At 43.4% G+C, this 144179-nt stretch overlaps 1 long non-coding RNA gene across 1 annotated transcript; it reads left to right on the top strand.

The window, feature by feature from the left end:
• The first annotated feature begins 37321 nt into the window (after positions 1-37321).
• LOC144610438 (uncharacterized) lies at positions 37322-88078 on the top strand. Its single transcript, XR_013549420.1, has 3 exons — positions 37322-37406; positions 49826-49954; positions 87617-88078. It is a non-coding gene; the product is annotated as an uncharacterized LOC144610438 (long non-coding RNA).
• Positions 88079-144179: the final 56101 nt, after the last annotated feature.

Below are 144179 nucleotides of genomic sequence, written 5' to 3' on the forward strand. Positions count from 1 at the left end.
TCGCTTCGTGCAAAATATTCTCTTAATGCTTTTGCAGTAAAGCATTTTTTTTAAGCCTCTAAAACAATTGATTATCAGGAATCTGAGTGTCCTTGTGCTCAGTCAAGCAGGAGGGAAGTGGAAAGTATTTTTGCTGAAGAAGGGTGTCGACCCAAAATGGCACCCATTCCTTCTCCCCAGAGAAGGACGGTCACGGCGGTGTAGCGGTAGAGTTGCTGCCTTACAGCACTTGCAACGCCAGAGACCTGGGTTCGATCCCGACTACGGACCTGCCTGTACGGAGTTTGTACGTTCTCCCCGTGACCACGTGGGTTTTCTCCGAGGTATTCGGTTTCCTCCCACACTCAGGATGTACAGGTATGTAGGTTAATTGACTTGGTGCGGGTGTAAAATTGTCCCTAGTGTGTGCAGGATAGTGTTAATGTGCGGGGATCGCTGGTCTGTGCGGACTCAGTGGGGCCGAAGGGCCTGTTTCCTTGCTGTATCTCTAAACTAAACGAAACTGCTGCCTGTCCCGCTGAGTTCCTCCAACATTTTGTGTCTATCTTCAAAGTATTTTTGCTGTTGGTTGAACTGCAATTCTGAAAACTATATTCTGCATTCTGTATCTTCCCCTTTGCTCTACCTATTGTATCTGAGTTTGACTTGATTGTGTTTATGTGTATTGTTATCTGATCTGTTTGGACAGCATTGGACAATAATAAATCTGAATCTAAAACCAATCAAATCAATTTTCATTGAATAATTTAAAGATTATTTTTATCTGATCATTTAATTTTTAGTGTCAGAAAATAACTGCAGATGCTGGTACAAATCGAAGGTATTTACTCACAAAATGCTGGAGTAACTCAGCAGGTCCGGCAGCATCTCAGGAGAGAAGGAATGGGTGACGTTTCAGTCTGAAGAAGGGTCTTGACCCGAAACGTCACCCATTCCTTCTCTCCTGAGATGCTGCCTGACCTGCTGAGTTACTCCAGCATTTTGCGAATTTAATTTTTAGTCTCAGTTAGAACTCCAGACATCATGTTCAGAATAACAATTGCAGAAACGCCTGAGCTTTTCCAGTGGAAGATGCTGCAAGGATTACAGATAACGGACCTGACCGCACAGCTCCTGGGAAGCTAAAAGGGACACAGGACACAAGGGGTGGCATTGTTTGAGCTTCTGATGTTGTTCTGCAAATAAAGGAGCAATGCAATAATCAGGATTCTGGCCCAGCTCGTGCTCAGAGTGGATTAAAGGGGACTGCTGTAGGAAAGTCTATAGAAAAGGCAGACCTCTCCTATGAAAGGGATATGACTTTGCAGTTAATAACTTTGGGCTCTCGTAATTAGAGTCAATTCTTGTGAGTGGAAATCCCTACCGCTGCTGTTGCACAGTCGTGCACAAGTGGTCTTTGCTGCGATTTGTTGTGCTCTGCCAATTTACAGACAATGCTGCCTAACAGTTGTGTAAGGATCATGTCAAAACTTGTGTCAGTGTCGAAGCCAATTACAAAGCCAAATCGTATGTTTGCCTTCGATGCAAGGATTTGGATTGTAAGGCAAATGAAGTCTTATTGCAATTACATAGAGGCTTAGTAAGATTGGAGCTTGAGCAGAGAGGACATTTTTGATCACCTTACGCAAGGAATGATATTCTTTGCTGGGACTATACTGTAAAGACTCATGAGATTGATGCGTGGAATAAGTGGGAGGGGCGATTAACCAGGTTGTGCCTGTAATCCTTGATGTTTAGAAGAGCACGACCTCCTTAATTCACGGAACACTTTTAGAGTATTTAGACAGGATATATTTCATGAGATTATTTCCTCTAAATCATCATCACAGGTTACATTTTCAGCCATTGAAAACTGAAAGTAATGTCTTCAATCATTTGGGCGGCGCAGTGGCGTAGCGGTAGAGCTGCTGCCTTACAGCGCCAGAGACCTGGGTTTGATTCTGATTGCGGGTGCTGTCTGTACAGAGTTTGTACATTCTCCCTGTGCCGGTTTTCTCCAGCTGCTTTGTTTTCCTTCCACACTCCAAAGATGTACAGGTTTGTAGGTTAATTGGCTTCGGTAAAACTGTAAATTGTTCCTGGTGTGTAGGGCAGTCTTAGCGTGTGGAGTGATCACCGGTCGGCGCGGACTTGATGGGCCGAAGGGCCTGTTTCCGCGCTATATCTCTGAAGTCTAAATAAAGTCAAAATATTTTGAATGTGGTGTTCTCTAATCCAGATGGCTATGGGTGTTCAGTCACTGGATACATACAAGACTGGTGTCAAGGATACGGGAAATGTTTGGAAAGTGGACTTTTGATGTGGATGATCAATCATGATGTTACTGTGCAGCAGGGTTTGGTGTCATTCCATAGTTTCAGCGGCAGCTGGCCACAAAGACCTGTTGTAGCTGCCGCCTTCGTCCGATTGTCCTGTGACCCGTCGTCCCTCTCCTTGCTGGGCCACCATCAACCTTCGTGCCCTGGGGCACCTCCTGCAGCTGGCCTTGAAGGCACTGTGTCTACTTTTTGACCCGACGCGTCACCTATCCATGTTCTCCAGAGATGCTGCCTTAGCCGCTGAGTTACTCCAGCACTTTGCGTCTTTTTTTTGTTGTAAACAGGCGTCTGCAGTTCCTTGGATCTCCATCTCATTTGTGCGTATGTGCTGTGTAAAAGCGTTGGTGCTTACACGAGTGTGGTGGTGCTAATTATCCAGCATTGGATAATTTTACCAAGCATCAATATGTTGGCTGAGTATTGGTATACTTTGCTGAGTCCAGTCCAGTGTATTGTGCTAAATGTTAAAAAGAGATCATTGCATGTTTAGTATTAGCTATGTGTTGCAGATGATGCCACTTATTTCTGAGTGGCAATCCTTTTTTGCTAAGTAGCAATAGAGATTGATCTTTGGCCACCAACACTAAATGGTCAATGGAATCAAGTATTGGGAGGGGGGCCTCAAAGCTTTTGCCGGCTTGTGATCACACCCTTTGATGCATCAGTATTTCTTGTTTGATTTGCTGCCGTGGGAATAAAGGGAGTGGAGAGCAAAGAAGAGTTTACAATGGCACCTTGAAGACATTCCTCGAACAGTTCGATATTCAAGGAGCATTTGCCAGCGTCATTGAAACTGCCGAAATGGTGACAGTGCTTCACTTTCCCTAATCTCCTTTGGCTTTGCTGTCTCAGTCGCAAGCCGCAGTTGAAGGACCAAGGTTGCAAGGTGACCTTCGTCTGATCTGAGATTAACTGGAATGAAAAACTAAAAGCCAAAAAGGCCTTTTTCTCTTCGCCTCCACTGGATGAACATTGATTGCCTGGAATGATGTGGAAGAGGGTTTCGCAGTTTTTCAAAGCAATGAAGCCAACAGAGGTACTTTATATTTCCTGGAATTGACAAGCAGTTTAACCTGGATCTTAAACGGCTGATACTAAGTACAAGGGATTAGTGAAGGCTGGTGAATTTTGCGCTATAATCCACACAGAGAGATCTTTTGAAAGCAAACTTAAAAGCAAAAACTGAAACCAAAAATAAGCAACACAGTGACTTAAATTCATTTTTAATATCTACTCAACTCTGTATCCATGAGGGTAAAATATGCAAGACCTGTACAGTCGCTTCCTAAATAAGCATGCGATTTACTTGCATGCCAAGAGTCAGAAATAACCACAGGCATCCATCTTGTTTTGTAGTGTGGTGTAGGGTGGCAAAGTAATTACATTATTTATAAAATATCTGGTCTGGTAGTTCAGAAACACGAGTTCAATTCCCTTTGTGGTAGCTGTGAAATTTAACTCCGTTAATCTGAAATAAAAACTATTATTAAAGTCCATGCTAGTCGGTCATCAGAAAATTAGCTGAGAATTAAGCATTGCATTTGCCAGAGACACCTATTCACTCAAATCAACATCATGTCTGAGCACGAGCCCTGACCCCAAAACGTCACCTATTTATGTTCTCTAGAGATGCTGCCTGGCCCGCTGAATTATTCCAGCACTTTGTGCCCTTTTGCATAAACCAGCATCTGCAGTTCTTTTTTTTCAACTTTACAAAACCTGCCGCACTAATATCGTGGGACATGATATGGGTGTTTACAGCATACTGTGTTTTGCTGTTGAGCTCCTGCCAGTAAGAATTTCATTGTTCTGTTTCGGGACATATGATAATAAAACACTCTTGACTTGGGAGAGTTACCCTCCAAAGACGTCAGCCTGACACAGTCACAATGACAGAATTAAACACTTCAAACCCTAAGATATGGTGGAACCTGTGTTTACTTTGTATACATCCGTACTGGTATACAATACAATACAATACAATATATCTTTATTGTCATTGTACCCAGGGGTACAACGAGATTGGGAATGCGCCTCCCATACGATGCAATAATTTAAGTAATTAACAGCAACCCAACGAAACAAAACAATTGTAACAGTTTTTAGACAGGGTAAAGTGCAAGTTGATCTATGCGTTGTGGCCATCCGGCTCAGCAGGACCGGTTCATAGCAGCTATGGCCCTGGGGATGAAGCTGTTCCTGAGTCTGGAGGTGCGGGCGTAGAAGGCCTTGTATCGTCTGCCCGATGGAAGGAGTTCGAACAGACTGTTGCAGGGGTGTGAAGAGTCTTTGTGGATGCTGGTGGCTTTTCTGAGGCATCGTGTGTTGTAGATGCCCTCCAAGTCTGGTAGCTGTGTTCCGATGGCCCTCTGAGCTCTATGGACTACCCGCTGTAGAGCTTTCCTTTCTGCCTCCGTGCAGCTGAGGTACCACACAGGGATGCCATGCGTTAGGATGCTCTCTATGGTGCAGCGGTAGAAGGTCGTCAGCAGCTGTTGGGGTAGACCAGACTATACGGTGTACACACATCGGGTTGACGGAGATTTCAAGTGGAAGAAATGATTCAAGCTTGTTCTTAGAACCTCTTTGGAAATGCATCCCATTTACAATGACTCATGACGAATCAGAATAGTCTAGTTTGGTTTAGAGATACAAGGAACAAAGGTACAGTGCAATAAGAGGGGATTGCTCTGAGAACGAGCAGAGACCTGATGGGCCGAATGGCTTCCTTTACGGTCATAGGAAAAATGAGAAACTGAATTGAAGTATTATATTCTCTCTTATAATCAAGAAGTTGTGCAGGCTTTGAAGTGTGTGCAGAGAAGATTTACCGGAATGGTTCGAGAAGAGAGGGATTATGGTTATGTGACCAAGCTTAGAGGTTGGGTAGTTTTGCTTAGAATCGGGAAAACGAATGAGTTGACAATAAATGTCACAGGTTTAAGATCATTGGTAAAATAACCGGAGGCTTTTAAGTGTCCAGGATGGTGAAAGTTAATGTACTGTGTAATGGGATGGTCACTACAGATTCAATCGTTGCCTTCAGAAGGAAATTAAAAAAAAATATTCACAGGAGAAGAAAATCGCAGAGAATAAACAGTGGTGTAACTGGGTTGCTCCAGGAAAGAAACCAATTGACCAAACACTGGTGGTCTCAGGTTTGTCCCAGTGGCTCAGTGTTCCTTGAACGTGCAGCCATGTGTCCACCTCTATCAGCTCAATTGCTAGATCAGTGGTGCAGCATTTAGTGATGCATTGTCAGTGCCCCATAACCTGGGTTCACTTCCAACCAAGGATGCTGCCTGCTCGGAGAAGCATGTTCACTGTGGGACCGCATGATTTTCCCTGGTATGCTCCAGTTTCCTCCCATTCCCAGACACGCACTGGCAGATTAATTGGCCTCTGTAAATTATCCCTTGGGAAAAGGATCAAAGTGGAGATGCGGAGTGCAAGAGTAAGTTGCAGAAGGTGCAAAGGGAATAAGGAGGGGATGTGGAACTGATGGGATTTCTTTACTGAACCTAATAGCCAAATTGACTCCTTCTACCTGACAACAATTTAGGAAATTAGATCATCCTTTAAGTACTTGCACTCAGGGGAATAAAGACTATTTTACAGAAACTTCAAAAGGTGTACAAATCTGGCACATTAAAAATGCACATTTCTCAATTTGATGTTAAATAGACTCAATTGAGCTGACATTTTTAATTATTACACAAAGTGTTGGAGTAACTCAGCTGGTCAGGCAGCATCTCAGGAGAGAAGGAGTGGGTGACGTTTCGGGTCGAGACCCTTCTTCAGACTGATGTCAGGGGGGCGGGACAAAGGAAGGATATAGGTGGAGACAGGAAGATAGAGGGAGATCTGGGAAGGGTGAGGGGAAGAGAGGGACAATTTTAGGCCCACCTTACTCACCGTCGTTCCTTTGGTGCTAATGGAAGAAGTTTCATTGAAATCGATGTTATTATTTTAAAAGTTAAATCTATCTCCCAGGGAGGGAGGTGGTGGAGTGAGGGGAGAGGTGGGAGGATTAGGGGGGTTGAGTGGTATGGAGTGGGGGGAGGGGAAGGGGGTGAGGGGGAGCGGGAGGGGGAGGGGGAGGGAGGGGAGGAAAGGGTGCTGCACCAATGCAGGAGAGGTTTGGGCCCAACGGGTCCTTCTCTCCTGAGATGCTGCCTGGCCTGCTGAGTTTCTCCGGCACTTTGTGAAATAAATACCTTCGATTTGTACCAGCATCTGCAGTTATTTTCTTACACTTTTTAATTATTACCATGCCTATTGAGAAATATTCAAGATGGACATTCTATGGCACACTGGCGTAGCGGTAGAGCTGCAGTCTCACGGTACCAGAGGCCCGGGTTCAACCCTGACTGCGGGTGCTGTCTGTGTGGAGTTTGCACCTACTCCGTGATCGCATGGGTTTTTCTCCGGTTTCCTCCCACTCTCCAAAGACATGCAGGTTTGTAGGCTAATTGACTTATGTAAATGACCCCGAGTGTGTAGGATGCGAAAGTGGGAAAACATCTAACTAGTGTATGGGTGATCGATGGCGGATATGGACTCGGTGGGCTGAAGGGCCTGTTTCCATGCTGTATCTCAAACTAAACTGAAAAATATAGACATTAAAATACTTGTCCAGGAAACATTCACAACGTAAGGTTCCCAGCAATTTAGAAGGTTTAGGAGCAAGTGCTGGCACAATGTTGCCTCATTAATTCTCCTCAATCATCATATTGAGTATCACAATAGGAAAGAAAAAAGAAAAGATGTCCCCCAGCACTTCTCAAACAGCGATGTTCTTTTGAAATATTCATGTACTAAACCAAGTGGACCCGTTGGGCCCAAACCTCTCCCGCATTGGTGCAGCACCCTTTCCTCCCCTCAACCTCCCCTCCCCCTCCTGCTCCCCCTCACCCCCTTCCCCTCCCCCCACTCCATACCACTCAACCCCCATTATCCTCCCACCTCCCCCCTCACTCCACCCCCTCCCTCCCTGGGAGATAGATTTAAACTTTAAAATGTGAACAATTTTAATAATATAACACCGATTTCAATGAAACGTCTTCCATTAGCACCAAAGGGTCGACGGTGAGTAAGGTGGGCCTAAAATTGTCGCGCTATAGTGTACCGTTTTGGCTGTAGTTCAGGAACAAACAAACAAACAAACAAGAGTTTTAGTATATAGATAGATGTGTATAAAATATGAGATGAATAGATCGGGTAGATACACATAATCTCTTGCCCAGAGTAGGTGAATCGAGGACCAGAGGACATAGGTTTAAGGTGAAGGGGAAAAGATTTAATAGGAATTTGAGGGGTAACTTTTCTGCACAAAGGGTGGTGGGTGTATGGAACAAGCTGCCAGAGGACTTCTCCAACTTTAGATAGTTCCTCTGTCTCTCTCTTTTTCCCCCGTCTCTCTCTTTTTCCCCCCTCCCTCCCCCTTCCCAGTTCTCCAATTGTCTTCCTGTGTCCACCTATATCCTTTCTTTGTCCCGCCCCCCTGACATCAGTCTGAAGAAGGGTCTCGACCCGAAACGTCACCCATTCCCTCTCTCCTAGATGCTGCCTGACCTGCTGAGTTACTCCAGCATTTTGTGATACCTTTGATTTGTACCAGCACCTGCAGTTATTTTCCTACACAAGCTGCCAGAGGAGGTGGTTGAGGCAGGGACTATCCCAACATTTAAGAAACAGTTAGACAGGTACATGGGCAGGGCAGGACAGGTTTGGAGGGATATGGACCAAACGCAGGCAGGTGGGACTAGTATAGCTGGGACATGTTGGCCAGTGTGGGCAAATTGGGCAGAAGGGCCTACTTCCACACTGCATCACTCTATGACTCATAATTGGAATGCAAGAAATTCAGCAGCTCTGCACGGACAGCATCCTAGGTAGGAAGTCAACCCAGGTTCTGGAGTTATAATCCCATAAGCAGTAACTGGTAATGACCAGGTGATTTGATTGTTGCATGTTGATTATTAAATGGATATAGGTGTGGAGACCTGCGCTCAGCTCCCATGTTCTTCTGCAAAATAAGGCCATGGTTCTTTTTCATCTAACTGTGAGAGCAGATTGACTGAAAGATACAGCATGGAAAGAGGCTTGTTGGCCCACCAGGTCCGTGCCAGCCAGCGATCAACCCATTCACACGAGTTCGATGTATCTGACTTTTGGATCGATTACCATCACATTAGGGGATTTCCACAGAGCCCAATCAACATAGAAACTCGCATGTCTTTGGGATGTGGAGGCCAATGCACTGGATGTGGAGGCCAATTCACTGGATGCTTTCAAGAGAGAGTTAGATGTAGCTCTTAAGGCTAACGGAATCAAGGGATATGGGGAGAAAACAGGAATGGGATACTGATTTTGGACGATCAGCCATCATCATATTGAATGACGGTGCTGGCTCGAAGGGCCGAATGGCCTACTCCTGCTCCGAATTTTCTATGTTTCTATGAAACCCGCACAGTCACAGGGTGAACGTACAAACTCCGCACTGACAACACCCGATGTCAGGATCGAACCAGGATCTCTGGCGCTGTGTGGCAACAGCTCTACCAGCTGCCCTCCTATCGAGCCTGCCATCCTATCTATGTGAGTAACTACATTCTTCGCTGATTTACTACCCAACCACTGTCAGTCCATTTATCCAAGAAAGGCTTGCCAAGAAATGTTTGTCCTTAGTTGAAACTCTAACTTACAACAGTGTATGTCAGCAAAAAGAAGTAGGAACCTCTTAAGCAAACTCTATTCTTAACAGGGGACATATGGCCGGGCAGGGGTTATCGGCAGTTCAAGTGTAGGAGCTCTTTCATGCAGCATGTAACTTGATTCCATCCTACTGTCCCTGGACCTCAGACTGAACCTTGAACTGGCTTAGTCCAGAAATAATAGGGCTTGTCTTGAAATTAAAGTCCTCCTTTGAAACACAACTCTGAAAGGGTTGGTCTTTCCCTGTCCTTGCTTTGGTCAGACGAAAAGAACATTTGATGTCAGTCAGAAGATAATTCGCAAATAACTAATGAAGGGATACTTATGTGAAACTAAGAACAGAAAATGATGAAAATACGTTTTAGATCAATCAACCCGAAAAATCAACCGTTAACACTTTTGTTGGGATTTAATTAGGAATGGTACAATTAAGATGTGGTGGTCCTTGATGAGGAGATACAATCCAGATGTAAACCTGGTTTTCTTGCTCCGAAGCTGCAGGGGGCTTAACGTGTTTAAATGTGGCTTGGTTCAAAAAGACCTTGTCTATTCATAGTTGCTGAAATCAACAAGAGAACACGCCGCGCTTTCTGGAGAAGAGAGGATGTATCTGACAAGTTTGCAAAAAGAAAAATGTGGAAAAAAAACCATTTTGCTGCCAAGTCGAAAATAATGGGATAGAATAATTAATTGTCACATGCGACAAGGCACGGTGAAATTCTTTGCTTGCATACCCAAATAGTCACCACATACGGCACTGAAAAAGTTACAAACTACCCCTGCCAGCTCCTTGTTTGTTCTCTCCCCTCCCTTCCCGCTCCCTCACGACGGTCCCTCTATGCCCGGTCCTTCATAGAAACTTAGAAACATAGAAAATAGGTGCAGGAGTAGGCCATTCTGCCCTTCGAGCCTGCACCGCCATTCAATATGATCATGGCTGATCATCCAACTCAGTATCCCGTACCTGCCTTCTCTCCATACCCCCTGATCCCTTTAGCCACAAGGGCCACATCTAACTCCCTCTTAAATATAGCCAATGAACTGGCCTCAACTACCTTCTGTGGCAGAGAATTCCACAGATTCACCACTCTCTGTGTGAAAAAAAACGTTCTCATCTCGGTCCTAAAAGACTTCCCCCTTATCCTTAAACTGTGACCCCTTGTTCTGGACTTCCCCAACATCGGGAACAATCTTCCTGCATCTAGCCTGTCCAACCCCTTAAGAATTTTGTAAGTTTCTATAAGATCCCCCCTCAAACTTCTAAATTCCAGCGAGTACAAACCGAGTCTATCCAGTCATTCTTCATATGAAAGTCCCGCCATCCCAGGAATCAATCTGGTGAACCTTCTCCGTACTCCCTCTATGGCAAGAATGTCTTTCCTCAGATTAGGAGACCAAAACTGTACGCAATACTCCAGGTGTGGTCTCACCAATGCCCTGTACAACTTCATTGTTCTTCCCCTTCCCTCACTCACAGCGGTCCCCCCCCCGCACCGGGTCCACCATTGTTCATTGTTCGCCCCTCTCCCCCACTCACGGTGGTCCCCCCCACGCCCTCATCGACCTGCATGGGGATTCTTTTTATTCAGGCAGCAATGGAAATCATGACAGACACAAAATGCTGGAGTAACTGAGTGGTTCAGGCAGCATCTCTGGAGAAATGGATCTCGGCACAAAACGTCACCTATTCCTTTTCTCCAGAGATGCTGCCTGACCCGCTGAGTCACTCCGGCATTTTGTGTCTCTCTTCGGTGTAAACCAGCATCTGCAGTTCCTTCTTACACAACGGAAATCTTGAACTTGCTGTTACACCAACTTACTGAGATTGCATAGATACGTTTGAGATGGAGCAAAATATACACATTGGGGAAAAAGGCATAGAAGGACTTGTTATTAAGGTTGCACGTGGAAAGATGGGAGATGAGATTGGTGGAACATAAATACCAGAAAGAACCTCTTGGGTGAGTGAACTGCTTATGTGCTATATCTACCTTTCTACAGCAAAAAGTGCTGAACACTGCCCAGTCCATCATAGGTACTAACTTCCACATCATCGAAGGGATTTGCAGAAGTCTCTGCCTCAAAAAGGCAGCCAGCATCATCAGAGACCCACACCACCCTAACAGCACATTCATTTCACTTCTGTCTTTGGGAAGAAGATATAGGGGCTTGGAAACGTTAATATCCAGGTTCAGGAATATCCAGCTTGTTCCCAATGGCTATTAGGCTACTAAACGTAATACTCCAAAGACGTACAGGTATGTAGGTTAATTGGCTGGGTAAATGTAATAAATTGTCCCTAATGGGTGTAGGATAGTGTTAATGTACGGGGATCACTGGGCGGCACGGACTTGGAGGGCCGAAAAGGCCTGTTTCCGGCTGTATATATATATGATATGATATGATATGATATGATATATGATAAACACAACAACCTCCAAACTACATGGACTTGGGGACATTGATTTTATCATTTTGAACTATTAATGTTTGTTTGTTTTTATGTGTGTGTGCATATTGTGTGTGTATGTATATATATATATGTAACACTTTTTTTCATTTCTCATAGTGTTTACAGAGTCCTATTTTTACATATTCCGTTGTACCGCTGCAAGTAAGAATTTCACTGTTCTGACTGGGACATATGACAGTAAACACTCTTGACTTAATATCTTGCAGTAGTCTGTGAGGAGGCACAATATACTCATGTATAGTAAACGTTTGAAGCTATCTCAGTGTAGATTCAGATACGGCAACAGTCTTCCGTGAAATATAAATACAAGGATCTGCAGATGCCGGTTTGCAATAAAAGACACAAAGTGTTGGAGTAACTCAGCGAGTCAGGCAGCATCTCTGGAGAACATGGACGGTGTGACATTTTGTAAAGTACGCCCTCTCACAACCTGGACGTGCCCCAGATCTGGCTTTCTGTGATGTGACAATGCATAACAGCTCGTAGAAACAAAGAATTGTGGATGCTATTTTACCAAGAAACTACACAAAGTGCTGGAGTAAGTCGGCAGGTCAGGCAGCATCTCTGGAGAATATGGACAGGTGATGTTTTGGGTTGGGACCCTTCATCAGACTGCTGAGTTCTCCAGAGATGCTGCCTGGCCCGCTGAGTTACTGCAGCAATTTGTGCCTTCCTTGAAATATGTTCTCTTTGTTTACTATATATTTTTTTCATAGTAAATTGACTTTGAAATAATTCTATTATTTTATATGCTATAAATCTATGTTATCACAGCCATTTATCTGATTCCCCTTCATTTTCCGAAATAATCATATTCTTCTCTAGTAGTGTCTGCCATGTTTTGGTCTTTATATTCTGCAAAATGCTTTGGAATGTTTATATCCCATTTAGAATTTAAATTCCGTCTTTCATACAGCACAAACCAGTGCACTTTTTAAAAAGTGATTTCCAAATCCTAAAAGATTCCTAAATAATTTTCTGATAAAGTTGTTCGGGAGATGACAAAGGTAGTCCACGAGCATTGGAGATTGGCATGATACGTTGGCCAAAGTCTGTCGCAACATGAACATCACTGAAGCAAATTATCTGGTTTGTTGTGCAATGACATTGTATGCCAAGTGGCTCCGCACTTGACTGCAATTAAGTATGGCAGATTAGATTTTAGGCACTAATTTCAGTTTTCAATTGGTTTGAATTTTCAGGATTGTACAAAATTAGGGGTACCAAATGGAAATGGGCAGTTTATCAATGACCATAAGCCATTAAAAGCTTTAGACAGTTCAACAATGAACAGAAGATAGGCATAAATCAATAATATAATTCCTATTATTGCATTCGAATAGAAGCTGATGTTAAATTTGCTAGGAACCTGAGAAATATAATAGTTCTTTTCCGGCTATCTGCACCACTCTAAAGTATCACAAAATGCTGGAGTAACTCAGCAGGTCAGGCAGCATCTAGGAGAGAGGGAATGGGTGACGTTTTGGGTCGAGACCCTTCTTCAGACGACTCGACCCGAAACGTCACCCATTCCCTCTCTCCTAGATGCTGCCTGACCTGCTGAGTTACTCCAGCATTTTGTGATACCTTCGATTTGTACCAGCATCTGCAGTTATTTTCCTGCACCACTCTAAAAGTTTATCTCAATTGCCAATTAATTGAAAATGATGAAAAGTTGTTTGTTGATCTGCAATTGTGAAGTGGTGCCAACATTTATAGATGGAAATTTTCTCCTGACAAACCTAACTGTAAAATTTTAATTGCTCGTGATATCCTAAGTGTGTAAATACAGATCCCTTCTTTCTTTCTTTGAAGTGTTTTCCAATTTTTTCAAATAGAATGCCACATGATATTCGCCAAGGAGGCCTTACAAGCCTTAAATCATAACTGCTAATGCATCATTTATGACTCTTGGTGTTCCCCTGCACAGAGCTACCTGAAGCAGGTCTCATGAACACTTATAATTAGTGACACAGTACCCAATGGGGCAGAGTATGCTGAACGTTAATCAAATACCAGCTGTCTCACAACTTCTTTCTCGATTTCTACATTCTCAGATTTTCAAGCCGACCACTCAGTTAAAGAGGCACCTGTTGTTTTGGTAGAATTGAAACTTCTGGCAAGCATTTTATTTTTTGAGGAAGCAGATTATTCTACTCATGCCAATGACACCAGATAAGCATAAAGGAACACAAAGAGCTCATCGTGCTTGGCAACATCCCTGTAGAACATGGATCGGTAACGTTTCAGGTCGGAACCCTTCTTCAGACTGATTGTCGGGTGGTTGGCGAGTGGAGAAAGCTGTAAGAGAGGAAGGGCAGGACAAACCAAGCAGGTAATAGGTTGATGTGTAGGAAGGAACTGCAGATGCTGGTTTACACTGAAGGTAGACAGAAAATGCTGGAGTAACCCAATGGGACAGGCAGCACCTCTGGAGAGAAGGAATGGATGACGTTTCGGGTCCAGACCCTGCTTCTGACCAATACAGGGGGGGGGTTGATAGGCAGATGGTTAGACAAAGGCCAGAGATGAAAAGACAGAAGGTGTGAGACAAAAGGATTGAGGAGTTGCGTATCATGAGGCTAGAGGAAGGAATGTAGGTGGAAGGGGAGGTGGAAAGGGTGTAATAAGTGTGAGTCCAGGAGAGGCATAGGAAAAGAGGGGGAGTGGGGTGCGGGGGGGGGGGGGGGGGTTGAAAGGGACAATGTGCTTTGATGATAGCTGTCGAGAAAACAAATGGCAAAAGTGGTGAAATCAAGCTGTGCGATTTTTATCTTCAGGTCTCAAAATCCCCTTTGTGTATGATGTATCAGAGAGAGGAATGTCGGATGGTGGGTTAATTAGTTTATGAGTAATATTTGAAAAAAAAGTGACGAAAAATTTAAAAATTACAGATGGGGTTTTTTTTCTTCCCCGCTGGTATGTGGTTCCCCTTTAAGTGAAAGTTGAAAAACATTGGGTAATTGCCGCTTGCTCACATATTGCATGCGCTCTGAGGTCACGGAGTAATCTAATTTGGGCTGAATGAAATTCTTACCACATTGCCGCACATGGGAAAAGCCGCTCCACCTATTTGCGTTTCAGGAGCAAATTGTTTTGCTAGCCCAGCCAATTATGGGTCATGGGACTATTTTTCGCGTTCTCATGTCACCTTGGTTTAAGCTAATGTTATGATTGGGCTGGTTCTTCTAGAGTTCAGAGTTCGCTGCTACAAGGACCTGCTTTGTGCAGGGGTTTGAACTGTACTGGCAGTACAATTTTGTTTTCCATTTGTTACACATCACAAGGTATTTTCCAGTTGAGCCCCACGTGGAGGAAACTTTAGATGGAAACAGAAAACAAAATTGGCTGTCTTGAAATACATATCAGATTAGTCTGAAAGAGAAAGAATGATTAATATTTCGGTCACAAACACTTCAATCACACTTTAAGATTACCCTACCATTTCCCCTTGAGATGGAGACCGACCTATGCATTTCTAATATTTCCTGTTTATATATCAGACATTCAGTTATTACAGTTATAAAGCTCAGGGGTGATGAAGGATGTGTTGGAAAGTGAATTCTCTGGTTAGGCATCATAACTGCATTTGTGAAAGATTCCTGGTTAGTATATCCAGTGAGATTGGTAATGTGTTTCTTGTGAACGCATTTGTCATGTTCCTGCTCAGAGTAACCAGGGCAATTTGTCTCCTATTACTGGAAAGAGTTAGGTATCAGCTCTTTCAGTATGAAACATTGGCAGGGATCTGAATGAGCTTGAGAAAATTCAAAGTGCCATGACTATCACTGAGAGATCAACTCTTGAAATCAGTTTTAATTGGCAAAGTAGTTTTGCTGCTTTGGGATACTCAGCATAGGAACAAAATCAAGATGTTATATTGAGACATGAGAGGTTGCAGATGGAAGACCTGGATGGTCGAGTGGTGAAGGTGTTGGACTTAAGATATAATGAATGGACAAACATTCACGTGGGTTCAAACCCCACTTCTGGTAATTCATGAAGATGTTGTGTATTTGTAATTCATATCTGATGATTTTAATCCAGTTAAATGTTCATATATCTCCTAAAATAAATTATTTCTATTACCTTCAAAGTGCATACAATATTCCCATTCATACTGAATTAGAGTCATACGGTATCAAAAACATGTTCTTTGGTCCATTGTGTTTGTGCTACCATTAAACATCTACTTGCACCAAACTTATATTAATCCCATTTTATTCTCCCCACAATCCCATCTACCTGACCCCGATTCTATCACTCAAGATAGACACAAAATGCCGGAGTAACTCAGCAGGTCAGGCAGCATCTCTGGAGAAAAGGAATTAGTGACGTTAAGGACCAAGACCCTTCCTCAGACCGAGAGTGAGGGGAGAGGGAAACTGGAGATATGAAGAGACATCAGGAACAAATGAATGAAAGGTATGCAAAAGGACAAATCAAAGCCAGCAATAATGATCAAGGAAAGGTGGAGTATCATTCGTCTATACACTAGAGGCAATGGACAATAGTCAGTTAACTTACCGACTCAGACATCTTTGGGGGGAAATCATAGCATCTTAAGGAAACCCACACAGACACAGTGAGAATGTGAAAACTCCAAGTAGACAGCACTAAAAATCTAGCTGAAACCCGAGTCACTGGAGCTGTGAGGCAGCAGCTCCTCCAGCTGGACCATGGATAGGACCAGTTTGGAGGGATATGGGCCAGAAGCGGGCAGGTGGGACTAGTATAGCTGGGACATGTTGGCCGGTATGGGCAAGTTGGGCCGAAGGGCCTGTTTCCACACTGTATGATTCTGTGACTCTGCCTCTCCCTCAGAGCCTTATTTTTAACTTTGATGAATTATTTCAAATACGTTCTTACTTCTGTTGAAATAAAGATTTCATACAATAAAAGCAATCATCGTATAATGTAATCCAAAGGTTTGTATCTTTGTTAATTAATCTTTGTTTTAACATGGACAGTTATTCAAATGCTGAATGACAACTTTCCTGAACTTATGTTACATCTGCAAAACAAAGTTTTCTTTCTGTCAGAGATATCATAACATAATTTTGCGCAGTGTCCAAAATAATCAAAGCATGAAAACCTTAATCACAAATGACCTAAAAAGACAATCACCAACCAACAAAATCTGGAAAATATCATAAGCCTCTCTCTGCCCTTTATCTCATGAGTATATTTAAATCCCAAGGATTTGAGAGATAAATCTATATTACATATATATGTCACTGTAATTCTATTGCCCTTATTCTCTGGATATGAGAAATACAGTCAGCATATATTTATTGTCCATTCTCCGTTACCATGACGACAATGAAATTGTTGTCAAGAGTCAAGAGTGTTTTATACTGGGATATGCACTGAAACGAGCAATGAAATTCTTACTTAGTTTAGTTTAGAAATACAGTGTGGAAACAGGCCCTTCGGCCCACCGAGTCCGCACCGACCAGCGATCCCTGTATTTCAACACTATCCTACACACACTAGGAACAATTTACATAGATACAAAGCCAATCAACCTACAAACCTGTGTGTCGTTGGAGTGTGGGAGGAAACGGAAGATCCCGGAGTGAACCCACGTGGTTCACGGGGAGAACGTACAAACTCCATACAGACAGCACCCGTAGTCAGGATTGAACCCGAGTCTCTGGCGCTGAAAGTGTTGTATGGCGGCAACTCTATCGCTGTGCCACCGTGCCGCCCTACGTAGCGCAGCACGATTAGTTTGTAAACACAGTACTCAATAGATAATGTATTAAACATAAAACATTTTAATAAATTAAAAAAACTAATTTAGCGTAAAAACAAAACAAAGTCTGAAATCCTTAGTATAACCCTTGGCAGTTCATAGTTGGGTGGTTGGAGTTTATAGTATTCAATAGCTTGTTGGAAAAAAGATAGTATTCAATAGGTTGTTGGGAAAAAAGCTGTTTCTGAGTCTGGATGTTACAGTTTTCAGACTCCTATAACTTCTTTTAGGACCGTCATGGAAGTCTTTTAGGACCGAGATGAGAAAGTTTTTCTTCACACAGAGAGTGGTGAATCTGTGGAATTCTCTGCCACAGAAGGTAGTTGAGGCCAGTTCATTGGCTATATTTAAGAGGGAGTTCGATGTGGCCCCTGTGGCTAAAGGGATCAGGGGGTATGGAGAGAAGGCAGGTACGGGATACTGAGTTGGATGATCAGCCATGATCATATTGAATGGCGGTGCAGGCTCGAAGGGCCGAATGCCCTACTCCTGCACCTATTGTCTATGTTTCTATGTTTCTATGTTTCTCATGATAGCAGGAGTGATACGAGATCATGGCCTGTGTGGTGTAGGTCCTTGATGAAGCTGGCTGCCTTTTTGAGTCTGTGCTTCCTATAGATCGCTTCAATGGTGGGGAGGTCAGTACGTGTGATGGACCCGGCAGTGTTTACCACTTTTTCTAATCCTCATTCCCGAGTTTTCGAGTTGCCGAACCAGGCCATGATACAATGAATCGATATGGTCTCTACTGTACACCTGTAGAAGGTCAAGAGTCAGCATACATGCACGCCCAGGAACTGCATGTTGTTGACTCTCTCTACCACCGACCCGTTGATCAAGACAGGTTTGTGGATCCTCGGCCTTCCTCTTCTAAAGTCAACAATCAGTTCCTCGAGACCTGAAACGTCACCCATTCCTTCTCTCCAGAGATGCTGCCTGTCCCGCTGAGTTACTCTAGCATTTTGTGTCTACCTTCAAATTAAACCAGCATCTGCAGTTCTTTCCTACACACTTTTAATACTTTTTTCAGGTAGATTTTGAGGACGGTGAAGTTCGCAAGGTGCATCATGTTTTTATTTGCAAAGTCTACACTAATATTATTGCAGTCAGTGTGTTTTGTACTTGAAAATGAGATGGTGAAATAATTTTTAGTGTTTCTTAATCATTCGTGTTTTGGAGAGCATTATGTTGTAACTGAACTGTTCAACAATATCACAACATGGAGATTTAATACTAAACCAAAATGTAATCTTGAATTCCATATTTCTTTCATTAGTTAACTGTCCACTTTTCTATTTTGGCTGGTGATTAGTAAACATTTTGGTATTTTCACTGGATAACTAATAACTGTCTTAAAGGGGTTGGACAGGCTAGATGCAGGAAGATTGTTCCCGATGTTGGGGAAGTCCAGAACAAGGGGTCACAGTTTAAGGATAAGGGGGAAGTCTTTTAGGACCGAGATGAGAACGTTTTTTTTCACACAGAGAGTGGTGAATCTGTGGAATTCTCTGCCACAGAAGGTAGTTGAGGCCAGTTCATTGGCTATATTTAAGGGGGAGTTAGATGTGGCCTTTGTGGCTAAAGGGATCAGGGGGTATGGAGCGAAGGCAGGTATGGGATACTGAGTTGGATGATCAGCCATGATCATATTGAATGGCAGTGCAGGCTCGAAGGGCTGAATGGCCTACTCCTGCACCTATTTTCTATGTTTCTATGATAATTTTTTTTAAAGCTGGAAAATCGGAGATGTTGTCAGGACTTTAGTAGGGGAATGGAGAACCAGAGGACATAGGCTTAATAGAGTTAATTGGAACATGAGGGATAACTTTTTCACACAGAGGGTGGTGGGCGTATGGAACAAGCTGCAGGAAAAGGTAGTTGAGGCAGGGACTATTGCAAGTTTTGAGTAACATTCAAACAGGTACATGGATAGGACAGATTTAGAGGGGTTTAGGCCAAATGCGGGCAAGTGGGACTAGTGTAGATGGGACATGTTGGCCGGTGTGGGAAAGTTGGGTTGAAGGGCCTGTTTCCACGCTGTATGACTCTATGACTCTGTGCGATATTGAAAACAAAATTACTTGATTATGAAACTACAGATGATGTTTTCCTCTGAAAAATATTTTTTTTACTTCTGAGTCAATTCACAACTTGCCTTTTCTGATATCTGGTTTCCCCTGGGAGTTTGATGTTGTTCTAGCCTCTTTGGCAATTTCCTCTCACGAAACACTGCACCACTTTCCTGTTACTTCATCTCAATTTATTTCATACTACTGTAATTGTCAAAAGTTTTCCAAGAAGATCCAAATGACCATTGATATCTATTACCCATCTACAAATGGGATTCTCAAACATATAACTTGCTACATCAGTTTTCACAGAGACAGCGAGAACCCTTCAATGCTCCAGTGCAGCATCGTGCATGTATTGACAAGCCTTGTTTTCCCCTTGAATGCTTCCCAAGAAATCTCAGCCTTCCCAAGAGAGGGCAGTGCGGTGGCGTCGCAGTAGAGTTGCTACCTTACAGCGCCAGGGACACGGGTTTAATCCTGACTACAGGTGCTGTCCTTATGGAGTGTGTGTACGTTCTCTCCGTGACCTGTGTGGGTTTTCTCCGAGATCTCCGGTTTCCTCCCACACTCCAAAGACGTACAGGTTTGAAGGTTAATTTTTATGTTAATGTAAAATTGTCCTTTGAGTGTTAATGTGCGGGGATCACTGGTCGGTACGGACTCGGTGGGTCAAAGGGCCTGTTTCCGCACTGCGTCTCTAAACTAAACTGAAAAATGTTAAAACACTTCCCCTCAGATCTCACTAGAAACAGGAAACAGGGGAAAGTTAAAAAATATTTCCATAACTTTACAGTGGATTTCTTTATCCAAAATAAGATCAGAACATTTTTTTAAACCCGAAGGACCCCAAAATGCTATCTGCCCATTTCCCTTCACAGATGCTGCCTAACCTGCTAGGCAGAATAAGAATAATTTGCATAATTTAGAGATACAGAGTACAAATAAGCCTTTCACCGAGTCTACGCCGCCCAGCAACAAATCTGAGCATTAGTTCTATCCCACACTCGGGGCAATTTACAGAAGGTAATTAAACTTCAAAGCTGCACATCTTTGGAATATGGGAGGAATACTCCAAAGACGTACAGGTTTGTAGGTTAATTGGCTGGGCAAATGTAAAAATTATCCCTAGTGGGTGTAGGATAGTGTTAATGTGTGGGGATCGCTGGGCGGCGCGGCGCGGCCTGAAATAGGCCGTTGACCTTTCACCGCCCAGCGGCGGCTTCAATATCGGGAGCCCCGACCGCCCCGACGTGGCAACTCCAACAGCCTGACCGCGGGACAAGACGGCAGGGAAGAGAAAAAGACATTTTGGCCTTCCATCACAGTGAGGAGGGACTGGAGGAGACTCACTGTGATGGATGTTTCTTTTTGTTTGGTGTTAGTTGTGATTGTATGTGTTATTGCATTTTTATTGATTAATCTTATTGGTCTTATTGTTCAACTGCGGGTAATGTTTCATTTTACTACACATTTATGTGTATGTAACAAATAAACGACTATTGACTATTGACTATTGACTATTGACTATTGAAGGGCCTGTTTCCGGCGCTGTATCTCTAAATCTAAAAAAAATCTAAATCTAAAACCCAAGCAGCCACAGGGAGAAAATACAAACTCCACACAGACAGTACCCGTAGGTCATGGTCGAACCCAGGTCTCTATCCAGTAAGGCAGCAACTCGAAAGCTGCTCCATTGTACTGCCCCAAAGTTCCTCCAGCATTTTGCTTTTTTCGTCATCTGATGCCGGCCCTGATTTGTTCTGGCCTTTTCGCGCCTCCAGTTTATTTCCTGCCACCCTGCCCCACCCCACTCCCACCTCTACATTCAGTCTGAAGAAGGTTTGCAAGCCGAAACGTCACCCATTCCTTTACTCCAGAGATGCCGCCTGACCCACTGAGTTACCCCAGCATTTTGTGTCCAGACACGCTCTGCCAAGTGGCCGTCCACTCTGCGTTTGGCCAGTGTTGGGGTGGCAACGTTGTGAACATCGAAGGTAGTCTACTAAATTGGAAAAAGTGCAAGTGAATCAGTTCCTTATTATTTAGAAGAAGAATTGGGGAGTTCTTGGATGTAAGAAGGATTGGGGGTAGAAGGGCGGAGAAGGTGAAATGGGAAGGCAGTATGACTGAGGGAGTGGAAGCAAAGTATTACCACTGTCCCACTCTAATCTGACTCTCAGTCCTTCACTCTTGATGAAACTCAACGTAAGCTTAGCATACAGCATCTCATCCCCTGCCATCTTTCTACTAAAACGATCATTTGTTTGTTTGTTTGTTCCTGAACTACAGCTAAAACGGTACACGACAACGTGACAATTTTAGGCCCACCTTACTCACCATCATCCCTTTGGTGCTAATGGAAGATGTTTAATTGAAATCGGTGTTATATTTTAAAAGTTATTCACATTTTAAAGTTTAAATCTATCTCCTAGGGAGGGAAGGAGGGATGGGGTAGGAGGGAGGATAAGGGGGTTGAGGGGGGAGGGGGGAGGGGGAATTGGGGGGAGGGGAGGGGAGTGAGGGAGGTAAGGGGGAGGAGAGGGTGCTGCACCAATGCAGGAGAGGTTTGGGCCCAATGGGTCCACCTGGTCTGGTAAATACTAAAGTACTCAACATTGTTTTCAACAATTTTGGGTAATTAGTCAACGCATTTAGAGATCTTAAATTACCAGTATTGCGATTTCTTTCCTCTCTCCTCATCGTGTATCTCAGATTTAATTCATTTTGTCACATTTATAGCTCTTTGAGACACTTCTTTGCTGAACCACCACTGCACGTTCTCAATTAAGTGGAAAACCGAAGATTTGGTTAATTATTTCATGGGCCGACATCATATTCCATCATACTGTGTGCCACATTCCCTGATATGGCAAGGAATTAGTGCCACGGATAGCCTTTCAACCCAAAATAATTGGTAATTTGCCTATTCCAGGAATCTACTTCTTGGGAAATGAAACATCAACTTCATGTTGCAAATATGGCTTCTTTAGGAGCTTTTACGATGCATTTTTGGCATTGTGTGTTTTTTCATTTACATAGTGCCTTTCATAGCTTCAGGCAAATACTCCATAACCAATGAAGAATTTTTACAGCATAGGGGCAGCAAGATGGCGTAGCGATAGAGCTCCTGCCTCCTTACAGCACCAGAAACCCAGGTTCGATCCTGACTACCGGTCTGACTACAGGTGTATGAAATTTGTATGTTCTCCCTGTAACCTGTGTGGGTTTCCTCCGAGATCTTCGGCTTCCTCCCAAGGCGTGCAGGTTTGTAGGTTAATTGCCTTGATATGATTATAAATTGTCCCGAGTGTGTGTAGGATAGTGTGCAGGGATCGCTAGTCGGCGCGGACTTGGTGGGCCAAAGGACCTGTTTCCGCACTGTATCTTTAAAACAAAAATAATTAAGCAGTTCTGTTTTGGGATAAGCGGCTTCAATCTAATCTTCCCGCAACAGTGTTCCCAGTTTGCCTTCTTGGCCGTCTCCGATTCCCAGCCCATCCACTTTCATTCTCCACCATAAATTGTGGAGAAGCAGAACTAATGAATCCAGTAGCAGCCCATAAGACCCATACTAAAGGATTTTAATGTCTACTTTCGGCATTTGCTAAAGTTTTCTTCCAGCATGAAATCACCTTTAAATATCATTCCAGTCTCAATTTTTTCCTTCCTGTCTCTCCCCATCCCCCCTCGCCCCCCCACCGTAGAAATAAAGTGAGCATTTACAAATTTAAATGAATCTGATTTTCCTCATTTGACTTGTCCTTTTTGTAAAGTTTTTTTTCACTCAAAGACGATTTTCCATCCAGTTTCTGTCCATCGCAACTGCAACAACAAGAAAACCCCCATCAGCATCTGTTTCATGTAAGATTCATAAAACCTATTTGTCCAGTCCCATGGACTGACATGTGGAAGGGAAATTAGGCATCTTACACAATGGACAGGCCCTCCCAAAACATTTAATGGCTTTCTGTGCGGAAAACATCAAGAGCCGTTAGTGTTGCAAAGCATCAAAGCCTCCCAAGTCAATTCAATTTTGTCTTTCAAAATTTTTTTTTTTTTAATCAATCGAGGGAAATGATGTTATCAAACCTGAAACTACAAGGCTAATCTTGGAGGAGGAGGGAGGATTTACCAACAAATCTTCTTAAGAGAGTTTTGCTGTGTTCCTGGCCAAAACCAGCTTTAATAAGAATCCTAATTCTCATTCTTGGTAAACAATTTAAACAGTATTTTTTAATGGTCGCTTACAGCCCAGTCTGGAGCTGAAACTTATCATTCTGGAATCAATTACACTCAACAGGGTCAGATGGGTATTGCTCACCCTTAGGCTATGAGTTCAATTCATAATGGATTAATTTTCAATATTAAATTATATGATCAAAAGATAAAAGAGACTTAAATAATGAGTCGGTTTCCATTTTGATATCTTTTTTCGAACAAGGTCAGTTTACTTTGGTTAATAATAATTAAATTGAGCGATTTGGCTGTGCTGACGATTAAAGCCAAATGTAAGACCATATAAGACGAGAGGTGAAATTAAGTGCCACAGTCTGCCACTGAAGCTCTTTCCTTTTCTCTGTTGCTATTGTGATTTATCTCCTGTACAAAAAAAAAAGCAAAATGATAAAGGAAACACCAGTAATCATTTCCATGCAACACTTATTCAGATTTTTCAGTCACATATTATTGGTATTGTTTAATTATTGTCACGTGTGCTGAGAAACAGTGATAACATTTTATTCAGTTTGCTATCCAGGTAAATCATCCATACTTGATTACAATCAAACCTTGCAGAATATAGTGTTACTGCTATGGAGGAAGTGCAGATGAAATTTAAAAAGTGTAATGGGCCACAATGGGGTAGATTGGTGGATTGGGAACCACATCCTCAGCTTAAAGGATTTAGGTTATTCAGGACATCCTGTGCAATTATTGGTGTGAATGTTAAGCAGGCAAATGCAGCAACATCATTCGACAAAGCAAGACCCCACAGGTCTGAAATGAGAATTATACTGTCGTATTATTTTTGGATAATGGGTGCCCAGTTTAATAGGAGACACTGCCTTGCCCTTCTTTGAGACATTTCAAAAGACCTGAGCCAAAGAATTAGCATCTTACTTTCTGACAGCACCTCAATAAGTATGACATGGCCTCAGCAGTGCAAAGCAGCAGTACAATGGAAACAGAAGGAACTACAGATACTGACTTACAAAAATAAACAAATAACGGAGTGACTCAATGAGTGAAGCAGCATCTCTGGAGGATAGGTGACGTTACAGGTCGAGACTCTTTCTCAGACTTTGTAGTAGGGAAGTGTGTGGGGGGAGAGAGCTAAAAAGAGGCATACGGGGGTGGGGGGGGGGGGGGGGAAGGAGGGGAGGAAGAGGGGCAGATGGGTGGACAATGGCTAGAGATGAAAAGGAGACAAGAGGGTGTAAGGTAAGGAGAGAAGAGGAGTGAAATGTGAGGCCAGAGGCAGAGATACAGGTAGAAGAAGATGGAGGAAAGTGGAAGGTGGGTCGGGATAGCACGAGGAATGAATGTGCACCCAGATGGGGCATAACGTATACAAAACGTTACACTTCAGACCTTAAGCTTGGTTTGTTCATATTTATAAATCATAGGAACTGAATTACGCCATTTGGCCCATTGAGTCTACTCGATTTTTCCTTCTCAATCCTATTCTCCTGCCTTCTCCCCGTAACTTTTGACACCCTTACTAATCAAGAACCCTGTCAATCTGCGCTTTGAATATACATAGAAAACATAGAAACATAGAAAATAGGTGCAGGAGTAGGCCATTCGGCCCTTCGAGCCTGCACCGCCATTCAATATGATCATGGCTGATCATCTAGCTCAGTAGCCTGTACCTGCCTTCTCTCCATACCCCCTGATCCCTTTAGCAAAAAGGGCCACATCTAACTCCCTCTTAAATATAGCCAATGAACTGGCCTCAACTACCTTCTGTGGCAGAGAATTCCACAGACTCACCACTCTCTGTGTGAAGAAATGTTTTCTCATCTCAGTCCTAAAAGACTTCCCCCTTATCCTTAAGCTGTGACCCCTGGTTCTAGACTCCCCCAACATCGGGAACAATCTTCCCGCATCTAGCCTCTCCAACCCCTTAAGAATTGTATATGTTTCTATAAGATCCCCCCTCAGTCTTCTAAATTCCAGCGAGTACAAGCCCAGTCTATCCAGTCTTTCCTCATATGAAAGTCCCGCCATCCCAGGGATCAATCTGGTGAACCTTCTCTGTACTCCCTCTAAGGCAAGAACGTCTTTCCTCAGGTTAGGAGACCAAAACTGCACACAATACTCCAGGTGCGGTCTCACCAAGGCCCTGTACAACTTCAGCAGAACCTCCCTGCTCCTAAACTCAAATCCTCTTGCTATGAATGCCAACATACCATTCGCTTTCTTCACTGCCTGCTGCACCTGATGCTACCCAATGACTTGGTCTCCACAGTCGTCTGTGGCAATGAATTTTACAGATTCACCACCCTCCGACGAGAGAAATTCCTTCTCCTCCTTTCTAAAGTTACATCCTTTTTTTCTGAGGCTGTACCCTCCAGTCCCAGATTCTCCCACTAGTGGAAACATCCTCTCTGAATCCACTCTATCCAGCTTTGAACCCACAACCTGTTAATTCTGAGGCAAAATACCCTCCAACTGAGTTACTTGGCCCTAATCTGTGCGAGATATTCACCCTTGAACATGTATGTGAACTGTGCAATATTCTCATAGATACCATTAAATAGAACTGAATTTCCAAAACTGAGTGCAATATTTATTCTGTTGCATATGAAGCAAGTTGACTGAGGGCGAATGAGTTTTAATCCATACCCTGTGAAAAATATGGTCTTCATTCATATTAATCATAAATTAATGATCATACCATAACCAAACATCCAAGCTCACTCCATCATAGTCTTGTCAGAATTTTTGAAATTTTACAAAGTTATGCAAACAAGTTTATAATAGAAGTCCTAAACTAGCATCTGCAGTTCCTTCCTACACATTTTGTCCAGGGGGGGGAGGCAGGAATGAAAAATGGGATTAATTTGAGATCAGTGTAAATGGATGTGTGATGGTTGGCTTTATCTAGATGGGTCCTGTTTCTCTGTTTCTGTGTCATATGATCCTAAATCATCTGTTTGTTAACATATTGCTCTTTGTGATAGTTTTCCGTTAACAAAGTGGTTTTTGTACTTCCCACATTATGTCTGTGATGATATTTCATAAATACTTCATTGGTTGTCAAGCAATTTGGGGTGTTGGGAATGGTGCAACAAAAATGCAAGTCTTTTAACTGTCCTGCTGGAATTTATTCTCCATTTATTCTCCATTTGAGAAACGTCTTCATCTCACCTCCTTTGGTCAACAATTACTTCTGTATCAACCATTTGGTTTTAAAGACACCGATGTCGTTAGGTTTATTGGGTCCTTTATGTTGCAGATTAATGATGAGAACCTTTCAGGTCAATAATATATGAAAGATCTTTCGCCAGTATCACTTGATTACCTCTCGCCCTTCTCTGAATATCATTGATCGGACTTAACTGGTTTTATCTTGCACTAAACATTATTCACATTATTTCCTTTATCGCGCATCTATTCACTGTAAATGGCTCGATTGTAATCATGTATTGTCTTTCCGCTGACTGGTCTGCACGCAGCAAAAACTTTTCGCTGTATGTCGGTAAGCATGACGATGAACTCGACTCAAACTCAAACTTCCCAACAGAGGTGATCCACTCTAGTATTGAAGATTCTGCTGAATCAACTATTAGATTTATCAGTGACCAACTTATATTTATAACTTGCACTTCTGGTTTCCCCAATCGGAAACATTTCCATTTGAAGTAAAACAAATGTGACTGATATGTATCTGGAAAAAACACACAGATTTAGCAGGATCCATGCAAAAAGAAATGTGAAATGGAGGTCATGTTGCAGATTAATGATCAGAACCTTTTAGGCCAATAATATATGAAAGATCTTTAGCCAGTATCACTTGATTATCTCGGACTCCACAGATTCTACTTCACTTCCTGTGCGCTTCCAGTAGTTTATGTTGTCTTTTCGATGTCTGCCTCATCATATCCTATACTATTCCCAAGTATAATCCTTCAGTCTTCTGCAGTCGGGAATGAAGGTCAGGTTGAGTAGCAAGGGAGCCTATTCAACCCTTGCTGACGGTTATAACTTCTTAGTCCTTAGGAATCTTTTGTACATTTTCTCAAATTTCATGCTGATAGTAGCAAGAGGTTGCCAAAGAGTTGAAGAGAATCAATAAAAAGGTAGCTGTTGCCCACGAGGAAGGCAGAAGGTGCAGGTTGTTACCCAGCAGGATCTAAGAGTTCTAGTGCCGTTAGGTTTGTTAGGTCTGTTACTTTCATTGGTAGCACAGCTGCCTCCCAGTGACCTAGGTTGAATCTTGACCTTCGCTGCTATTTGCTTGAAGCTTTTGCTGTGACTTTGTGGGTTTCCACTGTGTGGCAACTCTCGATGGAACTTTATTTATCCCAGGAGGGAAATTGGTCCATCCACGCCCTAATGGGGGTGTTGCATTAATTAGTTACTGTACAGTATCCCTGGTAAAGTTATATTTTACCATGGTGAACTGCTTTCTTGTCCCATTAAGATGCAGTTTCTGTAAAGTATGCATTTTATGTTATAGCAGTTGTATCCCTTTAAGAATGTTAGCATGTGACCAACTACTCTCCATGTTGTTGATTAACTGCCTTAGTGCAGAACAACACAGACCTATTTTGTCTGTAGGGAGTAAATGTGCAGGAGAAATGCTGCTTTGAACAATGTAAGTGCCTTTGTTTGCTATTTTGATTCTTATATATCCCCCAATATCTTAGCGAATAAGATGAAACCACTGTGACTTAGTGGCAGAAGTGTTAGTTAATGAAACTGTGAACTTTAGACTCAGTCACTGTATTGAAATATTCACCACCTGCAGAACCTTTCTCACTTGAGATGTGACTGTACGCCGAGAAAACAATGAACAATGATTCCATTGAGACAGTTTTAATTGGAAATCATGCCTTGGTCTTTGGCACTCTACAGTAACCAATCGATTTCACAATCAGTTTTTACTTCAAATCGATCACTTGCAGTATGATTTGAATTTCCAGGCCAATATGGAACTGCAGATGCTGGTTTACAGAAAACCCCCCATAAAGTGCCGGAGTAACCCAGTGGGTCTGGCAGGTCTGGAGGACATACATAGGTGACATTTTTGGGTTGGGGGACTTCTTTAGACCGATTGAAGACGTTTCTCTAATCTCATGTAACTCCTGCATTGTCTCACCCCCATCCTAGTCGACCGACCAGTTCCTCTGATCGTATATTTGGAGAGGCCAAGATCTACAAGATCGCACTGTTCCCACCCCCTGCCAAACCTCTTTCAGTCTGAAGAAGAGTTCCTACTTGAAATGGCACCGATTCCTTTTCTCCAGAGATGCTGCCTGAACGCTGAGTTACTCCAGCATTTTGTCTATCTTTGGTATAAACCCACATCTGCAGTTCCTTCCTACACATTGATTGTCTTGGTGATCTTCATAACAATTACTATCAACAAATGGACTTTCTTGGAAAGTGATCATTTGGTCTGGGCCTTCCAGCTTATGGAGGTGAACGGGGCTTATTTTCAAGGTCCTGTTTATCCACTGCACGGTCGTTATAGTCGGTGTAAATATCCGGCAAATTTGGGCCCCGTACCTGAGGAAGGATGTGCTGGTTCTGGAGGTGGTCCAGAGGAGGTTTACAAGAATGATTCCGGGAATGAGCGGGTTAGCATACGATGAGCGTTTGACAGCACTGGGCCTGTACTCGCTGGAGTTTAGAAGGTTGAGGGGGGGGGGACCTCATTGAAACTTACAGAATAATGAAAGGCATAGATGGAGTGGATGTGGAAAGGATGTTTCCACTGGTGGGAGAGTCTTGGACTAGAGGTCATAGCTTCAGAATTAAAGGACACTCTTTTAGAAAGGAGGTGAGGAGAAACTTCTTTAGTCAGAGAGTAGTTAATCTGTGGAATTCATTGCCACAGAGGTTTGTGGAGGCCAAGTCAGTGGACATTTTGAAGGCAGAGATAGACAAATTCTTGATTAGAACGGGTGTCAAGGGTTATGGGGAGAAGGCAGGAAAATGGGATTAGGAGGCAGAGATCAGCCATGATTGAATGACAGAGTAGACTCGATGGGCCAAATGGCCTAATTCTACTCCTATAACTTGTGAACGTGAACTTGCAAGAGGTTATATTTTCCTGAGAAAACGCTGACCTTTTCTGGAGCTTGGATTTATCAGTGTTTTGATATAGCAAGAAGCTGAGATATGGTGAAGTGGGAAGTCATTTGAGAAGTGATGTCTTACGGATCCTAAAGCTTTTTAAACAAGTGATAATGATTTAAGTATGGTTGATCTTGACACTGCGTGAGACGAGGGCTAATGGACCAGAAAGTGAGCGATTCTTTTTCTCCACCCATTGCTCTTTCCCCCACCGTCTCAGTTACTGAAGACTGACTTGCTATCTCTCATTCTTGGGTTCTGATGAAGGGTCTTTGACCTGATATGTTTCCCTTTCCACAGATTGCTGTGGAGTTCTTCCCCAGCAATTTCTGTTATTATATGAGAGGAAAGTGTGATATTCCAGGAGACTTTAGGGAATTGTCCGGAAGGGGAGTTTCAGAGCTGCTTGGGTTGCAACGCGGTTGTACGTACAGGAACAAACTGTGGAGCTATTCAATGCTTTCTGAGGAAATAGAGATGAAAGGGTTGCGGGCATTGGAGAGGTGTGAGCGATTGAATTGGAGCAATAGACAATAGACAATAGGTGCAGGAGGAGGCCAATCGACCCTTCAAGCCAGCACCACCATTCAATGTGATCATGGCTGATCATTCTCAATCAGTACCCCGTTCCTGCCTTCTCCCCATACCACCTGACTCTGCTATCCTTAAGAGCTCTATCTAGCTCTCTCTTGAATGCATTCAGAGAATTGGCCTCCACTGCCTTCTGAGGCAGAGAATTCCACAGATTCACAACTCTCTGACTGAAAAAGTTTTTCCTCATCTCAGTTCTAAATGGCCTACCCCTTATTCTTAAACTGTGGCCCCTTGTTCTGGACTCCCCCAACATTGGGAACATGTCTCCTGCCTCTAACGTGTCCAACCCCTTAATAATCTTATACGTTTCGATAAGATCTCCTCTCATCCTTCCAAATTCCAGTGTATACAAGCCTAGTCGCTCCAGTCTTTCAACATATGACAGTCCCGCCATTCCGGGAATTAACCTAGTAAACCTACGCTGCACACCCTCAATAGCAAGAATATCCTTCCTCAAATTTGGAGACCAAAACTGCACACAGTACTCCAGGTGCAGTGTGCTGAAGTTGTATACATTGACATATAGTGAAGGTCTAGAGGTATCTGCTCTCTCCAACGATGCCCATCGCCATCCTCCCCGGCCCCATTCACTACTTTAAGAGAGAAGTGAATTATTTCCATTTGTTTCTTCTCTCCTGTGTTACTAAACATTCTTAGTGGTTCACACATTGACTTGGTTGATGAGATGGGTGATAGGTGATGGCTGGGGAGGGGAATGGGGATGCACTGATGGTTCAATGGTGCTTTTAGGATGATGAACCTAACCCCATTGCACTGAGTGTAGGAAAGAACTGCAGGTGCTGGTTAAAATCGAAGGTAGCGCTATGGAGGCTTGAGTCCAGCGCCAACTAGCTCCGTGCCGAGGGAAAAAAAAACGGGAGAAAATCGGGTTTTACCTGCAGCGATCGCAATCTGAACGGCTGCCTGCGTGAGGTCATCAGGCGCGCGACTTTAAGGTTTGGCGTTACAACGCACCCCCCCCCCCGTGGGACAAAAAAAAAAACCGGTAAAAAACCGCAGATGGAAGAGGAAGGCCCTTCAGAGGCCTCGGCCTCAATTATAACGAGGTCCCAGAAAATGAAACCGAAAAAGTCCGAAATGGAGGAGCTTAAAACTTTTCTTACTGCCGAAATAAAAACCTTGGGTGAGAAATTTAAAGATGAATTTGACTCTTTTAGGTTGGATTTTAAAGCAGAAATGCTTTCTACCGTTCAGCATATGCTGGAAATCTGGAAGAGGACGAGGGAGGAAGAGGTCAATGTTCAAATGGAAGTACTGGAAGCCAGGCTTGTTTCGGTGGAAACGAAGGTTAAAACGGAGGTGGACCCCGTTCATTATAAACTTGATCAACATCAAACAGCGATAACTGAACTGGAGAAATGGGCGACGTCAAGTGAGGAAACTGTAAGTCGGCTCCTTACTGAAAACCAACGCCTCTCAGATATGGTGACTAAAATAAATGATAAATGTGCCGATTTGGAGGGGCGTCAAAGACGTAAGAATCTAAGAATTGTAGGGGTGAAAGAAGGAAGTGAGAAAGAAATGGGTACTCGGGATTTTGCGGCAGACCTTTTACAAAAAGTCTTAAAATTGGATTACAAACCTTCACTCGGTCGAGCTCATAGAGCGCAGCGAAAACGTATAAAGGATGATGCCCATCCAAGACAAATTATCGTAAAGGTGCAACTGGATCATGAATTTGATGATATAATGAAGAAAATGGTTCGAGGCGGACAGCTCCTTTTTGAAGGTGCGAGATTCAGTATTTACCGAGATTATTCGGCAGAAGTCTACAAGAAAAGAGTGCAGTTTATTGAGACAAAGAGAATTCTGAAGAAGGTACCTGATTTGAGATACAGTTTGCTTTATCCCGCAAGACTAAGAGTCTCCTACAAGTCCAAGGAGCATTTTTTTACAGACTACGAAAAAGCACTGGAATATGCTAAAGATGTCGGTAACACGAGCATAGACTGAAGAATTTACACTACTCCTTAGGAGTCCTGCTAGATCTAAAAGGACCTTTAAAGTTCTTTTAAGAGCTTTGAGGATATCCGGAAACCGAAATGGATGGAGGACATTGGATAAAACCGTGATCTTTTTTGCTTTTTCTGTTTACTAATCATGGATTTAGCGGAAAAAATTAATATGATAGGTAGAGAATAAACGTAGTGAATTTTTGCTGTTCATAAGTTTTTCTGCAAGGTTACGTGCTTATGTATGCATACATATGGGGAGGTATATATATATATATGTGTATATCGGGTGTATGTATGTATGGGTAAGTAAATAAGTTTGTTACTCCCAAAGAAGAGATATGAATGTTAGAAATAACCCTTTATTCTCTTTGCGCACGGAGCTGGAATTTTTTTTTTTTACAAAGGCTACGGAAGTCTTTAGAATTCTAGCCACGTTAGTGTGGCTATCACTAACTACACCAATTGTAGAGGTAGTTACTTTTCTTTCACCCTATATTAATCAACTCTATCACTTTTCTCTTTTTAAATATTTTTATAATTTAATGTTTGAATGGAAAAGTAAGACAAATACAAGGAGATGTGCTCGGAAGAGCGATGTATATGATTTTAAATTCATCTATTTGATGTTCGGGAGCAGGGTCAGGTTCTGTGTGTTGTACCTTCTGCTCGGTTATAGACCACCTTAGAAACAATATGCAAGACATTAATATGACAAGAGGGGGTCAGGGAATAACATTTTGTAGTTGGAATGTCAAGGGAATCAATGAACCAATTAAGAGAGGTAAAGTTTTGGCACATCTAAATTTAATTAAAACTGATATAATATTTCTTCAAGAAACACACCTTAAGAAGGAATCTCAATATAGACTTAAAGCTAAGTGGATTGCTGAATCATATCATTCCTCCTTTTCCCACAAGGCCAGAGGAGTTGCAATACTAATTCGTAAAGGAATACCTTTTAAGAACTCCTCAACAATAGTGGATATTGATGGTAGATATATTATAGTAGTTGGAGAGTTAAATGGAGAAAAAGTGATCCTTCTTAATGTTTACGGGCCTAATTTTGATAACCCTATGTTCTTTAATAAAACATTTAATAAAATTCCTGAATTTACACAATATAAATTAATAATTGGAGGAGACTTCAATTGTACATTAGATTCATACTTAGATAGATCATCAATGCAAAAAAAAGTAAAATCTCAATCAAGTGTATTTCTAAATTCATTTATTAATACCACTAATATTAAGGATGTTTGGAGAATAGAAAACCCAACTGGACGGGAATATTCATTTTACTCACCAGTACACAAAACATACTCAAGAATAGATTATTTTTTAGTTGACTCTACGTTTATTCCATTTATTTATAATTCAAAATACCATAACATTATAATTTCAGATCATGCACCGGTAACATTCATGATTAAATTAAATGGAATGTCCGAGAAACAAGCATATTGGAGATTTAACCCACAAATTTTGAACGAAAAGTCATGCCAGGAATATATTATTAAACAGATTCAAATATTTTTTGAGGTAAATGACAACCCCGACACACCTATTTCTCTTATGTGGGAAACGTTTAAAGCGTATGTTCGAGGTACATTAATTTCTGCTCAAGCTTTTTATAATAAAGAGAACAGGATTAAGCAACAAACATTGGAAAGTGAAATTAAACAACTAGATATAGAAAATGCGAGAATGCCATCTACTCTAAAACATAATAAAATTGCTGTATTGAAATATAAACTAAATAAAATGTATTCAGAACAAGTAATAAAACTTTATCAAAAAACAAAACAATTACATTTTGAATTTGGAGACAAACCACAAAAACTATTAGCACGTCAGTTACGAAAAATGGAAGGGGAAAAAATAATTCAGAAAATTAGAACAGAGACAGGAGAATTATTAAAAATGCCCAAGGACATAAATGATAGATTTCTCCAATATTATCAGAACCTTTATTCAACTAAAACCGTAGCACAATCAGAAGGAATAGCAGACTTTTTAAAAAAATGTAATTTACAAGGTTTAGATTCAAAAGATAGAGAAGTACTAGAAAGGGAGATTACGATAAAGGATATTGAGGAGTCTATTGGTTCTTTAAAAAATGGTAAAGCAGTAGGACCAGATGGTTTAGGCTCCGAATTTTATAAAAAATTTTATGATTTGCTTAGCCCACGTTTACATAGACTGTATGAGTATATATATACTCAACAGAAACTTCCAGATACTCTAAATGAATCTATAATAACACTTATTCCTAAAGCTGATAAAGATCCGGAAGACCCGGGATCATACAGAGCAATTGCACTTTTAAATACAGATCAAAAAATTTTAACTAAAATACTAGCGCATAGATTAAGTACAGTGATGAATAAATTAATACACCCTGACCAAACAGGCTTCATTCAGAAACGATATTCATACTATAATCTAAGAAGATTATTTAATATTATATATTCCAAGAGAATTATTAATGAAGATCTAGCAATAATCTCACTTGATGCTGAAAAAGCATTTGATCAGGTTGAATGGTCTTATTTATTTTCGGTGATGGAAAATATGCAGCTAGGGGAGAAATTCTGTACATGGATAAAACTGTTATATACAAATCCCACGGCCAGAATATTTACAAACCAAAGGTTGTCATCGAAATTTAGCCTATCTAGAGGTTGTAGACAAGGATGCCCGTTATCCCCATTATTATTTGCGCTTGCTATTGAGCCACTGGCAGAAAGAGTTAGGGGGCATCCGGAAATACATGGATATAACACAAAGGACACAGTGAATAAAATTTCTCTATACGCAGATGACGTATTAATTTACATTACAAAACCAGAAATTAGTATTCCAAACTTATTAAAGCTAATAACCCAATTTGGTTCACTTTCAGGATACAGAATAAATTGGAATAAAAGCGAAATTATGCCAATAAGGGAACATAATAAACAGATAATACAACAATTTCCATTTAAAATAGTAAATGAAAAATTTAAATATCTAGGTATCTATGTAACTAAGATATATACATCATTATTTAAAGCAAATTTCCCCCCATTACTGAACAAACTACATAAGAATATTCAATATTGGAAAACACTCCCTATCTCAATGGTTGGCAAAATTAATGCCATAAAAATGATTTTTTTACCGCAAATATTATACCTTTTTCAGACAATTCCGATATATCTGACAAAAAACTTTTTTAAAAAATTGGACTCTATTGTTAATGATTTTATCTGGGATTATAAGAATCATAGGATAAACAAAAGACACTTGTGTAAATCAAAAATAAATGGAGGCCTGGCTTTACCCAATTTTTTGTTTTATTTCTGGGCAGTTAATATTAAAAATATGAATTTCTGGTTGGAAGAAATAGATCATCAACCAGACTGGTTAAAAATGGAAAAGGAAGATTGTTTACCTTTTGATATTGGTTCGATATTATTTGCTACGTCTAAATTAAACAAAAAAATTTATAGGGAAAACCCTATAATATTTAGTGCTATACGAATTTGGAAACAATTAAAAAAGACATTAAAATTAGATAATTTATCACTTTTTCTTCCAATTGTGAATAATCCTTTGTTTAAGCCTTCATGGGTAGACGGGGGTTTTACACAATGGAAGGATTATGGAATTAAAAATATGGGACAACTTTATAAGGAAGGCACTTTTCTGACATTTCAGGAGTTGCAACAGACTTATGGTCTTCGTGGAAATGATTATTTCAGATATCTTCAACTTAGAGATTATGTAAAATCGAACTCCCAAAATTTTCGAATTAGAAATTCAGAAATTCTTGATGAATGTTGGAACAAACATCCTAATACAGAAAAATTAATATCTTATATATATAATATCTTATTAGACAGTGACATTCCCTCCACGGACTTATACAGACAAAAATGGGAAAAAGAATTAAACCAAGTAATTACGAAAGATACTTGGGAAGAAAGTTTGCAACATATACATCAGTGTTCACTAAACGCCAGACATTCTCTAATACAATTTAAAGTAATACATAGGTTACACTATTCAAAAACAAAACTACATAAAATTTTCCAACATATCTCACCTAAATGTGATAAATGTCAACATTTAGAAGCTACATTATTTCATATGTTTGCAAACTGTATAAAAATTAAAAAATTCTGGGTAAATATTTTTAGCATAATATCTAAAGTAACCAGCACACAATTGGACCCAGATCCAAAATTAATTATACTCGGAATATTAGAATTAAATCAAACATTTAGAACAACACAAAGAAACTTTATGGATTATAGTTTAATAACAGGAAAAAAATTAATTCTAAAATTTTGGAAAGGCCCTACGGCCCCCACAATCAAAATGTGGATTATAGAAATGACGGAGACCTTAAACGTGGAAAGAATCAGATTTTCCCTGTTGGATAAACAGGAATTATTCATTGGAATATGGTCTCCTTTTATTGATTACTTAAAGGGTCAGAATGGTTCAGCACAGGAACCTGACTAGCACTCGGACTAAAGAATGGAAGAAATGCTATACTTTGAAATGTACGAATATATCTCGAATGAAGTTTTTGTTATTTTAATAAATTTCTCCACTCTTCTTTAACTAACTTTTTCCTTATCTTTATAATCTGTTTTTGTTTTTGTTTTTATTTTCCTTCTCTCTCTTTTCTTTCTTTACTTCATCTATTTCTTTAGTTCTATCTAGTTTAAAAAAAAAAAAGGGGCAAAAGGTATTGGAGACAATATAATAATAATTGACAATATTATCAATTTAAAAATGTATGACTGTAAAGATGTAAACAGGTTATGTACCTATCTCCAATAAAAAATTTAATTAAAAAAAAAAAAAAAAAATCGAAGGTAGACACAAAATGCTGGAGTAACTCAGCGGGACAGGCAGCATCTCTGGAGAGACGGAACAGGTGACGCTTTGGGTCGAGACCGTTTGAAGAAGGGTCTCGACCCGAAATGTCACCCGTTCCTTCTCTCCAGAGATGCTGCCTGTGCCGCTGAGTTACTCCAGCATTTTGTGTCTACTCATTGCACTGATACAGAAAAATTATTGTTATAAATTTATCATACCTGCTCCTCTGAATCATTAGATCATTTCTTCTAATCATATGGTGATGGCTGGAAGGATTCAAGAAAATGTATGACTGAATCAGGAATATGGTCTTTTAGACAGGTCAGTGGAGGCGAATTCTTTGTTCTTGTTTTCAAACTAGTTGGTGATATGACATGTGGTATTCTTTGTGGACTGCGTGTTGTTATATTTTTGAATGCGACGATTAGAAAAATGCCAAATTTAGGATGAATGATATTCATATCACCAGAGTTACCAGATTCATTGTAATCTTGTGTAGGAAAGAACTGCAGATGCAGTTTCTAAATCGAAGATAGACGCAAAATACTGGAGTAACTCAGCGGGACAGGCAGCATCTTTGGAAAGAAGGAATGGGTAACGTTTCAGGTCGAGATGCTTTTTCAGACGGTCGAGACCCAAAACGTCACCCATTCCTTCACTCCAGAGATGCTGCCTGCATGAAGAAGGGTCTCGACCCGAAACGTCACCCATTCTTTCTTTCCAGAGATGCTGCCTGTCCTGCTGAGTTACTCCAGCAAGCTGTGTCTATCTTCATTGTAAGCTTGTTTGCCAGTTATGTGTCAAATGCCTGATGAGAATAAATTAAAAGTCACAAAACTCTGGCTTTGTGGCGAGCTGCAGCGGGGACTGTAAAATGGTGCTAAAATAGCGCCTCTTCAATATGGACTGGGTGGGCTTTTCTGTGAATACTGTGCTGACCGGGGCGATTGTGCTTATGCCTCGCTGGGTTACAGCATATGCAAACAATATATTTCGCTGTACCTGGTACATGTGACAATAAATAAACCATTGAATCACATCTAGAGGTGGCCCAGGCGTAGGGGATGTACGTGTAACTCTCCTGTGAACCAAATGTGAGCACAAACCGCTCTTTCTGTTCATGGGAACATTCTGGGGTACAAGCACATTGTAGGGAGCACTAATCCAATTTTGGTTTTGGGCAACAGTTTGCACAGTTATTTCAAGATCTTGAGCCAGAAATATTTTGGTTGCATACTCAGCTCAGATAATGGTGTTGGGATCGTATGAATACTGTAGACAATAGACAATAGGTGCAGGAGTGGACCATTCGGCCCTTCGAGCCAGCACCACCATTCAATGTGATCATGGCTGATCATTCTCAATCAGTACCACGTTCCTGCCTTCTCCCCATACCCCCTGACTCTGCTACCCTTAAGAGCTCTATCTAGCTCTCTCTTTAATGCATTCAGAGGGCTGGCCTCCACTGCCTTCTGAGGCAGAGAATTCCACAGATTTACAACACTGTGACTGAAAAAGTTTTTCCTCGTACTAACCCTGTTCTGGAAGGCATCAAAGCAAATTGTAGTTTATGGTCACATGTACTGAGGTACAGCAGAAAGCTTTGCTGTGTGCTATTTGGTCAGGGAAAAGACCATACATTATTGCAATCAAGCCGTCCATTGTGTACATAGAAACATAGAAACATAGAAAATAGGTGCAGGAGTAGGCCATTCGGCCCTTCGAGCCTGCACCGCCATTCAATATGATCATGGCTGATCATCCAACTCAGTATCCTGTACCTGCCTTCTCTCCATACCCCCTGAGCCCTTTAGCCACAAGGGCCACATCTAACTCCCTCTTAAATATAGCCAATGAACTGGCCTCAACTACCCTCTGTGGCAGAGAATACAGATACAGGATAAAGGGAACAATGTTAAAAGCTGAGAAATTATGAGTTTGATTAAGATGAGGCTTTGATTACTTTGGTCCTTGAAAGAGAAATTACATCGTTCTTCATTAGATGTGGGCATTGCACTAAAAAGTGCTTTTAAACCAAAATGCAAAGAGCTATTTTTACACGCTTCATAGTATCAAGTTTTCAACTTGCTGGAATCTCATTGTTAAGCTGCATAAACCTTGGAAGTGGAACAGTTAACAGGGTAAAGGAAAATTACATTCTGTTATCTTCCAGGAAGTATTAATCTATTTACTTAAGACTGAATATCACCACTACTGCAGTGGAGGGAAAATATTATTCCTGCAAGAGTGAAGGCAAATATTCTCAATGGTTATTTCGGGGCTCTGTTGATTAATACGAGATATCAGCAACATTAGAGATTTGATTATAATATATCTATAATTTGTGTGCAGCATGGTGGCGCAGCGGTAGAGTTGCTGCCTTACAGCGCCAGAGACCCGGGTTCAATCCTGACTACGGGTGCTGTTTGTACGGAGTTTGCACGATGTCCCCGTGACCGCATGGGTTTTCTCCAGGTGCTCTGGTTTCCTCTCGCACTCCAAAGATGCATAGGTTTATAGATCAATTGACGGTTAAAAATTGTAAATTTTTCCTCGTGTGCTGGCTAGTGTAATGCACCTGGTGATCGCTGGTCGGCATGGATTGGGTGGGCTGAAATCCTGTTTCCTGGCTGCATCTCTAAACTTAGCTAAAACAATGAGGGCGGCACGGTAGCGCAGCGGTAGAGTTGCTGCTTTACAGCGAATGCAGCGCCGGAGACACAGGTTCGATCCTGACTACGGGTGCTGCACTGTAAGGAGTTTGTACGTTCACCCCGTGACCTGCGTGGGTTTTTTTCCGAGATCTTCGGTTTCCTCCCACACTCCAAAGACGTACAGGTATGTAGGTTAATTGGCTGGGTAAATGTAAAAATTGTCCCTAGTGGGTGTAGGATAGTGTTAATGTACGGGGATCACTGGGCGGCACGGACTTGGAGGGCCAAAAAGGCCTGTTTCCGGCTGTAGATATATGATATGATATGATAATGAGAATATAACTCAAATCTGCAATAATTTGATCCAAATCGCATTGTGTCCGACACTAAAACTGGTGAGCACAGAATTATGAAACTATCAAACTCATTCAATTATTGTTCTCTCGTCTGTTATGGCGAGTGGTATTTATGAGTTAATCTGGGACATAGATGTGATGTTTAGTCTCTTCCCTGAAGTGGGATTCTTGTGGCATCTGGGGGGCTCTTTCATCATCTGTGGGAATGAAAAGTAAGTAAAAGTTTCAGGGTCCACTTTGATGAAGCCAGCACAAAACAAAGGCGTTTCCTTTTTTAGTTGAAAAAGGGTTTCATCTATGATATCTGAAGAGTGATGGAATTACAACAGATGCTATGCTTTTCTGTTCGTATAATAGACAGGATTTTGGTCTGTTCTACTCCAGGTAAGTGCAGTAGACCTTTAGAGTGGATCTTGGTATATCCCAATGTGTAGGAAGGAACTGCAGATGCTGGCTTAAACCGAAGATTGACACAAAAAGCTGGAGTAACTCAGCGGGACAGACAGCATCTATGGTGGGAAGGAATGGGTGACGTTTCGGGTCGAGACCCTTCTTCAGACGTCAGACCCATGCCTTCCCTCCAGAGATGCTGCCTGTCCTGCTGAGTTACTCCAGCTTTTTGTGTCTATCTTTGGTCTATCCTAATGCAACGTGTGCCACTTCAGACTTTTTTACCTTGTATATTTATTTAATTTCAATAGCTGATCTGATACAATTGTGCTGAGATACAATAATAATAATAATAATATATAATAATATATCTTTATTGTCATCGTACAAGAACAACGAGATTAAGATTGCAACCTCCGTATCGATACTATAAAAATAAATAAGGTAATAAAAAAGGAAAGAAAAGGTGAAATTACCAATAAGTCCATGTACACTGAGGTTAAAAATTACAGCAGCTGTCACTGTGTTGTGATAAAGTCAGTTCTGCCAGATGATTAAGGAGGCAAAGATAGATTATAGGGGGCGCTTAGCATACTGATTCAGTGCACTGATAGATCGAGGGGACAAAGCAATTTCTCAGTCTGGAGGTGCAGGCGTAGAAGGCCTTATAGTATACACGAACAACTTTGCATTCAAGAATTGTGCAGTGACGTTGCCAGCCCCAGCATTATCTGGCCCACAATCATCACTTCAGATTCCTCTCCCTGAACACTCACAGTATCTGGTCTGGCTAGACCATTGCATAGAGGGAGATTGTGAAACCAGCTGTGCATTGCTGAGGAGGCAATGGTTGGCTATTAACTGTATAAAAGATAGGTGAGTTAAAGTCTGATTGAAAATTTACCAGACGTATTTGAAAGGTTGGGAACGTAATTAGCCAGAATTGTTGTCTCCTTGCCGGAAGATATTTTTATTCTGCATTCTAACTTTGCACTTGGTAGCATGGCTGTTAAATTACTGGATGAGCAGTCTGGAGTCTCAATGAAAGACAGAGCTCAAATCCCCAAAATGGCAATTGTAGAATTCATATATGGGTTTTTAAACTGAGGTGAGAAAAAACTTTTTCACCCAGAGAGTTGTGAATTTGTGGAATCCTCTGCCACAGAGGGCAGTGGAGGCCAATTCACTGGATGGATTTAAGAGAGAGTTAGATAGAGCTCTAGGGGATAGTGGAATCAAGGGATATGGGGAGAAGGCAGGCATGGGGTATTAATTGGGGACGATCAGCCATGATCACAATGAATGGCGGTGCTGATTCGAATGGCCGAATGGCCTCCTCCTGCACCTATTTTCTATGTTTCTATGTTTCTAAATCACTGATTTACTTAATTAAGGTATTTATTCACAAAATGCTGGTGTAACTCAGCAGGTCAGGCAGCATCTCAGGAGAGAAAGAATGGGTGACGTTTCGGGTCGAGACCCTTCTTCAGACTGAAGAACCAGATGCCGCTTGTACCAGCATCTGCAGTTATTTTCTTACACTACCTGCCGCTCCCATTCCTTCTCTCCCGAGATGCTGCCTGATCTGCTGAGTTACTCCAGCATTTTGTGAATAAATACCTTCGATTTGTACCAACATCTGCAGTTATTTTCTTACACTGATTTAGTTAATTAATATCAGTAATAGCGGCTGTGAAACTATTGGATATGGTAAAAATCCATTTGATTTTGCACAAGCCTTTCCAATCTACTGCTTCTAAATTCATAAGTTATTGGAGCAGAATTAGGCCATTCAGCCCATCAAGTCTGCTCTGAGTTTTTTTGTTTTTGCAGAATCACCACAAGGTGGATGGTTGGCAAATGGTGTATTTGAAAATGTTTTGCTTAGATTAGTTTAGAGATACAGTGTTGAAACATCATCTGCGAGATGATTTGTGTTCTTGACTGTTTATTGAATGAATGAATGAATGAGTTTATTGGCCAAGTATGTGCATATACAAGGAATGTGCCTTGGTGCTCTGGTCACAAATGACAACACATACAGTTAACAATTAAGAATAAAGCATAAACACATCAAAACAGTAAGGATATAACATTACGGTCTAAACTTGTGGGTGAAAATAAACCAGAGCAAAAAAGAAACTACAGACTTTGGTTATTGAGGAGAACTACCACTCGTGGAAAAAAAGCTGTTTTTATGTCTGTGTAGTTTGTTGGCTGTTTTTCTAAGCGCGCTGCGCATATTGATCCCCTTATTCGGTTACAGCAGACAATTGGTAATAACGGACACCATCACCCCCTGTGCAGGAAGGAACTGAAGATGCTGGTTTAAATCGAAGATAGACACAAAATGCTGTAGTAACTCAGCGGGACAGGCAACATCTCTGGAGAGAAGGAATGGGTGACGTTTCGGGTCGAGTCCCTTCTTCAGACCCTGTGTATTTCACCCCCTGTGTGGTCTGTTACAGTGAGGATTTACTGTACTCAGAAGTGCTTACTTGCATTTCATTTCTATGAAGGTGGCAGAATCATTTATTCCTTTCTCTGCAATGTTGTCTCTGTAAGCTAAGCAGGGTGACTCTGTGGATCGCTCTGTCCTTGGCAACATCGTATTTGACTGCACTTCTCTACTTCATGAATGGGTTGGGGATTCTTGCTGGTGTTGAACCAGCTAGCCTGGAGTGCTGAAAACCTGTTTTTTCTTGTTTAGCTCTTCCTTCAAAATAAAGAGAATAAATAAAGAAAATGTTTCCACTGGCAGAAGATAATTAAAATTAATTAGCAGATGAACATAATTTGTATAGCAATTTGCTCGGTTGAATGCATTAATTGTGAATGGTTTGATAAGTTTTAAATGGGAATTGAATAAATAATTGAAGTGGAAAACTTGACAAAAACTATGGAAAAAGACGAGCAGCAGAACTAATGAGATAACTCTATAGAGCTAACAGCAGTATGATGGACTGAATGGCCTCATTCTGTGCTATAATTTTAAAATAGTAACCTATTTACTGTGTCAGATGCTGTCGAGAACTGTGCTGAACTATCTCCATTGCTAAACTCTGTGTTTTTGTGTATTCTGGACTCCAGCATCAATGAAGGATATTGAGGAAGGATATTCTTGCTAGTGGAAGGATATTCTTGCTAGAGGAAGGATATTCTTGCTATTGAGGGCGTGCAACGTAGGTTTACTAGGTTAATTCCCGGAATGGCGGGACTGTCATATGTTGAAAGACTGGAGCGACTAGGTTTGTATACACTGGAATTTAGAAGGATGAGAGGGGATCTTATCGAAACGTATAAAATTATTAAGGGGTTGGACACGTTAGAGGCAGGAAACATGTTCCCAATGTTGGGGGAGTCCAGAACCAGGGGCCACAGTTTAAGAATAAGGGGTAGGCAATTTAGAACAGAGATGAGGAAAAACTTTTTTAGTCAGAGAGTTGTGAATCTGTGGAATTCTCTGCCTCAGAGGGCAGTGGAGGCCAATTCTCTGAATACATTCAAGAGAGAGCTAGATAAGCTCTTACGGATAGCGGAGTCAGGGGGTATGGGGAGAAGGCAGGAATGGGATACTGATTGAGAATGATCAGCCATGATCACATTGAATGGCGGTGCTGGCTCGAAGGGCCGAATGGCCTTCTCCTGCACCTATTTTCTATTGTCTATTCTATTGAAAAGATCCCAATCTTGTTGGCTGCCCTGTGTTGGGGTTTGAGTTTAATTTGGTTTTAGGGATACAGTGTGGAAACAAGCCCTTCGGCCCACTGAGACTGCACCGACTCATGGTCACCCGAAAGCAAGTTCTATCCTACAAATTAGGGATAATTTATAGAAGGCAAATACAAGATGCTGGAGTAATTCAGTGGGTCAGGCAGCATCTCAGGAGAGAAGGAGTGGGTGACGTTTCGGGTCGAGACCCTTCTTCAGACTGTTGTCAGGGGAGGGGGTGGGACAAAGGTAGGATGTAGTAGGAGACAGGAAGACAGTGGGAGAGCTGGGAAGGGGGAGGGGAAAGAGACAATTTATGGAAGTCAATTAACCTACAAACCTGCACGTCTTTGGAGTGTGGGAGGAAACCGGAGCACCCGGTGAAAACCCACGAGGTCACAGGGAGAACATACAAACTCTGTACAGACAGCACCCATAGCCAGAATCAAACCTGGGTCTCTGGTGCTGTGAGGCAACAACTCTACCGCTGTGCCACTGCGCCTGCCCTGTTTTGTGCACTGTACTCTGGTTCTGCATTCGAATTCCAGTTGCTTAGATCCTGCATTTCTCTCCGCCAGTCAATATTTTACCTTTTGAACCTGCTACTAGTTAGACCCTGGTGCAGGAACAGCAAATCGTTTCTATTTGGTTGAAAAGAATAGTTGCGAAACATTTGGGTTGATATTAGGGCACAAAGTGCTAGAGTAACCCAGCAGGTCAAGCATCATGTTTGGAGAACATGGATAGGTGACATTTCGGGTCATAGAAACATAGAAACATAGAAAATAGGTGCAGGAGTAGGCCATTCGGCCCTTCGAGCCTGCACCACCATTCAATATGATCATGGCTGATCATCCAGCTCAGTAACCTGTATCTGCCTTCTCTCCATACCCCCTGATCCCTTTAGCCACAAGGGCCACATCTAACTCAAGGGTCGGGACCCTTCGTCAGGCAACTCACAGTCAGTGTACCCTATCTCATAATTTTATATACAAAGTGATACTTCATTAGTGGAAGTGGGTGTCTCCCCAATGACATTAAGTTATGCCTCTTAGGGTAATTTACAATTTAACAGAATAAACTCTGGTGGATTTGCTATCATTTAACAATGCCTGCTGATGAGCTTGAAATCCACTCATGAGTTACAACAACAGTGTTTGTTTTTGCAGTGCCTCCTATCACTGGGAATATACCAGCACAACTTTCCAATAGAGTGATAGAGTCATCGAGTGATACAGTGTGGGGACAGGCCCTATGGCCCAACTTGCCCACACCGCCCAACATGCCCCAGCCAAACTGGTCCCACCTGCCCGAAATATACGACATCTTAATGAATTACCAGGAGTGGGATTTGAACTCACCTGAATGTTGGTCTGTTCATTGCACCTTAAGTCCGATACTTTCACCACTCGGCTATCTAGATCGTGATAGCACTGTGTACAATTTGGATATTCTGAATGTGAATAAACAGATGAAAGTTTTAAAAAAAATTGGAAATCTGAAATACAAATGAAGTGTTTGAAATACTCTTTGGGTCAGGCAGTGTCTGTGGAAAAATTGAAAGATTAACTATTTTTCTTTCCACAGATGCTGTCTGATGTGCTATTTACAATACCTTTTATTAAAAAGTAATGAATTAGGCAGAGTAACTTTTTCAATCATTGGAAGTTGGGCTGTTTTTGAATGAATTCTGGGACATTTGTTGCTTGCGATATTATACTTGGATCATATTAATCTTGGATCTTCAGTTTAAGAAAATAACTGCAGATGCTGGTACAAATCGAAGGTATTTATTCACAAGATGCTGGAGTAACTCAGCAGGTCAGGCAGCATCTCGGCACCCCATTCCTTCTCTCCCGAGATGCTGCCTGACCTGCTGAGTTACTCCAGCATTTTGTGAATAAATACCTTGGATCTTCAGTTGGTACAAGTATGATTGTATCAATGTACAGTAAGATTTTTATTGAATTGGATGCAGAAAAGGGACTGTACCTAGGTACATGTGGCAATAAAGTACCATTGAACCATCAATGACACACGTTTCAGATATAATCTTTAGACTTTAGAGATGCAGTGCAGAAACAGGCCCTTCAGACCACCGAGTCTGTGCCGACCAGTGATCATACTGTATACCAGCACTATTCTACGCACTAGAGACAATTTACAATTTTTACCAAATCCAATTAACCTACAAACCTGCACGTCTTTGCAGTGTGGGAAGAAACCGGAGCACCCGGAGAAAACCCACATGGTCACAGCAAAAACACACAATCTCTGTTCAGACAGCACTCGTTGTCAGCGTCAAATCCGGGTCTCTGGCGCTCTGAGGCAGCAACTCTACCGATGCGCCACCGTGCCACCCCTCTGCCACTGTTCTTCCGGATTCCTCATCCGTTAAAAAACTGCTGACCCTTACACCCCACTCGTGTTATCTTCAATGCCTGCAGATTGGTTACACACTTTTCTCTGGTTACCCAAAATCTTCCCTTGCGTTACACCCAGTCAGTGTTTATTCCTCTTTCAAATCTTCTGTCTTATTCAATGCCCTGTTTCACTTTGCCTCTTTGTGGCACTCGATAGAGGGGAGAGAGAGCTGTGCGATAGATATTGCCACCTTTTGGCCATGCAGACATATTGCAGCTGAAGGGGGAAAAAAATCAATGGTTAGCACTGATCTAAATACAACAAATTGAAGTCATTGTCAGAACATTTTAGCTTTCACATGATTGCATTCAAGTAACTTTAGTCAGCATGCAAACTGCTGTCATGCAAAATGCAGCCACTCTGATAGTGCACTCATGTAGCCCTTATAAACAGAATCGGAGGATTTTATATCGCAGATAAAGAAATGGCAGAAATTAAGAAATTAAACCAGTGCATTCCGTTTGCCTTCATGGAAGAGACAAATCTTTCCTGAAAATACTGGAAAACAAGGATCTAGTGCAACGAAGGAAGTGAAAGAAATTAGTAGAAATAGATACCTGCAGATGCTGTTTTTTTTACCAAAGATAGACACAAAGTGCTGGAGCAACTTAGCGGGTCAGGCAGCATCTGGAGAAAAATGATAGGTGACGTTTCGGGTTGAGCCTCCAGGTCTTTACCCTCCCCCCCTCCCCCTCCCACCCCTTACTGTCTGTCTGAAGAAGGGTCCCCATCTGAAACGTCACCCATCCATTTTCTCCAGACCCGCTGAGTTACTCCAGCACTTTGTGGCTATAAAATAAATTAATATTTGTTTAAAAAAAAATAATGCTGGTGAAGTTAAGGAGCCTCAAAGCACGTAAAACTAAAGGCCCAGAAGATAAACAGCCATAAGTCCTGAAAAATATTTGTTAATGTCAAACATAAATTTTATTCAGAATAAAAAAACATATACAAAACAAATCTGTGCAAATTCTCTTCATATATTCTCATATATACATTCAATAGTGTTATACTCTGTAGTATCGACACCTATCTTTAAACAAAACACCTTTGCCACCAAAGATACTAGAGGAGAAAGATAGACCACTCGACCCTAAAAACCGTAGTACGTCACGGCGCCATTCTAGTCAGCAGAAACTTGCAGAAACATTTTAAAAGAAAAATTTAAAAAATCTGTGAATTGATAGATGAGATATATTCTGCATTTTAATGATTTCATCACACGTACTGTTCCCCCAAAATACTGCGCGCGAGAGGCATAGCGAACGGCGGGTTTTGCTTACTATAATGGCGGATGTTACGCTCCTTTGCGTACTACACTTCAGTACAGGCGACTTCAATGGAGTGGTTCATCTTTGTTTGCCACTCCTGGGGTGATATCCATTTCCTTGTTTGAGGGGTGTCCTCTCGGGACTCTGCCCCTTAATGTACAGTAGTAGAGGGATCCCAAACTGTGGTCCTCCCCCACAGAGCCTTGGCGTTGGCTGCACCGAGCTTCAGTCTGTCTCTCAGTACATACCCCTGCAGTCCGGAAGGTTCTGAAAGAGATAGATGTTTTTATTGTCATCTTCCAAACAATGGATTCTGAAATGGCAAAATGTGACCTTTGAAGCGGGACACGAGTGTCAAGCAAAGCCAATGAAGCGGGACACGTGTGAAGCAAAGTTTTTCTTTATTCCTCAAGCTCCCCAAACCCCCAACCTGTTCAAATCCTCTTGGAACTCCACTGCCAACTCCTCCCCATTCTGAAGAAGGGCCTTGACCCGAAACGTCACCCATTCCTTCTCTCCCTGAGATGCTGCCTGACCTGCTGAGTTACTCCAGCATTTTGTGAATAAATACCTCCCCATTCCAAGTTCTGTGACCCCACCGCCCCCCCCGAGCCGAGGGTTCGCACCACGTGTGTCTCACCAACAGGGACCGCCACACCTTCACTATTTAAAAAAAAGACTATGCTAAAATGGGCAATCTATCATCTTAACATTGGTAGCTCGAAAAATGACAGAATCTATAATTGTGCTGGCAAAACACTTAGAAAGTAAAAATGTCGCCTCCAGTTTATTTCTCCCCCCTGCCCCCCTCCACCTCCACGTCTACTTTCAGTCTGAAGGGTTCCGACCTGAAACGTCACCTATTATTTTTCTCCATAGATGCTGCCTGACCCGCTGAGTTACTCTAGCATTTTGTGTCTGCCTTGAGTTCTGTCATCCGTTGCTTTTGTTCCAGATTCCAGCATCTGCACTCTCTTGTGTCTCCATCCTTTATACCACGTTTGTTATGTCGAGGGCTGTGAATTTATAACCATCCCTCCACATTTCTCAAAATGTTTTTCTCCATCTATGACATTACGCACCTGGCATGCCTTAGCCCATATCCAGTGAACTGATTGCTTGAATTCTATTTTTAATTTGTATCAAGTATAATTGTGTCACAGCTCACTGAAAGACATTGGTCCACCATTGAGGGTTTGATGGCAAATTGGCAATATTCGTGGCCACTTTCATACGTGTTTATGTCGGTGAAAATTGTGCGCTTACTCCCCAGGACGGGGCAATATTCATCCTTTGGGAATATTTTGCTGCTGGCTTCACTTACTGTGTGAAGCAAGCAATGAGCAGGCGAGTAATCCTGAACATCTGTTCATGTGTGCCAGCGGTATTTCCCTTAAACACGGATAATGCACATATTAATTATAATTCTCCCACATCAGGTTTAAAGTTAAATTAACAGCTTTGAGAAGCCGCGCTGAAATATTACACATTGACAGATTCACTGGAGAACAGGTTCAGTCCTTGCACAATGCTGTTTTCTAATTAATTTTTACAGCATGAATTCATGTTGGAAGTGAGCTGCTTCGTTTGTCATTCTGCAAATGAGGTGCAATCTCGTATTTCAAGGTGACTGTACATCCTTTATCATTTAGTCCATCTCAGTAATAACCTCTCAAGTGCAATAATGGGGATCTCGGAACAGCTCGCGCACAATTAAAGCTGGATTGGGATTTTAATTTATCTCTTCACATTGTTTTAAATCTTTAGTCTTGCAAATGAGGTGTGCAATTGTCAGCTCGTTCGTTTATTTTTATTTTGTTCCTGGGGTCTGGTCAAGGGCAACATTTTTTAGCTGACGTTCAGCGAAGGGAATTTTGAGAGTTAGCCAGATGAGATTTTAAACTAAAATTGAATGTTCATATCTTTTTTTGTAGGTGCTGGTTACATATACTGACAATACCAGAGTGAGCCAGAGTGAAATGAATGGACATCCCAATTGTCAAACTCATTTGGTGACTTTACTGCTGTTTGTGATTCGGATGGACTCTGCACATCATTTTGAGGTAACTAACCATCACTTACTGCAATTTTCTGGAGATATTGTCAATAGACAATAGACAATAGGTGCAGGAGTAGGCCATTCAGCCCTTCGAGCCAGCACCGCCATTCAATGCGATCATGGCTGATCACTCTCAATCAGTACCCCGTTCCTGCCTTCACCCCATACCCCCTCACTCCGCTATCCTTAAGAGCTCTATCCAGCTCTCTCTTGAAAGCATCCAACGAACTGGCCTCCACTGCCTTCTGAGGCAGAGAATTCCACACCTTCACCACTCTCTGACTGAAAAAGTTCCTCCTCATCTCCGTTCTAAATGGCCTACCCCTTATTCTTAAACTGTGGCCCCTTGTTCTGGATTCCCCCAACATTGGGAACATGTTTCCTGCCTCTAATGTGTCCAATCCCCTAATTATCTTATATGTTTCAATAAGATCCCCCCTCATCCTTCTAAATTCCAATGTATACAAGCCCAATCGCTCCAGCCTTTGACAGAGGTTGCCGAGGTTTTTCGCTTCCAGTCTTTGGACAGTTTGGGAATAAATTGTCTTGGTCATAGAGTCAAACAGCGTGGAAACGGGCCCTTCAGCACAACTCGTTCATACTCACCAAGATGCATGCCCCTTTTAAGCTCGTCCTATTTCCCACATTTGGCCCATATCCCTCTAAACCTTTCCGATCTGTGGACCTGTCCAAGTGTCTTTTAAATGAAGATGGACGCAAAATGCTGGAGAAAAGGAATAAGTGATGTTTTGGGTCGGAACCCTTCTTGTATGATATTATTGGTAGCTCGTTCCATATACCTACAATTCTCTGAGTGATCTTGTTGTGCAAGGCCCCTTGGGCAACAGTGACCATAAATTTGGTGGAATTCTGCATTGGGATGGAGAGTGACACAGTTAATTCAGAGACAAGGGTCCTGCACTTGAATAAAGGTGACTTTGAAGGTATGAGATGGGAATTGTCTAGGATAGACTGGCAAATTATACTTAAAGGGTTGACAGTGGAGATGCAATGGCGAAGATTTAAAGACCACATGGATGAACTCCAGAAATTGTTCATCCCTGTCTGGTGAAATAATAAAACTGGGAAGGCAGCTCAACCGTGGCTGACGAGGGAAGTCAAAGATAGTGTTAAAGCCGAGGAAGAGGCATATAAATTACCCAGAAGAAGCGGCAAACCAGAGGACTGGGAGAAATGTAGAACTCAACAGAGGAGGACAAAAGGGTTCATTAAGAGGGGGAAAAAACCATGAAAGAAAGATTGCGGGAAATATAAAAACTGACTGTAAAAGTTTCTATCGGTATGTAACAAGGAAAAGATTAGTGAAGATGAATGCAGATCCTTGTGTCTTCATGAAGGAAGACACAAACAATCTCCCGGAAATACCAGGGGACTGAGGATCTGGTGGGAGGGAGGAACTGAAGGCAATTCACATTAGTCAGAAAATGGTGTTAGGTAAACTATTGGGACTGAAGGCGGATAAATCTCCAGGGCCAGATGGTCTGCATCCCAGAGTACTCAAGGAGGTGGCCTTAGAAATCGTGGATGCATTGGTGATCATTTTCCAATGTTCTCTCGACTGGATCAGTTCCTGTGGACTGGAGGGTAGCCAACTCCACTTTTTAAGAAAGGAGGGAGAGAGAAATCGGGGGATTCTAGACCAGTTTGACTTACATCAGTAGTGGGGAAGATGCTGGAGTCGATTATTAAAGATGTTATAGCAGCGCATTTGGAAAGCAGTGACGGGATTGGTCAAAGTCAGCATGGATTCATGAGGGGGGAAATCATGCTTGACTAATGTTTTGGAATTTTTTGAGGATGTAACAAGCAGAATGGATAACGGAGAGCCGGTGGATGTGGTGTATCTGGACTTTCAAAAAGCCTTTGACAAGGTCCCACACAAGAGATTAGTGTGCAAAATTAGAGTTCATGGTATTGGGAGTAGGGTATTGACATGGATAGAGAACTGGTTGGCAGACAGGAAGCAAAGAGAAGGTTTGAGGAGATATAAACCCTGAGAGATAATTTTACTTTCTTTGGCAGTGCAGCAGTTGAATTAGTGCACTTTATGACATTTCCCACTGAGCTTGGACCCTAATTAATTTTTTTAAAAATTCACTGCAAAGTTTTATTGCAAACTACTTGGTATTTACTACAAGGAAATACATTTTTAATTATCTTTCAAAATTACATTCCTCTAGGAGATGTTCACAATTTATTGCTGTGCTAGAAAAAGAAGTTTAATTCATTTTGTTTTTCATTTTAAAAGTTCCTTATGGTAAATAAATAATCTTATTCTTATTGATTCAATACGGGTTTGTTAGCCAAGCCTGGAAGTAACACTTTCCAAATATTGCCTCTAAATGTATCATTCAGCGTTATTTTGAAGGGGTTGACTTCACAACTAATAGGCTTTCAGCGTCAAAAGAACTTGGAGCTTTTAGGTTTTAACGGAAGCTGCAAGAATTATTCAAGAGGGCATCAAACTCCACTGTCGAATACACTTTAGTTTTAATAAAAAGTAAAGAAATTGAAAACAAAAATCAATAAACCTAATTCAACTCGTCTCATAAAAACCATTAATATGAACTAAAGTAAGTGAAGAGCGCATACGGCAGTGTTACCTTTGCTGTTAAAAGGTAGTGATCCCATTCAAAACGAGCACTAGATGTGGGAGCTATGAAGTATATGTGTCTTTGTAGTTTCCTGTGCGTCCACTGTGTACTGTTAATGAGTCCAGCAACACAATGGAAATCGTGACATGCACCATCTTGCTTCCACCATCCATTAAGATCGTGGCTCATTATTCATCCCAGCACTGTTTTCATCCATTTTCCACTTTTTTCATTCCAAAATATGCCGACTGTGCAGTTGTGGTTGTGCAAAAGAATTTCACAGTGCTGTTCGTACATGACAATTAAGTTCATCGGTTTTGGGAGCAGAATGAGGCCATTTGGCCCATCAAGTCCTCTCCGCCATTCAATCACGGCTGATCTATCTTTCCCTCTCAACCCCATTCTCCTGCCTCCTCTCCATAACCCCTGACACCCTTACTAATCAAGAATCTGTCAATCTCCACCATATAAAATATCCATTGACACAAAATGCTGGAGTAACTCAGCGGGACAGGCAGTACCTCTGGAGAGAAGGAATGCTTGACGTTTCGGGCCGAGACCCTTCTTCAGACTTGGCTTGGCAACTCCATTGACTTGGCCTCCACAGCAATGAATTCCACAGATTCACCACCCTCTGACTAAAGAAATTCCTTCTCCTCTCATCTCAATAAAGAACCATTGAGCCCTTGGTTTCCTGCTGACGCTTGGGAGCAGGAGAAAGGAATTTGAAGATGGGTGGTCTGAGTATGGGTCTGTGAGTCTGGTTCAGTGAAGGGAATCCATACTCGGAGCAGTGGAAAGCAGTCAAAGAGATGAACAAGACCCCGTGCTCAAGAAAGAGAAGCAACAAATCCAGATTGTATATTAAAAGGAAAGGCATAAGGGTGAGCTCTAAAATTGCCCACCAAATGACTCTTGTACAAGGACAATCTCAAATTGCGATTTTAATTGCCTTGTTTCTGAACTGTCAGTTCTAATTGTGGACTTCTGATTTGACCTCCTTTTTGCATATTGCATGCGCGCACACACACTCGGAAATGAAAACAAAAAAAACATGCAAGCTCAGACATGCACATATATACACATGGAGTATAAGAAAATAACTGCAGATGCTGGTACAAATCGAAGGTATTTATTCACAAAATGCCGGAGTAACTCAGCAGGTCAGGCAGCATCTCAGGAGAGAAGGAATGGGTGATGTTTCAGGTCGAGACCCTTATTCAGACTGGAGTACACATGGAGTATAATCACAAGCGTGTTGTACTTCAAATGGAAAAGGTGCCTTTACCTCAGATGAATATTTAGCCGCTGGTTTGAGCAGCAGTTTCTAAAGTGCATGTTTTAAGACTCGGGTTGGATTATATCATAGCTGGCAGATTCTCTTCTGGAAATGTAGGAAGCATAGAGCTGTACTGCATGGAAACAGGCCCTTCAGCCCATTTTATCCATTGGGCCTCATCCACGCTGGGCTAGTTCGATTTACCTGCATTTGGCCAATAGCCTTCTAAATTCCGATCAATCAGACTCCGTCTGAAAACTTGAACTGATAAAATGGAAGTACTTTCATACTAAGTGATGATTTTGATTAAAGCCCATATCACATTCAGTTAACGCAATACCACAAAGACTGTGGAAGGATTCCAACCCGAAACGTTGCCTACCCATGTTCTCCAGAGATGCTGCCTGACCCACTGAGTTACTCTAGTACTTTGTGGCCTACAAGATGACAGATGGTACACTGAGCCTTGAGTTTCTGAAATAGCATGCTTTAGTTTTTAATGTTTTATAAAACATATCATGGGCTTATAAAAAGATTTCCTCTCTCGTTAAACTTGCTCATTCCTCATGCTGTCCTTCAGTTGGGAGTCTCGGGTAAAGCCTTGTTAGGGGACTTCAAGCTGTGAACATGTTGTGGTTTGACTTCATCTTCATCTTATGGAAAACAAAATGTGCTTGATTTATTAAGAAAAGACTTAAATAAGCTAGATATTTGGTTGCCAATGTCACTGAATGAAAAAAAAAGTAGCTTTTTCAACTTCCTCTTTTAAGCAGCACTTTTCTCAGTTTTGTGTGGAAAATAAGATCATGAAGTGTGAGTATGTGAACAGGCTCACTCCCAGTTTTAGTGCATTCCTGATCTCAGCTGGTAGGTAGACACAAAAAGCTGGATTTTTAAAAGATTTTTTTTTAGATTTTAGAGATACAGCACAGAAACAGGCCCTTCGGCCCATCGGGTCCGCGCAGCCCAGCGATCCCCGCACACTAACGCTATCCTACATACACTAGGGACAATTTTTACATTTGCCCAGCCAATTAATCTACATACCTGCACGTCTTTGGAATGTGGGAGGAAACCGAAGATCTCGGAGAAAACCCATGTCAGGTCAAGGGGAGAACGTACAAACTCCGTACAGACGGCGCCCGTAGTCAGGATCGAACCTGAGTCTCCGGTGAGGCATTCGCTGTAAGGCAGCAACTCTACTGCTGCGCCACCGTGCCGCCCACAGAGTAACTCAGTGGGGCAGGCAGCATCTCGGGAGAGAAGCAATGGGTGACGTTTCTTCAGAAGGGTATCAACCCGAAACGGTCTCGGGCAATCTGTCACCATCGTGTCCCAGGCAAATAACAATTGGCATTAAACATCTAAATGAATAGGAAGGAGCTGCAGATGCTGGTTTACACTGAAGATAGACACAAAATGCTGGAGTAACAGCGGGACAGGCAGCATCTCTGAAGAGAAGGAAAGGGTGATGTTTTAGGTCAAGACCCTTCTTTAGACTGTCTGAAGAAGAGTTTCGGCCTGAAATGTCACCCATTAAACATCTACATACCTGGATGTAGATTGTTTTTTTGGTCAATATTTGGAAATAATTGACATACAGCAAGCACCATTCTTCCCAAGATGTGAAATGAGAGCAAGACTAAGTGGTGCGGCTCTAAGAGTCTGCTCCAGCACAGTAAGATAATGGCTGATCTGATGACTGATCCACCTTGTTTACCTTCCTGATCCCTGCAAACCTCTGAATAAAGTTAGTACTTTACAAAAAACTTTGTGCAGTCACTATTGTAATATGGGAAACACAGCAGCCAGCTTGCAGTCAAACCAGCAACATCTGAAAGATGTTTCTTAAAATTATAAGTCACAACATGGTGGCACAGTAGCTTAGCATTCGTGTTGCTGCCTTACAGCGCCAGAGACCCTGGTTCGATCCTGACTACTGGTGCTGCCTGTATGGAGTTTGTACGTTCTCCCGATGACCGTGTGGATTTTCTCCGGGTGCTCCGGTTTCCTCCCACATTCCAAAGACGGTTTGTAGGTTAAGTGGCTTCTGTAAGTTGCCCCTAGTGTGTAGGACAAAGAACGAGTGTACTATGGTCGATGGTCAGCATGGACTTGGAGTGCCGAAGAGCCTATTTCCAAGCTGCAGCTCTAAATTAAACTAAGTTTGTTGCTGTGATTGTGGATTTTTGCCAGTGTAAAGTAAACCTTCGAATTTGTGGAGACATGTGTTATTCTGCTTAAAATTACTTGCCAGTTTATCTATGTAGGGTACTCTCTTCATGTACTGATTCTTAAACCTGTCCGAAAAGCCCAATGAATACACTTGCCCTACATAAAAACTACCTGAAAATCAAATGGCATGTTCTAACTAATTTTTGGGTATCTATTTCTGGGTATTTTGGCTTGCTGCGATACTGATATTCAGTAAGATACTGAAATATGCATAGGAATTGTAACGTTGCCGCCTGAGCTATGTTTATTGCAGATATCCTACCTCTAATTCTTCATGTTTGCTCCAGCTCCCAGAATCAATGTGTTTAAAGGACAGATGATTTAGTTGACTCACTAGTAAAATTTTGAACACTTGTGTTAAGGATTTCTGCAGTCTGAGCTGAGCTTATGCGTTTTACTTATTTATGTTACTTCATTAAATCTGCAGGAAAGAATTTGCTATTTGGAATGAAGCACTTGAGTGTGGCATATTCCAAGATGATTTGAAAATGAGCTTTTTGTAATTAGCTAACAATAAGCAGTTTGTTTTTTTGAGCCTCAATGAAGGTGATGAAGAACAAAGATTTGTCAATTAAAAAATGTTCCCAAAGGCAAGTTACACCTAATTAATATGGAAACATCGAGGTGTTTTTGTATTTCAGATGAATTAAAGGCTTCAAGCCTCCATAACCTTCTTAGCTTTGTTTCCATTCTTTTTCATTTTGTTTAGTTTCGAGACACAGTGCAGAAACAGGCACACCGTTCCCATGCCGACCAGCGATCCCTGCACACTTACACCATCCTACACACACCAGGGACAATTTAAAATTTTAACCCAAACCAATTAGCCTATGTCTTTGGTGTGTGGGAGAAAACCGGAGATCTCGGAGAAAACCCACGCAGGTCACGAGGAGAACGTACAAACTCCTTACAGACATCACCCACAGTCAGGATCAAACCCGGGTCTATGGCAACTCTACCGCTGCGCCACCGTGCCGCAATTGATATGGGATCCATAACTTTTGTCTTGCATGATCCATAAATTTTAATCCAGAGGATACTTTAGACTACCGCATTAATTTGCAAACTCTGATTGCGACCACAATATTTCTTAATTGCTGCCTGAGCTGTTCCCAGAATCCAAGACTGAGTCTCAAACTGGAATAGACAATAGACAATAGGTGCAGGAGTAGGCCATTTGGCCCTTCGAGCCAGCACCACCATTCAATGTGGTCATGGCTGATCATTCTCAATCAGTACCCCGTTCCTACCTTCTCCCCATACCCCCTGACTCCGCTATCCTTAAGAGCTCTATCTAGCTCTCTCTTGAATGCATTCAGAGAATTGGCCTCCACTGCCTTCTGAGGCGGAGAATTCCACAGATTTACAACTCTCTGACTGAAAAAGTTTTTCCTCATCTCCGTTCTAAATGGCCTACCCCTTATTCTTAAACTGTGGCCCCTGGTTCTGTAATCAAGAGGATTAGATGATTTATATGTAAAAATAATGGATACCTAAGAGTGAGTTAAAGACTGAAAGCTAATTAAATCAGGTCTTTTTAATATAAAATAACAGATAGCCAGGAGTGATTCATTATGTATTCAGGTGGTTTATTTGCAGAATAAAGGATATCTGGGCGCAATTAGAGGGTGCTATCGAATCAGGAGGTTCAGATGCTTTAAATCAAGGGGAGAAGCAGGAACATCGTGCAGGCGTTGAGATAGCTCTAAAGCAGAGTTGGCGATATCTGGGAGTGAGCCACCGGCTTGAATGGAATCTGAGCAGTGGGATGGTATGTTTAAATATATATTAAGGGATACCTGGGAATAGGTTGCAGCTGTGAATACAATTAATTAGTTCTGTTTGTCTAGGTAATGAGGCCTTTTAAATATGGTGTCCTTTTAGCCAATTTGTCTTTGGCTTCCGTATCTGAACTATTTTAACTAACAGTTAGTGAAACGTGGAGAAAATGTATGAATAGTTTTATGGTGGAGGGATGTGAAAAGACCTCAGATCAAATGATAGGCACTGAACTGTCAGAAGATATTTGTGAATGACAATGTTTAAGAAAGACTCGTCCAATTGCTATATCAATTTTGTAACAGATTTAAGGTAAGACAATAGACAATAGGTGCAGGAGTAGGCCATTCGGCCCTTTGAGCCAGCACCACCATTCAATGTGATCATGGCTGATCATTCTCAATCAGTACCCCGTTCCTTCCTTCTCCCCATACCCCATTATCCTTAAGAGCTATATCTAGCTCTTTCTTGAATACATTCAGAGAATTGGCCTCCACTGCCTTCTGAGGCAGAGAATTCCACAGATTCACAACTCTCTGACTGAAAAGGTTTTTCCTCATCTCCGTTCTAAATGGCCTACCCCTTATTCTTAAACTGTGTAAGAGGAGAAAACGATTTAATAGGAATCTGAGGGGTTCTTTTTCACACAGAGGGTGGTGGGTATATGGATTAAGCAGCCAGAGATGGTTAAGGTTTCAAGACATTTAAAAGATGTTTGGTAAGGTAGGTGGATAGGAAAGATTCAGAGGGATATGGGCCAAACACAGGCAGGTGGGACTCGTATAGATGGGGTCTCTTGGTCAACATTGGGCAAGTTGGGTTGAAGAGCCTGTTTCCATGCTGTATGACTCAATGAATGTGACCTTGTATGAATTTATTCCAAATTATGTGTGATATAGAAAGATTAATTTGAAAGACACGAGAGGCTGCCTGAAACTGTCATTGTCATTCCTTTCATAACACCTTAGTAGTTTTAGTTGATCAGCAATCGGTGAGCATTTGAAGGCATCGCCAGAAGCTGAGGGGCTTATGTGAGTGCATTTTAATATTGATAGAATAATTAGAAAACATTAAACTGAAGAAACTCAACAGGAAAAACAAAGGTATTTATACAGTGATTATTATGAATGTGTTAAGCTGAGCCCTTTAATGCTTTCAGTTATCCGGTGATTATTATCACGTTGGAAATTTTCACTAAAATCTAATGTGCATCACGATCCCTTGAGCTGTGACGCTCCATTGAACCGTTTCTTACACAGAAGCCCTCCATAAAGGACAGAAATGAATGCTCCTCCAGAGGATATTAAAATCGAACCGTGGTTTTGCTTTCGGGTGGAGCATTTCCTATACTGGCGGGACGCCCTATTTTTGTTTAATGGTACATTGGCTCTTCATTCAACCGAATCTGAAATCAGCATCTCACTTTCCCCCAAATAGTTCACATTTAAGAAGTAATGTTTAAGAATGACTCCTGCAATTTCCAGTTCTAGGAAATATGCAAATTGTAAAATGGGATTAGTGCAAATGGGTACTTGATAATTGGTACGGGGCGGCACATTGGCCCCTGTAGAGTTGTTGCCTTACAGCACCAGAGACCCGGCTTTGATCCTGACTACGGGTATTGTCTGTACGGAGTTTGCATATTCTCCCTGTGACCACTTGGGTTTCCCCCTGGTGCTCCAGTTTCCTGTGTTTTGGGGGTTTTTTGGGGTTGTGTAATTTTAATGCTTATTTAATGCTTTTATTGTTGGACTGTGGGTGACTGAATTTCGTCCAATATTGGATGACAAATAAAGCTATCTTGAATCTTGAATCTTGAAAGACATGCAGTTTTGTTGGTTAATTGGTTTCTATAAATTGTTCCTCGTGTGTAGGATAGATGCCCCTCGTGTGTAGGATGTGTTGATATAATGCTGTTATGTTTAATCATATGGAGATAGTGTTGTGGGTATTTTTCCAGTGCCTTCAGGTATCTTGTCGGGGTAGTTTAGGTCTCAGAAGTGCATTGGACTCTGGGATCACTGCTGCCCAATAATGTTACAGAGTCATGGAGTCACACAGCACAGAGACAGGCCCTTTGGCCCAACTTGCCCGTGCTGACCAAGATGCCCCTTCTACACTAGTCCCACCTGCCCACGTTTGACCCATATCCTTCAAAACTTTCCTATCTATGGACCTGTCCAAATGTATTTTAAAAGTTGTTATAGTACATGCCTTAACTACCTCCTCTGCCAGTTCGTTTCATTTACCCACCTCCCTCTGTGTGAAAAAGTTGGCCTCAGGTTCCAATTAAATGTTTCCTCTCACCTTCAACTTGTGTCCTCTGGTTCTTGATTCCTGTACTCTGGGTAAAAGACTCTGTGCAAGCACCCTATCTAATCCCCTACTTATTTTATACGCAGACCAAGTTGTGGTTTCATGTTGCTACCAGATTTTTCCATGTATCCTTTCCCTTAATTCAGCAAAGGTGAATTTCATGGCTGCTGTTTGTTATTGTTGACAAGCAGCTCCTGAGGTTTCGCAAATAGTCCACTTTCCGCATAGACCTCTATTGTTGGAGGGCAGTGGAGTACAGTCGGGGCAGGTTGAGGGAGGTGCCCTGGAATAATATCCTCTTCCATACGCGTGCTGCTTCACAAGTCATTGATGATCAACATGCAACATCCTCGTAAATCTTCTCTGCACCCTTTCTGGCTTGACACCATCTTTTCCATGACATAATGCCCGGAACTGAACGGTCTGAAGAAGTGTCTCGACCTGAAACGTCACCCATTCCTTCTCTCCAGAGATGCTGCCTGTCCCGCTGAGTTACTCCAGCTTTTTGTGTCTATCTTTGGTTTAAACCAGCATCTGCAGTTCCTTCCTATGCAATACTCTAAATGTGGTCTCACCAACGTCTTGTAAGACTGCACCATGACCTCCTAACTTCTATACTCGGGTGCCTGACTGATGAAAGCCCATGTGCCAAAAGCCATTTTGACCACTCTATCTACCTGTGACGCCACTTTCAAGGAAAGATAACATGAGTGTTAAAGCCAAGCCTGAACCTTTTCCTCAATCAATGCTCATTCTTCCCAGCTTGAGTCATCGAAGAGCAATAGGCAGCAGGTAACCTGACTGCTTGCAGTCTGGTAAAACTACTGGATTCCTGTGATTTACGATACGATACGATAGAACTTTATTTATCCCAGGAGGGCAATCGATCTGCCAACAGTCATAAAACACAAGACACAAGAAAAACACGAGATACAAGACACATGAAACAAGTCATAAAACACAAGATACATGAAACAACAAGACAGATGAATACATTTAATGGCAGAAAAGACAAAAGGGGGAAGAAAGAGTGAATTGTGTTTCTGTTAGCACCTTCCAATGCTACAAGAAGGCCCAAAGTGTCTCCTAGATGAGGAAAGACATTCTTAATCTGAGGAAAGAAATTCCTGCCATAGAGGGAGTACAGAGAAGGTTCACCAGATTGATTCCTGGGATGGCAGGACTTTCATATGAAGAAAGACTGGATAGACTCGGCTTGTACTCGCTGGAATTTAGAAGATTGAGGGGGGATCTTATAAAAACTTACAAAATTCTTAAGGGGTTGGACAGGCTAGATGCAGGAAGATTGTTCCCGATGTTGGGGAAGTCCAGAACAAGGGGTCACAGTTTAAGGATAAGGGGGAAGTCTTTTAGGACCGAGATGAGAACGTTTTTTTTCACACAGAGAGTGGTGAATCTGTGGAATTCTCTGCCGCAGAAGGTAGTTGAGGCCAGTTTATTGGCTATATTTAAGAGGGAGTTAGATGTGGCCCTTGTGGCTAAAGGGATCAGGGGGTATGGAGAGAAGGCAGGTACGGGATACTGAGTTGGATGATCAGTCATGATCATATTGAATGACGGTGCAGGCTCGAAGGGCCGAATGGTCTACTCCTGCACCTATTTTCTATGTTTCTATGTTTCTAGCCAGTGGAATGCTTCTAAAGTTTAGTCACTGAAATAATAGCCTTTTTGTGCACAAACGGGGTGGCACTCACAGCACTGTGACAATAGTGGGTTAACACACGTTGCATGATTGTGACTGTGAGAGAAATACTGGCCAGGACGCTGGTGGGAACTCCTATCCTCTCACCAAATGATTCTTGATGCCAGCCTGAGAGAAGAAATGGAGACTTGATTCAATGGTCTTATCCATAAGGGAGTATGCAGAGTGATTCTATAAGGATGAAAAAAAAATGCAGAGTGCTGATCAAATAGAATAATTGAAACTGACTGTCCCAGCTAATGAAGTGGCAAACTTGTAGCTTTCTCCATCTGAAGCTTAGCACTGCAGGGAATACTGCAATCATTCACTTAAATATCACTTGATCTGATTTTCGGGATGTGCATCCATTGCCAATCACTTGCAGCCCTTAAGAATATGATGGTTAATGGTGTTATTGACTTGATGGCATAAGACAGCGCAGGAACATGACCCTTGGCCCCCAATATCCGTGCCAAACATGATGCCGGATAAACTGATCTCTGACTGCACGTGATCTGCTGGGCGGCACGGTGGCTCAGCGGGAGAGTTGCTGCCTTACTGTGCTTGCAGCATCAGAGACCCAGGTTCGATCCCGACTACGGGTGCTGTCTGTAGGGAGTTTGTAAGTTCTCCCCGTGACCGCATGGGTTTTCTCCGAGATCTTTAGTTTTCCCCCACGTTCCAAAGACGTACAGGTTTTCAGGTTAATTGGCTTGGTATAAGTGTAAATTGTCCCCAGTGTGTGGAGGATAGTGTTAATGCACTGGGATCGCTGGTTGGTGTGGACTCGGTGGGCCGAAGGGACTGTTTCCGTGCTGTATCTCTAAACTAAACTAAACTCCTCCATTCCCTGCATATCCATATGCCTATCCAAATGCCCCTATCGTATCTGCCATCACCACTTCCTCTGGCAGTGGCTTCCAGGCATCCACCAGCCCCCAACATCTTGTTTGATCTTTGCCCCTCTCACATCAGTCTGAAGAAGGGTCTCGACCCGAAACGTCACCCATTCCTTCTCTCCCGAGATGCTGCCTGATCTGCTGAGTTACTCCAGCATTTTGTGAATGAATCACCTTAAAGCTCTGTCCTCTAATCTTTGACATTTCAGCCTTGGGAAAAATATTCTGACTGTCTACCCAATCTATGCCTCTTTTAGTTTTATATTCATCTATCAGGTCTCCTCTGTCTCGAACGCTCCAGAGAAAACAACCTCTCCTCTGATCTGGGCAACATTCTGGTGAAGTTCTTCTGCATCTTCTACAAAGCCTTCCTGTTAAGGGGTGACCAGAAAGGGGGGGGGGGGGTACAGTGGCACAGCAGTAGAGTTGCTGCCTTACAGCGCCAGAGGCTCGGGTTCGATCCTGACTACGGTTGCTTGCCTGTCCGGAGTTCATACGCTTTCCCCATGACCTGCGTGGGTTTTTTTTCCAGGATCTCCGGTTTTCTCCCACACTCCAAAGACGTATAGGTTTGTAGGTTAATTGGCTTTGGTAACAATTGTAAATTGTCCCTTGTGTGTGTAGGATAGTGTTAATGTGTGGGGATCGCTGGTCGGCGCAGAGTCGGTTGGCCGATGGGCCTGTTTCCACACTGTATCTCTAAAATTAAACTAATCTGCACACAATACTCCAAATGCAGCCTGATCTAAAGTCCTATAAAACTGCAACATGACTTGCCAACTCTTATACCCATTGCCCAAGCTGATGAAGGCAACCATACTGTATACAGGTATTTATTCACAAAATGCTGGAGTAACTTAGCAGGCAGCATCTCAGGCAAGAAGGAATGGGTGACATTTCGGGGCGAGACCCTTCTTCAGACCCCATACGCAGTATATGTGGTAAAGTATGCCCACCCTGCTGAGGGAAAGGGTTCCAAGGTTTTCACTCAACTTCAATGGAGAAAGGGTACAGCTCATTCAGGATGGGGAACTTGTAGCTGATGTTGCAGCGTGCCGTCTTTTCTTGTCTGTCTTAAGTGGTGAAAACAGTAGGTTGAAAAGCATTGTCAGAAATGTTCTGGCAGATGACTCCAGCTTCGATGGAAGACAGAGGAAGAAGTGGAAAGTGCTGATTAAACCGAATAATTGAAGTTGACTGTCCCATCAAATGAATTTCATTCATGATAGATTTTGATTGTCTCAAATAGAAATTGAAAAAGTTAATTGTCCTGTTGAATTGGGATGCTCATTAATATTCTCCATCTGACCCTCTTGTCAGTTGTAATACCAAGTTGTATTCTCCTCAAAAATTTCTGCAAATAAATCTTGCAGTTCTATTAACGAGTATTAATGTTCTCGTAACGAGAGTTATGCCCTGCATTAAGTTCCTAACACGGTCTGGTGGCACAGCAGACAGTAGAGCTACTGTCTTCTAGTGCCAGAGACCCTGGTTTGATCTTGACTACGGGTGCTGTCTGTACGGAGTTTGTATGTTCTCCTCGTGACCTGCGTGGGTTTTCTCTGAGATTTTCGGTTTCCTTCCACACTCCAAAGACATATAGGTTTGTAGGTTGATTGGCTTGGTATGAATGTACAAAATTATCTCTGGTGTGTATAGGATAGTGCTAATGTGCGGGGATTGCTGTTCGGTGCAGACTCGGTGGGCCGAAAGGCCTATTTCCACGCTGTATCTTTAAACTAAACTAATCTTTTAAATCCTCTTGTGAGATCGGTTCATGTTTTGACTTAAGGTCTCTCTCAATGTTGCACGAAGTATCCAAATGGATTATGAAGTGGTCCCTGGAGCTGAGATTCAATTCATAGAATTCTCAATCGGAAGCATGAGAGTTAACATTGGACTGTAAAAAGCTCCCGTGACACCATTCAAATGTTGTTCTGCTTAACCTGAACTGCAATAACTCACTCTGCGGCCAAAGGAGCTGCAGCATTTTCCCATAGCACATAAAGGTAATTAATAATGAATTAGTTATTAGGGTGGCACGGTGGTGCAGCGGTAGAGTTGCTGCCTTACAGCGCCAGAGACCCGAGTTCGATCCTGATTACGGGTGCTTGCCTGTACTGAATTTGTATGTTCTCCCCATGACCTGCATGGGTTTTCTCTGGGTGCTCAGGTTTCCTCCCACACTGCAAAGACGTACAGGTTTGTAGGCGAATTGGCTTGATAAAATTGTAAATTGTCCCTGTGTGTGTAGGATGGTGTTTGTGTGCGGGGATCGCTGGTTGATACGGACTTGCTGGGCTGAAAGGCCTGTTTCCATGCTGTATCTCTAAACTAAACTAAACTAAAGTAGATTGAGAACTAATTCTCTGGTTCCTTTTTTTGCTTGCAGCCCAATGGTTTCTTTTTACCTATCTGATCTTCCCCTCTCTTCTTTGTTTTTCGTCTGTGGGGGTCAGACTGCACAATTTTGATCTATAAACTGAATAGAAAGTGCGGCAATCTGTGCATAGAAATTCAGGTATATTCCTGTATATACAGTGCAGCTGGTAGAGCTGCTGCCTCACAGCGCCAGAGATCTGGCTTCGATCCTGACCCCGGGTGCTGTCTGTGTGGAGTTTGCACGTTCTTCCTCTGACCGTGTGGGTTTCCACCGGGTGCTCCGGTTTCCACCCACATCACAAAGACGTGCAGGTTTGTAGCTTTATTGGCTGCTGTAAATTTCCCCCTAGGGAAGTGGATGAGAACGTGGGATAACATGGCACTAGTACGAATGGGTGATTGTGATCAGTGTGGGCTGAAGGGCCTCTTTCCCTGCTCTATCTGTAAACTACAGTAAATATCTGCACCGAAATGCCTATGGCTAGTTACATGCACTGCCAATATAATTTGAAGGCTGGTTTAAGCAGTACTCCGTTGCTTTGGCAGCGAAGGAGTTAATTACCAGCAACTCAAGGCATGGAGAGGTGATTCAGAGACACGAGTTCAAACGCTATCATGTCACCTGGGGAATTTAAATTCAGGCAATTAAAAACGGGAATGTAAATGCAGAATCAGAAATAGTAACCTTGAATCTATGAACTGTTGGTGAAATCCATCTGCTTCTCTCATGTCCTTTAGGGAAGAAAATATCACATCCTTAACAGGTCTGTCGTTTACATCATTCCACACTCCAAACGATATTGGCTAATGGCTCAGTGGAATGGCTTGGCAAGAGTGATTGAGGATGGACATGGATGTCCATCGCTTGATTAGTGAAAATGATATTGCCATATACAGATACAATCGGTAAGATCCAGAATCCTACCAATTATAAAATATTAAGCTTCCCTTTCTCAAAAAAACTCACTGTTAACGTACACATGTTCCAGGAGTTTTTGCTCTTGTGGCCCAAAACCGAGTGATTTCATAGCACGTTTATAGAGTCATACGACGTGGAAATGGGCCCTTCGGCCCAACATGCCCACACCGACCAATATGACCCACCTGCCTGCTTTATGCCCATATCCCTCCAAATCTGTCCTATCCATGTACCTGTCTAAATGTTTCATAAACGTTGCGATAGTGTCTGCCTCAAATACCTCCTCCAGCAGCCTGTTCCATACACCCACCCCTCTTTATGTAAAAACAAAGCTACTCCACAGGTTCCCATTAAATCTTTTCTCCCTTACCTTAAACCTCTATCCTCTGGTTCACCATTCCCCTACTCTCGGCAAAAGACTGCATTTACCTGATCTATTCCTCATGATTTTGTGCACCGCTCTCAGATGACCCCTCAGCCTCCTGTGCTCTAACGAATAAATCCCTAAAAGTTTATGTTTATTTAGTTTATGCTGCCCTTATACGTAACCTTATTTCTATAGCTTTTGGTATCTTGGCTGCACTAGGATACAAAATGAAAACCTGACCTGATCCCAATGGACCTGAGGCTATTTGAAGCCAATCCAAGGTTCAGCACTCAAAATTTGTCCTGTACCTGACCTGACCAATGTTTTAGTGCGTAAGAAGGAACTGCAGATGCTGGTTTAAATCGAAAGGCCTTGACCCGATACATCACACATTCCTTCTCTCCAGAGATGCTGAGTTACTCCGGCTTTTTGTGTCGATCTTCTGACCAATGTTGTGTGTATTAAACATGTTATTGACACATTTAAGGGGGGGGGAGGTCAAATATTGTTTAAGAACAGAATAAAAAGACGTACATTAAAAAATGACATACCTTTAGAAGGGAGTTGGGGAAGAATTCCTTTCGCCAGAGGGTGATGAATCTGTGGAATTCATTGCCACAGCTAGCTGCTGAGGCCAAGTGTTTGGGTATTTTTGAAATGGAGGCAGGAACTGCAGATGCTGGTTCACACCGAAGGGGGACTCAAAAAAACTGAGTAACTCAGCAGGTCAGCCAGCATTTTTGGAGAAAAGGAATAGGTGACTTTTTGGTTCAAAACCCTTCTTCAGACTTCAGACTTTGTTTCCATTGTTAAAGCGAAAATTGACAGGTTCTTGATTAGTAAGGGTGTCAAAGGTTACGGGGAGAAGGCAGGAGAATGGGGTTGAGAGGGAAAGATTGATTAACCGTGGTTGAATGGCAGAGTGGACTCGATGGGCCGAATGGTCTAATTCTGTCATATGATTTATGAACATGACATATGCAGCTGTAACATGTGAATCATCATGGCTGGAACATGTATCTGATTTATTCTGGTCTTTATTATATTCAGTACAGATAGTCAGGTTGTTCTACTCTTCCTTCCATAAAGCTTGCCATGAAATCAAGTGGGATTTCCACATGGTTCTTCAGTATGCATTCAGCATCAAGTTCAGCTCTTGTTTTTAATTACAACTAGCCAGGCGTGGACCCGTTGGGCCCAAACCTCTCCTGTGGGCCTGACAACCCCTGTTGTGTCCAAACCTCTCCTGCGGGCCCGGCAGCCCTCCCCCAACTGATGACCCGTGGACCCGTTGCCGGCGCTGGAAGGCAACAACTCTACCGCTGTGCCTCCATGCCAGATCAATTTTTTACCATCAACGTAAAAAGGGGCATCAGTTTAATAACTTCTTCAAAATGGTCCCTCTCTGCCAACGTGGTATTGGTTTATGATTGACAAGTGTACTGAAATACAGTGATTTTGTGTGCAAATCATAAGGTACATGAGTACATTAGCTCGGCAAAAGAGAGAATAAGAAGAGAGCAGAATATAGTGTCACATCTACAGAGAATGTGCAGGTGATTTTTTTTTAAAAAGTGCAAGGGCTGCAACAAGGTTGACTGGAAGATCCGGAATTCATCCTTGGACTATGAGAGATCCATTGAAGGAGTCTAATTACAGCGTGGAAGAAGCTGTTCTTGAACGTGGTGGTGCTTGCTTTCAAGCCTTTACACCTTCAATGAGGAATGTGAGTCATCTTTGATAATGTTGGCTGCTTTTCCAAGGCAGCATGAAGTCAATGGAGTCAATGAGGGGGAAGGCTGTGTGATGAGCTGGAATTCACTACAATTACTTTGCCGTCTTGGGAAGAGCAGTTGCCACACCAAGGTGTGATTCATCCGGATAGGATGCTTTCCATGGTGCATCCAGAGAGGTTGGCAAGAGTCGTTGGAAACTTGCCGAATTTCCTTAGCTTTCTGAAAAAGTAGAGGCATTGGCATGCTTTCTTGGCCATCATGTCAATGTGGGATGACTTTTACTTACACACACACACACACGCACGCGCACGCACACACGCACGCGCACACGCACACACACACGCACAAAATTTGCATTTATACCAAGCCAATCACCTTCAAACCTGTACGTCTTTGGAGTGTGGGAGAAAATTGAGGATCTTGGAGAAAACCCACGTGGTCACGGGGAGAACGTACAAACTCCATACAGACAACAGCCGTAGTCAGGATTGAACCTGGGTCTCCGGCGCTGGAAGGGAGCAACTCTACTGCTACAGCGAAACCTCACCAATCCTCGTTCTCCAGGGATGCTGCCTGACCTGCTGAGTTATTCCAAATCCTTGTGTCCTTTTTTTGGGGTTCCAGGGTTTATGAAGGCAGGAGAATGGGGTTGAGTGGGAAGGATAGATCTGCCACGATTGAATTGCGGAGTAGACCTGATGGGCCGAATGGCCTAATTCTGCCCCAACAAACTTATGAACTTTTGCGCATTAACCAGCATCTGCCGTTCTTTGTTTCTACATTCGTACAAGGACAATTATTTGTCATTCAACTGACGCTTTGAAAGCAAATTTACGAGTGAGAGTTTGCTGTGGATCAAACTTTACAAAATGGACCTCTTTATTTTCATAATTGTGCAACTCTGAAACCGAAAGGCGTGTTTCTTGTAGTGAATGTATGTGCTGAATAGGGCGGATATTTTGTGTACATTAGTGGCTTCATTCTGAAGTTGCTTAATACTGCTCGCATGGTTAATGTAAGATTGCCTGATTTTGACTGACACTGCCTCAAGGGTTAAGTCCAGCGGTGGTGATTTTTTCTTATATTGATCATTGAAATCGACTGCGAAAATGTGACTGAGCGTGGATTGAAGTGCATAATCAAAGACACACTTTTGAATGCAAATCGCTACTTGTAGTAGAAAATTTATCTTCAGTATGTGATTGTGACAGCCAAGCATTGTAATTTTGAAAATGCCACATTTGTCACCTGCCTGCTGAATCGTTTCCATGTGGTTCAGATGAAGGAATCTGAACGTCTTGTTTTCAAATCACCAAGAAGAAAATTCCAATTCTTCCTTTAATTGCTGCCTTTGTGAGTCAACAAAACGTGCTCTGATTTCAGAATATTTCGGTTGAATGTTTGATCTGTTGACTCGTGGTCCAACGCATAGTTCTGGTTCTGCATCAACTGCTGTAGACGGTCAGCTTAAAGAGAGACCGCAGACAAACTTCATCCATCAAAGTTGGAATATATTGAACATTTTCGACTGAGGATCAAGTACAAGGGTGAGGCTAAACCTTAAAATGGATTGCAAGCAAGACGATGGAACTGAATGGGTCACTACATCACAGCGAAAGGCTATCAAAAACAAGATTAGCTGGCAAGGGAGTCATCGCTTGTTCTTCCTAATCACCTGACATTTTGAGCAATGGCACAATTGAGGTAAATCTTGGACACCAGTCTTCCAAAGCAATTGTTTGGATTTTTTTGGCTTCAGATGAAAAGGCAGGTGTCACCGGCTGGGATTCTCGCAATTTGGTGCCAGGGAAAGAAGAGGATGATTTCTTCATTATTTTGATTCCTGCAATCTTTCTTGTCTTACTGGAGTTGTCTTAACCTTTGCTGCAGGTTGCATTGCAGTCACCCCTTGTTTTTACGGGCTTCTTTATAATGGATTTTGGTTCTAGTGCATGGACCTATCCACCTTCGTCACCAAGCCGGCTGTCGAGGCCACCCCTGGCCCGCATCGCCCCCCCGTTCCCCAGCCGCTTCCAGGCCGGGCCCACCCCACATCCACACCGGGCTGCCGACACTGCCCTCCATGGCCGCTTCGAGACCGGGCCCTCTGGTGTCACCGCTGGCCCACGCAGCTTCCTCGTCCACTTCCAGGCCGTGCCTGCCACCGCCACTGCCGATCCCTTATCTGCACTCCGACAACACACGGGCCGCGACCAATGACACAGCCGATCCTCGCCTCTCCCCCCGGCCGCCAGCAGGCCGGGGCCGTCAACTCACCTGGATTCCAGACCGAGAGTCTGAAGAAGGCTCTCGGCATGGAACGTCACCTATCCATGTTCACCAGACCTGCCTGACTTGTTTACTCCAACCTCTTTGTGTCCTTTTGTGTATTAACCAGCATCTGCAGTTGTCTGTTTCTTCCACTTATACAAAGATAATCCCTTGCTCAATTATAGTGGACAATCGGCAATAATGGCCACCAGTCCCGTCCCCCCCATGTGTCCGTTATAACGAGGGTTTACTGTATTGTTTGGTATCAGGAAAGGCTACAGGCTGAGTTAAAAAATAATAATAAGCCATGAATGGATCTGTAAAATTATATTAGCACTCGAACAGGCCCTTTGGCTCACAATATGTGTGCCATGACCATCTAACTACCGACTCATAACCCATATCCCTCCATTACCCGCATGTCCATGTGCCCATCCAAAAGTCTTTTAAATGCCACTAACAATATCAGCTTCAATCAGCATCTTTGGCAGCATGTTCCAGGCACTCACCACCCTCTGTATTTTAAAAAAAAACTTGCCCTAAACATCCCAATAGACAATAGACGTAGGAGGAGGCCATTCGGCCCTTCAGGCCAGCACCGCCATTCAATGTGATCATGGCTGATCATTCTCAATCAGTACCTCGTTCCTGCCTTCTACCCATACCCCCTGACTCCGCTATCCTTAAGAGCTCTATCTAGCTCTCTCTTGAATGCATTCAGAGAATTGGCCCCCACTGCCTTCTGAGGCAGACAATTCCACAGATTCACAACTCTCTGACTGAAAAAGTTTTTCCTCATCTCAGTTCTAAATGGCCTACCCCTTATTCTTAAACCGTGGCCCCTGGTTCTGGACTCCCCCAACATTGGGAACATGTTTCCTGCCTCTAACGTGCAGGAAACCCCTTAATAATCTTAATAATCTCCTTTAAACTTTGCCCCTCTCATCTTCATGCTAGGCACTCTCACTTTGCCCCTCTCTGTCCTCTAGTGTTTGATTTTCCTATTGAACTTTGGTTCTTGGCTTCTTTGTAAATCGTATTTTGTTGTTGAACTTCTTCTTGTGTGAATTGGATGAGAACATTGATGATTCAGTCACACCCAAAGAACAGATAGGCTTTTGAATATTTGGACAGTTTGTCATGAGGAGTGCTATTGCTGATGGAACAAAAAAAAAAAATCTCTCGCAAGGTGGATTCCATCCAAATCGGAGATTAGTCAGAATGAAAGATCTGCTGCCTCAGGAAATGGTTGACGCAAGATGCCTTGCAAGCTTCAACAAGGAAACATTGTGTACTTAGAGGGAAGGGTTGCAAGAGATTGACTGAAAGATGGTAGAGAAGGAAAAGAGGAGAATAAACATCAGTTTAGTTTAGTTTAGAGATACAGCGCGGAAACAGGACCTTCGGCCCACCGGGTCCACGCCGACCAGCAATCCTGCATATTAACACTATCCCACACACACTAGGAACAATATTTACATTTACCAAGCCAATTAATCTACATACCTGTACGTCTTTGGAGTGTGGAAGGAAACCAAAGATCTCGGAGAAAACCCACGCAGGTCACGGGGGGAACGTACAAACTCCGTACAGACAGCCCCCTTAGTCGGGATTGAACCCGGGTCTCTGGCGCTGCATTCGCTGTAAGGCAGCGACTCTACCACTGCGCCACCGTGCCACCCTTAGGATCAGGATGCATGATGTGTAGGATGGAACTGCAGCTAGACACAAAATGCTGGAGTAACTCAGCGGGTCAGGCAGAGTTACTCCAGCAGAGTACTCCAGCAATTTATGTCTATCATCAGTACGCATGAGTTATAGGATGGAACTTATGCTGGTTTACACCGAAGATAGACACAAAATGCTGGAGTAACTCAGCGGGTCAGGAAGAGTTACTCCAGCATGTTGGGTCTATCTTCGGTGTAAACCAGCATCTGCAGCTCCATCCGACAACTCAAGCATACTGATGATAGACAGAAAATGCTGCACTTACGTGTCGATCAGCATTTTGTGTCTATCATCAGTATGGATCAGTTGGCCCAAATAAGCTTTTTCCATGTTTTATATTTTATCCAATTCGATGCAAAAAAATGTCCTGACTTTCCCCATGTGGGATGGTTTTTCATGGACTGGCAAAATAATCTCCATCTCTCGTTTTCGACTAACGTCTATTTCCCTGGTCAGTTCATTATGTTTTTCTTCTGGATGTTTGGCCTGCTGGATTATTCACAGCTTTACATTTTTTCACCAGAGATCAAAGTCCACTTTTGTCGAGCATGATTTCCAGGAAAATAATGATTGCAACCAAAGAGGTCACGAGTTTGTTGTATTTGTTCCAAACATAAGATTCCTATTTAAAAATTTAAATTGTATGGTTATTTTGGCAAGGTGGCATTTTGCACTTTGTTTGCTTTGATAATTGCGAAATGTTACTCTCTGGAAGTTTACATAGAATTACACAGAATCTTTGTCACATGCAATTTAACCACTTCATCCTTGTAACATATATACCTCACATGAGCTCCTCTCATTTCATGTAGTTTAGTTTAGTTTTAGTTGCGAGATACAGCGAGGAAACAGGCCTTTCGGCCCACCGAGTCTGCATAGACCAACGTTCCCCACACACTAACCGAAGATCTTGGCGAAAACCCACGTGGTCTAAGGTAGAACGCACAAACTCCGTACAGACGGCACCCGTAGTCCGGATGGAACCCGGGTCTCTGGCATTGTAAGCGCTATAAGGCAGCAACTCTACCGCTGCGCCACCATGCTGGCCTTTCGACCTTTACTCAACCTTTCAGCATATCTTTCTATTCCCTTTCCACTCATACTCCCGTTGAGTTTTCTTTAAAAGTATTTAAAGTACCTCAATCAGTCCCAATGCTTGAGAGCTGAAATTTCAAATCTCTGAGTAAAGAAATTTCCCTTGAGTATATTCATGACCTCTGGTTATGCAAGCTTCAATGGTAATATTGTTCAGCTACCCACGTGGAACCTGAGGTGCTATTCCTCCACTTTGCCTGTGGCTTCACTTAGACTTGGCCATTCCAAGTTATGTTTTATTCTACCCTATTATAATTATCAGGTAAATAATGAAGGTAATTGATAGTTGAGCCAAACTACAGACGCACTCCGACTTGCGCAATAGGTGACTTAATAAACTCACACTACTGTACTCGGCCTCCAGTGCAATCAAGGCGGTTTATAATTTCCACCATACTGTACGATCACTCAGGTTTACATGGGAAACAAGCTGGCAATGGTGGCCGTGCTTACCCAGAAGGCCACACGCTGCAGAAAGTGCCCCAGCGGCGAGAAGGAACTCAAGCCGGCAATGGCAGCAGTGCCATGGGCAGCAGAAAGTGCCCTGGGTGCAGCCGGAGCCGCTGAGACAGTTAACACTCTCAGTGGGTCATTTCGGGCAGGGGATGGGGATGATGATTTTGACTGGCGTAAAATTTGACTTATGTAAGGGTTCGCAGAACGTAACCCTTGCGTAAGTAGAGGAGTGCTTGTTCATAGCCTGTAAGGAATGGGAGTGCAGCACAGGCATGGTGGCACAGCAGTAGAGTTACTGCCTTACAGCGCCAGAGACCCGTGTTCAATCCTGACTATGGATGCTGGGTGTACAGAGTTTGTACGTTCTCCCCGTGACCCGCGTGGGTTTTCTCCGGGTGCTCCGGTTTCCTCCCACACGCCAACGGCGTACAGGTTTGTAGGTTAATTGTCTTGGGTAAAATTGTAAATTGTCCTTAGTGTGTGTAGGATAGTGTTAGTGTGCGGGGATCGCTGGCCAGTGTGGACTTGGTGGGCAGAAGGGCCTGTTTCCATGACGTGTCTCTAAACTAAAACAATATGGTTGAGACTAAATTCTTGTGGAGTCCTCTCGACTTTTAAAAAATCCATTTACATCAGCTTCATTATTAATTTCCTGTTTAGATAATCCATTTCTGCTTCAATTCAACTTGTTAATTTATTTTATTTTGTACATTCAACTTGAATTAACCTTAATTTTCTTGCTCAGACTCTGTTTGCTCAGTCAGGAAATTTCAGGGTGAAATGAATATGTCATGTTTAATATGTGAAAAGAAAACACATAAAACACAAAGAGGAAAAAACGGTCGGACGTCACTGGCGACTAGATCCAACAGGAACACTTGTTATATGTTTATGGCAATCGTTGCGATTCTGAAAGGTGTGTCTTTGCTTTAGACTTTAGAGATACTGCATGGAAACAGGTCCTTCGGCCCACCGAGTCCGTGCCGACTAGCGATCACCCCGTACACTAACACTATCCTACACACTAGGGACAATTTACAATTTACAGAAGCCAATTAACCTACAAACCCGTATGTCTTTCGAGTGTGGGAGAAAACCGGAGCTTCTGGAGAAAACCCACATGGTCACAGGGAGAACATACAAAACTCCGTAGACAGCACCTGTAGTCAGGGTCGAACCCAGGTCTCTGGTGCTGTGAGGCAGCTGATTTGCCGCTGCGCCACTGTGCCATCCTGTGAGTGCCGCCACAAGTCGTGAATAAGAGTTTTGCTCCTCATCTCCCAGCACTAATGTCCAAGAATATCTGCTGCTACTTCTCATCTCTGCACAAATTTAGTGAACTAACATCTAGAGAGTTTGACTATTGAACTGGATACTTAAGTTCAGATTTTGTCAAGAAGGTTGTGAAGAATACGTAATCTGGAATAAAAAGCTTATGTTGATGACTGTATACAATCCCGTCAATGAACTTCAGGGAAGAAAATTACCCACCCCATACTTCATACATACCCTCTGTGGAAAAGCCCTGGCAACCCTTTAGTTGGAAAGCTATTTAGGATATGCAATAGATTGATCTCAGTAAATGTTAACTCAGTCTTGAATGGTGGAGGAGGTGCAAGGAACTGAATGTACCACTTCCGGTTTTGTTTTTCCTTTTAAATCCCCCAAATCATGGGTCACAATGCTGAAACTCCCTCCCGAACAGCATGGAGAAACAAAGAACCACAGACGCTGGTTACTACACAAAAGGACACAAAGCGCTGGAATAACTCAGCAAATCAGGCAGCATCACTTATCCATGTTCTCCACAGATGCACCTGACCTGCTGAGTTAATCCAACAACTTGGCGTCCTTTATTCACAAAATGCTGGAGTAACTCAGCAGGTCAGGCAGCATCTCGGGAGAGAAGGAATGGGTGACGTTTCGGGTCGAGACCCTTCTTCAGACTCGACCCGAAACGTCACCCATTCCTTCTCTCCCGAGATGCTGCCTGACCTGCTGAGTTACTCCAGCATTTTGTGAATAAATACCTTCAATTTGTACCAGCATCTGCAGTTATCTTCTTATACTTGGCGTCCTTTTGTGCATTTATCAGCATCTGCAGTTCTTTGTTTCTACATTTTGACTGCTCCACTGCAAAATCTCCTCAAGATATGCCTATGTTGAAGAGGTTCTCCTTTCTCTGGGAGTTTTGTGAGGCCCTCTCTCACTGCAACCCCCTCTGTGATTCCTACTGCTCTCCAGATCTACGACCATGTTTTAACCCGGACTTGTGCCTCTAAAAATAAACCTTTGCCCGTGTCGCCCTGTTACCTGCCACTGCCACACATTGCCCAGCCTCTTCAGCTTTCCATCTTTCTTCTTTCTCTTCCATCCCCCCCCCCCCCATTCCCCACTCCCCACAATCTGCCTGAAGAAGGGTCTTGAACCGAAATATCACTTATCCATCTTCTATAGAGATGCCGCCTGACCTGCTGTTGCTCCAGCACTTTGTGTCCCAAACATTTGTGTGTATCCCCACACCACAAGCACCTCACCTTCTCGAGGACAATTAGGAATGGATGATTAAATCGTGGCCTAGTCTGTGAACCCCACATTCTTGAGTGAACAAAAAATGCTGCCGTTGCCAGCGACACCAACATCTTGTGTATGAACAAATGTTTTGCGCTGCTGAATGAAGGTAATTACCACCCCTCCTGTCCCCGCCGCCTTACTCTGTATTCCCTTTAGTTTAGTTTGGAGATACAGCACGGAAACAGGCCCTTCAGCCCACCGAGTCCGCACTGACCAGCGATCCCTGCACATTAACACTATCCTATACACACCTATCCAGGGACAATTTACATTTATACCAAGCCAATTAACCGCCAAACCTGTACGTCTTTGGAGTGTAGGAGGAAACCGAAGAACTTCGGAATAAACTCATGCAGGTCATGGAGAGAATGTACAAACTCTGTACGGACAGCGCCCGGAGTCGGGATCGAACCCGGGACACCAGTGCAGTAAGTGCTGTAAGGCAGCAACACTACCGCTGCGCCACCTTGCTGCCCTTCTCCTGTAGACTTTGCCAACCCATATCTTTTCATGATCTGTTTTGGGAAATGAATGCTGCTCAAAATGTGAGGACATGAGCAGGCTGAATTCAGAATGCATCGTATTGCCATTTCAATCCCTTAACTTTGTGATCAGTCAACTGTTTATCTCGGCACTGTATTCATCGACTGCCAGTATGAAAATAAATCACCGTTTTGTGATTCTATCATACTTATTGATATTGCTACCACCAACACAAATTTTATGGGACTTGAAATTACACTTGTGTGTCTATTAATAATCGAATGTTTCATACATTTGGCTGAAATTCCTGACTCTGCCAGTAAATGGAGGTATTAGCCTGTTCACATTCATTTGAAGGTCATTGTTATTCATGCAATTTTTGCAAGAGTCAGAAATAACCTCAATGTAAGACTGAGGGGATTGACCTGATGTGGTTTAAACACAAACAGGAGCTTGTCACTTTGCTCATAAGCAAAGGGCAAAAGTCTCAGTCGTCCAGTTAGTTACTGATCTAAGATAGACACAAAAAGCTGGGGTAACTCAGCGGGACAGGCAGCATCTCTGGAGAGAAGGAATGGGTGACGTTTCGGGTCGAGACCCTGCTTCAGACTAGTTAGGAATAAGGGAAACGAGAGAAATTGACGATAATGTCGAGAGATAAAGAACAATGATTGAAAAATATGCAAAAAAGTAACGATGATAAAGGAGAAAGGCCATTGTTAGCTGTTTGTTGGGTGAAAACGAGAAGCTGGTGCGACTTGGGTGGGGGAGGGATCAAGAGAGAGGGAATGCTGGGGTTACTTGAAGTTAGAGAAATCTATATTCATACCACTGGGCTGTAAGTTGCCCAAGTGAAAGATGAGATGCTGTTCCCCCAAAGGTACTGATCTACCAGTGCAAGTTCACAGCCCTTTCATCTAAACGTACTACCCCAGTTCTGAAGTCGCAACTGAAGCTTTGCAGATTGTCCGCAAACCAACGAAATCAGTGAAGAACACATTCATCTCAATTACCGTTATGCACAGTTAATGCAATTAGGATAAATGCAAGGATAAATGGTGATGCTCACTAAAGCTTAGAAGGGGGCCTGAATTTCTACTGTACCTTTTTCAACAGGTCATCACAAAGCGTTTTCCAAAACAATGAAACCCATTTGATTTGGAGTTGCAATTCAAATGTGAGGAATATTGTGTTGTCTATTTTTATGCATTTCATGTGGAGCTCATTGCCGCAGAAGGCTGTGGAGGCCAAGTCAATGGCTATTTTTAAGGTGGAGATCGAGAGAGTCTTGATTAGTAATGGTGTCAGGGGTTATGGGAAGGCAGGCAAATGGGTTTGAGAGGAGAAGGCAGATCAGCCATGATTGAATGGTGGCATTGACATGATGGACTGAATGGCCTTATTCTGCTCTAATAACATGAACATAACAAGCACCCACAAACAGCGATGTGACAATGTTTAGATAATTGTGTAGGGAAATAGTCTACGACCACTCTGTACTCTACGACTATTTTCTTACACAACTTGCCGCTCCACTGCGATTTCTCCTCAAGGTATGTCTACTTTGAAGAAGTTCTCCTCTCTTCGACGAGAGTTTAGCAACACGCTCTCTCGCTGCTCCCCCTCTGTGATCCCTCCTGCCCTCCTACTCTACGACCCATTCCTTCTCTCCAGAGATGCTGCCTGGCCCGCTGAGTTACTCCAGCATTTTGTGATACCATGATTAGAAAATTTGTTTTCGTGGCATTAGTTCAGAGATAAATCTGTCTTCAAAATAGCATTTGTCCTTACCATGCACTTATACAGGCAGATGGTATGATCTATCTTGGTATTTATATCTCATCTAAAATAAGGTGCTTCAGAGAGTGCAGCACTTGCTTTGTTCTTCAGTAAAATGTCCGACTATATTAATGCTGAAATCACTGGCAATCTCCAGCACAGGGTGACAGAATGGCACAGTGGTAGAGTTGCTGCCTCACAGCGCCAGTGACTCAGGTTTGATCCTGACTATGGATGCTGTCTGCACGGAGTTTGTACATTCTCCCTGTGATCTCAGGGGTTTTCTCCGGGTCCTCTGGTTTCCTCCCACACTGCGAAAATCTACAGGGTTTCAAGTCATATCAAGTTTATTTGTGACATACAAGATGTGCAGTGAAATGAAAGTGGCAACGCCTGCGGATTGTGCTAAAACTATAAAACAGAATAGAAACATTTTTTTAACACAAAAAATAAATTAATACAGTAAATTAAATTAGTCCCTGGTGATATTAGGGCGGCACGGTAGCGCAGCGGTAGAGTTGCTGCTTTACAGCGAATGCAGCGCCGGAGACTCAGGTTCGATCCTGACTACGGATGCTGCACTGTAAGGAGTTTGTACGTTCTCCCCGTGACCTGCGTGGGTTTTCTCCGAGATCTTCGGTTTCCTCCCACACTCCAAAGACGTACAGGTATGTAGGTTAATTGGCTGGGTAAATGTAAAAATTGTCCCTAGTGGGTGTAGGATAGTGTTAATGTACGGGGATCACTGGGCGGCACGGACTTGGAGGGCCGAAAAGGCCTGTTTCCGGCTGTATATATATGATATGATATGATATGATATGTGAGTTAACAGTCCTGATGGCCTGTGGGAAGAAACTCCTTCTCATCCTCTCTGTTTTCACAGCGTGACAGCGGAGGCATTTGCCTGACCCTAGCAGCTGGAACAGTCCGTTGCTGGGGTGGTAGGGGTCCCCCATAATGTTGCTGGCTCTGGATCTGCACCTCCTGATGTATAGGTCCTGCAGGGGGGCGAGTGTAGTTCCCATAGTGCGTTCAGCCGAACGCACTACTCTCCGCAGAGCCTTCCTGACCTGGGCAGAGCTGTTCCCAAACCAGATTGTGATGTTCCCAGACAAAATGCTTTCTACAGCCCCAGAGTAGAAGCACTGAAGGATACTCAGAGAGACTCTGAATTTCCTCAACTGTCTGAGGTGGTAAAGGCGCTGCCTTGCCTTACTCACCAGTGCGGCAATGTGTGTTGTCCATGTCAGATCCTCTGTGATGTGGACTCCCAGGTATTTAAAGTTGCTCACCCTATCCACAGTAATCCCATTTATCTCCAGTGGCGTGTACGTCCTCGGATGTTGAGCCCTTCTAAAGTCCACAATCAGCTCCTTAATTTTTGAAGGTCAATTGGCTTTGGTTATCTGTAAAATTGGCCCAGGGGTGTAGAATAGTGTTGGTGTGTGGGGTGATCGCTGGTTGGCGTTGACTTGGTGGGCCAAAGGCCCTGTTTTTGTGCTGTATCTCTAAAGCCTAAAGTAAAGTCACAGGGGTGATATTTCCTCACTGAAGTAATGCAATGCGCTGGGAGGTAATATGTACAACAGAATTCCACAAATAGCTAATAGACAACAGCCCTTTATGGCCAAGCCTTGCTCTAACATTTTTGTTTTTAAATTCAGACTTGAAAGGCACAAGATGTTGCCTAAAACGTGGCGATTCTGGTGTACCGTTTCAATGTAGTCCACTGTCTTACCCTCTACTATCTTACACTCTTATACTTAACATGATCGTGCCTAATGTATAGCAGGATAAAGGTTAAGGGCCTGTCCCACTTAGGCGAGTTTAAGGCGACTGCCGGCGACTAGGCTGTTGCCGACAGTTCACCGGGGTGTCGCGGGCATGATCGTGAGGAGTCTTCAAAGAATCATAGTGGAACGCGGCGCGTCGCTGAGAAATCTTCCGGAAGAAATTTCTAGGTGACAGCTGGCTTGTCGCCAGGTATCGTTGCTTATTGCGGGCGCTGTCGCATGCTGTCCCCAGGTTTGCTAGGTTGTCGCAGATGCATTTAGAAGCACGTAATATTAAAGTAAGTAAAGTCATTTGAAGATACCATAAAATACTTGTGTTTAACCAATTTATTTACCGTCAGGACATTTGACAGGTAGATTGGAGGCGACAGTTTGACGGTCAGGTAAGCGTGGGAATTTTGCGATGTTTATGGCCATCATCGATTACTTTTAAAGTAGGCCCCCAACCCAGATATGCAACCCAGAAACCAGATATGCATCTCCCGTACATTTTCAAAGAATGCCCACACTCTGCACAAAAATCCATTTAACCACGTTTAAAATTAAATTTCTTAATACTGCTATTAGTAAACTGGAAGTCAATCCAGTTTATGCCTTGTTACCGTGAAGCTTGGTTTTCAAGTAACCCGGGCAAGATGTTATATTTCAGAACTCTCAAGTAATTACAGACTTGTCAGTGATTTCAGCGAAAGTTAGGACGCCGGAGAAGCATTGATAAGCGTGGGAATTTTGCGATGTTTCCGAAGATGGTGTAATCTCTCAGCCAGGTGTTAGTTTCACAAAAAAAGTTACTTGTATCGACCTGACTCGGCATTGTCGTGATCATTGTCGTTGGGTAAAAGAAAATTTTGGCGATCTGCTACGACTTTGACAGTCGCCGGCAGTCGCCTAGAAAATCGCCTAAGTGGGACAGGCCCTTTATTTCCTTTATCATTTGTCCATAGGCCGTGGATGGCTCATGTATAGTCTTTCCGCTGACTGGATAGCATGCAACGAAAGCTTTTCACTGTACCTCGGTATACATGACATTGAACTAAACTAAAGATTAGTAAAAATTCCCTATACTTGGGTATATGCGACCATAAAGTACCATTCTAAAGAAAGAATCATCATGTTTCTGATATGAATAGTTGGTTCCAGGAATTTATAAACTGTTGAAAAAGGAAAAAAATTAAGAGGTGTTGGTGTGGCAGAATTATCACGAAAGAGAAGATTAGTTGCAGTGTGGGAACATGGCCCACTCTTTTCTATCCGCTAATCTTTAAGTGTGTACAAATGGATTTGCAGGCTGGGCAGGTGAATTTTCAGGTGATCAGAGTGTAGCAATAAAACGTTGATGAATGAAAGAATTTGTATTCATGTCATCCGTCATTCTTGGCTTATTCCAAAACATTTATCGTCATGGAATTATGTTTAAGTGCTCAGTTTATCGTTGTGTTTTCAAATGCAAGTAGACAGCAACAAAATGATCAAATTTAAAGTCCTGAAAACAAAGTGATGCAATGCGCTGGGAGGTAATATGTACAACAGAATTCCACAAATAGCTAATAGACAACAGCCCTTTATGGCCAAGCCTTGCTCTAACATTTTTGTTTTTAAATTCAGACTTGAAAGGCACAAGATGTTGCCTAAAACGTGGCGATTCTGGTGTACCGTTTCAATGTAGTCCACTGTCTTACCCTCTACTATCTTACACTCTTATAACATGATTGTGCCTAATGTATAGCAGGATAAAGGTTAAGGGCCTGTCGCACTTAGGCTATTTTAAGGCGACTGCCGGCGACTAGGCTGTCGCCGACAGTTCGCCGGGGTGTCGCGGGCATGATCGTGAGGAGTCTTCAAAGAATCATAGTGGATCTCGGCGCGTCGCTGAGAAATTTTCCGGAAGAAATTTCTCGGCGGCAGCTGGCTTGTCGCCAGGTATCGTTGTTTATTGCGGGCGCTGTCGTATGCTGTCCCCAGGTTTGCTAGGTTGTCGCAGATGCGTTTAGAAGCATGTAATATTAAAGTAAGTAAAGTCATTTGAAGATACCATAAAATACTTGTGTTTAACCAATTTATTTACTGTCAGGACATTTGACAGGTAGATTGGAGGCGACAGGTTGACAGTCAGGTAAGCGTGGCAATTTTGCGATGTTTATGGCCATCAGCGATTACTTTTAAAGTAGGCTCCCAACCCAGATATGCAACCCAGAAACCAGATATGCATCTCCCGTACATTTTCAAAGAATGCCCACACTCTGCACAAAAATCCATTTAACCACGTTTAAAATTACATTTCTTAATACTGCTATTAGTAAACTGGAAGTCAATCCAGTTTATGCCTTGTTACCGTGAAGCTTGGTTTTCAAGTAACCCGGGCAAGATGTTATATTTCAGAACTCTCAAGTAATTACAGACTTGTCAGTGATTTCAGCGAAAATCAGGATGCCGGAGAAGCATTGATAAGCGTGGGAATTTTGCGATGTTTCCGAAGACGGTGTAATCTCTTAGCCAGGTGCTAGTTTCACAAAAAAAGTAACTTGTATCGACCTGACTCGGCATTGTCGTGGTCATTGTCGTAGGGTAAAAGAAAATTTTGGCGATCTGCTACGACTTTGACAGTCACCGGCAGTCGCCTAAAAAATCGCCTTAGTGGGACAGGCCCTTTATTTCCTTTATCATGTGTCTGTACGCTGAGGATGGCTCATGTATAGTCTTTCTGCTGACTGGATAGCATGCAACGAAAGCTTTTCACTGTACCTCGGTATACATGACATTGAACTAAACTAAAGATTAGCACAATATACAAAAAAAAATCCCTGTACTTGGGTATATGCGACCCTAAAGTACCATTCTAAAGAAAGAATCATTGTGTTTCTGATATGAATAGTTGGTTCCATGAATTTATAAACTGTTGAAAAAGGAAAAAAATGAAGAGGTGTTGGTGTGGCAGAATTATCATGAAAGAGAAGATTAGTTGCAGTGTGGGAACATGGCCCACTCTTTTCTATCCGCTAATCTTTAAGTGTGTACAAATGGATTTGCAGGCTGGGCAGGTGAATTTTCAGGTGATCAGAGTGTAGCAATAAAACGTTGATGAATGAAAGAATTTGTATTCATGTCATCCGTCGTTCTTGGCTTATTCCAAAACATTTATCGTCATGGAATTATGTTTAAGTGCTCAGTTTATCGTTGTGTTTTCAAATGCAAGTAGACAGCAACAAAATGATCAAATTTAAAGTCCTGAAAACAAAACCCATTTGAGTTGGCGCAGGTTCAGATAGGAATGTTAGATGTGACAATAGGAACTTTTTTTGTCTTTGACCTCGACTTCACCATCTGAGTTTTTACATCATTTGGAAAGACGCACTTGGTTTCATTTCTTGTCTGAAAAATGTTCTCTAAATTACAGTACTTCAGTGCAGAGTACTGTGCTGAAATATTAAAGTGCGTGCATGAACTGCCAAGAATCTGCTGGGTATATCTGCTGGGAATCTGCTGGACATATCAAGCCTGCATTACATGATCCCACAGAAGACTTTACAGACCTTATTTTGAAACATAGAATAGTACAGCACCGAAATAGGCCCTTCAGCCCACATCGTCTGTACCGATCATGATACCAGGTTAAAGTAATCTCCTCTGCCTGCATCTGATCCATCTATATACTAAAACTCTTGTTTGTTTGTTTGTTCCTGAACTACAGCCAAAACGGTACACGATAGCGTGCCAATTTTAGGCCCACCTTACTCACCGTCGTCCCTTTGGTGCTAATGGAAGAAGTCTCATTGAAATCGGTGTTATATTTTTAAAGTTATTCACATTTTAAAGTTTAAATCTCTCCTAGGGAGGGAAGGGGAGGGAGGGAGGGGGGGGGGAGGAGGGAGGATAAAGGGGGTTGAGGGGGATGGAGTGAGGGAAAAGGGGGGGTGGGGGAAGGGGGGGGGGGGTGGAGGAGGGAGGGGGAGGGGGAGGAGGAGAAGAGAGGGTCCTGCACCAATGCAGGAGAGGTTTGGGCCCAACGGGTCCACTTGGTCCAGCATCCATTAATTCACTACAATGGCAATGTGCTTATCTAAAAGCCTCTAAAACGCCACTGTTGTATCAGCTTCCCTTACCACCCCTGGTAGAAATCAATCACCCTCTGTGTGTGAAAACAAAAATTGCTCTACACATCTCCTTTCAACATTTTCCCTCTGATCTTAAACCTATGCTATCTAGTCTTTGACTTTTCCACCACAACAGTTTACAGTTTACTTCATTGTCACGTGCACTGAGGTACAGTGAAAAGCTTCCAACTGTATGCCCTATCTGTACCTCTCATAATTTAATGTGCTTCCATCAGGTCTCCTCACAGTCTCACACTCCAGAGAAAACAACCGGACTTTGTTCAACCACTCCTGAACTAGCTAAGCATTTCTATTTTATAAGCACAACGATACACATATATAAATCGAATTCAGCTCTCTCCCTTGAGTGGCAAGCTATTGAATGAAGTGCTTTATCTAAGGTCTAAACCCATTTTGTGTTGATGTGAGAATGCACTGGAAGGTATGGCTTTGAAATCAACAGCCAACTCTCCAGAGAGGGTTTGAACCAGCTTATCATTAAAGAGGTGCAGAGTTATGATTTCCCTGTCAACCATGAGACGGGGTTCTGATGCACAGATTGAACTGGAGAAAGGAGAAGCTAATGCATAGTCATCTACTAACATGTAATATTACAGAATCAGAATTGCTGTCGGTGTTTAACATGAAAGGGCACACTCTCGTTCCATTATTATTGGAAATAGTCGTAGAGTCTTGCAGCATGGAAATAGGCTCTTCTGCCCAGCTTGCCCATGCCGACCGAGTTGCTCCATCTACACTAGTCCCACTTGCCAGTGTTTTGCCCATATCACTCTAAACATTTCCTATTCATGTGCCTGTCCAAATGTCTTTTAAATATTGTTATTGTATTTACCTCAACTATCTCCTCTGGCAGCTCATTCCATATAGCCACCACCCTCTGTGCAAAAGATCGCCCCCTCAGGTTCCTATTAAATCATTTTTCTCTCATCTTAAACCCAGGTCCTCTGGTTCTTGATCCCCCTACTCTGGATAAAAGACTCTGTGCATCTACTCTATCTATTCCCCTCACAATCTGATACATCTCTATAAGCACCTCCCATCCTTTTGCTCTCCAAGGAATAAAGTACTAGCCTACCCAACCTCTCCCTCGAACTCAGTCCCTCCAGGTTTGTAGGTTAATTGGCTTGGAATAATCGTAAGATTGTCCCCAGTGCGTGTGGGGTACACCTCAAGTCCTGGCAAGATCCTCGTACACCTTCTCTACACTCTTTTCAGCTTAACAGCATATATCATATCATCATATCATATATATACAGCCGGAAACAGGCCTTTTCGGCCCTCCAAGTCCGTGCCACCCAGCGATCCCCGTACATTAACACTATCCTACACCCACTAGGGACAATTTTTTAATTTATTTTTTAACATTTACCAAGCCAATTAACCTACATACCTGTACGTCTTTGGAGTGTGGGAGGAAACCGAAGATCTCGGAGAAAACCCACGCAGGTCACGGGGAGAACGTACAAACTCCTTACAGTGCAGCACCCGTAGTCAGGATCGAACCTGAGTCTCCGGCGCTGCATTCGCTGTAAAGCAGCAACTCTACTGCTGCGCTACCGTGCATAGAAATCCTTTTAGATGTCAACATTTCAGGTCAATTTCTGCATATTTGCAAGTTTCTCTGTCAGTAAAGGTTGATTGATATGAACTGTCTCTTTCCATTCACCACCCTAAACCTCTCCTGATTTGGCCCTTGCTCTGCATTAATATGTGTGCATCTCTCCATAAAATCCTTTGCACTCATCGTAATATGGTCTGTGGAGCCTTCCTTTCCTCCCCCACATGGAAGGTTTCTTACAGCAAAAGTAACAACCATTTGCACAAATAAAGCTTCAATGGCAAAATGATACAAGGAGGTTTACAACAGTATCATCATTTACAATTGCAATCTAATCGAATAAGGAAATATTAACTAATGATGCAATTTTTAAAATCAATCATTCATACCTCATTTAAAAATCATTTTCTATCAATGTATCAACATTTGAGCAATGTATTATCTTCACTGATTTCTACCTGTTCATGTTTTTCTTTAACGCTCTCTCACCCCTTCTCTTCCTCTCCCAAATATGTTCCTCCCTCTAACCCCCCCCCACACCCGGCATTGGACTTTGAACTATTTGCTTTGATTTGCTTGTTACCTCTTCTGAACCTCATTTCTTTCAGTTTTTGCCCCAGGAAAAACAAATCTCTCGACTCTTTTATCATTGCAATTACTGATTCCAAACTATCTGCTTCCTGGCTCAATATTCAGTGCATTTTGGCAGCTACAACTATGCTAAATCACACCTTCTCAAATCTCATTCTGATAGCCTTGTTCCTTTAAAACTATTGCTCTCTCCTACGTAATTCCTCAAACTACAAATCTGACCTCTGATTTTATTTATGTTGTGGTTAAAACATCTTTGGAAGAATGATCAAGCTATTTTCTACCAAACTTACCTGGACGACTACTTGTGATAACAAGTAGACCTCCATTACTAAAATTCTTCATTGCTCAAAGACTGTATAGGATTGAAATAAAGATGATACCAGGTTCTCCTCTTCACCATGGCCTGTCCTACCTCTTTCCCCTATATAAATAAGCACAAGGAGCTAGGATATGTTTTCATACAAGGATCAGAGCCATCCGTTCAGCACACTCCATTACATCTCTCAATGTTATCCCACTTTCTCATCCACTCCCTACAAACTATGGGCAATTTACAGAGGCCGACTAACAGACAAACCCGCATATATTTGGAATATGATAAAAAACTGGAGCACCCGGAGAAAACCCACGTGTTGACAGGGTGAACATGCAAACTGCACACAGATCAGGATCCGACTCCAGGATCGAACGTCACACCATCCGACATCAGGATTGAACCCAGGTCTCTGATGCTATGAAGCAGCAACTGTACAAGTTGCTCCACTGTTCCATCCTCTCTTCCCACAATGCTTAGATCAAACTGCACAAGAGATTTCCTCCTGCCCACGCCTGAAATTGTACACATACATCTATTCCTTAATTACACTGAGCACACAAGACCTGCTTTCTGTTCATGTAATCGCATGTATTGATTAATTTTCTCCTCTTGAATCCATTGTTGGGTGGTATTGATAATGTTTAATTTTCCATTGTCACTGTTGTCCTTGCTTTCCAGCCTGCTGTTACCAGTCCTTCTTCAAACAGGCCACCACCAACTTGCAAGGCATGACTGAAGTGAAGCTCAATTGGACCAGTCATATAAATACCATGGCTAGATGCAGGTCAAAGGCTGGGTGTCCCTTGGTGGACTTGCCCCCAACGTGCTGGAAGGCATTCGAGTCAGGAACCAGCCTGTGTCTCCACTTGCATAGGAAGGAAATGCAGATACTGGTTAACACCGAAGATAGATGCAAAATGCTGGACTAACTCCGCGGGTCAGGCTACATTTCTGGAAAAAAGGAATAAGTGACGATTAGGCTCGAGACCCTTCTTCGGACTGGAGAAGTATCTCGACCTGAAAGATCACCTACTCCTTTTCTCCAGAGATGCTGCCTGACCTGCTGTTACTCTAGCATTCTGGGCCTCCACTTCCCTGGATGACAGTAGCCTCAACAATTCTCAACTTGCTCAATTTCATCCCGGACAAAGCAACTGCTTGACTGGTACTAATCCAACATCAGTGCATGATGCTTGTGGTGTGTACCAACTATGTGTGTACAAAGCGAATGTACAGAAAACTCTGCTTTAAGTGTCGTATAGGTCAGGAGGTCACATTATTGGCAGCAATGCTGAATACAAGATTCAACTGTTCAGACTATTCCAATAGCATCAATGAACCTGTGGCCTCTTCCACCAAGTAGGAAGGACAGCAAGTGCATGGTCACTGGTCACTGGTTCTTTATTATCACATGTGTAGACATACAGTGACATTTCTTTTGCATACAGATCAGTAAAGTATTATCCCTGATTGGACAATCCCTGATTAGTACAAAGCTAATAGAAATGGTCCACTAAGACCACGTGTAAGAGTTGGCAGGTTTTGGCACCGTTCTCAAAGTCCAGTCCGGTCTGTGCGCTCGGTCTGTGGAGCGGCACTCGATCCAGGCGAGCCCCAGGCTGCTGCAGGGCCTCCAGCCATCACCTCCGGCTGGATCATCCAGCGAACCGTCGTCCCTCACCTTGCCCGGCCACCAACCTTTGTGGCCCAGTGGTCCATCCCACAGTCGATCCGCCAGGGTGTGGAGGTTAGACCATGGTTCCCACTCTTACCGGCCCTTGCTCTCATGACCGCCATTGCTGACTCCCTCCATCATTCTCTCCAGCCTTCGGGGGATGAGCAGAGGCTGGCTCGGCTGGCTCCCTCTACAGGCCCCGGCCTTTCACACCCTCTGTCCAGTCGTGCGGCCTTCCGAACAACATCTGAAAGTTGATTTAGTTTAGTTTAGCTTAGAGATACAACGCGGAAACAGGCCCTTTGACCCACCGAGTCCGTGCCGATCAGCAATCCCTGCACACTAACACAATCCTACACACACTAGGGACAATTTACATTTATACCAAGCCAATTAACCTACAAACCTGTACGTCTTTGGAGTGTGGAAGGAAACGGAAGATCTCGGAGAAAACCCACGCAGATCATTGGGAGAATGTACAAACTCCATACAAACAGCATCCTTAGTCAGGATCGAACCCGGTTCTCTGGCGCTGTAAGGCCGCAACTCTACCGCTGTGCTACCATCCCGACCTTTGTACATGATATTATGAGTCTCTAAAATTTGTGACTTTGAGACAATATAATAGCCTTGGAAGCAATGCTTCATGATCATACAATGCAAAGACCTTTATTGACTCGGGTAAAATAATAGATAAGAATATTTGAAAGAGAGATGATGAAATATTGAACATTCTTCCATTGTTCTCCTTGGAGCAGAAAAGGCATAACAGAAATTTAAAAGATTTGTTCAATATTCCAGAAAATGCATTGATAAAGTAAGTGAGCAGAAAATATTTTTGTTTGTGAGTCCATGAATAACCAAAGAATACAAATGTGTGGTAATTGGCAAAAGAAGCTACGGGGAGAGGAGGAGAATCTTTCTTGTTATGATCTGAGGCGCATTGCTTGAAAGGGAAGCAGAATCTGTGGTTGTTTTCAAAGGAACGTTGGATATAGACATGAAAAGAGCAAATTGCAAAATCTTGGGAAAATAGTGGAGGTAGACTAATTGGAATTAGGAATGGTGACCTACATAATTTCGTTCTGTGACTCTCCAGAAAATCAGCACTGAGTTCAGGTGTACTGATAATAGCGAGGCTAGGATTACACCAGCCACACAGTGTATTTATCATCCATCCGACGTCTGGTCATACGTGTGGTAAAATTGCAAAAGTAGGGTTTGAAATTCTGCAGGAAGTTAACAAAAGTTGCAGCCCAATAATCAAGTCTTGGAAATGGGATACATTATAGTAGCATGACATCTGAAAATAAATGTACAATTTCTGTAAAGCGTCTTTGAGTATATGAAAAGCGCTATATAAATAAAATGCATTATTATTATTATTATTAATTTCAAATGAGATAATGTTTTGCAAAGTGATGGACCTCCTCTCCTACTCTGCAAGGATTTGGTGAGTGTTTTTGGCAGGTTATGTGTCAAATCATAAATCACTGGGTCGCAGGTTTTGTGTTGAACAAGCAGATCCTTGAAAGTGGCGTCACTGGTAGATAGGGTGGTCAAAAAGGCTTTTGGCACATTGGCCTTCAGCAGTCAGAGTACTGAGTATAGACATTGGGTGCATAGGGACAGGTTGAGTTGGCTACGACTTTATTTCTTGGAGTGCAGGAGGATGAGGGATGATCTTATAGAGGTGTACAAAATCAAGAGGGGACTAGATCGGGTAAATCCACAATCTTTTTCCCAGAGCAGGGGAATCGAGAACCAGAGACCATAGGTTTATGGTGGGAGGGGCAAGATTTAATAGGAACCTGCGGGGTAACTTTTTCACACAAGGGAACGAGCTGCGGAGGAGGTAGTTGAAGCAAATACTATCATAACATTTAAGAGACATTTTGACAGGTACATGGATAGGGTAGGTTTAGAGGGGTCTGGGCCAAAAGCAGGAAGGTGGGACTCATGCAGATGGGGCATGTTGGGTCGGCATGAGAAAGTTGGACCGAAGGGCCTGTTTCCATGCTGTAAGACTCGATAACTCGCTATCACAGCTCGAGCCGATCGATGGTATCATCTATAGGATGCTATAGGAGCAAGGAAACATCAAAAGAAAATATAGGACAGAAGAACTCAGCAGGTCAAACAAAGGCTGTCAACCGACATTTTGGATCGAGAGTAGACATACATTGCTGGAGTAATTCAGCGGGTCATGCAGCATCTCGGGAGAGAAGGAATGGTTGACGTTTTGGGTCAAGACCCTGCATCATCTAAACAACATCAACCACCATAATTGTAATTTGGCAACCTTTCTTGTTGATGTTGGAGAAGAATAAGGAGTGTCTGAAGAAGGGTCTCGAACCGAAACGTCACCCATTCCTTCTCTCCAGGGATGCTGCCTGTCCCACTGAGTTACTTCAGCATTCTGTGTCTATCTTCGGAGAAGGATAAGGTCATTGAGAATACCCTCTACCTTCAGGTAGGCTGCTGGCACTCAGTGTGCGAGATGAGTGGACCTGCAAAGTATTGGATCCCATGCAAAAGTAATCTGGCAAGAGGTGACAGCTTGAGGAGATGATTAACATGGACCCGAGAGATAAACAGTAGTTTGTATTCTGTGGTTAGATAATCAAATACTGTTTGCCAATCATATCATAGAAAGGATAAAGCAATGATGAATCTCTATGATTCACAAGCCTAAAACTATAAATTATTGCCGTCTCTTAAAATTGTTGCACCAACAGTCTTTCTTCCATTTGTTGCATGTTTGTGGAGCAAAATGGGTAGAGGGGGGGTTGAATGGGGTGTAATTTACAGCTGCTGAGGAGTGGAGTGATGTGACGGTCAGGAAATCATAAGTTCACGAGTTGTAGGAGCAGAATTAGGCCATTTGGCCCATCAAGTCTACTCTGCCATTCAATCATGGCTGATCTATCGTTCCCTCTCAACCCCATCCTCCTGCCTTCTCCCCATTACCCCTGGCACCCTTTAATTTTAGTTTATCTCTATACAGCGCGGAAACAGTCATCAGGCCCACCGAGTTCGCCCTGACCAATGATCACCGCACACTAACGTTATCCTACACACACTCGGGACAATTTCTTACATTCATACCAAGCCAATTAACCTACTAACCTGTACGTCTTTGGAGTGTTGGAGGAAACCGAGGATCTTTGAGAAAACCCACGTAGTCACGGCGAGAAAGTACAAACTCAGTAGAGACAGTGCCCATCGTCAGGATGGAACCCGGGTCTCTGGCGCTGTAAGTGCTGCAAGGCAGCAACTCCACCACTGCGCCACCGTGCTGCCCTTACTAATCAAGAATCTATCAACCTTCACCTTACAAGTATCCATTGACATGGCCTCCACAGTCTTCTGCGGCGATGAATTCCACAGATTCACCACCCTCTGACTAAAGAAATTCCTCCTCATCTCCTCTCAGGGTCGGAGGTGTTAAGTTGCGATGTGGGGATGGAAGGTTGTGGGCATTTTGTCCAAACCCGGGCACATATAAACAACAGCACTGTAGCTTCTCCTAGCAAACAGAACTTTGGCCCCACTTGGAAATGCCAAGTGACCATTCCTTAATCTTTACCTGATCTAAATCGTGGGAAACCTATCCGACAAGACGATGTCGTAGCGGTAAAGCTACTGCCTTATCGCACCAGAGACCCGGATTCAATCCTGACTAGGGGTGCTTGTCTGTACGGAGTTTGTACATTCTCCCCATGACCTCCGTGGGATTTCTCCAAGATCGTTGGTTTCCTCCCACACTCCAAACACGTACAGGTTTGCAGGTTAATTGGCTTGGTATACATGTAAATTGTCCCTCGTGTGTGAAGAATTGTCTTAGTGTGCGGGGATCATTAGTCGGTGCAGACTCAGTGGGCCGAAGGACCTGTTTTTGCGCGGTATCTCTAAACTTAGCTAAACTAAACTAAACTAAACACTGGGAGAGCACCATCTCCAGAAGCAATGATTCAGGAAGGCAACTCTCTGGCAACACAGATGGGCAACAGATGCAGGTCTAGGGGAGATCCCTATGCAATCAATTTATAATTTAAAATAAAGCAAGCTAAATATTATTATTTGTTTAATTTCCATTCAGTTTTCCCTCCCCTTACCTCTTTTTTTGCCGGCATTAATGTTCTGAGATTTCCACACTTCCTATCAGTCCTTCTTTCAGATGTTGATAGGTCTTTTCTGGAAATATATCATGACTTAATTATTTTATTCCTCCAAATTGACTTTTTTCTTTATTAAACCTACAAATTACCATTGCTATTCCTCACATAATGAGGCAATAAACAGTTTTATAATGTCAGGAATATAGAGAAAGTAAGAATCAATTAAAAATGGATCCTCACAGTGTTATATATTTGGATTTTCTAATGGGCAATGTGCAGTCGCTGTTGAAATGTGGCATAAGAAAATAACTGCAGATGCTGGTACAAATCGAAGGTATTTATTCACAAAATGCTGGAGTAACTCAGCAGGTCAGGCAGCATCTCAGGAGAGAAGGAATGGGCGACGTTTCGGGTCGAGATCCTTCTTCAGACTGAAGGGTCTCGACCTGAAACGACCCGAAACGTCGCCTATTCCTTCTCTCCTGAGATGCTGCCTGACCTGCTGAGTTACTCCAGCATTTTGTGATTGAAATGTGGTAATCATTTGGTGCACAGCAAGCTTAAAACTACTGTATGCTCTTAAAGATAGACACAGCAGGTCAGGCAGCATCTCTGGACAAACAGGATGGGTGACGTTTCAGGTCGGGACCCTTCTTCAGACTGAAAATAGGGGGTGGGGGAGGTGAAGAACTGTAGGTGAGAAAAGATCAGGACTGATCAGGGCCAGTCACAAATGACCTCTGGCAGGTTTGAAAACCAAGGATGAGTCCCAAGGTAGCCTGGCTTTAAAGCTAGAGTCAAGACAGGTTTGATTATAAATCAGGTTGATAATAAAACTTGCACAGTAGTGGTCTAAAAAGAATTAAAATTCTACGTCTTGAGCACAGACACGAAGCAATTAGACAAAAGCGAATTAAAAAAAATCAAAAGCATTGCCAGCTTTTGGCCCTCGAGCATTTCTCATCATTCAGAGAGGTTGTAGGGTGATCTGTGGCTGAACTGCACTTATCTGCTCATCTTCCCATCCATTAGCAGCTTTAGTTGACAAAGATCTATTGTTCAAATGTAAACTGAATAATGAACCGACCTGCAACTCATGTTTGCACAAGAGAGTTCCACACAGCTACGCCCTTCAGCATGTGGGTTTCCTGACTTCACTCCTCAAAAGTCCTGCTTTTCCTTCCGGCTCCGATTCCTGGACCTAAATATCTCAGCCAGAAGAGCTAATTTGTATCTTTCAGATGCCCTTAATATCTTGAAAACTTTGATCAAATCATCCCCCTTAAAATTGCAATGCGAAGTGAGTGCATGGTAAATTAACCCTGGACTCCAAGACTGATACGGGTAAATCTACATTGCACTCATGAGATCAGCTAATTATCCATCGCCCTTTCTCCCGTAAAAATTCAAAGGCAGAATGCTTGGAGTTTTGATCTCCTGGGATGAATCTCATCGCCAATGGCGTACGAGTTAGTGGAGCCAAACAAAAATGTCTCTGTGCGCTGTTTTTGAATGCACTTGGTAACTTGTAGGAATTGTATGCAAGTGGATTAACCCAGCACACAACCAAAGGAAATTAAACTGCTCACTCATTTCCCCTGTATTCCCTTCCCCTTGGGGAGTTCTTTTTGAAGTTGAATGCTTTACAGTGCAATGATTAATTAAACTTTCTTGGTGAAATTGTAATGAGATTTTGCCTGCAAACTTGTCACAAATCATAACCTTTAAGGAACTGGAAGTTCACAAGAACTTCCCCTGCTTGACTGATTCAAAAGTATTTAAATGTGAGAGGATGAGTACAAAGGATCTCTCTTCTGGAAACAAATGCAAATGACTTTATTGTTGACAGTTATTAAATCAAATAAATCCCTTCTTAAAAACTTGTGATGTATATCTTTACGGAGGTGACTTTCGATTAAAACGGCTCTAATCTCTAAGTGAGTTGCCTACCTCGTTGCACAGAGCCACATCGAGGATGATGTGGCCTCCTTTGTGTAATTTCAATACGACCTCTCTCATCTTATTTTTCTTTAGTTTCTCTCCATTTCTTTGCATCCCTTCTCCTTATCGCTCTGTCTCTCCCCCTCAACCCCCTTCACTTCCCATCTCTTTCCATAACCACCTAATTTTTCTGAAGAAGAGTCTAATCCCGAAACAATAGACAATAGACAATAGGTGCAGGAGGAGGCCATTCGGCCCTTCGAGCCAGCACCGCCATTCAATGTGATCATGGCTGATCATTCTCAATCAGTACCCCATTCCTGCCTTCTCCCCATACCCCCTGACTCTGCTATCCTTAAGAGCTCTATCCAGCTCTCTCTTGAATGCATTCAGAGAATTGGCCTCCACTGCCTTCTGAGGCAGAGAATTCCACAGATTCACAACTCTCTGACTGAAAAAGTATTTCCTCATCTCAGTTCTCAGAAACATCACCTATCCATGTTCAGTGGGGATAGTTTGGAAGTTCATAAGCTATAGGAGCAGAATTAGGCCTTTCGACCTTTCGTCTACTCCGCCATTCAATCTTTTCACTGTACCTCGGTGAAAAAGCTCTTCACTGTACCTCCGTACACACTAAACTAAACTGAAACTCAAACATGGTCCATCTATCTTTCCTTCTCAACCCCATTCTCCTGTCTTCTCCCCATAACCCCTGGAACCTGTAGAAATCCAGAATCTGTCAATCTCTGCCTTAAAAATATCATTGACCTGGCCTCCACAGCCTGCTGCGGCAATGAATTCTACAGATTCACCACCCTCTGACTAAAGATGCTGCCTGATCTGCTGAGTTACTCCAGCACTTTGTGTTCTTTCGTTTGATAACCAGCATTTGCAGTTCTTTGCTTCTACAGTTCTCAATTTTCTTTTCTGTTTTCCAACAGCAGCAGGGCTGTGGAGAAAAGTGGGTGAAAATCTTACTGCCATCTCATACCTTTGTAATCCTCGGTAGACACAAAATGCTGGAGTAACTCAGCGGGTCAGGCAGCATCTCTGGAGAGAAGGAATGGGTGACGTTTCGGGTCTCGACCCGAAACTTTAACTTCGATTTAAACCATCATCTGCAGTTTTCTTTCCTGCACCTTTCTAATCCATTACTGGCCTGGGTTTTCCCTTGTCCCTTTCAAAAACAAGAATTGGATTCTTTCTGAAGAATGTTTGCACTTGTTGAAGGAAGAAGATTTTAAATAAGTAGTTGTTAGAAATCCTCTAAAAAAACTCAAAAGAAAATATGTGGGTAGGTAATCTAATGTTTGAGTTGTGCAGAAATTCATCATAGCGCCGGAGACTCAGGTTCGATCCTGACTACGGGTGCTGTACTGTAAGGAGTTTGTACGTTCTCCCCGTGACCTGCGTGGGTTTTCTCCGAGATCTTCGGTTTCCTCCCACATTCCAAAGACGTACAGGTATATAGGTTAATTGACTGGGTAAATGTAAAAAATTGTCCCTAGTGTGTGTAGGATAGTGTTAATGTGCGGGGATCGCTGGGCGGTGCGGACTTGGTGGGCCGAAAAGGCCTGTTTCCACGCTGTATCTGAAATATGAAATATGAAAAAAAATATACAAGCATAGTGAAAGGATAGTTGTTGACTACAAAACACCCTAATGTGACATTGAAAGTTTTCACTGCATCAACAAAAGCTGTAAGCAATAGCATTGAATTCCCATTTCATGCCATTATGCTATGCCATTATTTTAATTTCAGCCGGCATGTACCGTATTTTCAAAGCAGTGTAAGAAAATAACTGCAGATGCTGGTACAAATCGAAGGTATTTATTTCACAAAATGCTGGAGTAACTCAGCAGGTCAGGCAGCATCTCAGGAGAAGGAATGGGTGACGTTTCGGGTCGAGACCCTTCTTCAGACTGATGTCAGGGGGGCGGGACAAAGGAAGGATATAGGTGGAGACAGGAAGATAGAGGGAGAACTGAGAAGCGGGAGGGGAAGAGAGGGACAGAGGAACTATCTAAAGTTGGAGGTCAATGTTCATACCGCTGGGCTGGGCTGCAAGCTGTCCAAGCGAAATATGAGGTGCTGTTCCTCCAATTTCCGGTGGGCCTCACTATGGCACTGGAGGAGGCCCATGACAGAAAGGTCAGACTGGGAGTGGGAGGGGGAATTGAAGTGCTCATCCACCGGGAGATCAGGTTGGTTAAGGCGGACTGAGCGAAGGTGTTGAGCGAAACGATCGCCGAGCCTGCGTTTGGTTTCGCCGATGTAAAGAAGTTGAAATCTTCAAAGCAGTTGCTTGTAATGACCCTGTGTTGCCAGATAGGGGCAGTGCAAACCAAGGATGGTCCACAGAACATGCAGATTCATCCCAGATACAGGATTAAGGCTAGTTTCCAATTTTAGTGCACGATCGATGCGAGTAAAAATATGAGGTAGTAATGCAAACCGACCGACATGATACCTGAAGGAGAATAGGGAGAAATCATTTGACATTATGGGAATAATTTTTATTTAAATTGCCTTGCGACAACTGACATGAAGAAATCGGATGCTTTTTTTTTAAACAACTACTCTGGCTTAATTTTCATTATAGTAAAGATCAGTCAACTTCATCGATTGCGTCTTTTTCTTGCGAATGGACAAGGTTAAAATTGCCCTCAACAGTGAATCTAGTCTCAGCAGACTCCAATTTATTTTTGAAATTAGTAGCCTAAATTAAATATGTATGAAAGAGGAATAAATGCAACTTAATATAACTTCCACGTCTCTTGTACGACACAAGGCACTTCAATTAATTAAAACAAAACATCGCTGGAGTAACTCAGCGGGTCAGGCAGCATCTTTGGAGGACATGAACAGGTGACGTTTCAGGTCAGGACCATTCTTCAGACTCGAATTAATTAGTTGTGATGTGTAGTTAACCTTCTATTTAGGCAAACACAGCATTCATTGGCACACAGTGAGATCTTATAAAGATCAGTGCAGCAAAAGATCAGATGTAGAAACAGAAAACTCCAGATGCTGGTTTATACCAAAGAAAGACACAAAGCACTGGAGTACTTCAGCAGGTCAGGCAGCATCTCTGGAGGAAAAGAATAGGTGACGTTTCGGGTCGGGACCCTTCTGCAGTCTGAAGAAGGGCCCTGACCCCAAACGTAACCCATCCTTTTTCTCCAGAGATACAGTGTGACCCGTTGAGTTACTCCAGCACTTTGTGTCTATCTGAGGCAAAATATCACTTCTGCTGTGATTGGATTGTGTTCGGGATGAATCTCAGGTATCTTTTATAGTCTTTTTAAGAGTGTGTCAGGATTTAACACCCCATTTGCGAATACTGTACTCCCTCATCTTTATCAATGAATGTATGCATAAATGACCTATACATTTCAGTATTCGATCCCTTTGCTTAATAATAGAGACAGAAAGTTATAGAGCTCTACAGAATGGAAATAGTACCTTCAGCCCAGCTTGTCCATTCTGACCATCTTGGCATTCTGGCCTAATCGCATTTGCCTGAATTTGCCCCATATTCCTTTAAAATTTAAAATTTAAGTCCTTCCGATCTGTACCCTACCGAGCTGGACAGATTCTTGATTAGTACGGGTGTCAGGGGTTACGGGGACAAGGCTGGAGAATGGAGTTAAGAGGGAGAGATAGATCAGCTATGATTGGCGCAGTAGACTTGATGGGCCGAATGGCCTAATTCTGCACCTTTCACTTATGACCTTATGATCCATAGACCTGTTCAAATGTCTTTTGAAAGTAGTGATTATATCTTCTGGTTCCTCTGGGAGCTTGTTCTAGTTATGGACTACCCTCTGAGAGAAACATTTGCCCCTGGGGTACCTCTTAAGTTTTGTATTTTGTATTTAGCATTCTGTAGCAAAGGCAACAATAGCACAAAATAACTCTTTGGTAATGGCTGAAGGCCTACAGCTTGCCTGGAACGGGCACCATTGACAATACCTAGAGCATGGACTGGACTTTGAAAATGGCACCAAAACATGGTCTTGCCTCTTGCATGCGGGATCAATAGACTACTCTGTACAATTTGCGAGTCGGGGATGTGCTTGGGTGTGGCAATGGCCTACTGGATGGTTTGTAAGAAAATAGTTTCTCTGTGCGTTTACACTTGTGACAATAAAATCACCATTGGACCAAAAGGGAGAGACCTCTCCAGGGCATTGATCTGCAAATGGACTAATTTTGCCAGCTGCAGATACTAAACAGCTTGACAATAAATTATTTCAGCTGCAAGTTACTGTGTGGTGGAGGCACATTGCTGCCCAATCCATCTTCATAGTGCTGTGCATCAGGAAGGCTGGATGTCTTATCAAAGATGCCCGTCACACCGGCCATTTGTCTTTTCTCTCTTCTGCCTTCCAGGAGAATATACAGGAGCTTGAAAGACTTGAGAACAGCTTCTTATCTTTGGCTATCAAACGTTTCATCGAAGGTCCCGACCTGGAATGTCACCTACCCATTTTCTCCAGAGATGCTGTCTGTCCCGCTGAGTTACTCCAGCACTTTGTGCCCATCCTGAACCAAATCACCTCTTTCACACCCCTTCACAGAGTTATGCCATATACTCTTATCCTTAACTCTAGCTCATTGAGTCATTCCATCAATGCACTTTAGTATTATTTTTACATTGCTTCAGACTGCAGTACAGTCTTTGCCCCACTCTGCTCTATGCCATTTGTCATTGTCTTCGTTACTATATCGTGCGGCACGGTGGCGCAGCGGTAGAGTTGCTGCCTTACAGCGAATGCAGCGCCGGAGACTCAGGTTCGATCCTGACTACGGGTGCCGTCTGTACGGAGTTTGTACGTTCTCCCCGTGACCTGCGTGGGTTTTCTCCGAGTTCTTCGGTTTCCTCCCACACTCCAAAGACGTACAGGTATGTAGGTTAATTGGCTGGGCAAATGTAAAAATTGTCCCTAGTGGGTGTAGGATAGTGTTAGTGTGCGGGGATCGCTGGGCGGTGCGGACCCGGTGGGCTGAAGGGCCTGTTTCTGCGCTGTATCTCTAAATCTAAAAAAATCTAAAAAATCTAAAATCTATCATTACCATGTGTGCTGTTTGCTCTGTGAGCTTCAAGAGTCAAAGGGTGTTTCATTGTAATTTGCCCCACGAAGGTCTAATCAAAGTCTTTCTTGCAGCAGAAGCACAACAGGTATGTAAAACACAGTACTCAATAGAAAACACAACAAGCAAACAAAAAGAAGTTCAATAAATAAATAACCCACTATAGTGCAAAAACAAAACAAAGCCCAAAGTCCCTAGTCTGGTGCAAGCTCGGTGGTTCAGAGTTTAGTTGGAGTTTGTAGTGTTCAATAGCCTTATCGTTGTTGGAAACAAACTGTTCTTGAACCTGTAGGCCACAGTTTTCAGACTCCTACATCTTCTCCCTGAGGGTGAGAGTGCAATGAGAGCCTGGCCAAGGCTCTTGATGGTGTGGGTCCTTGATGATGCTCGCTGCCTTTTTCAAAACAGTGCCTCTTGTAGAGATCACTTCGATGGTCGGGAGGTCGGTACCCATGATCGTTCTTGGGCATTCAAGTTGCCGAACCAGGCCGCGATGCAACCAGTCAACAATGTTCTATCCTGCACACCTGTAGAAGCTCAAGAGAGTATTCATCAAAATAGTAAATCTCCTCAATCTAAGGAAGTAGAGGTTTCAATGTACTTTCTTTATGTTTGTTTGGTCCAGGACAGATCTTAAACATAGTTAGAAACATAGCAAATAGGTGCAGGAGGAGGCCATTTGGCCCTTCGAGCCAGCACCGCCATTGATAGTGATCGTGGCTGATCATCCACAATCAGTAACCTGTTCCTGCCTTCTCCCCATATCCCTTGATTCCACTAGCCCCTAGAGCTCTATCTAACTCTCTTTTAAATTCATCTATTCAGAGATATCATGCCCAGGAACTTGAATTTGTTGACTCTCTCCACAAATGTTAATGAAGACAGGTTTGTAAATCCTCGGCCTCCCTCTTCAACTCTTCCAAGTCAACAATCATTTCCTTGGTTTTATTGACTTCACGCAGACAATGAATTTCATTGCAGCTGGGTGTGTATGTCAATGAAATGATCTGATATGATCTGATCCTTGGGAAAGTGATAGTGGATAAATGAAAGAATTTGCATTTATACAGCACTTTTTTGCAGTCTCAGTATGTCCTCAAGTTCTTCGTAATCAATATTTCTTGTTCGTATCAATAAGGGTGATCATGAAAATGTTGTAAAAATTGATCTGGTTCACTGTTGCCTTTCATTGAAGAAGCTCGGTCATCCTTGCTTGCATGTACAGTAACACAGGTCGTTGACTCTTAACTACCTCCTGGGCAATCCTAATAAGGCGCAACTTGGCGAGACAATAGGGATGGGCAATAACTGATGGCCTTGTCAGACAAAGCCGCATTCCACTATTACTTCTCTAAGCGCCCAACAGAGGATGTACTTCCTGCGGTAGCTGAGAAAACACAATCTGCCACAGGCAATGATGCTCCAGTTTTATACTGCCATCATAGAGGCTCTCCTCACCTTCTCCATCATGGCCTGGTTTGGCTCAGCCACCAAGCATGACATCCGGAGGCTGCAGCGCATCATTCGATCAGCCGAGAAGGTTATTGGCTGAAACCTTCCTCCCTTCGATGAACTGTACACTGCAAGGGCCAGGATGTGAGTGGGTAAGATTATCTCTGACCCCTCTCACCCTGCCCACAAACTCTTTGAAGCACTTCTCTCTGGAAGGCAACTCCAGACTGTCAAAGCCGCCACAGACAGACATAGAAACAGCTTCCTTCAACGTGCAGTAGCTCTACTCAACAGCCAAAAGTCTGTAGCCTCCTTGTGCTCTGGTATTTTATTTCATCCTTCACATGTTTAAATGATAATGTTTTATTTTTAATTGTCTACTGTATATCGTGTTGCTACTTGCGAGCAAAGCACCAAGGCAAATTCCTTGTATGTATACATACTTGGTTAATAACATTTATTCAATTCAAATTTATTCAAGTCTCATGGTGGAGTCGAGGTTCATAAGTTCTAGGAGCAGAATTAGGCCATTCGGCCCATTGAATCTACTCCGCCATTCAATCGTGGCTGATCTATCTTTCCCTCTCAACCATTTCCTGCCTTTGCTCCATAACCCCTGACACCCTGACTAATCGAGGTCATGGTCTTGAGTTAGCCTTCTAGCCTCTTGAATGCCGAGTGAATAAACCACAATGTCATCATACCAATGTAAACGATTATAATGTTCCTAAATTTGGAAAATTGATTACAATGTGCATGTGATTCCAGATCACATTTATCTACTGCAGAGATGGATGAACTTTTTCCTTTATGCTCCCTTTGCCTGGACCAAATCAAGTCAAGTCAAGTCTTTGCCATCTGTACAACTACAGGTACAATGAAAATCTTGCATGAAACAGCATCACAGGCTCATAGCTCAGACAACACGCAAAGGCATAAATTATACGTAAATTCCACACAGATTCTACAAGATAATGAAAAGAAAAAGACAAGGCAAAATATTAGTGCAAAGCACAATTAGAGAACACAATTAGAGGTCAGTCTGATGAAGTGTCTCGACACGAAACGTCACCCATTCCTTCTCTCCAGAGATGTTGCCTGCCTGCTGAGTTACTCCAGAATTTTGTGTCTATCTTTGGTTTAAACCAGCATCTGCAGTTCCTTCATACACAATTAGAGAACAAGTTCGTAGTAGTGCTTTGTAGTGCCCTGTTGTTGTGGTAAGATTAAGGCTGTGCAGGTCATGAACCTGAATATTGTAGGAAAGTAATTGTTTCTGAACCTGGTGGTGTGGGTCTTCTGGGTCCTATACCTCCTGCCCAATAAAATAATTATGTTTACAAATATATTTTATCCTTGAATATTTACTGACATCAATTTACTCAAGGTAGATCTATTTTTGTTTTGGAATCCAGTGTGTACCATCAACTACTGTGCAAAAATGCAGGAATTTGTGAATGGAGGTAAGCATTTTCTCAACTGAAGCCACTGTAAGAATGTTAAATGCCTTCCCACGGAGCTGATTTTGATTTTAAATATATTATTGGAAAGGGAAGTATGTTATAAATTTTCTTCGGCATGCAAGGACAATAATACTGAGTTGTTATTGGGGAAATTGAATAAGTTGTGGAGTGTTGTACTAGAATTTGTTGTTGGACTGAGACCTTGTTCACTCCCAGAGATGAATGTCAAAGAACCTGCCATGGATCTTAAAGCAGAGCGAGAGTTTTTACAGTTGCAGTGTTGTCAGAAAAAAAAGCTTATCATTTTTTTTTTCTTCTTGGCAAAGCAGCCAAGGCAACCATTTCCTTCCAATGTATTAATCTTCAGTCTGGGTAGCTATCAGTTACTGGAGCGAACACAATTTGTGAAATTGAAAAGTTTTCCAATTTCAAATAATTGCAAAGTGTGTCGAACATATGCCACTTACAGCTGGATCTGTTCGAGCACATCAATCCTATTCAGCCATGTATTTACTTTTTCTTAATCTTACGTCAGGCTTCTTGTCTATTGCAATCCCCTCATTTGTATTCAATAAAGTACAAATTTCAAGGAATCGTCTACGTTCCAATTTTATCAGTAATCAATCAAAGCCTGAGTTTCGGATCTTTGAAATCTTCATCAAAGAATAATTTAAACATGCCCACAATCATTCCGTTTTTTTTATTACTATTGAACGAAATTGGATACCTGCATTAATAACTAAACCTTGGAAAGGTGGGTGGGGCTGATGAGGCGGTAAGCCATGGTATTAAATTAAGGAGAACAATAACATGAACAACCGTGGTGCTGTTACATTTGGAGAATTAAGTGGTAGCCTAGATATATTTATTCTGATTTCATGAAGTTCATTGCGGGACTGAATCTATTAATTCCTGCACTCTCTACATTGGATCTGATCTCCCTTGTGGTCTGTTCTTCATTGCTTGAGGCATAGTTGTACACTAATGCTTAATTAGAAAATCACAACATATCACCATTTGTGAATTGCTGGCCAAGCCTCTGTTAATCCTTTTCAAGATTACCAGGAATTACTCCCGATCAAAGTAACTTGGAAGAAATTCCCCAGCCACGCGCTATTGATTGTCCAGTGGAATATATATTTCCTCTCAATCGTATTTCCATCTTGCGCCTTGTTCTGGGGCCAAATGTCAACCATAATCAACACAAATTGATTTCATACAATAAAGATGCATTCTTCCTTTTTTGTCTGTATCCACTTTTTGTAGCGCTCGTGATCTCAATTGTTGGGTGTTCTTGGGTAACGAGTGTAAGCAAGGAACCTTCTCCTTGGTAGTGTTGCTCCCTTAAGCACATGTCTTCCTTCTTGACATGCAGCATAGAAGATGTCAATGCAGAAATGCCATCAATCGTTGCTAAGTTCCAAAGCCAAACTGATGATTGTTCTGTACCTCCCTTACTTCCCATCTGGTACATTTCTCTCTTTTATTCATTACAGTAGCATTGCATCCATTTTATTATTTTGGAGGTTATTCCTTGCAGAATTATCATCTAAACACTGTGGCAACAGATTTCTCATCTCACTCTTGTTATATATAAACGAAACATATCCCAATAAAGCAGCAGATATAAGAGTTTTACACCAGTTGTTAAGTTATTTGCATATAACTATTGCACAGCATGAAATCTGAAGACTTTTTTTAACAGCTTCGTGAATGTTATATTTTTCGAGCAGTGGTGACTCAGTCTATACGGTGCATTTCTTGTGACGAGCAAACAAGGAAAGGTAAAAATGAAAACTGTGTGTAAAAGTAGAAAGCCAATCTTATATAAGAACCTTGCCAAAATTGGGAGTTGGCTGTTTCCTATGTGATTCTCAGAATCAAGACCCATGCAAGTTTTCAAATGAATAGCTGGATGTAAATTGATTCTCTATTCCCTGCACTTCCATGTGCCTTCCTAAAAGCTTCCTAAATGTCACTATCATATATGCTTCCATCACCACCTCTGGAAATGCATTCCAGGCCCCTTCGACTCTCTGTGTAAAACAAAAACTTGCCCGCACATTTCCATTAAACACTCCCTCTCTCACCTTAAAGCTCTGCCCATATGCATATGATTATACCTTTTTGGTGCTCTTTTTGAAAGTTTCTTTACTAAATGGTCGGAAGGGACCCAGATGTTGGTTCACACCGAAGATGGACACAAAATGCTGGAGTAACTCAGCAGGACAGGCAGCATCTCTGGAGAGAAGGAATGGGTGACGTTTCGGGTTGAGACCCTTCTTCAGACTGGAGAAGGGTCTCAACCCAAAACGTCACCCATTCCTTCTCTCCAGAGATGCTGCCTGTCCTGCTGAGTTACTCCAGCTTTTTGTGTCTATACTAAATGGTAAGTTGTTTCAAAACCGTTCAATGTCCCTGCTACGTGCAGTATGCATTTCTGATCCTTCACTAAGTGATATGTAGATTGATGAAGAATTTATGCCTATCAATAGACAATAGACAATAGGTGCAGGAATAGGCCATTCTGCCCTTCGAGCCAGCACCGCCATTCAATGTGATCATGGCTGATCATTCTCAATCAGTACCCCAGTTCCTGCCTTCTCCCCATACCCCCCTGACTCCACTATCCTTAAGAGCTCTATCTAGCTCTCTCTTGAATGCATTGCCTTCTGAGGCAGAGAATTCCACAGATTCACAACTCTCTGACTGAAAAAGGTTTTCCTCATCTCCATTCTAAATGGCCTACCCCTTATTCTTAAACTGTGGCCCCTGGTTCTGGACTCCCCCAACATTGGGAACATGTTTCCTGCCTCAAACGTGTCCAACCCCTTAATAATCATATATGTTTCGATAAGATCCCCTTTCATCCTTCTAAATTCCAGTGTGTACAAGCCTAGTCGCTCTGAAGGTATTTAATTCACAAAATGCTGGAGCAACTCAGCAGGTCAGGCAGCATCTCAGGAGAGAAGGAATGGGTGACGTTTCGGGTCGAGACCCTTCTTCAGACTGAGACACAGCCTAGTCGCTCCAGTCTTTCAACATACAACAGTCCCGCCATTCCGGGAATTAACCTAGTAAACCTACGCTGCACGCCCTCAATAGCAAGAATATCCTTCCTCAAATTTGGAGACCAAAACTGCACACAGTACTCCAGGTGCGGGAGGTATGAGGTATGGGATTAAATTGCCTATGTGTTTTCTTTTGCTGATCTGGAATTGTTCTTATTGGAAATGAAGCACTTTGATTAGCTATATGACAGGTGGAGACGATGCAACAATCTCAAAAATCCATTAACTCAGTAATCAGAAACTCTGTTTATCCCTCCACCAATATTGTTTGAGCTACTGATAATATCCAGCATTTCTGGTTATATTAACATTATGATAATAGATGATGCTCTTAAATAACGCTATGCTGGGCTTCGTTGGTTGGGGCATTAAGTATAAGAGTCAGGAAGACCTGATGAAGCTTCTAGGACTTTGGTTTGGCTGCATTTGAAGTATTGCATGCAGTTCAGGTTGCTCCATTACAGTAGATATGTGCAGGCTTTGGAGAGGTGCAGAACAGGTCTACCAAAGTAATGCCTTCGATAGGAGGGTATTGGCTATCAGGAAAGATTGAACAGGCTTGAATTGTTTTCTCTGGAACCCCAGAGGGTGACAGAAATATCTGGTAAAAAATATAATATTACGAGGCATAGATGGGGTACGCAGTCAGAGCCTTCTACCCCCGCGTGAAAACATCAAAGACTGGAAATCATGGCTTTAATGTGTGAGGGGAAAAGTTTAAAGGAGAGGTGCAGGGCAAGTTTTTATACAGGGGGTGGTTGGAGCCTTGAACGCACTGCTAGAGGTGGTGGTGGAGGTAGATAGCTTAGTGGTATTGATGAGGCTTTTAGATGGGAACCTAGGCAGATGAGATTAGTTTATCTTGGCATCTTGTTCAGGTTCGGCATTTGGGCTAAAGTGCCTGTCCCTAATCCATACTGTTCTATGTTCTAATATTAATTGTAGATGTCATTGATAAGGCCAGCTTTTATTGATCTTCCTAATTGCAAGACCTGAGTGGATTGCTAGCCCATTTGAGGATACAGTTATTAGTTGGCCACACTGGAGCTGGAGTCACCTCCAGTAAACCAGCTGAGAATGGCAGAAATCACTCTCTAAAGCTCAGTGGTGAATCAAATGTGGAGGAAGGAACTGCAGGTGCTGGTTCAATGGACAATAGGTGCAGGAGTAGGCCATTCAGCCCTTCAAGCCAGCACCACCATTCAATGTGATCATGGCTGATCATTCTCAATCAGTACCCCATTCCTGTCTTCTCCCCATCTCCGCTATCCTTAAGAGCTCTATCTAGCTCTCTCTTGAATGCATTCAGAGAATTGGCCTCCACTGCCTTCTGAGGCAGTGAATTCCACAGATTTACAACTCTCTGACTGAAAAAGTTTTTCCTCATCTCCGTTCTAAATGGCCTCCCCTTATTCTTAAACTGGTTCTGGACTCCCCCAACATTGGGAACATGTTTCCTGCCTCTAACGTGTCCAACCCCTTAATAATCTTATATGTTTCGATAAGATCCCCTCTCATCCTTCTAAATTCAAGTGTATATTCGTTCAAGTACGCACCGAAGATAGACACAAAATGCTGGAGTAACTCAGCGGGACAGGCTCCATCTCTGAATAGAAGGAATGGGTGACGTTTGGTGTCGAGACCCTTCTCCAGAGTGAAGCTTTGAAGATTCACCGAAACGTCACCCATTCCTTCTATCCAGAGATACTTCCTGTCCCGCTGAGTAACTCCAGCATTTTGGGTCTATCTTTAGAGACGCTTTTTTTTTAGAGACGCTGTGTGTGTGTTTTTGCAAACTCCAGTCGCATAACAACTGGAGAGTGGACTGGACTTGGATATTGGCGCCAAAACATGGTGCCTCTTGCATGCAGACTCGGTACACTATTTCTGTACACTTGCTAATTGTGGGGGTGGTTTGGTCATGCTCTACTAGACTGTTTGTGACAAAGGAATTTCGCTGTGCGTTTGCATTTCGCACATGTGACAATAAAGCACGAAGATAGGCACAAAACGCTGGAGTAACTCAGCGGGACAGGCAGCACCCTTCTCTCCAGAGATGCTGCCTATCCCGCTGATTCACTCCAGCATTTTGTGTCTATCTTCGATTTAAACCAGCATCTGCAGTTCTTCCCTGACAATAAAGCACCATTGAAATACCAATAAAAAGAGCTTTTAAATTCCAGATTTATTTAATTAATTGGATTTAAATTTTGATAGCCGGTAAATTGGATTTAAATAAACCTTCAACAAACCTAACAATTCAAACACATGGAATCCTTTCTTAATTTATTTAGTAATGCACCAAATGGATGTCATAATGCGGCTTTATTTGGTTTTGGTAGTGTTGGAGCAATTCATCCAGGTGTACTCACCTACTGTTTGATCACCGTTGTGCACACACACTTATTTGTACACTACTGATTCTTTACAAAAGTTGTCAAAGAAACTCGAAGTCTTAACACCTGCCTCCGCACATAGAGAAACATCTGTTCAGATCACCATGTGTGCTCCGCTTGTAGATACATTGTGAAGACGCGAACTGATCATTGAAGAACACAAAGTTTGGAAAAAGAGTTATCTATGAATTGGTTTCAATTAAGATGCAAACATTAACATAAACATCATGAGGGCAAGTTTAATAATAATAATAATGCATTACATTTATATAGCGCTTTTCAAACACTCAAAGACGCTTTACAGGGATTACTAGAACATAGAGAAGAAAATAAATAGATAAATAAGTAAACGAACAGAAAAAGGAGACAGAAGGTGAGGTGACGGTCAGTGGTTGAAGGCAGTGCTGAACAGGTGAGACTTCAGTGATGTTTTGAATGTGGTGAGTGAGGAGGAGTCTCTGACGGTTTGGGGTAGTGAGTTTACATCATGGAATGTCCCTTCAACAAGTTTAACATACAGTGATTACAAAAAGTGCTGGATGTCCAGTCACTCTACACTTCCATCCCCCACAATGATGGTCTCGAAGCCCTCCATTTCTTTCTCGACCGTAGAACCAGCCAATCCCCTCCCCAAAATCGACTCCATCCTATCCCCCCTGATTAAATCCCTCCCCACCTACGTCCAAGACACCTCACACGCTCTCCATCTCCTCGATAACTACCGGTTCCCAGGCCCCCACTCCCTCATCTTTACCATGGATGTCCAGTCACTCTACACTTTCATCCCCCACAAGGATGGTCTCGAAGCTCTCCGTTTCCTCCTCGACCGTAGAACCAGCCAATCCCCCCCAAAAAGCATCAGAGATGTCCTCATTCTTCAGGAAACGGGGCATCCCATCTTCCATTATAGATGAGGCTCTCACTAGAATCTCCTCTATGTCCCGCAGCTCCACTCTTGCTCCCCCTCCCCCCACTCGTAACAAGGACAGAATCCCCCTCGTTCTCACCTTCCACCCCACCAGCCAGCGTATCCAACAAATCATCCGCCAACATTTCCGTCAACTACAACGGGACCCCACCATATCTTCCCATCCCCTCCCCTTTCTGCATTCCGCATAGACTGTTCCCTCCGTAACTCCCTGGTCCACTCGTCCCTTCCTACCCAAACCACCCCATCCCCGGGCACTTTCCCCTGCAACCGCACAAGATGCACACCTGTTCCTTTACCTCCCCCCTCAACTCCATCCAAGGACCCAAACAGTCTTTCCAGGTGAGACAGAGGTTCACCTGCACCTCCTCCAACCTCATCTATTGCATCCGCTGCTCCAGATGTCAACTTATTTACATCGGAGAAACCAAACGCAGGCTCGGCGATCGCTTCGCTGAACACCTGCGCTCAGTCCGCGTTAACCAATCTGATCTCCCGGTGGCTGAGCACTTCAACTCCCCCTCCCATTGACAATCTGACCTTTCTGTCATGGACCTCCTCCAGTGCCATAGTGAGTCCCACCGGAAATTGAAGGAACAGCACCTCATATTTCGCCTGGGCAGCTTGCAGCCCAGTGGTATGAACATTGACTTCTCCAACTTTAGATAGTTCCTCTGTCCCTCTCTTCCCCTCCCCCTTCCCAGATCTCCCACTGTCTTCCTGTCTCCACCTATATCCTTCCTTTGTCCAGCCCCTCTGACATCAGTCTGAAGAAGGGTCTCGACCCGAAACGTCGCCCATTCCTTCTCTCCTGAGATGCTGCCTGTCCTGCTGAGTTACTCCAGCATTTTGTGAATAAATACCTTTGATTTGTACCAGCATCTGCAGTTATTTTCTTATAGAAAAAGTGCTGGGGTAACTCAGTGAGTCAAGCAGCATCACCGAAGAATGTGGTTAATGCTTCGGGTCGGGAACCTTCTTCAGATTTAACATTCAGTGAATTATTTTTGAAATGCACTAACTATTCATACATGTGCAAACATGGCTATTGTTTTTCACAGAGCAAGGTTACAGTGTCGCTCCTAAACATCTTATCTGAAGGAAAGCATTTCAAACATTGCAGCACCTCTTCGATGCTGTGCTAAAATATGTACCTCGATTTTGATTGTAGTCACCAAAAGGGATTCAACTGAGGAAAAGGGAGGGTATACCAACTGAACCAAGCTGTTCAAGATCTCCCAAACAAGCATTTCTTCTCAGTGATAAGCACAGCTCCATGCTTGCACATTAGCCCTGTGTAAGTGTTACCTTGAGTAATGGGGAGACCAGAAGTGATCTGCTTTTGCAGCAGTTTAGCCTTTACTTTAGATTTTAGAGATACAGCGTGGAACCAGGCTCTTTGGCCCGCCGAGTCCGCGCCGGCCAGCGATCCCCGCAGACTAACACTACCGCACACGCTTGGGACAATTTACTATTTTACCAAGCCAATTAACCTACAAGCCTTTGGAGTGCGGGAGGAAACCAGAGAACCCGGAGAAAACCCACCCAGTCACCGGGAAAACGCACAAACTCCATACAGACAACACCCGTAGTCAGGGTCAAAACTGAGTCTCTGGCGCCGTAAGGCAACAACTCTACTGCTGCGCCATCGGGTCGCCCAGTTGGAGGCCAAAAATCTGATCACAGTCCTAATTTCTCCGTGTCATCTGTTGACCACACAGAGCCTTCCAAGTAATCGGTTACATGACTGTAGAATGACAAAAGATTTCCCAGACAAACATGATTAATTCGCAACTCTTCAATCCTTTTGTCTCACACCTTCTGTTGTGATCTCTGGCCTTTGTCGAACCATCTTCACATCAAAATCCCCCCTCGCTTGTGTTCACCTATGACCTGCCATGTTTTGTCCTGCCGCTCCTGTCCTTCAACTTTCTTTCTCTACGCCCTCCCACTACAATCAGTCTGAAGAAGAGTCCCGACCTGAAATGTCACCTATCCATGTTCTCCAGGGATGCTGCCTGACCCGCTGAGTTACTCCAGCACTCTATGTCCTTTTATAGTTAATCTATATTTGTTTCCTGACTCATTAGGCAAGCAAACAAGTAGACGGTACATTACCCGGGTGCAATTTCTCACAAGGATGTGTGTTGAAGGCCAAACATGCAATTCCAGTCTTGGTGCCTCATTAGTAAAAAAAAAAAAAGCTTTCTGTCAAGCAAGCTGAAAGCTTCGTCTTAAGCATTCCATCCGAACAAATTAATTTGCAGGCACAAGGGAAAGGCAAAGTGCATCAGTAAGCATCAAAATTAAAATCAAATTACATTTTCTGTTGCAAATTGTCCTGCCACGATCCCTTAAACTCACAGTCTGAAATCTCAACCTGATATTCAGCAACAGAAAAAAATATATGATTTGCATTATTTCAGTCATGATACATGAAGGGTTTCAAAAGTTACAGGGAGAAGATAGGAGAAGATAAAAGGTTGAGAGGGAATGATCGACCAGCCATGATTGAATGGCGGAGTGGACTCGATGGACCGAATGGCCTTCTTCAGCTTCTCTGACATGATACCTTGGACACACGATCAATATTTTAGGTCCATTTCAAATGCATTTCCATACCACCTTCGACAACCAAATGTCTTGTTAAAGGCAAGGAAATACTTTCTTATCTGCAAACAGTTGCAGTTGAGCAAGAGAAATCACCTTTGTGTGCTGGAGTCTACAAGGTGAATGTCGTTTGACCTTGCATAATAGTCTTCTCATGACCAATTACTTGCTCAGGCATTTCAGAAAATAGTTCCAAGCCAATCATTTTGCAATGGTTCTAGGGCCATGTTGCTGCTTTACAACGGATCGTGATATTTTATTGTTTAATGGCCACCATTCATGTCACATTTATTTAATTAAGCAAATGTAAAATTTCCGTATGCCGCACAGTGAGATTTGAACTTCTGTTCCATAACTAATTAGTCCATCATATTGATAAGTCCTGCCTACCAACTACTGAGTACCATGAAGTACTCACTCAATGACAGACACAAAGTGCTGGAGTAACTCAGTGCGTCAGGCAGCATCCCAGGCGAACGTGGATAGGTGACGTTTTGGGTTGGGACCCTTCTTCTGTCGGATTGCAGGGGTGGGGGAGGGAAAGAAAGCTAGAAGATTGGAGGGCAGGACAAACATGGCATTTTTTTTTGTTGAAAAGCCGACGTTTGGACAAAGACCAGAGATGAACTTATGCATGGTTGAGACAAAAGGATTGACTTACTCAATCCATGGCTGTTGCCAGCTGACACCACACCTTGGTCCATATCTCCAGGCAAAGGACTGTTTTTATTCCGGGTTATTTTATTTCCCCTTAAGTTGTCAAATGAATCTGTAGGTTTCTGAAAGTCAATAGACCTCGGTGGATTCCGGCTCAATTTGAATATAAACGCTATAACAAAAAAGTAATTTCACTTTATTTCATTTTATGGGATTGCCGGCAGAGAGGTTTTAAGCTATTTCATTCTGATGCTCGTTGAGTGCTAAGTGTGCTTATGCAAGCATAGTCTGTTTATTTCCATCTCTGGGATGTTGAACAAGGCGAGAGCATTTGCACTCAGGATATCCAAGTTCCATTGGCCTTGTGAACGGTCCCAGGAAATTGCCCAAGAATGGTCCCAAGAAATATTTAATTTAATTTAGTTTGATTTAATTTAGTAATAGTTTAGTTTATTATTGCCCCAATTATTATTGTCACATGTACTGAGTGTATGGTGAAAGAGCTGTTTTGGTGCATGCTATCCATACAGTGAAAAGACTACACACGATTGCAGTCAAACCATCCACCGTGTACGGATACAGGATGATGTTTAGTGGAAGATAAAGACCAGTAAAGTCCGACAAGATAGTCTGAAGGTTTTCAATTATGTAGACAATAGGTCAGTATGTGGACAACCGCTCTCTAGTTGGTGATGGGATGGTTCAGTTGCCTGATAACATCTGGGAAGAAACTGTCTGTGATTCTGGAGGTGCGCGTTTACACAGTTCTGTACTTCTTGCCTGATGAGATAGGGAATAAAAGTGTGTGACAAGGGTGAGACTCGTCCTTGATTATGCTGGCGGCCTTGCTGAGGAAGCATGAAGTGTACTTGGAGTGACTGGAAGGAAGGAAGGTTGGTTTGCGTGATGGTCTGGGCTAAGTCCACAACTCTCTGCAATTTCTCGCGGTCTTGGAAGGAGCTGTTCCCAAACCATGTTGTGATGCATCGCGATAAAATGCTTTCTACGATGCATCTATAGATGTTGGTGAGAGTAGTTGAGGACATGCTGAACTTCCTCAACCTTCTAAAGAGGTAGTCCTAGTTGGAACTGGAAATGGTCCCAGTTCAATGGTCACGGGTTTAGGTAATGGATGAATATCCATTGTTTAGTGCAGTGAATATCTTAAAGAGGAGCTGAAATATCTCCACCGCTTTGCTCTTCAACCAAAATTTAAATATATTGCTTATACTAAGATAAAATAATGACTTGCACAGCACAGTAATCGCAGTCCAAGGATGTCGTTAGACATTCCACCAGATTCCAGTTCTCTGCTGCATACTCTGATTTATTTTTCAGAATCTCTCCAGTGTGATTAATCTCTCTCACTCATGTTGTGTTGACAGAATACCAATCGTCATGACAGAATTTGGATAGTCTTAGGTTAGTTTATGATGAATTAAATGGCAGGTTTCCAGTGCAGGCTATTATTAAAATTCCAGTCATGCGTCCTACAGACATCTGTGTACTTGATGTACCAGGGACTAGTCTTATCCATGGAGAAACCTGCTACCTTTGTTGCTGTTTCTTCTCTGCAAGGTAGCAGCAGAGTACAAGGACATAAGCTGGTGCAGAACTATGTCACTATGTATCATGCCTGCTGTGTCATTCAACTAGAATGGTAGCAGATCTAAACTCCACCAGTTGCATAGATTCCAAACATCCAGCAACCTCGGCCTTAACCACAGTGAATGACTCAGCATGAGCCAACTTCTGCGTTGAGAATTGTGAAGATTGACAATCCTCTAAAGAAATTTGATGGCGCAAGGGTAGAATTGCTGCCTTATAGCGGCATAGACCCGGGTTCGATCCTGACCACGGGTGCCGTCTGTATGGAGTTTGCACGTTCTCCCCCGTGAACCTCGTGGGTTTTCTCCGGGTGCTCCGGTTTCCTCCCACACTCCAAAGACGTACAGGTTTGTAGGTTAATTGGCTTGGGTAAAATTGTCAAGTGTCCCCAGTGTGTGTGGGATAGTGTTAGTGTGCGGGGATCACTGGTTGGCGCGGACTCGGTGGGCTGAAGGGCCTGTTTCCACGCAGTATCTCTCAACTAGACGAAACTAAATTGCTGCTGACTTGTCAGAAATGTCTGAGCCCTTGTCATGGTTTATGCCTCCTTGGTTCGTAATGAACATGCAATGGAAACAACTATTCTCCATTCTGAAGATAGACACAAAAAGCTGGAATAAGCTCAGACAGCATCTCTGGAAAAAAGGAATCGGTGATGTTTTGGGTCGAGACCCTTCTTCAGACTGAGAGTCAGGGGAGAGGGAAACGAGTGAAAAGAAAATGTACATAGCACAAATGAATGAAAGGTATGCAAAAGGACAAATCAAAGCCAGTAAAGTTGATCATGAAAGGATGGAGCCCACAATGGTCCATTGTTGGCTGTGGGGAACGTGATAACAAATGATAGAAGCAGTGAGTCTCAGCAGGACAACAGTGAAACTAGTACGACAACTAGGGTGGGGGATCATCGCTGCTGGCTTTGTCCTTTTGCACACCTTTCATTCATGTACCTTTTCATATCTCTCATTCCCCTCTTCCCTGACTCTCAGTCTGAAGAAGGGTCTCAACCCGAAATGTCAACTATTCCTTTTCTCCGGAGATGCTGCCTGACCCGCTGAGTTACTCCAGCCTTTTGTGTCTATCTTCAGTGTAAACCAGCATCTGCAGTTCTTTCCTACATATTCTTCATTCTACTTGATATTTGAGATGAAGAGGCATTTTTTTACCCAGAGGATGGTGAATCTGTGGAATTCACTGCCACAGATGGCTGTGGATGCCAAATCAGTGGGTATTTTTAAAGCAGAGATTGATAGATTTGTGATTTGTAAAAGTGTCAAAGGTTGTGGGGAGAAAGCAGGAGATAGGGGTTTAGAAGGAAAAATAGATCAGACATGATTGAATGGTGGAGTAAAATCGATGGGCTGAATGGCCTAATCCTTCTCCTAATGGTCTTATGGTAGTGTTATTGGTTTATTATTGTGTCACATATACTGAGATCATTATAAAACGTTGTTTTGTGTACTATCTTGGCAAAGCATACTCTACATGAGTACACTGGTAGGACCTTGTTACAGTGAAGCTTGGTTTTTAAGTAACCCTTACAAGGTGTTATAGTTCAAAACTCTCAAGGACTTACCGACTTGTCAGTGATTTCAGCGAAAACCAGGACACCGGAGAAGCATTGACAGCGTGGGAATTTTCCGCGATGTTTCAGAAGACGCTGTAATCTTGACCTGACTCGGCATTGTCGTGGTCATTGTCGTCGGGTAAAAGAAAAGTTTGGCGATCTGCTACGACTTTGACAGTCGCCAAAAAGATTGCCTAAGTAGGACTGGCCCTTAACAGTTGGAAAGAAGCCTTTTCTGAATCTGGTGCAGTGGGCTTTCAACCTTTTGTATCATCTGCCTGACGAGAGAGGGAAGATGACTGTGATCTTAACGGTCCTTGATTATGTTGGCTGGTTTTCCGAGGCATTGAGTCGATGGTGAGGGAGGCTGGTTTTCATGATGGACTGGGCTGCACCCATAACTCCCCCCTGAAGTGTCTTACGGTCTTGGACAGAGCAGTTGCCAAGCCAAGCTGTGATGCATTTGGATCGGAGCTTTTGATGGTGCATCTGTAGAAACTGGAGACAAGATGAATTTCCCAAGTTGCTCTCCCTGATACACTCCCTCCGAGTCTTCCTGGCTACATTAAGCATACGCTCCTGCGATTCAGAGACTGGAACTGGTACACAGTGGTCCAGATGCAATATAGTGAAAACCTGCTCAATTGCAGTGTAGGAAAATAACTGCTGATGCTGGTTCAAATCGAAGGTAGACACAAAATGCTGGAGTAACTCAGCGGGTCAGGCAGCATCTCAGGAGAGAAGGAATGGTTGACGTTTCGGGTCGAGACCCATTCCTTCACTCCTGAGATGCTGCCTGACCCGCTGAGTTACTCCAGCATTTTGTGTTTGCAGTGATATTTTCTCCATCTAGTAGCCATACTCCATTGACTGTAAAGCACTTTGTTATGCCTCTCTGTCACTCTCTCTCTCATCCCATGTGCCCTAACCTTTTGGATCAGTCTATTACGAGAGACTTTGTCAAATGCCTCACAAAGGGCCATGCATACAACATCCTCGGCACTGCCCTAATCAATCATCTTTATTGCCTTCTTAAAAAAGTTTGTATGACATAACCTGCCCCCGCAAAGCCATGCGAACCATGCCTACTAACTCCATGCTTTTTTAAGCAAGGGAAGTGTTATCCCAGCCAAGGATGAACGAATAAAGGGATTGCTGTGATGAGTTTTGACTAGACCCCAGGAAGAAATACAATGAAAAATCTTGTAGATTCTCAATTACATCATCTTGATTCTGAAGATCCATTCTTCAGAGCCGAAACGTCACCTGTCCATGTTCTCCAGGGATGCTGCCTGACCCGCTGAGCTAATCCAGCATTTTGTCTCCTCATGATTTGCAGAATATCCCTGAGGTTCTCTGTGTTAAAGCAAAATTCTTTGTTGGCCTCACACCTGAATGCCAAAAAAACGGTAGTGCCATTGTGGAACTTCAGCATCGATGCTGCTGAACTTTTGCTAACACTGACACTAATGGGATAATCGCACTCAATATAACAGCATGAATAACTGGTTACTTTGAATGCAGCTGAATGCAAAACCCAATTGGATGTGAAATTCAAACTGATGTCAATGCATGTTAACTTGATCTCCAGCTACTTTGAATGTGGGTTGAGGAAATCATTGTGAACGAGACTGTATCTGACGGGCAGAACTATAGATGACATATTGGCCCAAAACTTAAAGGAAATGCAGCCAGCATTACTACAAATTCCAATTACTGGGTCAAATTGATTTTCTTTAAACCACAGCAATGCAAAATTATTCCGTCTGGAAGTGCATAGAGCTTTAGAAATATAGAAACATATATTAAAAAACCCATAGAAAATAGGTGCAGGATAGGCCACTCTGCCCGTCGAGCCAGCACCACCATTCAATATGATCATGGCTGATCATCCTAAACCCCGTTCCTGCTTTCCACCCAAATCCTTTGATTCCGTTAGCTCAAAGAACTATATCTAACTCACTCTTGAAACCATCCAGTGAATTGGCCTCCACTGCCTTCTGTGGCAGAGAATTCCACAGATTCCCAACTCTCTGGGTAAAAAAGTTTTTTCCTCATCTCAGTCCTAGATGGCCTATCACTCATTCTTAAACAGTGACCCCTGGTTCTGGACTCCTCCAACATTGGGACCATTTTTCCTGCATCTGACCTGTCCAGTATCTTAAGAATATTATATGTTTCTATTAGATCCCCTCGCATCCTTGTAAATTCCAGTGAATATAAGCCCAGTCGATCCATTCTTTCATCATATGTCAGTCCCGCCATCCCGGGAATTAACCTGGTGAACCTACGCTGCACTCCCTCAATAGCAAGAATGTCCTTTATAGCATAGTAACGGGCCATTTGCCCGAAATACTTCCTGCCTGTGCTAATGCTGCATATACCACCCCACCTCACCAAACCTTCCTTCATCTGATAAATCAGAATACCATCATTCACAGCACTGGAAGAACTTGGTGGGTCGAGCAGCATTTGTGGAGGGGATAGGTGTGAGTCGACATTTTGGGCGGAGATCCTGCATCAGGACTGAGAGGGAAGTGGAAAGATTGCCAGTATACGGAATTAAATATGAAGAGAATATTTGGGGTGGCACAGTGGCACAATGGTAGAGTTGCCACCTTACAGCTCCAGGGACCTGGGTTTGTTCCTGACCACGGGTGCTGTCTATACGTAGTTTGTACGCTCTCCCTGTGACCTCATGGGTTTTCTCTGGGTGCTGTGGTTTCCTCCCAAAGATGTACAGGTTTGTAGGTTAACAGGCTTCGGTAGCATTTTAAATGATCCCTAGTGTGTTGGATGGTTTCGGGTCGAGTCAGTCTGAAGAAAGGTCTCGACCCGAAACGTCACCCATTCCTTCTCTCCAGAGATGCTGCCTGTCCCGCTGGGTTACTCCAGCTTTTTGTGCCTATCTGAGGTTGACCTACATGTTTTGCCTCCACAGATGCTGCTTGATCCACTGAGTTCTTCCAACATACTGTCCTTTGATTCAGATTCCGGCATCTGCAGTTACTTCTACTTCAGAATGTCTTTATTCCTTTCCACAGGGAATCACCAAAATGTAACCGTTCCCATGTATGTAGGTGCCACCTTTATGTGGCTTGCATCATTTGTGAGTTCCTTCTGTCAGTAGATAGCGCATCGAGTCCAGTGGCAATGTTCAGTCACTCTAGCATTACACTTGGAAATTACTTTTTTGATTCTGTGCCAATTTGATCTCTGATACCATTCATTTCAAAGAGCATTCTTGACTTGGACTTGAAGGGAGGGTGTTTTTGATTGATTGAAAGATACAATGCAGAAACAGGCCCTTCGGCCCATTGAGTCCATGTCGACAATCCATCACCCGTTCACACTAGCTCTGCATTATATCCTTTTTGCACACACTCTGTACATTTACACTGTAAATTGACCGATTGTAATCATGCATTGTCTTTCTGCTGACTGGCAGAAAGACCGCAACAAAAGCTTTTCACTGCAGCGGTACACAGGTGATAATAAACTGAAACTGAAACTGAAACTGAACCGAAACTGAAACCGAAACTCCCTGCACACGTGGGGGTTATTTACAGAGGGCAATTAACCTACAAACCTGCACATCTTTGGGGTGTGGGAGGAAACCAGAGGAAATGCATACAGTCACAGGTAGAACGTTCAGACTCCACACACACATCACCCAGAGGTCGGGATTAAACTGGGTCTTCGGTGCTGGTAGTGGCTTCACCAACTGTGTTACTGTGACAGACAATATTGCAATATGATTTCGATAACTTTTAAAAAGAATTTAAACTTTTAAAGTGCTTTTATGCTTTTAAATTATTTACAGCATGTCTCATGGTGTAATAAATTGCTCTGGATGTCACAGATGTTTAAAAAACTGTTTTTAAAAGAAAATTGCCTCTGGCTCCTTTGATGGGAATAGAAAGCTTTTGAGAAGAGAGGCGAGACCAAGTGTGGACTTGGCAACCGTTTCGCCAAACACGTGCCCCAAACACCGGATCTCCTGGTTGCTAACTCATTTTAACTCCCCCCCCCTCCCGTTTCCACACTGACCATACTATCCTGGGCCTCCTCCGTTGCCAGGCACAAACTGGAGGAACAGCATCTCATATTCTGCTTGGGTAGCTTACAACGCTTTGGTACGAACATTGAATTCACCAATTTTAGGTAAACTCGAACACCCCCCTCCCCTTTCTCCCCCACTCCCCCCTTTTTCCCCGCCCTCCTTCCCTGTTCCCCACCTAAACATGCATCGATTTCTCCCCTCCACCTACATTCCTACACATTTCACAACTCTTCAATCCTTTTGTGTCATACCTTTTCTCTTCTCTGGGTGGCAGAGTGCCGCACACCGGTAGAGTTGCCAGGGACACGGGTTCGATTCTGACCGCGGGTGCTGTCTGTGCGGAGCTTGCACGTTCTCCCTGTGACTGCGTGGGATTTCCCCAGGTGCTCCGGGTTCCTCCCACATTCCAAAGACGTGCGGGTTTGTACGTTAATCGGCCTTGGTAAACTGTCCTAGTGTTAGTGTACAGGGATCACTGGTTGTCGCAGACTTGCTGGTGGCGGCCTGTCTCCACGCTGTGTTTCTAAACTAAACTCTGGCCTTTGTCCAACCAATTGCCTATCCAAAGCCCCTCCTCACTGTGTTCACTTATTCCATGCTATATCCTGGTCCTCCCCTCTTCTAGCTTTCTTCCCCACACCCCCACCACATCCTCTGGACACCTGTTGCATTAAGGGATCTCTCCCACCCTGATATCCCTCCTGAGATTCCTACATTTTTTCCCGTTAAGCCCAACAGGACCTCATGGAACACCTTGGCTTTCTTCCGCCCCACCCCGACCCTCCCCCTGCAGTCAATCTGAAGAAGGGTCCCGACTTGAAACATCACCTATCCATGTTCTCCAGGGATGCTGCCTCACCCACTGAGTTACTCCAGCGCTTTGAATCTTTTCATTTTTTTTAGAATAGAGTCCCTTCGTTCCCTGGAAGGTGGGAATGTGTGCTTGGGCAGTGTGCACATCTAAGAAAGACACAAAATGCTGGAGTAACTCAGTGGTCCTGGTCTGAAGAAGGATCTCTGCCCGAAACGTCATCCATTCCTTCTCACCCGAGATGCTGCCAATCTATCAGCATCTGCAGTTCTTCCTTGCACATGTTGCCTATCCCGCTGAGTTACTACAGCAGCTTGTGCCTAATTGCATCTGCAGTTCCTTCCTACACAGTATGTACATCGGACAGGTTGGGTTCTGCAATGCACGTCTGAATATTTCAGATCATCAACCTGAAGCATACATTCCTCCTCTACAGATGCCGTCCGATTTGCTGGGTGTCCACACCATGTTGTGTTTCTATTTTCTGTTTTCAAAACCTGTCGTGTTTTTGAACAGCACGTTTTGTGCGAGATTAAGGATGACACACAGGAAAGCTGAGTGATTTCCTTTTCATGTGAATGAACCTTTCACACATCAACTGCAACCACAGCCACTTCCACTTATACAGGAAAAGCACTTGCCAATCACTTCACCGAGATGTAAGAACAAGATTAAGATTGTGATTAAATTGAGGATACAGTTGTGTAGTAACTGGATCTGCTACCCTGACATTTAGATTGATGATTTCGAGACGGGTTCAAATCACACCATGGGAGTCGGTGAATTTAAATTCCGCTAATTTAATAAGGCTCTCAAATGAATAAGCCAGTATTTGTCACAGAATCATTCGGCCTAACGTGCCCGCGCTGACCAACATGCCCCATCGACACTAGACTCGCCTGCCTGCGTTTGGCCCATATCTCTCTAAACCAATCCAATCTCTGTACTTGTCCAAATGTTTTTTAAATGTTGTGATAGTCCCTGCCTCCTGCTTCCTCCGGCAGCTCGTTCCATACACCTATCACCTGTTGTGTAAAAAAAAAAGCCCCTCAAGTTCCGATTAAATCTTCTCTCCCTCACCTTAAACCAGACATGTCCAAAGTCCGGCCCGGGGGCCAATCGCGTCCCGAGGTCAGATTTTATACGGCCCGCAGCTTCCGTCTTAAAATGTATTATTTATGGCCCGCCAGCACTGTCTAACAGAATGAAGGTAGGGGGAGGGGGAGAGGGGAGAGGGGAGGGGAGAGGGCGACTACACCTCCCGGCGGTCAGCACTGCCCGACCCCCCCCCCGAGTGGGAGAGGCACGGCAACTACACTTCCCGGCGGCGGGGTTGAGGGCGTGTGGGGGGGGGGGGGGGGGAGCGCATTAGTTAAAGGACCGGGGGGGGGGGGGGAGCGCATTAGTTAAAGGACCGGGGGGGGGGGGGGGGGGGTGGAGCGTATTAGTTAAAGGACCGGGGGGGGGGGGGAGCGCATTAGTTAAAGGTCCGGGGGGGGAGCGCATTAGTTAAAGGTCCCGGGGGGGGGAGCGCATTAGTTAAAGGTCCCGGGGGGGGGGGGGGGGGGAGCGCATTAGTTAAAGGTCCGGGGGGGGGGGAGCGCATTAGTTAAAGGTCCGGGGGGGGGGAGCGCATTAGTTAAAGGTCCGGGGGGGGGGGGGGGGAGCGCATTAGTTAAAGGTCCGGGCGGGGTGGGGGGGGGGGGGGGGGGGGTGAGCGCATTAGTTAAAGGTTCGGGGGGGGGGGGGGAGCCATTGGCCCTTAGGTATTTTCACATTATCAAATCTGGCCCTCTTTGAAAAAAGTTTGGACACCACTGCCTTAAACCTATGGATTTTGATTTCCCTACTCTGGGTTAAGGACTCTGCAGATTTACCCTGTCTATTCCTCTTATGGTCTTGTATATGGTGGTCATGAAACTAGCACAATCATACCTGAGTAGAATGTACAAGGTTTTACTGAATTGTATCCAAACATAGAATACCACTGTATCTTGATACTTTAGACTTTACTTTAGACTTTAGAGATACAGTGCGGAAACAGGCCCTTCGGCCCACTTAGTCCACGCTGACCAGCGATCACCTTGTACACCAACTAATTTTACAACTTATCGAAGCCAATTAACCTACAAACCTGTACATCTTTGGAGTGTGGGCAGAAACCGGAGCACCTGGAGAAAACCCACGCCGTCACAGGGAGAACGTTCAACCTCCATACAGACAGCACCCGTAGTCAGGATCGAGCTCGGGTCTCTGACGGTGTGAGGCAGCAACTCTACCGTTGTGCCACTGTTGCCCAGTGCATAGTGCTGTCCCGTATCTGTGACAATAGAGTACCACTGAATTGAACCATTGGTTCTATGCTGTACGTTTCTTTGTAAAACACTGGCCATTTTCTTTCTAATTGTCAGGGCTAGTGAGAGAAAGTCCAGCATTACCTTGAGCAACATGGCTGATATCAATGACAGAATCTGAACCCTGCCCTGTTTTCAAGCTACACTGAAGTTGGAAAGAAGCAAAACAGAAATACAAGAAGGTACAATTAAATTTTCACTGCATTATTATTCCTCTGAATGATACAAAGTATTTATTTCTCAACAATAAAAATGAAATTGTTATCCGAGTTAAAACAAGTGGCACGGTGGCTCAGCGGTAGAGTTTCTGCTTTACAGCGAATGCAGCGCCGGAGACTCAGGTTCGATCCTGACTACGGGCGCCGTCTGTACGGAGTTTGTACGTTCTCCCCGTGACCTGCATGGGTTTTCTCTGAGATCTTCGGTTTCCTCCCACACTCCAAAGACGTACAGGTATGTAGGTTAATTGGCTGGGCAAATGTAAAAATTATCCCTAGTGGGTGTAGGATAGTGTTAATGTGCGGGGATCGCTGGGCGGCGCAGACCCGGTGGGCCGAAGGGCCTGTTTCTGCGCTGTATCTCTAAATCTAAATCTAAAAGTAAAAATAAATCAGTCCTTAATATAATTTCACTATCATGTTGTGCATCAGTTTTATTATTAGGACTAGCAAAGCGGGCCCGTTGGGCCCGTCCCCACACCCCCCATTCTCTCCTCCCCCAGCCCCACTCTTACTCTCCAAGTGTGCCCGTTGGGCCCGTCCTCCTGATCTGTGTATGTCAAGTGACCACTATAACCTTCTTTTTTTTTTTTTTCCTAATCAGATGTGCAGCACTTTGGTCAACATGGGTTGTTTTTAAATGTGCTATACAAAAATAATTGACTTGACTTGACTTGCAATAACAAAACAATCAGTGCTTTTCTGGAAACTTTTCGAAACAATGTAGCCGTCACAAGCTGAAAACTAAATCTGCACCGCAGCGCCCTCCTGAAAAAGGGGGGGGGCAGCGCTTTAAAACCTCTGTAACTTAAAAAACACGCGACCAAATTAAATGAAAATATCACGGCCGAGCGAGCGCGAGATTGGCGATTGAGGCGGTGCGAAAACCGTCGCACTACGGTTCGCCGTTTTGCTGCAATCGCTGTTACGAATATATCAGGCCAAACCACAAAAAAATATATATACAAGATCTGAGTTTTAGTAGTATATATATAGATATTTCTGTGATTGCTTGGGGGAAGAAAACATTCTTACTTATCCTTTCAAAAGGAGATACAAAGTGCTGGAGTAACTTAGCAGGTCAGGCAGCATCCCCGGAAAACATGGATAGGTGACGTTTTGGGTTAGGACCCTTCTTCAGACTTGATTTTCCTTTGCAACAGAAGAAGTTCAACATCATTATGCCAGCTGTAATTTAGGTGCTCAAACAACCTAAAAGTTTGAAGAAGGGCCTAAAGAAGGGTCTCGACCCAAAACGCCACCTATTCATTTTCTCCAGATATTCTGTCTGACCCATTGAGTAATGCCAGCTTTTTGTGTCTATCTTTGGTTTAAACCAGCATCTGCAGTTCCTTCTTACACTAAGAGCTATTAATTTTGGAACAAAATAAATTTCAGTTTTCTGCAATAGATTAATATCAATAGTGCATTCAAGTAATGCTGCTGGCAAAATCATACGAGGAAAACACTCTTTCAAACATTTTACAGTGGCCATATACAATAAAAGATAGCCATTTCTTTGAGGCTGTTGAAGTCTCTCCAGAGGTGCTGCCTGACCTGCTGAGTTATTCCAGCATTTTGTGTCTATCTTCAATTTAAATCGGCATCTGCAGTTCCTGCAGTTTAGTTTAAAAATACAGAGTGGAAACCTCAGCGGGACAGGCAGCATCTCTGGAGATTGGCTGAAGAAGGGTCTTGACCCGAAGCATCACCCATTCCTTCTCTCCAGAGGTTCTGTCTGTCCTGCTGAGTTACTCCAGCATTTTGCGTCTATGCCTGGAGATTGGTCTGGAAATTATATGTGCCCCTAAGTAGAGGGGAAGAAGCAGTTTTATTGTGAGTCTCTGGGTGGAGATATTCTATTGAATACTAAGGCCAAGACAGTGTACAGAATGGAGCACATCATGGAAACTTTACATGCTGCTCCCAATGCAGTAATTAGGCAATGATGTGTAACTGAGATCTTGTGTCCGTTACCATGCCCAATATCCAAGAGTCTTGCTGTTGGCCTTTTCATCCGTGCATTCACTGTAACTGGCAGCAACATTCTTTCAATTGCCTGAGCGAGCATTTTAAAAATGTGTGCTACTTTGCGCTGAGATAGTAAAACAATTTAGGATCCTACTTTCCCTTCATTTGATTGAGATGCTCATCTCAATTTGGGGCAATTTGCAGACACGGATTAAGAATTAAATGTCTCCAATGCTTGCAGAGAGAAAACCGTCAGGCAATGATCTGTGTGACTTTTAATATCACTGCATTTACTTTAAGGAGTTCAAATCTCATTACATTTTGCTTCGTGAACTGAAGCAACCAGAGGGTACATTCTAAAAGGATACAAGAATGGAGAGGGCTGGAATATACTTAGGACATATCTATTGTACCGAGTACATGGTACTGAGTTGTGTAGGAAAGAACTGCAGATGCTGGTTTATAGTGAAGATAGTTTATACCGAAGATAAACATAACATGCTGGAGTACCTTAGCGAGTCAGGCAGCATCTCTGGAGAAAAGGGATGGGTGATGTTTCGGGTCAGAACCCTTCTTCAGACTCAAATTTCAGACAAATGGGAACACCACACCTGTAAATTTATTTGCATTTGAACACTATTGCGACTTGGAGAAATGAAGAACTGCGGAGTGGAAGAAAGATCTCAACCTGAAACGTCACCCATTTCTCCATCTCCAGAGATGCTGTCTGTCCTGCTGAGTTCCTCCAGCATTTTGTGTCGATCTAAAGAACTGCAGATGCTGGTTAATACATAAAAGGACACAAAGTGCTGAAGTTACTCAGGAGGTCAGGTGACTTCTCTGGAAAACATGGAAAGGTGATGTTTCGAGCCGAGACCGTTCTTGCCGAATGTCTCCTCTTCATGTTCTTGCTGCCTGACCTGCTGAGATACTCCAGCACCTTGTGACTCGTAACAGTTGTCATCAGCCAGGACTCCCTATCTCTCTGCAGCATGGGAACACTAATCAGTGGAATGATCCGAGCCCACATTGTTTGCACAGTTGTCTTATTGACTCACGAGGAAGAACAATTATTGAACTTGAATTTATATATTGTCCGCTCTCTACAAAGTTGCTTGATTTAGAATATTGGATAAGACATGTGTTTTAGCACTGAATTCCTAATGTGATGTATTATTAATAGTCAATAGTCAATAGTCAATAGTCGTTTATTTGTCACATACACATAAATGTGTAGTGAAATGAAACATTACCCGCAGTTGAACAATAAGACCAATAAGATTAATCAATAAAAATGCAATAACACATACAATCATAAACTAACACCAAACAAAAAGAAACATCCATCACAGTGAGTCTCCTCCAGTCCCTTCTCACTGTGATGGAAGGCCAGAATGTCTTTTTCTCTTCCCTGCCGTCTTATCCCGCGGTCAGGCTGTTGGAGTTGCCACGTCGGGGCGGTCGGGGCTCCCGATATTGAAGCCCCCGCTGGGCGGTGAAAAATCCCGCGGCCTATTTCAGGCCGCGCCGGATGGTGAATGTTACTTAACTCAAATTATTGGGATAAATTCAATTTTCAAGTGTGTGAAAAAACCCTCCTTTGATGTGAGGCGTAGACGTTAGCACCACAGGGTGCCTCAAGGTGCTTTGCAGTCAACAAATTGCTTTTTAAGTACAACCATTGATGCTTTTCTGGCAAAACCAGCAGTCAATATTTTTGCATATTGCAGTCATTACTGTCTTATATTGAGCAATCCCATAATTTTGTGAGCATACAGCATAAGAAGTGTCCACTTGCATATCAAGTTCAAAGGAAATTAGGTAGGTGTTGCAGTACATGAAAAACGTCCTCCTCAGGGCCCTTGTACAGTGACACAGTTTGCTTGAGTGCATCTCACAGCAAGCGTTCCTTGATCTCAGAGAGTATCACATCAGCTTTTATGTGGTAGGCTTGAATTTTCTATCCTCCTGATTCATAGACTCATGCAGCGCGGAAACAGGACCTTTGGCACAACTTGCTCATGCCGACCAAGATCATCTACGCCTGTCCCATCTGCCTGCGTTTTCCCATATCCCTCAAAACCTTGGATAGACCCAAAATGCTGGAGTACCTCAACGGGACAGGCAGCATCTCTGGAGAGAAGGAATGGCGATGTTTCGGGTGGAGATCCTTCTTCAGACTATGGGTTTATATCCTTCTCCTTCCACTTGCAGAGGTTTTTAGATGAGGGGAGGGAAGCTGAATACAGAGGTGAAGTGAACGACTTTGTTGAGTGGTGTGGGCCGAATCACCTGCAGCTCAACACCGACAAGACTAAGGAGTTGGTGGTGGATCTTAGTAGGAGAGGAACACCCCTCTCCCATGTCTCCATCAATGGTGTGGATGTGCAGTTAACCAGAGAGCACAGATACCCGGGAGTGTACCTGGATAGTCAACTGGACTGGTCCAGGAACGCTGAGGCCCTGTACAAGAAGGGACAGAGCCGTCTGTACTGTCTGAGGAGGCTCCGCTCCTTCAACGTAAGATGCTGCAGATGTTCTACCGATCAGTGGTGGCCTGTGTCATCTTCTTCGTTGCCATGTGCTGGAGCAGCATTGCGAAGGCCGCGGACGCCAATAGGATCAACAAACTCATCAGGAAGGCTGGCTCCGTCCTGGGGGCAGAGTTGGATTCATGGGAGGTGGTCTTGGAAGGGAGGATGCTCCTCAAACTGTGGAGCATCCTGGACAACACAGCTCACCCCCTCCACGACACACTGGTCAACCTGAGGAGCACCTTCAGAAACAGACTGGTTCCACCAAGATGCTTGACAGAACGCCACAGGAGATCCTTCGTCCGAGTGGCTATCGAACTTTACAACTCCACCCCCTTCTGTCATGGGGTAGACTGAGACTGACCCCCCCCCCCCCCACAACCTTTGCAAACCCCACAAGCCTTTCCACTCATCACTTTAATTTCATGTTTCATGTATTTTGTGTTTTTATGACTGTTTGGCAAATCAATTTCCCTCCTGGGATAAATAAAGTTTTCTATCGCATCGTATCATATTGTTTCTTTTCAGATTCTGATATTAACTTTCTGTATATTGCTAACTTTTTTACCTCGTTTTAATTTTCTATTGCACCATTTCATGTTGAGGGGTTTGTTTGTTTTTATTCATGGTGGATATTTTGTGCGGCCTACTGTGGGAATTCTCGGCTTTTCTTTCAATAGTCTCGCAGGATCATTTTCTAGTTCTGATGCAGTCCCTGAGGATCTAGGTTAGCTTACTTCCACTGTGGTTTTTGTGGTTTCTAAGATGGTTAACAAAGCCCTCGAGGAAACCGCATATCTTCCACAGATCGGGCATGTGGGTAGAGTCTGTGCATGGCCTTGTGGTTCTTTATATAATTTCCAATTGCTTCATCTGAGCAGTCAAAAGCTGCGGATTGCCAGGAATCAGTGGGAATATTGCATTTCTTCAAAGAGTATCCTTTAATCTTTTCTTCAGTCTACCGGGTAGTCTCTTCCCATGACAGAAACATAGAAACTAGGTGCAGGAGTAGGCCATTCGGCCCCTTGAGCCAGCACCGCCATTCAATGTGATCATGGCTGATCATCCAAAATCAGTACCCCGTTTCTGCTTTCTCCCCTTTATCCTTTGATTCCGTTAGCCCTAAGAGCAAAAACTCTCTCTTGAAAACATCCAGCGAATTGGCCTCCACTCCCTTCTGTGGCAGAGAATTCCACAGATTCATAACTCTCTGGGTGAGAAGGTTTTTCTTCATCTCAGTCCGAAATGGCCTGACAGAACCTGGAATAGATTGGCTGCTTTACAGTGTGATGTCAAGCTGACTGGGTCATGGTTTAATTGTGGTGCAGCTGGTAGAGCTGCTGCCTCACAGCGCCAGAAACTCAGATTAGATCCTGACCTTAGGTGTCTTTTGTGTGTTCACACGTTCTCTCTGTGAGCACGAGGCTTTCCTTCCGCAGGGCAGACCAATTTCCTTCTGGGGATGAACATGCAGCCCTGTAATTGGTTAATTGGCCTCTGTAAATAGTCCCTGGTATGTTGGGAGTGGATGAGTAAACGGGATAACCTATAACCTGTGTGACAATGGTCAGTGTGAACTTGGTGGGCCGAAGGGCCTGTTTTCATGCTGTATCTCTCAACTAAAACCAAATTAAATAACTGGAATGTTCCAGAAATGGAGATGCCTGGAGATAGTGTAGAAAAGAACTGCAAATGCTGGTTTACACCAAAGATAGGCACAAAATGCTAGAGTAACTCAGCAGGACATGTCTGGAGATAAGGAATGGATGACGTTTCGGGTCGAGAGCCTTATTCAGTCGGTCTGCCTGTCCCGCTGAGTTACTTCAGCATTTTGCGTCTATGCCTGGAGATACAGCAGGTCTGGAAATTATATGTGCCCCTAAGTGTTATGCGAATAGCGCACCCGGTGGTGCAGTACCGGGGATATATGACCCATGAGGCTGTAGCCAGAGTGATCCTGAACCCAAGACTCGAGTGTAAAGCCTCTGTTAATTAGTTGTGTAGCTGTAATGTAGCAGGTTACAGAAAGGAAACACACTAACAAAACATGGTGTCAGATCGGGGCCTGCTTCAGGATCAATCGAAAGGACGACAGCAGACGACATTTGTGTGTAATTACTGCTGAGAGACGACTGTGGGGCATACATTGTTTCCCTTGATAGAGGGGCGGATTTATCAGGAAAATGGAGCAGCTGAAGCCCCCTAGGCAAATGAATTTTGAGGCAAGGGACCTGCCAATGGAGTGGAGACAATGGAGGGAAGAGTTTGAGCTCTATGTTGATTTGAGCATGGAAGGGAAGGAGGACAAGACAATGAGGAAACTGCTAATGTACCTTGTTGGACCGCAAGGGAGAGAGCTCTACCAGACGTTCGAGACACGGACGCCGGAGGGCAACGTACAAGAGGTTACGCTAGCGCAGGCACTCGATGCTTTCGAAAAGCATTGTCAACCCGTGAGGAACGAGACCGTCGACAGGTATAGATTTTTTATGCGGAGCCAAGAGAGAGGGGAGACTTTTGATTCGTTTTTAATAGAACTGAAGCTCTTGGCAGCTCATTGCGGTTTCAGAGAGTTGAAGGATTCACTGATACGTGATAGAATAATATGCGGCATAAGGGATGACATGCTGCGGGAAAGTCTTCTCCGAGAAACCTCACTTGTCTTAGAAAAGTGTGTGAAGGCATGCCAGGCTTCAGTGCTGGCCAAAGCCAGAGTTGATGTCATGGTAGGGGACCAGCGACAAGATGTCTGTGCAGTGAGGCAGGAGGGGGAACGATACCAGCCAACCATACAGTGCAAATACTGTGGATACAAACATGAGAGAAAGAAGGAGAAATGTCCGGCATATGGCAGGGAGTGTTTCAAATGCCATCAGAAAGATCATTTCGCCTCACAATGCAGGGAAAAGCAGGGGCAACAGAAGAAAGAAAAGAAAGGGAAAAAACCTGTGCATGCAGTGGTGGAAGTGGAGAGTTCCAGTGATGAGTATGATGACAGTCAAGAGGTTGATGAAATTCACACAATGGAACTGCAACCAGAAGCAGGAAAAGCAGAAAGTGTGCACAGGGTTGAGGAGACTCAATTCCCAAAGAAAATCTTTGCGACCATGATGCTGAAAGGGAAGGAAGTAAAATTCCAGGTGGACAGTGGAGCCACATGTAACATAATTCCCAAGATGTATGTAAAGGATGTGGATGAAACCAAGCAAGTATTGTCCATGTACAACAATACGACAGTGGTGCCTCTTGGGAAAAGCAAAATGAGACTGGTGAACCCAAAGAATGGAAAGAAATACAAAGTAGAGTTTGTAGTCCTGGAGGAAGACTGCATTCCAATCCTGGGAAGCTGGGCAGCCCAGCAGATGGCGCTCATCTCAGTGTGTACAGAGAACATAATGACACTGAATGGCAGTGAAATCCCTCTGACCAAGGAAAGATTGATAGCGGAGTATGCTGATGTGTTTGAAGGGACAGGTAAATTTGAGGGCAAGTACCATCTGCTGGTAGCTGACAGCATAACGCCGGTGATCCACCCACTACGAAGAATCCCTGTAGCCTTACGGAGTAAGCTGAAAGAGGAGTTAGGCAGACTGACAGAAGCGGAAATAATTGCCCCAGTAGAGACCCACACACCATGGGTATCTAACTTTGTGTGTGTAGAAAAGCCCAATGGGAAGTTGAGAGTGTGTTTAGACCCGAGGGATCTGAACAAGGGGCTTAAAAGAAGTCATTACCCAATGACGACGATCGAAGATGTCCTCACCGACTTGAATGATGCCAAGGTCTTTAGCACGTTTGATGCCAAGAATGGGTTTTGGCATGTGGAACTGGTTGATGAGAGTTCTCAGCTTACGACATTTAACACACCATATGGTAGATATAGGTGGAGACGCATGCTGTTTGGTCTGTCCACGGCCCCTGAGGAGTTCCAGCGACGATAGAACCAAGTGCTGGAGGGCCTGGAAGGAGTGAGGTCTGTTGCTGACGGCATCCTAATGTTTGGGAAAGGAAAAACGGCAGAGGAAGCAGAAAGAGACCATGACAGGAAGGTTAAAGCTCTGATGGAGAGATGTCGTGACCGTGACCTGAAGCTGAACATAGAGAAGGCAAAGCTGAAGGTGAAGGAAGTCACTTTCATAGGACATAGAGTCTCTGCTGCAGGACTGAAACCAGATCCAGGGAAGGTAGAAGCAGTGCTACAGATGCCTAACCCAAAGGATGTCCAAGGAGTTCAGCGATTTATTGGCTTTGCTAACTACTTGAGCAAATTCCTTCCTGGATTAAGCGGTCTATGTGAACCGTTACGCAAGCTGACACAGAAGGATGTAGTTTGGTGGTGGGCACAGGTGCATGACAGGGCGGTGATGGACATAAAGAAGCTAGTAACTGCCGAGCCGGTACTCAGATACTATGATCCATCCAAGGAGCTGACAGTACAGGCCGACGCGTCAGAAACTGGACTTGGTGCGGCGCTGATGCAGGAGGGCCATCCAGTTGCCTATGCCAGCAGGGCCCTGACGGATGCAGAGACCAGATATGCACAAATAGAAAAAGAATTGCTGGCAGTAATGTTTGGTCTAGAGAGGTTCCATGTGTACACATATGGAAGGCCAGTGAATGTGCAGTCAGACCATAAGCCACTGGAGATAATCGCCACAAAACCACTTCATCGTGCACCAAAGAGATTGCAGAGGATGCTGGTGAGGATGCAGACTTATGATGTGACAATAAGATACAGACCAGGGAAGGAGATGCAGCTTGCAGACACGCTGAGCAGAGCATATATTCAGACTGGCAAGACTGACAAGACCATGAGAGAACTGGAGACTGTAAACCTGGCAAGGCACATCCCAATAGCACAGCCTCTGCTAAATGGCATAAGGGATGCAACAGGAGAAGATGAGACTATGCAGAAACTGCAAGAGGTGATCAAACGAGGCTGGCCAGAGAACAAGAAGGATGTTGACCCAGAGCTCATCTCCTATTTCCATGTGAGGGACGAGCTGAGTGTTGGAGATGGTCTCATATTTAGGGGAGAGAGAGTAATCATCCCTAAAGCCAGGAGACGCGACATGCTCACAAGAGTACATGATTCCCACATTGATGTGAATGGCTGTCTAAGAAGGGCAAGAGAATGTCTGCACTGGCCCGGAATGTGTGCAGAAATGAAGGACTTCATACAAAAATGTGAGACATGTCAAGCTCAAGGAAAAGAGCAACCAACAGAAACGCTGCATTCCCATGAAATTCCAGAGAACATGGGCGAAGGTGGGTGCAGATTTGTTCCACATGGATGGAAGGAACTATTTGGTCACTGTGGACTATTTCTCAGGATATTGGGAAATAGACTATCTAGAGAAAACACTGGCAGTGAATGTCATCCATAAAATCAAAGGCCAGTTCGCAAGATATGGAATACCAGATCAGCTCATCACAGATAATGGGCCACTGTTCACAGCTGATGAGTTCAAGAGTTTTACCAAGAAGTGGCAGTTTGAACATACGAGCACATCACCCTATTATCCACAGAGTAATGGGAAGGCGGAGAGCAGTGTGAAAGTTGCGAAGTCATTGCTGAGGAAGGCTAAGGCTGCCGGAGCTGACCCTTACCTGAGCATACTAGCTTTTCGCAACACACCAACACCTGGCATGAGTAGCAGTCCAGTTCAAAGATTGATGAACAGATGTACCAGGACCATTCTACCGACTACTCAGAGGCTGCTCAAACCTGAAATTCAGAAAAAAGTAAGAGATGAGTTGAGAGCAGCTAGAGACAGACAAGCAGACTACTACAACAGAGGATCTCAAGATCTGATTCCCCTGAAAGCTGGCGATCCAGTTCGAGTGAAGCCGGCCGATAATCGACATCAGTCCTGGAGGAAGGCTGTGGTTGTAGGCCGTGTTGCGCAACCCAGATCTTATGAAGTCAGAACCGAGGACGGCGTCATCTATCGTCGGAATCGGCGCCATCTGAGGAAGACCAACGAGCCATGTCATCGCGTTGATGTTGACCTGGATGACCTGGTGATGTCGCCTGAACCGGAGCGAGAAAATCGACCTATGAGCCGACCACCGGTCCCCAGGGAGCATCAAACCCTGACAACAAGATCTGGTAGATGCGTTCGAAAACCACGCTATCTGCAGGATTATGTGCCCAAATAAGGATAGGGCCTGTACATGTAGTTGAATATAGATGTAAAGGATATTAGGTTATGTTTAAAAAGTTAATGTTATATTTTTGGTTATAGTTTGATATGCATTATTTTATGTAGAAGTAGTGGTAATGGCTAATAAAACTGAATAAATAAAAAGGGAAAGGGAATGAGGAACCAGACATGTGTTGTTCAAAGTTTAGATAATTCCGAGCACTGAACTAAGATGCCATGGAAGAATTTAATTTATGGCTATACATGTAAAGTTCCTGTACATATCTGTTTTGTAAATAAAGGGGGATGTTATGGGAATAGCGCACCCGGTGGTGCAGTACCGGGGATATATTACCCATGAGGCTGTAGCCAGAGTGATCCTGAATTAAAATGGCTGAACCCAAGACTCGAGTGTAAAGCCTCTGTTAATTAGTTGTGTAGCTGTACTGTAGCAGGTTACAGAAAGGAAACACACTAACAAAACACTAAGTGGAGTGGGAGAAGCAGTTTTCTGAATCTCTGGGTGGAGATATTCTATTGAATACCAAGGCTAAGACAGCGTACAGAATGGAGCGCACCCTGCAGACTTTACATGCACACAAGCCCGCTGCTCCCAATACAGTAATTAGGCAATGGTGAGATCTTGTGTCCGTTACCATGCCCAATATCCAAGAGTCTGGCTGTTGGCCTGTTTCATCCATGCATTCACTGTAATTGGCAGCAACAATCCTTCAAGTGCCTGAACAAGCATTTTAAAACATATGTCACTGCGCTGAGAGTAAAACAATTTCGGATCCTACTTTTTCTTCATTTGATCGAGACACTTTTTCTTCATTTGATTGAGACATTTGGGGCAATCTGCAGCCACGGATTAAGAATGAAATGTCTCCAATGCTTGCAGAGAGAAAACAGTCATGCAATGGACTGTGTGCCTATTAGTATCACTTGGCAAACTGAGATAACCAGAGGATACATTCTAAAAGGATTCAAGAATGGAGAGGGCTCGAATATACTTCGTACATATCTTTTATACAGAGTACACAGTGCTGAGTTGTGTAAGAAGGAATTGCAGATGCTGGTTTATACTGAAGATGGTTGATACCAAAGATAGACACAACATGCTGGAGTAACTTATCAGGTCAGGCAGCATCTCTGGAGAGAAGGAATTGGTGACGTTTGGGGTCGAGACCCTTCTTCAGATGCTTCCCTCTAAACTTTTCCTATTTACCCAAACAAATGTCTGAAAAATGTTATTGTGGTACCCACCTCAACTACCTCCTCTGGCAGCTTGTTCCATGTATCCACCACCCTCTGTGTGAAAAAAATTGCCTTTCCGGGTCTTATTAAATCTTTTCCCGCTTACCTTAAATCTATGTCCCCTGATTTTTGATTCCCCTACTCTGCGTAAAACATTTGTGTATTCACCATATGTTATCAGGCATGTGAATTTTCCGCGGATTTCCACGTTTTTAAAATCCATTTTACGCCCTTTTTTGCATGATTTCCACTTTTTTCATTTTGCCAAATAAACGGAGAAATCGGATCAAAAAAAGAAGGAAAAATATACGATGTATATACTTGTAATGAACACTAGGGTTCCGCTAGAGGTCGCTAGGGGTTCCCGCGAGAAATCCCCCGTGCCCTGGAAGTCTCCCCGAAAATGTGACACCTAGGCTGGGCAAGGCAGCCAATCTCGACCTCATCAGGACTTCCACGGCCAATCAGTGGGTTGAATTTGCAACCTGCGGCCGGGGCTCTGGAACTCCAGCCCAGCTGGAGCCAGCACATCTATCCCCAGAGCCGACTTCCTTGGCCGGCTGGATAATTCAGCAAACCTCTGGAACCAAGAGTGCCAGAAAATCAGTGGTGGAACTGTAATGAGTAAATATTAAATTTAAGTGCAAGATTATATAACTAAATTAATTAAGACAGGGTTAAAATTATAAAATACAGCAGAAAAGCCAAATACCACCTTTCTGGGCTGATTATCAATTAATGTGCAAATTTACTTAAATGTTATTAGTATACAGTGACATATTCACATTATTGTTTTTACTTTGAGATGCATTAAAAGAGGCTTGAAACTGGTAATTTTGAGTGTAAATTTTCAAAAATGTTCAAATTTTTGGACCCCCATTGTACGCCTCGCGCAAGTGCTCGGTTCTTTTCCTCTTTTCTTTACCTCACTCACATGCCTGTCTTATACACCCCCATAAGATCACCCCTCAGCTCCACGGGATAAAGCAACAGCCTGCTGAGAGCTCAGGCTATCCAGTGCTGGCAACATCCTCATAAACCTCCCCAGCCTAAAAACATCCGTCCCAGGGTGACCAAAACTGAATATAATATTCTAAGTCATCACCAATGTCTTGTGCAACTGCAACATGACAACCCAACTTCTATACTCAGTGGACAGAAAATGCTGGAGTAACTCAGTGGGACAGGTAGCATCTCTGGAGAGAAGGAATGGGTGATGTTTTGGGTCGAGACCCTTCATTAGACTCAGTACCCTGACTGATGAAGGCCAATATACCATAAGCCTTCTTGATCACCCTGTGACGTCATTTTCAGAGAACTATGTGCCTGCAGTCCCAGACCTCTCTGCTCAGCAACACTCTCCAGGGCCCTTCAAAGTCCCTGCCTTGGGTTTGACTTCCTAAAATGCAACACCTTGCACTTATTTGCATGAAACTCCATCAACCATTCCTCCGCCCATTTGCCCAGCTGATTGAAATCCTGCTGTAATTCTTGTTAATCTTCTTTGTGGTCTGCGATACTACCCACTTTAGTGTCATGTGCAAACATGCCTTGTATATTCTCATCCAAATCGTTGATACAAACCACAAACAACAATGGAGACCTGTACCAATCCCTTAGGCACCCCACTGGTGACAGGCCTCCAGTCCGATAAACAACCTTCCACCATCACCCTCTGCATTCTCTATCCATAAAGCCAATTGTTTAAGAAAATCATGCTTTCAAGATGCCTCATAATCTATCGCAGGACTGAAATGACTAAGATTCTAAAAGCCACAGTCTATTCTACAATTATAACGATTGTCTCAGTGTTGTGTTCATGCAAGGATCAACGTTATTATATTATATCAAATCTCCTTTTCAGGCAGAAGATAGACACAAAAAGCTGGATAAACTCAGTGGGTCAGACAGCATCTCTGGAGAAAAGGAATAGGTGACGTTTTGGGTCGAGACCCTTTTTCAGACTGAGATTTAGGAGTCAGTCCCCAGACTCTCAGTCCGAAGAAGGGTCTTACCCGAAAGGTCACCTGTTCCTTTTCTCCAGAGATGCTGCCTGACCCACTGAGATGGTCCAGCATTTTGTGTCTATCCATGCTGAAGAGTTATTGAATGTCCTGTCAGTGATGCCAGGCCGACCCTACGATGCCGCCAGGACAATGGGCCTTCACAGTCCGGTCAAGAACCCTGCACTTGCAACAACTGGGCATGAAAATGGTGTGAAATCTGGCGAGACTATATACTGTCTCAGTGTTCTATGAATATGCAGATGTACTGTACCTGAGATGCTTATCTAAGATGTGTCTAAGTGCTTCTGTACAGTGATACTTGTACTGAACTGTACACAAAAATGAATTTCACTGTACCTCGGTACATGTGACAGCAAAATGCCATTTAACCCTTGGTTTGTGGAGCCACTGCAAGAGAATTCAACAGCATCCAGGGTATGGTTGCTCCTGCTGTGTCGGGAGTGGATGAGAAAGTGGGGTAACAGATAACTAGTGTGAATGGGAGATCAATGGTCGGCATGGACTTGGTGGGCCGAAGGGCCTGTTTCCATACTGTATCTCTAAATGAAAGCTAAACTAAATGCCTGAAATGCTCCGTAGTATATACTTTCGCAGAGTATTGTTGTCATTACTGATCAGACAGAAGGCTTCAGTGTGAATATGAAACAATTCCTTTAGCGTGGAATGTTGTAGGAAGGAACTGCTGATGCTTGTTTAAACCAAAGGTAGACACAAAATGTTGGAGTAACTCAGCGGGACAGGCAGTATCTCTGGAGAGAAGGAATTGGTGACGTCACCCCGCTGAGTTACTCCAGCATTTCGTGTCTACCTTTAGCGTGGAAGCTCATATTGTAAGGTTGAATCTTTCCACTCACTAGCCTTCACAGAGCCCCTTCCATGGTTCTGGGATGTTTAGTTTAGTTTAGCTTAGAGATACAGCACGGAAACAGGCCCTTCTGCTCACTGTGTTCTCACCGACCAGCGATGCCCGCACATTAACACTATCTTGCACACACTCGGGACAATTTACATTTATACCCCAAGCCAATTAACCCACAAACCTGTACGTCTTTGGAGTGTGGGAGGAAACCGATCTTGGAGAAAACCCACGCAGGTTATGGGGAGAACGTACATACTCTGTACAGACAGCACCCGTGGTCGGGTTCGAAACCAGGTCTCTGTTGCGCTGTAAGGCAACAACTCTACCGCTGCACCACCCATGTTCCAAAGTGCTTTGTGGCTGGTGATATATTTTCAAAGTGAAGTCACTGAAAGGCTGTGGCAGTAAAAATATTCCTGAACTCTCCAGATCCGCATTCTGAGGGTTAGGCCAAAACCTGTGGCTTGGGAAAATGTTCCAATCACCCTGTGGTCGATATACAGAGAGGCTAAGCAGCAATGTGTCTCCCAACAGGGTTAAAATGAGGGTGATTAATTTATAAAAGGCAGATCGAGTTTGAAGTGGAGGTGTTACCATGAATGTCATGCATTAAGCATTCACTGTGTATCTCGGAGGACAAGGCTTAATGAGGTCATTATGTTTGTATTCTCAATGAGCAGACTGCTGATGTAAACCTGTGTCATATTCACCCTGAAGAAAGTTAATCCTTTCTCTGATCGCTAAGTGAGAAGTGTCTTCCGTGAAATATCTGATGTGCTCCACACGAATTAGGAGCGACACGGTGGCGCAGTGGTAGAGTAGCTGCCTTACAGCGAATTAGGCGCTAGAGACCCGGGTGTCCGTACGGAGTTTGTACGTTCTCCCCGTGACCTGCGTGGGTTTTCTCCGAGATCTTCGGTTTCCTCTCACGCTCCAAAGACGTATAGGTATGTAGGTTAATTGGCTTGGTAAATGTAAAAATTGTCCCTCGTGGGTGTAGGATAGTGCTAGTGTGCGGGGATCGCTGGGCGGCATGGACCCGGTGGGCCGAAGGGCCTGTTTCCGCGCTGTACCACTAAACTAAAAACATGGAGACGAAGAACCTGCAGCTGTTTTCGTTGTTCTTTATCTCTCCACATCACTGTCTATCTCTCTCATTTCCCTTAACCCTAACCAGTCTGAAGAAGGGTCTCGACCCGAAGCGTCACCCATCCCTTCTCTCCACAGATGCTGCCTGTCCCGCTGAGTTACTCCAGCATTTTGTGTCTATCTGCAGCTGTGTTACTTTGCTTCCCATATGTGGCTTTGCCCCATTGCTGCCGTGTATTACAGTCCAGAGGTCAGCATGTGTGATCGCTCCACCACTGGAGGCTCAGAGGCAACCTACACACGACTCCCACGCTCAGACTTCAGTAGCAAAGGACCTGTCTACCCATTTTAGTTTAGTTTAGAGATACAGTTCATTTGGCTTATCGAGTCTAGTCCACCATTCAATCATGGCTGATCCATCTTTCCCTCTCAACCCCATTCTCCTGCCTTCTTCCCATAACTTTTACCAATCAAGTATCTGTAAATCTCCGCCTTAATGCTGTGTGAATATGATTGGAAGGAGGTAACTTAAATAAACCTTAGGTCTCATTCCTACAGGGGCTTCGTGTGAATGCCATTTGTTAGCTGTGTATTGACTACTTGGTGACATTTTCGCAGTGTGTGGTACCCATTGTAAAGCACACTTGCACCTTTCAATACTTGGCATCATCCTTGTTTAGTTTAGATTAGTTTAGACATACAGTGCGGAAACAGGCCCTTCGGCCCACTGAGTTCGTGCCGACCAGCGATCCCCACACATTAACACTATCGTACACACACTAGGGACAATTTACAATTGTACCAAGCCAATTACCCTACAAACCAGTACGTCTTTGTAGTGTGGGAGGAAACCGAAGATCTCAGAGAAAACCCACGCGGTCACGGGGAGAACGTACAAACTCCGTACAGACGGCAACTCTGTAAGGCAGCAACTCTACCGCTGTGCCACCGTGCCGCCCGAATAGTGGATTCTGCTTTGCACTTTGGGGCTCGGCAATGACCTCTGAAGTTCGGCATGAGCGGGTGAGGGATCCAAAGCAGAGTCCTCATCTCACCTTACGAGGAGGTGCCCAACAGGTCTGGGGGAAAGTGACCAAGAAGCTAGATGCAGGAAGGATGCGTGGTGCAATGTGATAATATATTTACCCCTTGCCAACATGTATGTTAGACAGTGAAATGGAGAAAACTACTCAGCTGGAGGAAGAACTCTGTTCAAAGCTCTGGTGTAAAGATGTAGTAAGTTCACAAGTTCAGCCTTTAGTAGGAGTGTCTCTCATGGGCACCGTTTGTTGCTTGAGTGTTGATTCGGGTCAGGGATGAAGTTGGAATCTGCTTCCAATTTGTGTTACATGGAAGTGCAAGCCAGCACCACTACAACGGTCACCACTGAGTTTATGGGAGGAATGAGCCCTCAGTTTTAATGACACCATAACATGTGAGCAGCCAGGAAAACGGGTTGAGACCTGAATGACTCGTTGCTGGCCAACTAGGTATTGAATGAGGAAGGGTCTCGACCCAAAACATCGCCCCTTCCTTCTCTCCAGGCCCTTCTCGCCTGTCCCGCTGAGTTGCTCCAGCATTTTGTGTCTATCTTCGGTTTAAACCAGCATCTGCAGTTCCTTCCTACACATTGAATTAGAAGAGATCTTTATTGTTTCTTTATTGATCTTTATTGAGATATTTGGTGTATTGCGTACAGTTCTGGTCACCCACATTACAGGAAAGATGTGGAGGCTTTGGAAAGGGTGCAAAGGAGGTTTACCTTCCACATTTACACTCCTTTTCTGTTGGGTTTAATAGTGTTTATTGTCCCATGAACCGAGGCACAGTGACTCGGTTTTGTTGTGTGCTATTCAGTCAGCGGAAAGACTATACATGATTACAGAAGAACAGACAGAATACAGAATAGCTTTATTGTCATTCGTTTTACCGAACGAAATTAATTTGCCAACAGAGCAAAAAAACAAAAAAACACAAGACACACAACCCCAACACAAACATCCATCACAGTGACACCAAACACCCCCTCACTGTGATGGAGGCAAAAAAACTTCCTCTCTCTTCCCCCCATGCCCCTCCCACGGACAGACAGCTCGACCCCCACCGAGGCGACCGACCCGCACAGCCCCCGCAAGGAGATGGAAAGTCCCGCGGCCGAGCCGCACCGGCGGTGTTAAGTCCCGCGGCCGTACCGGGCGATGGAAGGCCCCGTGGCCGAGCCGTACCGGGCGATGGTACGTCCCGCGGCCGAGCCGCACCGGCGATGGAAAGTCCCGCGGCCGATCCGCACCGCGCTGGAAAGTCCTACGGCCGTACCGGGCGATGGAAAATCCCGCGGCTGAACCACGCCGGGCGATGGAAGGCCCCGCAGCCGAGCCGCACCGGGCGATGGAAGGCCCCACGGCCGAGCCGCACCGGGCGCTGTTAAGTCCCGCGGCCGAGCCTCGCCCCGAGGAAGAGAACTAAAAAAAGAAAGATCCCCCCCCCCCACATACACAGCCAAAAACAAACCACCCCAACACCAACACACAAACAAAAAAGGAAAAAGGACAAACAGACTGCCAGCGAGCCGCAGCCGTTAGGCGCCGCCACACGTGACACAATCAAGCCATCCACAGTGAACAGATACATGATAAAGGGAATAATGTTTAGTACAAGATAAAGTCCTGTGAAGTCTGATTAAAGATAGTCTGAGGGTCTCCAATGAGGTAGATGGTAGCTCAAGACTGCTCTCCAGGTGGTATAAGAAAATAACCGGATGCTGGTACAAATCAAAGGTTTTTATTCACAAAATGCTGGAGTAACTCAGCAGGTCAGGCAGCATCTCAGGAGAGAAGGAATGGGCGACGTTTCGGGTCGAGACCCTTCTTCAGACCTCCAGGTGGTGATAGGATGTTTCAGTTGGCTGATAACAGCTGGGAAGAAACTGTCCCTGAATCTGGAGACATGCATATCCTCATTGGTAACCTCAGAGGAACTTTGATAGGCACTTGGTTCACAGATAGGCTCATACTAATCCAATGATCCGACGATGGCGACAGAACTTTATTTATCCCTGGAGCGAAATTGGTCTGCTAACAGTCATAAAACAAAACAAGATCCATGGAACATGAAATTAAAGTGATGAGTGGAAAGTCCAGGATTGGGGGATGTGCAAAGATTGGGGAGAAGGGGGAGAGCGGGGTGGGGAAGGGGAGTCAGTCTGCCCCACCAGAAGGGGGAGGAGTGTACATTTTGATAGCCACAGGGAAAAAGGATCTCCTGTGGCATTCTGTGTTGCTTCTTAGTGGAACCAGTCTGTTGCTGAAGGTGCTCCCCAGGTTGACCAGTGTGTCATGGAAGGGGATCACATATTGAAAATTGGAAAGATTCAGAGGTAAAAAAATGAAGACAAGAATCTACGAAGTGTTGTGGATCTTGCACAAATAAGTTGCAGAAGCCACGATAACGTGACAGGGTCATACTGCCAGCTTATGCACCGTTCTTCACTAACTGTATGTAAACTCCTCTATCCACTAATGCCCATAATGGGAAACTAATCTTTTCAATCTTGAGAGGTTTCACATCAACTTGTAGTTGGAAGTTCTTGATTTGTGTCGTCAACTTTCCAGATGGAAACAGACGAAGGCCTAATTAAAATAGGGGTATGTTGATGGTGTCCATAATCTTCATACAATTTTGCTCTTTTTCATCATTGCTGAGAGTCAAAAGACCAAAGAACTTTGGAGAAATAATTTGTTACTTTTCCATGTTGTAAGTGCACAAAAGGTGAATTACCGAATTATACTCAAGTGTAGTGTATTTGCAGTACATCGTTCCTGGAAGGTATGGCTGTCTGTAGCAAGAGAAGACTGGGCAGTGGTATGATGTTCATATTTTTTTCATCCCTTTGAGATTTAAAACATTCCTCAAATACCTGAAAACATTCCTTGTTCCTTGTCTGCAGACAGCTGGCTGTGCCTGTTGAATTTCCCTGTTGCCAAATTTGACAGTTGCCCAGCCTTTCTTTCCCAACGATGCCCTGGAAAATGCCCAAAGTTTTGTGTACCCGGAGCGACACACCAAAACAGCGTGGAGACAGGCCCTTCAGCCCACTGAATCCACGCCGACCAGCGATCCCCGCACACTAACACAATCTTACACACACCAGGGGCAATTTACAATCATACCAAGCTAATTAGCCTTCAAACCTGTATGTATTTGGAGCATGGAGGAAGCCAGAGCACCCAGAGAAAACCCGGAGAACTACAAATTCTGTACAGACAAGCACCCATGGTCAGTATCGAACCTGGGCCTCTGGCGCTGTAAGGCGGCATCTCTACCTCTGCGCCACCGTGCCGCAATGCCAACATGATTTGCTCTGGAGGTACAAAATCAGTCCCAATACCCTACTCATTTCATCAAACAGGTGCACAATTCACCTTAAGATTCAGCAGTTCTTTTGCCGTTTGCTCGCAGATACATCAGTTAATTCAGAGGAAACTAAATATCAGTTGCAAATATCAGCAAATAGAAGCTATTTCACATGCCCCAAAGCACAACTGAAAAATGTCTTCCTCTTGCATGGCACCTGCCCACAATGTTGCTCCCAGAGCAAAAACCAAAGAAACTTGGCCAATAAAGGTTTACCTCATCATGCCCATGGTGTAAGTGCACAAACAATGAATAACAGAATTTTTTGTAGCCTCCAGCAATTTGCTGAAACTTTTGGTTTGCTAATTTATTGAGCCTCTGTGGATTTTGATTTGTTTTATTTTGCTTCTAGTATCCCCCTTTGATATTTTTAAGTACAACTAAAATAGTTTCATAATGTGAGGAAATTATATACTGATGGTTGAGAGCACAAGATGCACTCCAAGGCTTAAATACATCTCAGGAGCTGCAACAGAGCAGCAAGATGACTCACTAAAAGAAACCAACAGTAAATGATGGACTTATCTCTAAATAAAGTATTTGCCAAAAAATACCCACAAAAACGGTGGCGGCACGGTGGCGCAACGGTAGAGTTGCTGCCTTACAGCGAATGCAGCGCCTGAGACTCAGGTTCGATCCTGACTACGGGCGCCGTCTGCACGGAGTTTGTACGTTCTCCCCGTGACCTGCGTGGGTTTTCTCCGAGACCTTCGGTTTCCTCCCACACTCCAAAAAGACGTACAGGTATGTAGGTTAATTGACTGGGTAAAATGTAAACATTGTCCCTAGTCTGTGCAGGATAGTGTTAATGTGCGGGGATCGCTGGGCGGCGCGGACTCAGTGGGCCGAAGGGCCTGTTTCCGTGCTGTATCTCTAAATCTAAAATCTAAAAACCTGACCTGATCCATAACG

This window comes from Rhinoraja longicauda, chromosome 36 (assembly GCF_053455715.1).
Source record: "Rhinoraja longicauda isolate Sanriku21f chromosome 36, sRhiLon1.1, whole genome shotgun sequence".
NCBI lineage: Eukaryota > Metazoa > Chordata > Chondrichthyes > Rajiformes > Arhynchobatidae > Rhinoraja > Rhinoraja longicauda.